At 34.2% G+C, this 144,179-nt stretch overlaps 1 protein-coding gene across 1 annotated transcript; it reads right to left on the bottom strand.

Annotated features, from left to right (window-relative positions):
• Nucleotides 1-44,341: 44,341 nt before the first annotated feature.
• LOC116421913 (1-phosphatidylinositol 4,5-bisphosphate phosphodiesterase epsilon-1-like) lies at nt 44,342-108,786 on the bottom strand. The gene is made up of 3 exons (XM_031956089.1): nt 107,993-108,786; nt 65,436-66,992; nt 44,342-45,005 (listed from the first exon to the last, which is right to left on the bottom strand). Exons 2-3 carry the CDS (start codon nt 66,612-66,614, stop codon nt 44,949-44,951), a joined length of 1,236 nt encoding a protein of 411 aa, XP_031811949.1. The 5' UTR covers nt 66,615-66,992; nt 107,993-108,786; the 3' UTR covers nt 44,342-44,948.
• Nucleotides 108,787-144,179: the final 35,393 nt, after the last annotated feature.

Below are 144,179 nucleotides of genomic sequence, written 5' to 3'. Positions count from 1 at the left end.
AGGTCCTCTAAGTATACCCCAAGAAAATCTTAAGAAAATCCTGGGGATTAACCCATGTGAAGTGCAGACACCTCAAAACTAGCTCTGCAGAAATACTAAGTAGGGAGTGCTGGGGCTAGCCTTAGCAGAAATCAGAGAGACTTTCACCTCCCAGGTAGTTCATGGGGTCTGATTCTGAATCCAGGAAGATTAGGCAAAGGGCTGATTGGAAACACCAGACCCAGCTGTGCTGCTGAGAGGGGGCTGGGACCTCTGGGTAAGAAGGAACCAGCACAATGGTGAATGCAAAGGCAGAGGGATAGGGACGCTGCTGATTGCAGGCACTTGCAGGAGGGTAGAGCTCTTGGTTTGAGGTTCCAGGTCAGAGGGAAGAGCTGAGTTGAAGCCAGAAGCCCCATCACCCCACTCCAGGATTAGAGATACTTACACTAATACTTCTTATTTTTAAAAAATGAACCAGAAAAGAAGAAAGAACCCCACCATAGAAGGGAACAGCAAAGACCAGGGATCATCTTCAGAGGAGGGCACTGAAATAAAAATAAAAAGCTTCAACTCCAAGGGGTAATGTAAAATGGTTCCCTGACCAAAAAGAATTTAGAGAACTCAAAAAAGAATTTAAAAATCAAATGAGAGACAATGGGGGGGAGGGGGAACCATCCAAGAAAAACAAAATTATAAAAACATAGTTAACCAACTAGAAAAGGAGATACAGAGTCTCAAAGATGAAAATAATTCTTTGAAAATTAGAATTAGGCAAGGGGAAGACAGTGAAGCTATGAGAGACCAAGAAATAACAAAACAGATTATAAAGAATGAAAAAATAGAACAGAATATGAAACATCTTATAAGAAAAATGACAGATCTGGAGAATGGATCAAGAAGAGAAAATATAAGAATAACTGGATTGCCTAAAAGCTGTGACCAAAAAAAAAAAAAAAAAAAAGGATCTTGACATAATAATGCAAGTAACAATTCAAGAAAATTGTCCTGGAGTGATAAAACACGAGGGGAAAGTAGAAATGGAAAAAAATTCATAAATCATCACCTCAATAAAAATCCTTTGTGGAAAACACATAGGAATATTATTGCCAAATTTCAAAACTCTCAGATCAAAGAGAAAATTTTGCAAAAAACAAGAATAAAAGCAATTTAAATATGCTGGAAGTTACAATTAGAATTGTACAGGACTTATCTATCAGCAGCACAATAAAAGACCCCAGGTCCTGGAATCATATCTACCGACACTCAAAAGAACTAAGCCTGTGGCCAAAAATATCACACTCAGTAAAGTTATCTATAATACTGAACAAGATAAAATGGACATTCAATGAACTTGCAGATTTTCAGGACTTTCTATCAACCAAATCTGAACTTAACAGAAAATTTAACACATAAGAGCCAATACCAAAGATCAATTTCAAAGAATTCAATATGGATAAATTGTTTATGTTTTTATATGGAAAATGAATAACATATGTTTAAGTTTGACATCAATAATAGGGCAGCTCAAAAGAAAAATTGGGACAGAGTTAAGGTAAAAACAGTAATTGTGTTACACAAATGAGGTAGAGGAAGAAGAAATACAGAAGCATTAGAGAGGGGAGGCATGGCAACAAACTGGAAAATGAGTGGTTGCCCATCAAGTGGAGAATGGCTGAATAAATTATGGAATATGAATCCTATGGAATACTATTGTTCTGTAAGAAATGACCAGCAGGATGAGTTCAGAAAGGCCTGGAGAGACCTACATGAACTGTTGCTGAGTGAAATGAACAGAATCAGGAGATCATTATATACACAGCAACAATAAGACTATACGAGGATCAATTCTGATGCAGATGGCTCTCTTCAACAACAAGATAATTCAAACCAGTTCCACTTGTTCAGTGAAGAAGAGAATCATCTACATCCAGAGAGAGAACCATGGAAATAAAATGTGGACCACAACATAGCATTTTCCAGAGAGAGAACCATGGGAATAGAATGTGGACCACAACATAGCATTTTCATTCTCTGTTGTCATTTGGTTACATTTTGTTTTCTTTCTCAGTTTTTCTTTTCTTCCTTCTTGATCTGATTTTTTTGTGGAGCAAGATAACTGTATAAATATGTATACATAGGTTGGATTTAACATGTATTTTAAAATATTTAACATGTACTGGACTACCTGCCAGCTAGGGGAGGTGGTAAGGGGAAGGAAGGGAAAATTTGGAACAAAAGATTTTGCAAGGATCAATGTTGAAAAAATTACCCATGCATGTTTTGTAAATTAAAAGCTTTAAGAAAAAAAAAAGAAAACCTACTCACATCAGGAATGGATTAACAGGCAATACTACATATATACCATGAAGAGTATAGCACCCTCCAAAATCTATAAAGAAATAAGAGGAGAAGGATGGGCAGGCTGGGAAGCAAAGGGTATGGGAAGAAGACAAGGCAAAAATCCATGGGTGGGGGGAGGTTAAGTAACAGCAAGGCAAATTAGGAGCAGAATTAAAGCAAAGAGTTAATAGGAAAGATATGTGTATATGTGTATGTATGAGGATGCATTGTGTATATCTATATATGTATATATAAATATATCTATATATGTATATATAAATATATCCTTTCTTAACTATAACTTGCTTGGGGGAAATGAGGGGAATGAAAAGAAAAAAAAAAGAATATAAAGTAAAAAAGGTCAGCAGAGAACCAAAGAACAATTTAAAAGGAAGTAAAGAAAAGATGGAAACTCATGAATATAACTTCTACTAATTGTATATATATTCACACACATGCATGTATTTATTATGTACACATATACATGTGTACACACACACACACACACACACACACACATACTTTGATCTGATAATTTGCTGTTATATATTTTGAATTCTCCCTGACGTTCTGCTGGGTATATGACAATATTCTATTTTGTTTTGTATTCCTTTTCTGTTTCTCTTTTTCTTATTCTGTTTTGTTAAAATAAATTTTAAAAAAGAAATAACAAGCAGGATAATTTCAGAAAAACCTGGAAAGACTTACATGAACTAGTACAGCAGAACAGAACACAATTACAGATTATTGTCAGATGAACCACCATGACTTAATTATTCTCAGAAATACAATGATTTAAGACAATTCCAAAGGCCTCATGATGAAAAATGCTATCTACCTCCATAGAAAGAACTAGTGAAGTCTGAATGCATGAAGTATACTAATATAACTCCAAATTTTTTAAAATAATGACTCAAATTTTAGCATGTCAAAATATATAACTGAGAAGATTCCCTTCAGCTTTTCTAGGAGGAATGGATCCCTGTTTTATAAATCTCAAATAGATTGGAATAGAATCAGCAACAGGAACTTTGTTACATGAGAGGAGCTGAAAGGCATTAAAAAAACTCTTATTTGAATTTTCAGCTAAACAGGGATGGATTTCAACCTGAAGTAAGCAGTCAATGGTTTTGATATTGGCTGATGAGAACATTTATGGAAGTATTCAGCTCATCGCTCAAAATAAGTAGTATTTATCTAAAACCATCAGCAAGTATTATTTATAATAAGGATAAGCTAGGAGCCTTCCCAATAAGATCAGGGTGAAGTAAGAATGTTCATTATCATTGTTATCATTCAATATTTTCTAGAAATGCTAGATGTTGTAATAAAAGAAAAAAAATTGAGGAAATTAAAATAGACAACAAGGATACAAAACTCACTCTCTGTAGATGATAATATGATAGTATACTAATTTTTTTCTTTTAAATATATTTCCACATTTATCATGAAAAATCAGATCAAAGAGGGAAAAAGAGAAATAAAAAAGAAGCAAGCAAACAACAAAGGTGAAAAATAATATGTTATGATCCACATTAAGTCTCCACAGTCCTCTCTCTGGATAAGGATGGCTCTCTCCATCATAAATCTTTTGGAAGTGCCCTAAGTCACTTTATTGTTGAAGAGCCAAGTCCATTACAGTTGATCATGTAATCTTGTTACTGTGCACAGTGTTCTCTTAGTTCTACTTACTTCACTTAGCATCATTTCATATAAATTCCTTCAGGCCTTTCTGAAATCATCCTGCTGATCATTTCTTACAGAACAATAATATTCTAGGGCAGTTAAATGGCTCAGGGAATAGAGCACTGGCCATGATGTCCAGAGAATCTGAATTCAAATCTGGCCTCAGAGACTTAATATTTCCTAGCTGTGTGTCCTTGGGCAAGTCATTTAACCCCAATTTCCACAACAAAAATGATAATAATAATATATTACATTCAAATACCATAACTTAGTCAGCCACTCCCAAACTGATGGGCATTCATTTAGTTTCCAGTTTCTCACCACTACAAAAAGGGCTGCTAAAAACATATTTGCACTTGTGGGTTCCTTTCCCTTTTTCATAATCTCTTTGGAATACAGATCCAGTAGTGGCAGTGCTGGATCAAAGGGTATGCACAGTTTTATAGCCCGTTAGGCATTGTTCAAATTCTCCAGAATGGTTTAATTATAAGTCCACCAACAATGTATTAATGTCCCAATTTCCCCAAATCCCCTCCAATATTTATATGATGGTATTCTTAGAGAATTAATTTTAAAAACTACCTGAAATTATTAAGAATTTCTGCAAAGTTGCAGGTTATAAAATGTACTCATATAAATCATCAGCATTTCTATATATTACCAACAGAAAATTTTAATTTAAATAACAATAGACAATATGAAATATTTGGGAGTCTGTCCACTTCAATAGATCCAGGAACCATATGAACACAATCACAAAACAGTTTCTGTACAAAATCAGATCTAAACAAGTGGGGAAATACCAATTGCTCATAGGTTTATCAAGCCAATATAATAAAAAATAACAATTCTACCTAAAAGAATTCATTTCTTCAGAGGCACAACAATCAGATTACAAATAATTTATTTTATAGATTTAGAAAAAGTAATAAAATTCATCTCAAAGAACAAAAGGCAAAGAACATTAAGGGAATTAGTGGAAGGAAAATTCTGAATAAAGGTGGCCTAGCAATACATCCCAAAAATCTTACAAAGTGGTAATCATCAAAATAATCCAGTACTGGCCAAAAATAAGAGTGATAGATCAGTGGAATAGATTAGATACACAATAATACATAGTACTAAGTAACAATAATATAGTGTTTGTGTGTGTGTGTGTGTATATATATACACACACAATATATGTACACACACCTGTGTATATATACATACATGTATGCATATATGTATATGTTATGTATTGTGTGTATGTATTCAATAGGCATATATACACAATATGTATATATAATATATGTATATATATACAATATATACATAATTCCATATATATGGAATATACTCAAGATATATATATGTATATACACAAAAATATTTGTGGCAGTTCTTTTTTTGTAGTGGCAAAGAATTGGAATGCCCATTATTGGGGAATGACTGAAAAAGTTGTGGTATGTGATTATGATGGAATAATATATTCTTTTTTTATTCTAGCTTTTTATTTACAAGATATATGCATGGGTAATTTTACAGCATTGACAATTGCAAAACCTTTTGTTCCAATTTTTCCCCTCCTTCCCCCCCTTCCCCCAGATGGGAGGTAGACCAATACATGTTAAATATGTTAAAGTATATGTTAAATACAATATATGTATACATGTCCATACAGTTATTTTGCTGTACAAGAAGAATCGGACTTTGAAATAGCGTACCAGTAACCTGTGAAGGAAATCAAAAATGCAGGTGGACAAAAATAGAGAGATTGGGAATTCTATGTAGTGGTTCACACTCATCTCCCAGAGTTCTTTCCCTGGGTGTAGCTGGTTCAGCTTATTACTGCTCTATTGGAACTGATTTGGTTCATCTCATTGTTGAACAGGGTCACGTCCATCAGAATTGATCATCATATAGTACTGTTGTTGAAGTATATAATGATCTCCTGGCCCTGCTCATTTCACTCAGCATCAGTTCATGTGAGTCTCTCCAGGCCTTTCTGAAATCATCCTGCTGGTCATTTCTTACAGAACAATAATATTCCATAATATTTGTATACCACAGTTTATTCAGCCATTCTCCAATTAATGGGCATCCACTCAGTTTCCAATTTCTGGCCACTACAAAGAGGGCTGCCACAAACATTCTTGCACAAACAGGTCCCTTTCCCTCTTTAAAATCTTTTTGGGATATAAGCCCAGTAGAAACACTGCTGGATCAAAGGGTATGCACAGTTTGATAACTTTTTGAGCATAGTTCCAAATCGCTCTCGAGAATGGCTGGATATGGAATACTACTGTATTATAAGAAGTGATAAAGAGGATGATTTCAGAAAAATCTGGAAAGATTTACATAAAGTGTGCACAATTAAGAGAATATTTTAGACAGTGTAATGATCAATTATGACTGACTTTGCTATTATCAGTAATGATGATCTAAGATAATTCTGAAGGATTCATTATGAAAATGCTATGCATATCCAGAGAAAGAACCAATGGAGTCTAAGTGCAGATCAAAGCATACTTTAAATTTTTTTCTTTATTTTTCATTTTTTTTTGTGTGGGGGGAAGGTCTGTGTGTTCTTTCACAGAACTGATATTAAAATATATTTTGTAGAACTACATAACCCATATCAAACAACTTGACTTCTCAGTGAGGGAGAAGAAAAGGGAAAGAGGGCAAGAATTTGGAACTCAAAAAAATTTTTAAATGCATGTTACAAATAATTTAATAAAATATTTCAAAAAAAAAAAAAAAGAAAAACTGGAGGTTTGGAGGGGAAATACTTCTTGCCACTTGACATTTTGGCTCTGCTTCCCCAATGATTTTTTAATTACTAAAAGTAAATCCTTATTCTCATGGATCTTTTCACAGCACTTAACACAATTGATCAGCCTTTTCTCTTAGATACTTTCTCTTCCTTGGTTTTCATGATATTGCTGTTTTCTGGTTCTTCTCCTAATTGTCTGACCAATCCTACTTAAGGTTCTTTTACTGGATAATTATATTGACCTGCTCCCTCTGGGGTATACCATAAAGTTCTGTCCTTACCACTTTTCTCTTCATATAAACAGTGAAATATAAACATTTGTTTCAATTACCATCTTAAATAGGTGACTCTTACATCTAAATATCTGTCTCCAGTCTCTTTCCATAGTCCCAGTCTCACATTACCAACTGCCTACTGAACATCTTCACCTGGATATTCTATAGGCCTCTCAAACTCAACATATCTAAAATGAATTTCTTCCTAACTTCTCTATTGTTGTCAAGGACACTGGTTGCAATAATGAATGCCCCAAACTGATACATAACCTCTTTGGTGTTCCCATAAATAAGGATAAAGGAGAGATATTTATACAATTTCTTTTAACATATATATGTATTTTACTACAATGTTTGAAATTTAAAATTCATGCTGTAAATTAGCTAAACAAGTTAATCTTTGGCTCGTTCTCATTTCAAAACGTTAAAAATTGTACCAAATGAACAGGTGTTAGATAATTTGTCGAAATTACTGCATTCTCAAACTTTCCAATCTAAATACCTGAGATAAGAGAAAACGTGACAAGCAAAAACAAAGCCTTTTTTAATAAATATGAAAACTTCATGTCATTTAGGAAAAAAAATTTTGTCACCAAAGTCAGAAAACTGAAGGCACATTAGTCATATCGTACAGTGCCAAGAACCACAAAACCAATTTTTTTTCTTTCAGTTTTTCTTCCAGCATATACTGTAACACTCAATTCAGAAAGTTCTGGGATGGATGTTTTTACTTTAGACTTTCTCATATTGAGGCTTCCAAGGTCACCACAGCTTTGAACTGTTAATAGATGAACAAAGCAACATCCAAAAATAACTTGAGGAAAAACTTTAGGCTGATTTTTTTCAGATGTTTTGTTATGCAAAAATGAGTATAAAGGGAGAGAAAATAATTTCTCCAAAAAGTTGTGAGTAGACAATATAATTACTTCTTTTATACTGTACTAAAACTTTTTATCCACAGTTGTTCACTGAGGTATTATGATCTATTACTAGTAAACTGATGGTGAATTAGTCAGCAAAAATGCACAATGACAGATAGATGGGTCCAGAATAAGTCATTTTTTGACCTTTTGCTCTCTCTCATCACTCTCCCCACCTCACCTCCCTAAAACTAACAACCATTAAATCCTGGACAAGTTACTTTAACACCATTTGCCTCAGTTTCCTCATCAATAAAATGAACTGGAAAAGAAATGGCAAAGCATTCCAGTGTCTCTGACAAGAAAACGCCAAACGGCATCATGAAGAGTCAGACAGGATGGAAGCAACAGAAAAATAATGACAACAACAAAGGCTTAAAACTACACTAAGACTTTTAGAACAAACTATTTGTGTAGAATTAACAATATTTGACAACTGGCTGTGTTTGGGAGGGGCTAGAGGGAACAAACCAAAACAAAAATGATTCCAAGGTGATAAAAGTGTGGAGTCAACTCTATTTAGAATAAGTTTCAATAATCAGGACAATGACCCCAGGCCAGTGATTGATCCAGAGGCATCTTCAAGAGGGCAAGGAACCCAGGATATGAACTGTGTACTCCTGACAAGAACCTATGGTGGTCTCTACTTCCTACAAGAAGGAGTCATATTTGGATTTTCTCTTTATCTCCCTCATATTTAATTAAGCATAATTGTTAGGCTTATTTGTCTGTGTCTCAAAAATCAATTCACAATGTAAATGATAATTTTTGAACCTTCAAGACCTTGCACAGAATCATATACACAATAGGCATTTTTAAATGTTTGCTGAATGTTATATGAGAGATGAAGTGAAAGAATACTAGAGTAGCAAAGGATTTGAATTCTAATCTGTTCTTGTCCACCTAAAATTCGCGCTAGAGTCAGGAACGATTTCAATAATTGGGAACTCAGATGAGAAATCCTTCTGAAACTTAGTCTTAGACTCTTAAGACAATTGTACAGAGCAACCAAGAAGCTATCTGATTTGCTCAGAATCAGAGAAACAGTATGTCAGAAGCTGGACTTAAATGCATGTCTTCCTGGCTTCAAGAAGAGCAATCTATCCATATCAACTATGTGACTGTAGGTAAATCATTTGATTATTATTTTTTAATTCTATAAAGTATCTTCAATGACTACATCTTTAAATACAGAAGACAAGGATATTCTTATAAAACTGGACTGATTAAAATAAAATCTAAACACTTTCTACTTTGCAAAGTAATACTTTTAAGGATTTTTTTTCCATTAAAAATATGGGGAAAAAACTTCACAAAAGCTCATTCTTTTAATATCAATGTAGATATTAAAACATCAATTTCTGGGTATGTTTAAAATTTTTTAAAATTTAGGGTAAGGGTTCTTAATTTTTGTCATGGACATCTTTGATAATGACACTTGTGGTGATATTTGTGGAGTATTTTTGAGAATAATGTTTCTGACTGTATAAAATATATATGACTCAAAAGAGCCCAATTGTTCTGAAATAGTTACCCAAATCATTATTTATTTATTTATTTGATCAAATTATTTTTTAAAAGAAATATACAGCTGCCAAGTTAAGAATCCCTGTTCTGGGAAATTGCATTTTCCCCTAAAATATTAGTAAATAAGAATTGTTTCTTGGAGATTTGATTTCCTTATTCTTCCAGTCTTATTTCCTTATTTGAATCTCTGTGTTAAAGCTAGGCTCTAGGCACTTCTGGAGGAAATATTGAAGCCTTTCTACGATCCCTAACTGAATTTGAGGGCTTTTTGCTGCATTCTCCTTATATTAAGTATTATGTTTTTCAATGATCTTAAGTATGGATTGGTCCAGGTTGCTGTAAACCTTTAGTGAACCTTAACTAGTTTCATCTAGGGTTCAGTCTGATTTATGCATTCTTGGTCTGCTTTATAGACCAAGGATTTTTTTCCATCAAAAATATGGGGAAAAAACTTCACAAAAGCTCATTCTTTTTAATATCAATGTAGGTATTAAAACATCTATGTAACAATTTCTGGGTATGTTTAAAATTTTTTTTTAATTTAGGGTAAGGATTCTTAATTTTTGTTAAGAAACTCCAGATCCTGCTTTGTGTTTGGGCAATGCAAATTAACTTTTTTGGTGGGGGGAAGGGGGAAGATAGAAAAGAGGGATAGAAAGGTTTCAATTCAAACATTTAGATTATTGCATTAAAAATGTGTGAAGGGACTCATAGAAATTTTTAGCACTTTGAGAGGGAAAAGGGTACAAAGTATGAAAAAAAGTTCACTATTTTTATTTTTTTCTTGATACTAAAATCATTAATCCAGAGTCTGAATCTCTGATCAATTAGTGAATAAGCACTCATTAAGTAATTACAAGTGGTAGTTATTACAATCATTGAATCTGATTATTTGACGGATAGAAAATTTAAGATAGAACCTACATAAATTAGCCCTGTAAAACAAATATTTATGAAGTACCCACTGGGTATGAAAGAATAAAAGTACTTAATATTACATTTATGTATCACTTTAATGATTGCAAGGCATTTTCATACATTATTTCATTTGATCTTCAGGAGAACCCTGAGGTAGCTCATATTTTACAGGTAATATTAGCTAACATTTGTATAAAGCTTTAAGATTTGCAAAATGTTTTACATAGTTTGCTTCATTTGATCCTCATAAACTCATGAGATAAGGATTATTATCATCTCCACTTTACAAATGAGGATACAAGAATGAGAGATATCTAGTCACATAAGCTATTAAGTGCCTAAGATTTAATTTCAGATCTTCATGATTATACTTCAGCATTCTAGCCATTACTGGGAAATAGGCGACATTTGAATTTTAAATAAGAGCTAGTTCTTAGCTTTATAAACCTCAAAGTGTCCTAGTTTAGGTGTTATTTTAACTCTTCACTCTCATCCCCCACTCTGAGCAATATATTGCTAAGGCCTATTGATTTTATCTTTTTAAAATATCTCTCAAATTTTGCCTCTTCTTTCCTCTGACACTGCTGCCATTCTGTGCAGTCATTCATCACTTCATTAATCTACTTTTGTGAAAGCCTGTTAATCAGTATGCTGTGACAAGTCTCTCCATACTCCAGTCCATCATCCACTCAGATATCAAAGGTATCTTCCTAAAATGTCAGTTCAATCATGTTCACTTGCTCCTTAATTAACGCCACTAGGACCAAATATAAAATCCTCTGGTGATATTCAAAAGTCATTTAAAACCTCAACTTCCCTAACCTTTCCAATTTTCTAATACTTTACACCAAGATTTTTGTTCTCAGTATCCCTTTTTGCTATTAAAAATTATTGAAGTTCTGTCCAGAGGTTTTAGTGGGGTTATATTTATAAAATCAGAAATAAAAACTAATTTTGAATTTGCAGATACTCTGAAAGATTTTCAGAAACCTCCAGGATTCTTTTAAAGACACTTTGAAAATTACTGCTTATACCATTTCATTCCACTCTGTGATCTAATGACACTGGTCTCTTTGTTCTTTCTCAAATAACACTCTACATCTTTTAATTCCAGATATTTTCATTGGCTGGAAATCATGCCTGATATATTCTCTTTTCTTGTCTCTATCTCCTGGTTTCCCTGCTTTCTTTTAAGTTCTACTTTCTACTAAAAATCTTTCCTAATCCTCTTTAAATCTAGTACTTTTCCTTAGCTGATCAATTCGAATTTATCCTGTCAAGAGCTTGTTTGTAGATGATTGTTTGCATGTTATGTTGTCTCCTATTAGATTGAGCTCCATGAAAGCAGTCTATCTCCCTCCACCATTTTTTTTATTCCCAACACTTAGCAGAGTATCTCGCTCATTTTAAGTACTTAATGAAAGGGTTTTTTTTGAGTACCTGAGTAAGAGAATATGGCACAGATATAAAATAATTAATAGATGAAATAATGCATGACAAGTGCATAAGGCAGATGAAAAGGAAGTGCTCTAAGAGGTCTGAGGAGGGAAGATCATTACTGATTGGAGCATTATGGAAAGTATTTATGGATAAAGTAGCAGTGATTTTTGTTTTAAAGGATAAATTAGAATTCAGGGCAAAGGGGGGAAAGGCGCCATTCTGGGTACAGGAAAAAAATGTACTGAATGGTATGAAGTATGGGAGAGTATAGAGAATGGGCACTACAAATATTCTAGTTTATGTGGAATTAATAGTATATTAAAAGAAATGTTATGAGAGGATTAGAAAGGTAGGGTGATAAGTTGTAGGAGGTCCTGAAGAAGGAATCTGAACTTTATGTGGTATGCTATAGAGAAGGTTCTAACAAAGGAATGACAATTATGGCCAGGTTGACTACCCGAATAGGAGACAGACTGTTCACCCCCCAACTACTCACTCCAGCAAAACCCTGAAGTTTGTATTATGTCAAATAGTGATCAAAAAATTCAATGAGAAACCACAGTGATTTCCAGCCTAAAGGCAACTGGAAAGGGGGCCATCAGCAAAGCCAGTACCAACAATGGACAGCAAAACAGCACTTCCCAGGAGGCTCTGATGCATCTAACAATCTGTTCTGGAACAGCAGAGAGTTCCCTGAAAACCTAACATTTTGAACCTTATTGATTTAGGGGAGCTGGACAATGGATAACTCAAGTTAAGACCATCAGGGTAAGCAACAACTCAAAAGCACAAGAGAAGGTAGAAGAAGCCTAGCCTTGCCACAAAATCCTAATTCAGGACCTAAAACTGGAGAGATGAATAAATCAAAGAAAGCATTAAGTGGTATCAAAAACTATTATAGATCTAGAAATCCTTCCAAAAAGTAATTAATGACAACTGAAAGAGGAGAATTAAAATTTTTAAATGAATTTTCCACAAGGACTATATGAATATCTCAAAGAAGTGAAGCAAGAATACAACTTCATATCTTGGCAAAATTTTAGATTATACCATTAAAGAGATAATAAATAGAGCATTCAATAGAAAAGGAAGCAAAGAGCCAGCATACTTTTGACAAGAACAGGTCATGACAGAATATTTTTATTTCTCCTTTCTGTAGATTTACTAAACTGGTAGATCACAGAAATACTATAGATAAAATCTACCTACATTTTAGCAAAGCATTTGAAATAAAGTATATATTATATTATTCTTGTTGAAAACATCGAGAAATAATGGGAGAGAGAGGTTATAGGAACAGTTATCAATGGTTTCTGTTAACTTGCTAGGAAGTATCATCTTAAATGGTTTAAGAACCTGTATTTAGCCTTGTTATTTACATTTTAAAAAAGGGGTGTGTGTGTGTGTATGTATGTATGTATGTATAAACACATATCCATGCCTTTGTACGGCATGACTTGCCAAGTTTGAAAATGAAAGAGGGTGAGAGGAATGGCTAATAATTGGATGACATAATCAGAATCCAAAATGATATCAATGGGCTAGAAACACATTGAGCTGAATTTAATAAGAAATTGAATATGAATATAGTTAAAGTGTTATTTTTGGGATTCAAGAAATCACCTTGACAAATATGAGAGACCCATGGATAAAGACTAGTTTATCTGAAAAAAAAGACTTAGGGATTTAGCATACTATAAGCATAATGAGTCAATAGTATAATATGGTACCCTCAGAAAGCTACTATGACCTAGAACTACATTAAGAGATACAGAACTTACAAAGTGAGGATAGTTCTGTGGTGTTCAATTCTAGCAAAGCACATATGAAATATTACAGTCACCTTTGGGTGCCACAGTTTAGGAAGAATAACAATAAAGAAGAAAACATCTAAAAGAAGACAACCAAATGGTGAAGGGCCTTGAATACATACATACATACATACATATGAGAGTATGTTTAAGAAATTGGACATGGCTATCCTGGGGAAGAAAAGATAACTATCTTAAAGTATTTGGTGTTTAAAATCTTTTATTTATTTATAATATTTTTTAAAATTGAGTTTCAAATTCTCTCCCTCTTTCCAGATTCCCTCCCACCTAGGAAGAAGGTAAGCATCATGATACCCATTATGCATGTGAAATCATGCAAAACATATTTCCAAATAAGCAATGTCACAAAAAAAATGCAAGAAAAATTAAGAAAGTGAGAAAATCATACTTCAATTTGCCTTCAAAGTCCATCAGTTCTTTCTCTGGAATTAGGTAACAGTTTTCATCATGAATCCTTCCAAACTGTCATAGATCATATATTAATCAGAGTACTCAGGATTTTCAGTTGATCAGTATTACAATATACTATTATAACTCCAACAACAGTTCATTATTGTACCTATTTTCCCTCATTCCTCCCAGCATTATCATTTCTGATAAGGAAGGAAGTACATCAGAGTTATTTTTATTTGCATTTCTCTGATGAATAATGATTTAAAGCATATTTTCATATGTCTACAGATAACTTTAGTTTCTTCTGAAAATTATCTATCCTCTTGACCATTTATCAATTGGGGAATGGCACCTATTTTGATAAATTTGACTCAGTTTTTTAATGTATTAGAAAAAATCAGGTCTTTATCCGAGAAACTTACTTAAAAATATTTTATGTATTACTTCATTGTCTACAGCCCAGCTTCTTAAACTATGGTTTGTGATTCCGTAAGAGGTCTCATAACTGAATGTGGTCATCAAATTATGAATATTAGTAAATGTTTTACATGTATGCCTATTTTATATACCTGTGTAACTAGGGTCATGTAAAAATTTCTTGGATAAAAAGGTGTCATAAATGGAAAAAAGTTTAAGACCTGGCCTACAGTTCCTTTTATTAAAATATAATTTCCCTGATTTTTTTCTTAATTACAACTATTTGTGCTTTTGCTTCGTCTGAGACACTATTACCCCTGCCTTTTTTATTTCAGCTGAAGCATATAGATAGATTCTGGTTCAGCCCCTTATTTTAACTGTGTGAATGTGTGTACTTGTATATTTTTGTTTCAAGTGTGTCTCATATTAATTTAAAAAACACATTTGTGGATTCTGATTTCTAATTTATTCTGCTACCTGTTTCCATTTTATAGCTGAGTCCATCCCATTCACATTCACAGTTCTGATTACTGTGTATGTCTATCCATACTATTTTTTTTTCAGTTTATCCTTCTCTCTTTTTACTACTATCCCTGCTCAAAAATCTGTTTTGCTTCTAATCATCAGCTCCCTTTTATCTGCCCCTCTTTTCTCTTATTCCCTTTCCCTCCTACTTTCCTGTTGGGTTAAAATTGGGCTCAATCTAAATGGAGTATGAAGAAAAGACCAGAGACCATGTTGAATACAATTTTCAGTTGAAGCCAGGAAAGTTTTAAATGTTTAAGGGGGAAAAAGCCTTAGCAAGCAGACGATTCTGGGAGAAGTAGTGAAAAGACAGACATATTAATTAATGTCCTGTTGATGAAGTATAAACTGCCCCAACCACTTAGAAAACATTTTAGAATTATGCTTATAAAATAATGAAAACAGCCATATTCTTTAATACATAGTAGATACCACTGCCAGGCATATAACTTAAGGAGGTCAAATATAAAAAGAAAGACCCTTCCAATATACACCAAAATATTTATAGCAATATTTTTGGTAATTAGTAAAGAAATGGAAATAAAAGATACTCATCAATTGGAAAATGAATAAATAATTTGTGGTACGTGCATATAAACAATATTTCTATTGTTGTAAGAATAATTAAGAGGATATTTATCAATTAATATAAATCTCATATTTCTCTGTTCAACAAATTCAGTAACATGGAAACACTTTGCAAATTTTAAAGTACTATATAAATACTAGCTATTATTATTAAGTAATTCTGCAGAATGAAGAAAACATATTTTTATGTGGGTGTACACACTATAACAATACAGGTAAAAAGAACAAGATAGATGAAACAGAATATTTTGGGTTTTTTTGTTATATAAAATTTTATTAATTTTAGTTACATTTTGGAAATACAAAGACAAGCAGAAAGATAGCTCCTGCCCTCCAGGATCTTACATTCTAACTGGGAAAGAAAACATATAGGAGTGAGTTGAAAAGCATCATGGAAAGAAGGTAGAGAATCAGAAATGAAACTGAGAAAAGAATAAAGAGCCTTGGTCCTAGGATCCAACCTGTAACTCTGCTCTCCAGTGAAAATAATGGAAACAGAATACTTTGAAATTATTATGACCAAGTTGGTCATAATGATTTGGTGTCTCCTAAAATGAGATATAAAAATGTACTTACCTCCCTTCCTTCTTTAGAAATGTAGTGAAATATGCATGAAGAAGTCTGCATATAACAGACTTGGGTAATTTGTTGGTAAGTTTTGGTTTTGCTTTTTTATTCTTCATTATAAGAGATGGCTTGGGGGAAGGGCTTTAGGAGAGGGATATATTGAGAAACATAGGTGATATACAACCAAAATAAAATAAAATAATAAAAAGAATTCAGTTTCTGGAAGGATACCAGGGGCAGAGGTATAAAAAATAGTTGAAATCTCTACTAAGAAAAAGCATATCATGATAAACTAATAATACTGAAAGAATCTGTCAATGTATGTCCACTCTGAGGGCCTTTGGCAGAGAAAACAAAAAGACTAACTGTTCAGTTAGTATGCTATCTAAGTATGGTCTTTGCTAATTAAACTGAATTAAGACCGGAAAAGTTTTTCTGTCAAGAATAGATAGAACTAGGAATGCTTACAAAGACAACTGTTAACTTAATCAAAAGTTAACTTTGGTAGAACATAAATGAAAAGTGATCAATTGATTATTTATATCACAGAAAGGACTAAGTCTCTTCATTCATAAAGCAATACCACTGTTCATAGGGTAGCAATCACTGTCAATGAAGGCATAATGTTACTTAGGAATACTGGATTCAATATGGCTTACCTTGGTCACAAAGCAAAACTAAATAAGAATACACTGTGATACAGGTTTAGGTATTAAATTAAAAGTATAATTTGTTGAATAGGATTCCTAAAAATGCCTAAGAAAAAAGAACTATGACTCCGGTCCACAAAAAGGCAAGGAGCCAGGACCATGGGAAAGGAAATTAGGCCCTATATCTGCCTGGGAATAAAGCCAGAGAGAACACAATGCAATAGTGGATGGAGCTGGACCTTTAAGATTATAGGCTAATAAGCAGATTAGTTTCCAGATCTTCCACATGTCACTGATTTAATAAATAGACAATAAGAATCAGTTTCTGTAGCTGAAAAAAAACTCGTTATAATCTCTCCAGTTTTGTGAAACAGTGGCCCATTGTAAATACTTTCTTAAACTATTAAGAGCTTATTCATGGGGATCATGAAATTGTTTTACATCGTAGTAATGATCTAGGATAACCTCAAACATTTCAAGAAATTAAAAAATGCCAAAGGGCTTTCAAATAAGACTACAAAACATAGTTTTGGGAGAGAACAGAAATTTTTTCCTGAAGTAAATATATTTATATGTAAAAAAAAAAATTAATCAGAAATAAACTACAGACCTGGCCATTTCACCAAGCAAAGGCTATTAACTCAATTCTTACACAGTTCAACATTTATTACTGGCTTTAAAGTATCTTATAAATTATTTCCCAAATTCTTTGTCTTTATTGTCTAGATTACAACTAATTTTGCCAAAACTGATGGCCACTTCTGTTGGTTCTCTACTAGGGCATTTCCTTTTCTTTCCTTCCTTTTTTTGTGGAGGACTCCCTCCCCAAAATTTCCAGTTTGATATGCTTTTTGACGGGTGGAGTACAGAGGAAAAGCTGTATGTTTTTGCTTTTTAAAGCATCTGGGTTTTTTTTTTATTTTTATTCTTTTACTCTCAGTGACTAAAGGCAAATAAATTTACTTTGTTGGGCTTTGACTTCCTTCAAAGATCCTGTCTGGTTCTAAATTTTGAGAATGGAAGTCAAGCACATGCCTCATGAATATTTAAAATAAAGTGTTTTTAATAGTTTCTAGGTTTCCTATATAAGATCAACAAGGGAGAGAAGAGAAATGAGAAGAAGGTACAAAAAAGTCTTGGAAGATACCTGTTCTTACTGTGTGATTACCATTCAAAAAATAACATCCTTACTCAGTTATTAGATAAAACAACAGAGAAGAAACCAAAAGAAGAAAGTGTTTCCAAAAGGCTTTTAAAATCATTTCTTTATCTTTTATGATTACCTATATTTTCATAATTCTCTTCTCTATAAATAACAGATTTCTTTGGTTTTTCTCTCTTCTTCCAGGATACAGACCTTAATTACAGTTTTATTATAAAGTGTATCAGTCACAAATATTTACCATTTTCTGTATATATTCAGAACGAAGACTTGAAATGTTTCTTTTTCTATTCAAACATCTTTAGAAATATGAAGTAGCTAGGTTGCATAGTGGCAACATCCCTGAGGCTGAAATTGGGAAAACCTAACAAACTTAGTAGCTCTGTGACACTGGGCAGGTCATTTAACCTGTACGCCTCAGTTTCCTAAATGTAAAATGGGGCTAATGGCAATACCTACTTCCCAAGTTGTTATGACAATCAAATGAAATGATATTTGTAAATCACCTAGTATAGTGCCTAGTCCTAAATAAATATAAGCTCTGCATAAATGTTTATTATCTCCCTCTACTCCATCAGATCTGGATAAGTTTGATTATGTCATATACAAATCTTACTACCACATTTAATCTCAAAGTATTTTGTTTTTGTGTTAAGTCACTGAAATCCCCTTATTATTTCTTAGCCTAATTTTGTAACTTTCTCAAATCTTGTTTAAGATTTTCAGCTTAGTTTTATTATCCTTTTCAGGTGGTCTACAAAATATCCTTAACACCACATTTTAATTATTTAAACTTGTAATGTACATTCATCGAGATATTATTTTACTTAAGAACAGTTTAACACTGTTGGTAGGATTTTTTCATTTATATGTCTACATATGTAAAAAATGTTGCACTCTTATGGAAACTTATACTCTCAAGAAAATATATCCTCTATTTTTTAAATAACTACTTTTCTCATTATCCTGATTTTTCACAGTGCTATTTCCAAACCTTCTTCCTATTAAAATAACAAAACCTGATTTGAAGTTAGCTCTACTCTCAAAGTCAAATTCTTATGCTTATTCTTCTTATGTTCCTTTTCCCTCCTTTCTGAAGAAGTTCAATATGACTCACATATTTTTTTCTTAACCCTGATAAACAGAAGTCTCCTTAGTTCTCACTAATATTTTCATTCACATTTTCACATTTTATCTCATCCACAATTGTGTTATCTCCATGGTATGTTCTCTTCTGAAATTCTCTTCTTTGATAATCTCCTTTCCTTCCCATCTTTTTTTTTTGCCTTACTATTAAAATTATTTTTCAGTTTCACTGTGAATTTTGCCTCTAAGCACACAAAGGGTCCCTTCTTGTTCTCCCAGTCCATTACTCCTTCTCCAGCTTTGCTTTTCTCCTTTTGTAGTTTTGATCCTACAGTAAAAGTCCATTTAGAGTTAAAAGTCAGAAGTTTTGGGGGAACTAAGTGAGGGAGAGTTGCACAAAGTCATTAATCTGACTCTCTTCTTGAGCTATCAAAGTCCAGTGGGAGAACAAAAATCAAGGCAACTGGCAATGGCCCAGGATGCAATGGATGACCTCATTGACTTCTACAATACTTTAAAGATGAAAATAATCCTAAACAATCAGTGCCTCTCCTTTTGTCACAACTGTTATTCTTATAATTCCAATTCTAACACTCAGAAAGAATAAGAAAAAAAGATGAGCAAGTAATTTTTATTTGAGTATACATTTTATCTACTCAGCAAGGGACTGTGTATGTAGTAAAGTGAAAAGAATCTGTGATTGAAAGTCAGGAGACTTCACTTGAGTTCTTCTACTATTTATCAGCTGTGTAATTATGCTGTCTACTAGAATTCAGGATTTTCCTCTACAAAACAAAAGGGTTGTATCAAATAATTATATGATCCCTTTCAGCCCTGCGGCCTATATGATTCTATATATGAGAACCTCTTGTTCTCAGCTTTGGTTTGGTATCTATCATTCAGGTTAACTCCAATGATCATTAGGAGGTTTCCAAAATTACTTTAAAATTTTCTCAAAATGTATTTAATTTTACCTCAATTTTTTTAAACAAATCATTCAATAAAGAAAATATGTCAAGGGTACAAAGAAAGAGTGATATTATGCATATATTTCAATTTATAATACTACCACTAGGTCTACATAAAACAAACAAACACACAAATTCTTTGGATAACTTTGGAAACCAAGACTATGCAACATGATCTTAATGAAGGAAGGGAGATAGCCTGCAGTAGAAGAGCCTATAAGGGAGAACTCTACTCAATAGAATCAAATATCCATTCCTAATCAACAAAAATAAGCATAATGAAATCCCATACCTTCCAAATCCCTCATTTAGCTTGGAAATAGCAAAGAGGCAACCCATTGCTAAACATTGCTTGCAAAAACTTGCCTGTTCCATACCAATACCCCTAATGCAAATGTCCACAATTTAGAAGATTTCATAAAGACTTCATATAAATGGGAGAGCAAACTTATAGGTCAACAAATGCCTTTTTTGATATTAATAAGGTCTAAGATTCCAAACTCTTGACATTCTACCCCATTCAGATCCTCTATAATATTAATCTCCCAATCTTTCCACATTTGAGTGGCTTCCAGCACAGATTCCCCTACCCCCAAATACAATAATATATGTATCTAGGTGTAACCAATATAAATTAATTGTCACAACATGGAGCCAAAAAGAGTCCAGAAAGTTGGTTTAGACAGCAAATATCTGACTTATTTAGAAGAGAAAGATGGTTGGGTTAAAATAAAAACTCATCTGTACATTCAATTGAAAAAGAATGATGGATAATAATGAAAACTACCATGCTGACAGCAAAGCAGTAGAAAGCCATTTTTAAAGAAGGTTGGCAAGATAACCATTTATGCAAAATTATTCTAACAGCATTCAAGAATAAAAATAGAAGAACTACATACAGGAAGAAAATGGAAGGGACTTGTAAATTCATACTATATTGTTTTCTCCATCAAAGACAATGAGTTAAACTACTATATATGTGTGGAAGGCCCACACATCATAGTTCTGAATATCTTTATAGTAGAAATATAAATGGCAATAAAGAGAAAAAAGATAAGAAATTAAATCTGAATTCAAATCAAGAGTTATGTCATGATATTCCAAGAAGATATAACTCTAGAGATAATCATTGATAGAAAGCTTCAATCCCTTCCCTTCGAAATCTCCCATAATTCTGTATTTATCCCTTACTCCTCCTCTCTTCCTTTTGTTTGCCCTCTCCACCATTAAAAACAGCCCAAATATATATGATACCTAATGGTCAGGATTGCCACTAATATTTTTTCCCTCCAGTATTGCCATCAATAATAGTTATAAAAAGCTATGAAAATGTACTATATTCATTGCTGAAGTTAACTGCAATCATTAATGGTTCCTGGACCATCATGATATATACATTCACAGCAAGTAGAAATCACTTTATACAGCACTTTTTTTCCTCCAAAAGACCTAGACATTAAACCTATAATTTTTCCTAATAAAATACATCTGAGTAGTAATAACTGCTATATTGACAATTAATAGAATGATAATTTATAGAAGATTTTAGTGGTTTAAAAAACACTTTCCTCACAAATCCATGAAGCAAATATAAATATTATCATTACCATTTGACAGGCAAGGAAAGTGGCTGAGGGAACAAATTTTTTTGAGGGTCACATAGTTAGGAGGTGTCAGAAACTCTGATCCAAACCTGGATGTTTTGACAAAGACTAGTTTTTTGTTTTGTTCAATTAATTAATGCCATTTTAAAAGTGAAAAATATAAAAGGTACTAGATTTAGGAATCAGAAAACTATTTGCATCCTAGCAACTTATTCACTTGGGTGACTTTGAGCATGCTCTCCCTGGGTCTCATTTTGGTCATTCTTAATATGAATATTGAATATCCTTCCAGCCCTAAAGACTATGATCTTATTAAAAAATAAACTTTTATGGAGCAGTGAAGAATTCTGTTTCTCATTCCAGTTGAACATTTAAAATATTAGCAGTAATAACCTCTACTATAATAATCCTCTGCTCTGTCCCTCCCCCAAAAGAACTTACACAATTCAATTAGCAATATTCCTTTCATCATTATTGAATATATACACTTCTTTCTCCAATATTACAACTATTCCCAGTCAATTTAAAATAGTCAAAGCAGCCTAAAAATCAAAATCAAACATCTCATAAGTGAACTATGTAAGAACTCAAATAGTACTTTAAATCTTTTAAATATAATTTTCACAGTAAATTAGACCAAAGCATGGGAAAGATGCACATATTGTAGATCTCTTTCTACAAATTATCCCAAATAAATGGGGAGAGAGAGAAAGCAAAAGCAAAAGAAATCAAAACATGACCTGAACCATTAAAATTCATAAAAACCAAAAATAACAAGAAATGGATTAATAGAGTCCCTCTCACTTGAAGGTTCAACAAAAAGCCATGGCTTAATCCAAATGTAGAAACTACTGGTGATCTGAAAAATTAGGGCAAGCTATTAACAGAGGTTATAACCTAGGAATCCCAAGAGGTATGCTGGCATAAGACTTATAGCTCAGTTTTCACAATCAATTGCACTTTTAATTTTTTTCCTAACATTTCTTTTGCCAACCTCATTTTATTCAAGGGAAAAGGGAGAGGAAAAATGAACTTTCTTCAACACTTTTCAGTTTTTCATATCATTCTCATTATATTTTCTAGATATCTCACATAGTTGGAAGGAAAACTGGTACTTTATATTTTTAAGTCAAATACCCATAAAATACTGTATGTCACTCTGAAAGACAAAAGGGGTACAGGAATTTATAAGAAGAAAGACAGAATTCTCTGAGCCATTTTAAGAGTAGTCTTCATAGCTTAAATTCCTTAAACATACTACTTAGTTATGAAGTTAGCCAAATACAGAGAAACAAAACAGTTTTCAAGTTTTATTCTGGGTTATTTTTAACTCTAGTTCTTTAAAAAAGGAAAAGAATTTATAAAAGTTGGTGGTAAGCAAAAGATCATTCTTATAATAATCCTTCCATTAATGTAGTCAAAGGTTTAAAATAATCTTAATATTTATAAGCAAAAAGTTTATCCACTTATATGTACTACATAGAATATGGGAGAATGATGCAGGCTATATTCCCAATAAAGACTGACAAACTGACAAATTCCATGTTAATTAAGAATACTACTCAATTAATTTGCATGTGACTACAAAATATAGCTTATTTCCAAAAGTATTTATATTAAATTATCTTTCAAGTGTTTTGCTCCAAAAGTAGTGACAAAATACAAAATAAAAGGGAAATAAGACTACATTCAAACTGCTACATTGTTGTACTAATATTTTGAGATTTTAAAAGTTTTTTCATGAAATTTATAATATTGTAGCACAAAGCAGATAATTTTAATGAATTAAAATAAAATGTATTATCATTGTCTTCTCCAACATTTATTCAAGCCACAATCTTTAAAGTTACTTTAAGAAAAAAAATCATTTTAAAATCAGTATAATTACATAGGTTAGGCTAAAAAAACAAACAAAATCTCAAGTCTCTTTTATAAAGGAAAAGCTCCTCTGATTCTCTTTTAAATTTCTCAAAGGTAATATATTTTCATTTATTACTGTACTGTAGTGCTTGGAAAAGAAAGCTTCTCCAATAACACACAATAAATCTTTTTGCTCTTTGATAATAGCACAAAGACTTACATACCTTATCTACTCCAAGTTCACAGCATCCATATCCATAGATTAACAATATAAGATTAGGTAATACATAAAGAGGGGAAAAAGCAAACACCTAAAGCAAGCTAAGATTATCCAGCTCTACAGCATGACAGTCTGCCTTCCTCAACAGCAGCTCTGCTTAAAAGGCTGCAGAGAGAAGATGATCAGTGCCAAATCTTAATCTCTTTGCAGAATTTCACATGGCGCTGCCTTACCTCCTCCATTTGTGTAAAGCCCCTTGCTTCTTTGCAAAACTATTCATTGGAAAAAATACAATACAAAAGAAGAAAGAAATCTAAAGTTTGTGTAAAAATTGCCATATTGTGCATGATGATTGCTTACAAGAGCATAAATAAAACAATGCAGTATTAAAAACATAGAGAAAAATATCTCAGATTTATGGGATTTCAATAATTGTTTATTACATAATAAAACTTTTCTGAATTGAAATTATCTTGAGACTTTATTTTTCTTCAAAATTTAAAGCCATTTTGTTAAATCTGATTAGTATAAATTTCTAACGTAACAATCCTGTCCTTTCCTATTCTAATGCAAGAAAAGACTAACCACTAGAGATGATAGGATAATATAAAGGAAGGGAAATAAGCCCTGGTCAGTAATTATAGTGATCATCAATCTCTCTCAATATAGAAAAAATGCAAAATGTAAATATTCTATTATTTTGATGCAAGCAGTACCTCTACATCAAATTGCCACAAGTAGTATTCTCTGCATGAAAGTCCCATAACAGAACTTCCTAAATATGAGAAGTCTTTAAAGGGTAAAAAGAGCAATCACACTAAATCTCTAAATTTTCAAAAACAATATAAGTTGGAAAATCTCTTTACACACAAAATATACCAGGTTTCCTTAACCTTTTCCCAGATGAGGTAAGTGATTTTTCCAAAGTCTCCTATGATCACCATGGTACAGAATAAGAATAAGAATTTAAGAATAAAAGTTTGTTAGAAAACTGTATGGTAGTAGGACAAATAGCTGAGAGAACTATCAGATAAGATTTCAACATCAATTTGTTGAAGATCCCTGGGATAGACATTTCCTTTTGATAGCTTTTAGGTATTTACTAACCAAAAAGCTAAAAATATGTAAATAACATTAAAATCGCAGTCCCTTCCTATTTCAGAATTCTTTTCATTTATGTCATTAATTTGATTTTCAGTTCTAAGTAATATTTTTCCTCAATATGTAGGCAGTATTTGCTAAATGTCCCAACAATACACAAATAAGCATGTACCAAAACCTTTGACATTATGGGATGGTATTTTATATATTTTTGTGAACAGAAATGCTCCACAGTGGAATCTCTCTCCCCTATAAGGATCCCACTTCTGTTATAAGTCTCATGTCTTGGACTCTAGTTAGACTTTAAGAGGGGAAATCAAATATAATATGAAGGCATGACATTTTTGAGGGAAAAAAACACATAACGCATTGAAATGTATACATCCAAAACAGTACTCTTTCCTTCACAATCACTTTGCAATGTCATATGTTTATTTTTCCAATGCTGACTTTGCTCCAAGGAGTTTCTGCACATCTCTTTTGGAATTGACTTAAAAGCGTTATACTCTTTTAAATATTCTCAATGAGAGCAAATGTTTAACCTTTGGGAATTTAATTTTGGCTAAAATTGAAAATAATTTAGATTTGTTCTTGGTTAAAAAAATAATAATAAGTTATCGGTTATCTGCTGCTCTTATGAATCCAGACACCACTACCTGGAATTGTCATCTTTTCTTGTGAGCGATGATGACACAAGAAGACTGAGAGGCAGTTGCTGTTCTCTGACCTCCCCACTGAGAGGTTGTGTTGTCTGACCTCTCTCCTCTTCCCTCTGCCTCCAATTTATTTTCCCAGTCCACAAGCAACATTGTGTCAGTAAAGGCTGCTTTGCAATACCTTCATTTGTTCACAGCTGTGGAGACTCTTGGAGAACTGAATTGCCCCTTACAATGCACGTAGGCATGGTCCTTTAACAATTTCCCATTTTTTTGTTTTAAACACGATTATTTCCCCCCCACACAGCATGGTCAATAAGTTTCTGCATACTAGGGAGTGCAAACACACTATAGCAGGTGTTGAATTTTGTGAAATGTCATGGAAGCAAACTTTCAAACAGAGAAGAGGACTATAGTCAGAACAGGCATTTAAGTCATCAGTCTCCTGGCTTGACCCTTTGAGGTGCTGGCCCATTTAATTACTTAATTAATTATTTAATTTAAATTTAATTACTCTTACTGGGTCTTTTCTCCCTTTCCTTCCCCATGGGTTACTAAAAGAACTCTGGGAGGATCCTACTCACGAAAATTTCGATGGTTCTTCTTAGCCTACATTGGGTGCCATAATGTAACGTTCAGGCTAGCTTTCTGGACGTCCTTCAGACGGGCCTTGGTCTCACCAGGATAGACACCATGAGAATGGTCAGGAATAGAGTCTAGAGTCTTTATTCTGGCCCAGTCCTGATTTTAGTGGAGGAGTGCAGGAGGCAGGAGAGCTGCCAGGAGAATAGTCAAAAATGGAATGTCAGCATTTGAGAGCTTTTTGTGAGTAGGATCCTCCTAGAGTTCCTTCGGTAACCCATCGGGAAGGAAAAACCCAGTAGTCAGGGTAATTAAATGGGAATACATCAAAGGGCCGAGCCAGGAGACTGATGACTTAAATGCCTGTTCTGACTACAGTCCTCTTCTCTATTTGAAAGTTTGCCTCCATGATATTTCACAAAATCCAACACCTGCTATAGTGCTGTTTGCACTCCCTAGCATGCAGAAACTTACTGACCATGCTGGGGGTGGGGGCGGGGGGGGGGTAGTGGAGGAAATAATCACATTTAAAACAAAAACAGGGAATTGTTAAAGGACCATGCCTAAATGCACTATAGGGGCAGGTCAGTTGTCCAAGAGCCTCCACAGCTGTGACCATCTGAAGGAGTTGCAAAGCAGCCTTTATTGACATAGGTTTGCTTGTGGACTGGGAAAATAAATTGGAGGCAGAGGGAAGAGGAGAGAGGTCAGACAATGCAACAGCCTCTTAGTGGGGAGGTCAGAGAACAGCAACTGCCTCTCAGACTCCTTGAATCACTATCATCCTCTCATAAGAAGAGAAGAAAAGGTCTACTAGAAGTAAAGCAAAGTTATGCATTGTGTTCCCAACAGTTATCAAGTTGGATGATCTCTATTTGATCAAAAAAAAAAAAAAAGATATAATAAAATAATGCTAGTGATGTTCTTATGAAGCTTATATATTAGACATTGATAGAAATTTAAATAAAGGTTCAGAAAAAATTGCTAATATCAAAAACAGCATAAAACTTCCTAATGTAACTACTTTAAAGGACAGCTTCTTGCTATATATGCTAATATTTCTCAAATATAAATCAATCTAGCTACTTTATAGTCACATTCAAGTGATGCTCATGGAGCTTAAGATTATGAATATGTTCATTATGTGATGATCAACTCTGCTAGAAATGGCTCTTTTCAACAGTAGGGTGATTCAGGTCAATTCTAATAGACTTGTGATGGAAAGAGCTATCTGCATCCAGAAAGAGAACTGGGAATTGAATGTGGGATCACAATATAATATTTTCACCTTTGTTGTTGTATGCTTACTTTTTTCTCTCATTTTTTTCCCTTTTTGATCTGATTTTTCTTGTGCAGCATGATAAATGCAGAAAGGTGTATAGAATAACTACACATGTTTAGCATATATTGGATTACGTGCTATCTAAGGGAGGGAATTGGGGAAAGGAGGAGAAAATTTTGGAACAAAGGTTTTGCAAGAGTGAATGTTGAAAACTATCTTTGCATGTATTTTGAAAATAAAAAGTTATTATTAAAAAATGACTATATTCTCAGGTGGGCCTCACAATAGAAAACGTACACAAATTAGATGAGAAACTTAAGAGGTCTAAATTCCAGTCCTTTTCTGAGATTCTACTTCTATGATCTATTTTGAAATATTTAAAATTCTGGTCTTCATGAAAAGAGTACTTTCAGGGTGTGAACTTCAGTAGCTATATATTCAATGGGCACCAGATAATGCTATTTGGTAACAATCTCTCTGAGTCTTAATTTCTCCATCTGTAAAATAAGAAAGGTTGTTATTAGATGATCAATCTGTGAGGTTATTTCTATCTATAATATACATGGAATATTATATAGAGTACTGACAGAACACAAAGCTTTATTCTCTGGACAAGGTAGCCGCTTTCCTACTGTTGTGATGGGAGCTGCCACTAGTAGCTACCTTCAGTCTTCTCTTCTGGAGTTCTAATGTTCAGAAACAGCCAACAGTAATTTAATAAACGGGTTTGGCTATCCTAGACAGACGAAATAACAACAGAAAGACAAGCAGAAAGCAGAACTGCCCATTCTGAACCCTCCCCATACTGATGCTAGTAGGAGGCACTTCCCTCCATAACTGAAAAAGTAGAAATCTGACTGTATCCTTTGTGTGGAGATTAAGAGAGTAGGTGAGGAGAAAAAAAATGAATGTTTCAAAAATCCAGAGATTATTTGACCTGAATAAATATAGGAATCATTACATTGTCATTCTCTCTGAAATTTTAAAGTGCTCGACTTCTGGAAAGAAAAAAGTGAGCACCATCTGCTGGAGAAAAGCTAAACTGAGGGGAATAGTGAAGGTAATAAACAAAAATCTAAGATTGGAAATTTTTCTGGAAACAGTGGAAGTTACAATAAGAGATGTCACCAGAGGTGAGTTGCTAATGAAGGGCCAAGGTGATACTCTGACCAAATGACTTTGGAGGGAAGCATCAGTCTAAAGGGTCCCTTATTAAGGCTCCAACCAAAGCAGAACTGTTGGTCACTGAGACTGAAAAGAGTAGGTCTTTTAAGTTTCTGTGGGTTCAGAGACAAATCTTTTTTGTGCTATTTACTAGGTAAATAAAAATGACATGTTCACTTTCATAAGCCTAAATTCTTCCATGGAAATCTGTTGCCTATTTTGATGAAGTACAAATACTCAAATTCCTCTCAGCTCCACCAGGGTGGAGATAACAAAACAGACAAGTGAGAGATACTAAAAGGTATACTTAAGGGCCCTTTCTTTAAGGAAGGATTCTCTAACACAAAAGTTACAATGATTTTTGATTTACAATTAAAATATTGTTGTTAAATCCACAACAAAATATCAATACATTCTGAATTGAAAAATAGCAGAACTTTGTTATGCTTAAATAACTATTTTAATGGCTTTTTTTTAAACAAAAAAAGTGAGAACAATTCCATCTACTTATAAATCCTTTCCCAAGTCATTACTCTTGCTCTGACCTTATTTTCCTCCCTTCCCAATCCTGAACACAAGTCAAACATTTCAATTCTACACTATCCACTACTTTTGAGTATACTTGCTCCCTAACTTCATCAATGACCATGCCTTGTCAAACCCCAACACTCTCTCTACCTTCTCTACACATACTCAATTGCTGTTGACCAAAGTTCAGGGTCAGTGCAACCAAGTCTTCTGGGTCAACTATATATCAAAAAGGCGATCAACAATTATTTATCATTTAGCTATGTTGCTAAGTTAAGTTGTTTGCTTAAGAAAAGCAAAAACAGTTCATACCCTTATGTAACTTAAATTGTAATAGGCAAAATAACATTTAAATAACAATACACAGAACAGAGAGATCATCTCAAAGAGAAAAATACTAGCAATTGGGGGAAAAGGGAATCAGAAAATCACTTCCTGGATCAAATATTGTCATTCAAAGCCTTTCATACTTAACTCTCCCAGTCTTAACTTAGCACTTTTCCAGTCAGTCTTATACTTGATTTCTGGTCACCTCCACTTGACAATGACCTTCTTACTGTTCATCTCACAGGACACACCATCTTCTTACTGTGGGTATTTTCACTGGCTATCCCATAAGTTGTTGTTCCTATTGTTATTCAGTTTTTTCCATCATGTCCGACTAACTGTGACCCAATTTGATATTTTCTTGACAAAGATACTGGAGTAGTTTGCCATTTCCTTTTCCAACTCATTTTACAGATGAGGAAAGTGAGGCAAACAGGATTAAGTGACTTGTCCAGGGTCACACAGTTAGTAAATGTCAGGCCAGATTTGAATTCAGGAAGAAGAGTCTTCCTGATTCTTGGCCCAGCACTCTGTCCATTGCATCCCCTAGTTGCCTCCATATACCTAGAATATTCTTCCTTCTTACCACTACTCCCTTGGCTTCCTTTAAGGGACAGTTAACTCCCATCTTCTACAGGAAGCCTTTCCCAATCCCTCTTAATTCTAATGCCTTCCTTCTCTAATACTTTCTATCTTATTGTCAACAGAGTGCCTGATGGACTGGAATGGGGAGACACTTCAGACAAGGAGACTAATTAGAACGCTATTTTAATAGTCTGGGAGTAGGAATGCAGATCCTGACTAATATGACAACTTTGTAAATAACAGCTATCTCTTCCAAATTGTGACTTCCCCATCTCAGTTCCGACACATCATGGATTAACATAAGAAATTAAATGGCAATTTTGAGGGATTTTTTCAGAAGCTGCAGATGACACATTGAAGGTCAGCAGATAACATAGACCCTATGACCAAATACTTAACCCAAATTTTACAATAAGATACTATGTAAACACCCCACAAAAAAAGAAAACACTTAAGACTTCTCTGGCACAAAGAGAGGGCCAAAATATTTTAGGGGACTTTCCAGATCACAGGGGCACAATCTCCTAGCCCCCAGATATAGAAGGGATAGTCATAAAGAAAAAGATACATATAAAGGAAATATACAGTTAGAAAGAACAAGACTTGGTAAAAAAAAAATTATAGATGTGAAATAAAAAAGAGAAGCTGAGATAGACATAAATATTGTGAAACTGGATGACTGGATGCATAGGAGTACCCTCAAAAGAAAACAGAAAAATTAAGAGGGATGGGTTTGTTAGAAAAAATGACCTCTCTGGGACAGGGTGAGTTTGATATGTTTAAAAGGCAACTGATGAGGATGGCATTCAAGAGAATGCCAATAGATCTGTGATAGAAAATGCCATCTGTATCCAGAGAGAGAACTATGGAGACTGAATGTGAATCAAAACAGAGTATTTTCTCAAATAGCTTTTATATCTCCTTTTCCATTTGGCCAATTCTGCTTTTTAAGCAGTAATTTTCTTTTTTTCATAATTCTTTTTGGATCACTCTCCTGTCTTTTCCCAATTTTTCTTCTACCTTTCTTAAGTAATTTTTAAGTTTCTTTTAGAGCTTGAGACCATTTCCCATTTTTCTTTGGGATTTTGTCCATAGGTGTTTTGACCTTAATATTCTCATCTGAGTTTGTTTCTTGATCTTCTGTCACCAAAATACCTTCTTTTTTGTTCATCTTTTTAAGCATTTTTTTCCTTTCTGTGAAATTTCAGCTGTGATCCCAGGAGAGAAAGATACTGTTTCAGGCTTCTTGGCTACCCAGCTGTGTTCATAAAGATATGAATTCATTCATGCCCAGTTACAATGATCTTTCCTTGAAGTTCTGGAAAAATATATACACTCTTTTATTTATCCAAAAATATATGGTCCCTTAGAAGGAAAATTTTATTTTTTGTTTCTTTGGTGTTTTTTTATTATTATAGCTTATTTACAAGTTATATGCATGAGTAATTTTACAGCATTGACAACTGCCAAACCCTTTGTTCCAATTTTCCCCTCCTTTCCCCCATCTCCTCCCCCCCCATGGCATTTAACAATACATGTTAAATATGTTAAAGTATAAATTAAATACAATATAAGTATACATGTCCTAACAGTTATTTTGCTGTACAAAAAGAATCGGACTTTGAAATAGTGTACTATTAGCTTGTGAAGGAAATCAAAAATGCAGGCAGATAAAAATATAGGGATTGGGAATTCTGTGTAATGGTTCATAGTCAACTCCCAGAGTTCTTTCCCTGGGTGTAGCTGGTTCAATTCATTATTGCTATATTGGAATTGATTTGGTTCTTTTCATTGCTGGAGAGGGCCACGTCCATCAGAATTGATCATCATATAATATTGTTGTTGAAGTATATAATGGTCCTGCTCATTTCACTCGGCATCAGTTCATGTAGTTTCTCCAGGCCTTTCTGAAATCATCCTGCTGGTCATTTCTTACCAAACAATAATATTCCATGATATTCATATGCCACAATTTATTCAGCCATTTTCCAATTGAGGGGCATCCACTCAGTTTCCAGTTTCTGGCCAGTATAAACAGGACTGCCACAAACATTCGTGCACATGTGGGTCCCTTTCCCTTCTTTAAGATTTCTTTGGAATGTAAGCCCAGTAGAAACACTGCTGGATCAGAGGGTACACACAGTTTGATAACTTTTTGAGCATAGTTCTAAATTGCTCTCCAGAATGGCTGGATGTATTCACAATTCCAACAATGTATCAGTGTCCCTATTTTCCCACATCCCCTCCAACATTCCGCATAATCTTTCCCTGTCATTCTAGCTAATCTGACAGGTGTGCAGTGGTATCTCAAAGTTGTCTTAATTTGCATTTCTCTTATTAATAATGACTTGGAGTATCTTTTCAGATGGCTAGAAGTAGTTTCAATTTCTTCGTCTGAGAATTGTCTGTTCATATCCTTTGACCATTTATCAATTGGAGAATGGCTTGATTTCTTATAAATTAGAGGCAATTCTCTATATATTTTGGAAATGAGGACTTTATCAGAACCTTTGACTGTAAAAATATTTTCTCAGTTTATTGCTTCCCTTCTAATCTTGTCTGCATTAGTTTTGTTTGTACAAAAACTTTTCAATTTGATATAATCAAAATTTTCTATTTTGTGATCAATAATGATCTCTAGTTCTTCTTTGGTCATAAATTCCTTCTTCGTCCACAGTTCTGAGAGGTAAAATAGTTTCTATGCTCTTCCAATTTATTTATAATCTCATTCTTTATGCCTATGTCACGAACCCATTTTGATTTTATCTTGGTGTACGGTGTTAAGTGTGGATCAATGCCTAATTTCTGCCATACTCATTTCCAATTTTCCCGGCAATTTTTGTCAAACAGTGAGTTCTTCTCCCAAAATCTGGGGTCTTTGGGTTTGTCAAATACTAAATTATTAAAGTTATTGACTGCTTTGTCCTTTGAACCTAACCTATTCCATTGATCAACTAGTCTATTTCTTAGCCAATACCAAATGGTTTTGGTAACCACTGCTTTATAATATAATTTTAGATCTGGTACAGCTAGGCCATCTTCATTTAATTTTTTTCCATTAATTCCCTTGAAATTCTTAACCTTTTGTTTTTCCATATGAACTTTGTTGTTATTTTTTCTAGGTCAGTAAAATAGTTTTCTGGGAGTCTGATTGGTATAGCACTAAATAAATAGATTAGTTTAGGTAGTATTGTCACCTTTATGATATTTGCTCGCCCTATCCAAGAGCATTTAATATTTTTCCAGTTGGTTAGATCAGATTTAATTTGTGTGGAAAGTGTTTTGTAGTTTTGCTCATAAAGTTTCTGATTCCTTGGCAGATAGATTCCTAAATATTTTATAATCAGTAGTTACTTTAAATGGAATTTCTCTTTGTAACTCTAACTGTTGGATTTTGTTAGTGATATATAAAGAATGCTGATGACTTATGTGAGTTTATTTTGTATCCTGCAACTGTGCTAAAAGTGTGAATTATTTCTAATAACTTTTTAGTAGAATCTCTAGGGTTCCCTAAGTATATCATCACATCATCAGCAAAGAGTGATAATTTGGTTTCCTCATTGCCTACTCTAATTCCTTTAATCTCTTTGTCAACTCTTATTGCCAAAGCTAGCATTTCTAATATAATATTGAATAGTAATGGAGACAGTGGGCAACTTTGTTTCACTGTATGATGTCTTATCATTGTCATTATCTTGAGTGAAATTATTAATTGTGTCTATAATTTGCTGCTTCACCCAATCATTCTTTAAGATGAGATTATTTAGTTTCCAATTACTTTTTGGTCTATTTACCCCTAACTTTTTGTTGAATGTAGTTTTTATTGCTTCGTGATCTGAAAAGAAAGCATTTACTATTTCTGCCTTCCTGCATTTAATTTTGAGGTCTTTATGTCCTAATATATGGTCAACTTTTGTGTAGGTTCCATCAACTGCTGAAAAGAAAGTATACTCCTTTCTCTCACCCTTCAGTTTTCTCCAAAGATCTATCATACCTAATTTTTCTAATATTCTATTCACCACTTTAATTTCTTTCTTATTTGTTTTGTGGTTTGATTTTTCTAATTCTGAGAGTGCAAGATTGAGATCTTCCACTATTATAGTTTTTCTGTCTATTTCTTCTTGCAACTCTCTTGACTTCTACTTTAGGAAGTTAGATGCTATACCACTTGGTGCATATATATTTAATATTGATATTGCTTCATTGTCTATAGTACCCTTTAGCAAGATATTCTTTTCTTCCTTATCTCCTTTAATTAGATCAATTTTTGCTTTTGCTTGATTCGAGATAAGGATGGCTACCCCTGCTTTTTTGACTTCACCTGAAGCATAATAGATTCTGCCCCAGCCTTTTACCTTTACTGTGTATGTATCTCCCTCTTTTAAATGTGTTTCCTGTAAACAACATATTGTAGGTTTCTGACTTTTGATCCAGTCTGCTATCCACCTCCGCAGATTTTATTTATCCAAAAATCTATGGTCCCTTACAAGGAAAATTTTATTTTTTGTTTCTTTGGTGCTTTTAAAAGAATATTTAAAAACTTTTGAATCTGTTCTATTAAAAATATAACTGTCATCATGTCATCACAGAAGGCATTTAAGAATTCATATGCACAGAGATAAAGAGTAACTAACATAACAAAGACTTTAAGAAATGAGATTATCAAGACAAGATATTTATTTTAAATGTTACTCTTCCCTTTTACCTGAAGGATAAAAGCAATAATAATAATATACATTTCGTGATTAAAAATGTATTATCTGAAATTGTGCTCATAACAAATCTGTTAAGGTATGCAATACAAATATTAGACCATTTTATTAATGAGGCAATAGTATTTGAAAAGAACTTTTTCCCCAAGTTTATAGAGCTGGCAAATGGCAGAGTTAAGACTCAAACGCAGTTCTTCTCATAAAAAAAATCAAGAGTCTTTCTACTAAACCACAACATCTTAAAGAATCAAAAAAAAGATAAAAATTAAGACTTTTTTACTTAAGTTATCCATTTTTTTCTGCCTTACAAAGCAATAGACTACCTTTAAATCTGGCTTTTTGTTCATAGGTTAATAAACTAAATTAAGCATCTACTATGGAATATAAAAAGATCTAAAAAGTCTCTGCCCTTGAAAAGCTCACACTCTAATATGATAAACTAGCAAAAAAAAAAAAAAAGTGCAAAAACAAGCTATTTAAAGGGTAAATAGCAAATAATTAACAGAGTGAAGGCACAAGAACTAAAAAGTGAAATCTTCCTATAATAGATATGATTTTAACTAGGACTTAAAAGGAAACTAGGAAAGTAGGAGGGAGAACATTCCAGGCATGGAACTGAGCCTGAGAAAATGTTTTACCTAAGTAGAGAGTGGGGAAGCTAAGCTGCACAATAGATAGACTACTGGACCTGGAGTCAGGAACATTCATCTTCCTAAGTTCAAATCCAGACTCAGATACTTGCCAACTGTGTGTCCCTGGGCATATCACTTAACACCTTTTGTTCTCAGTTTCCTTATCTATAAAATCAGATGGAGAAGAAAATGGCAAGCCACTCCACTATCTTTACCAAGAAAACCCCAAATGGGGTCACAAAGAGTCAGACATTACTACAACTGAAAAACAACAACTGCAACAAAAGATGGAATAAATTATTCATGGGAATAGGAGGGCAGCAACATTGGATTACTGTATTTTTATTTATTTTATTGAGTATTTCCCAATTACATTTTAATCTGATATGTGAAGAATTTAGCCAATAGGCTATGTGTTTGATAACTCTGCTTTAAGGCATTCCTGACTAGTTTTCAGAAGATGCCTCTGCTTGTATGATAGGGGATGTGTGGATTGATTAGTATCACTCACACACTGCCACTACCTCTCCATCTCTTCCTCGGGTCACTCTATAGGAGCAGCAGACCCAGATCTAGGGTCTTCTGCCAGCAAGGTGGGATCCCCATTGCAACAACACTTGATTCCTCACACAAATGTCCAAAAGGTAAGAATAATACATTACACTCCTAGTCTTTACCAAGTAACAGTATTCCCTTGAAGGCTATGAATGTTATTTTTCATCTTACCCCTAAATGTTTCTCTCCCAATCATATAAAAGAAAAATATCTCCACTTTCTTTTTCCTGGTCACTTTTCACTATCTTCATTGAAACCGATGTGTCATTCTTATCTTGCCCACCCCTTCCACTGTGCCCTATGGAATACAAGTTCAATAGCAAACAAGATTTCCCTGTGTCATAGAATTCTATCTCTAAAACTCCTTCCATCTATTAGCCATAACTAAGATGTGACACACCCTGATGACAATATAACCCAAACCTTCTAATCAACCACTGGCTATATTTTTACCCATACCATCCAACCCACTTCTCTGGATAGAGAGTAGGAATATTCTTTTTTCTCTGCTAAGAGATTTACCTCTCTTCCTTTAAATTCACAATCAAAATTTTTTGCCTAATACAAATTATGGTGACTTATATGCCAGCTCCAATAGAACAATGCTTCGATTTGGAATTATGCCCAAAGGGCTATCAAAATGTGCAAACTTTTTGATCCAGCAGTTTCTACTGGGTTTATATCCCAAAGAGATAATAAGAAGAGAAAGAATCCCACATATGCAAAAATGTTTGTGGCACCCTTTTTATAGTAGCCAAGAAATGGAAAGTGAGTGGATGCCCATCAGTTGGAGAATGGCTGAATAAGTTATGGTATATGAATGTTATGGAATATAATTATTTTATAAGAAATGATCATCAGGATGATTTCAGAGAGGCCTATAGAGACTTATGTGAATTGATGCTAAGTGAAATGAGCAGAATCAGAAGATCATTGTACATGGCAACAAGAAATTTATTACAAAGATTGGATGTAGCTCTTTTCAACTATGAGAGGATTGAGGCCAGTTCAAATGATCCTGTGATGAAGACAGCCATTTACACCAAGAGAGAAGGCTGTGGGAACTAAGTGTAGATTACAACATAGCATTTTCACTCTTTTTGTTATTTGTTCACATTTTGTTTTCTCATTTTTTTTTCTTTTTTGATCTGATTTTTCTTGTGCAGCAAGTTAATTGTATAAATCTGGATGCATATATTGGATTTAACATATATTTTTACCATGTTTAACATATATTGGATTACTTGTCATCTAGGGGAGAGAATAAGGGGAAGGGAGGGAAAAATCTGGAACACAAGGTTTTTGTAAGAGTCAATGTTGAAAAATTATCCATGCATATGTTTTGAAAATAAAAAAAGCTGTAATAAAAATAAAAAAAAAAAAAACAACAGTGCTTCCTTTCTCAAGAAAATTCAGTATCTGGTTCACTGTCTTCCTGTTTTCCCCAACTATTGCCCTTACACTAGGAAACACTTCAACATCTATGTTGATTCTCCTTCAAACCCTCAATTCCTCAGTTTCTTTAAATCTCTTGGCTTCAGTGTTCCTTCACTCTACTTCATCCACACATAGAGAGAACCACACATTAACAGCATCTCACCACTAACCACAAATATTCCACACTCTAATTAAAAATCCTGACATTTCTCCATCTGATTACAACCTCTCATCATTACATCACTTTCTATGTTTCACTCAAAAGCATTCTTCCCACATTCTTCCCCTTAACTAAGACCTCCAATCCCTCCATCCATTAGTATGTTCTCAGATCGTCATCATTTACTTTCCAATCATAACCCTGTAGTTAGCCAACTTATTATTGCACTGTCTTCTATTCTACAACCATTTGTCCTATCATCAAACATCCCTTACCAAACCTCAGTCCTGTATTACTCCCACCACTTGCCTCCTTCACTCCTCATCACAAGCAGTTGAACACAGCTGGAAGTAACAGAACTGTTAGGCAATAACTTCAGCAAATTTACAAGTTTCAAAATAAAACCTCTAAAACCAACTGCAAATCTATGTGATCATAATAAAATCCAAGAGACAGAAATAAAAAGAAATTCCATTCCAAATAGCTAAAAAAAAAATGCATTTAGTGTCTGGTGCTCCATTTAAATTATAAATAAATTATATGATTCAACTTCAACTAGCTCCTCACTACATCAAAGTAATCTCTTCTTCTCTGATTCCCTATTTCACTCTCCATAAAACTTCTCCAAACCTTCTCTTCTCTTCTCAAGCTTCCATGTTTCCTTTCCCCCATCTTTCTTGGACGAAGATTTTATCCCCTACTTTACTAAAATTGAGATTATTCAACATAAGCTCTCCTTTTTCTCCTCTTTATCTTAAAACCTATGGATAAAAATTACAAACCAATATTATTAATGAATATCAATTCAAAAGTTTTAAACAAAATTCTGTCAAATATACTATAGCAATTAATTCAAAAAATCATTAATTATAAGCAATTTGATTTTATGCCAGGGAGGTAAGGATGGTTCAATGTTAGAAAAGCAATATAATCACATAAAAACTGAAATCATAAAAAAGTGATTATCAATATGGCAAAAATCATCAACAAAGTACAGTATTCATTTATGCTAAAAACTCTACAAAATATAGCCATGGAGGAACCTTTGTTCCAAAAGACATCATTAAAAAGCATCTATCTAAAGACCAAAAGCAAGCATGATATGCAATGCATATTTTTCTCAGGCAGTAGACAGCTTGAACTACAAATGTAAATGGAAAAATCTCAAATGGGGTCTCAGAGTCAAAAACAATGGAAATGACTCAACCTTGCTTTTAGGTTTCTTTAGACTCTCTATCACAGCGAACATTGAGCAGCTTCTCCCTATTCTCCCTTTAAGCTTTCTTCTGTGCATTGTCTTCTCCCTCACACTTTGAGGGCAGGACTATCTTCATTTTTTTAATTTGTATTTTTATTCCTAATGATTAATATAGTACCTGGCACATAGTAGACACTTAATAATTTGTTGAGGACTGACTAGTCAGTGTTGGAGGGATTATTAGATAAACAGCATTCTAATATATATTTGGGGAGCTGTGAATTGGTACACCATTAAAAAAAAATTAATTTGGAATCATACAAATAAAATAACTAAAATGTCCATACCCTTTGAATCAAAGCCTATTACTGGGTTTATTATACTCCAAGAAAGACACTGATAACGAGAAAATGTCCAAAACATTTATGGCAGCATTTTTTGTAATAGTAAAAAATTGGAAAAAGGCAGATTTTTTTAATAAATTGGGGAATAGCTAAATAGTGATATGTGGACATAAAAGAATATTAGAGTACTATAATAAATGATGAATGTGATAAATACAAAGCATGGAAAGACCTACATAAACTAAACAGTAAAACAAGCAGAGCCAAAAAACAATATGTACAATGATTACAGCAATGTAAATGAAAAATCACACACACACAAAAATCAAAAGTGAATTATCAAAATTACAAAATTAAGAATAACTAAGTAAAGAAAAATGAGAGAATATCCTTAACTCATCTACAAGGAAGACCCACAAATGTTGCACATTGCACATTAAAATGATTCAATGTTAATGTATCTTTTTCAATGTATCTTTATTTTATATATGCATATATATTATTTTACAATGTATATTTTCAATGTATCTTTATTTTATCTGTATTTTTCAGTCTTTAAAAAAAAAAGTATTTGTTATATGGAGGCAGCTGAGTGGCACAGTAAATAAAGCCCTGGGCCTGAAGTCAGAAGGTTCTGAGTTCAAATGAAGCCTCAGATACATAGTATCTTGTGACCTTGTCATTTAACTCTGTTTTCCCTCACTTTCTCATCTGTAAAATGAGATAGAGAAGGAAATGGCAAACCTTTCTAGTAGTTTTGCCAAGGAAACCCCAAATGGGGTCACAAGTACATGAATGAAATGATCAAACAACAAAGTTTATTATATGAGATGGTTCTCTGGGAAGTGTATTTGGAGGGATATTATCTGGCAATGAGATGACTCTTCTTTGGGCTGAGGTTAACCACATGTAAACACTTGTTCCCATTCTTTCTCACTTTGACAGCTATATCAAGTGTGAACTGGAGAGGGGAGAAGAAGCAATGATAACATTGTGGATGGTATTGTAATCATCCAGGTGAGGGATGTTAAGAGTACTACTTGAGAAAATGGAGGCAAAGGGATGGATGTCAGATGCTGTGGAGGAAAAAACGAAATGTGGCAATAAAATTAATAATAGGTAGCATTATGTATATTGCTTTAAAGTTTATAAAATGCTTGATGTAGATTTTTGCATTTGACCCCCTGCCAATCATGTGAGGTAGATGCTATTATTATCCTCATTTTATAGATGAGGAAACTAGAGGTGACATGTTCTTCCTTCACAAGGTCACACAAGTGTCTAAGACATTTGAACCCAGATTTTTTCCTAACTCCAAGTCTAGCACTCTAAGCACTGTGCTACACAGCAGCTAACATATTAGATATATGAAATGAATGAAGACAGAAAGTCAAGGGCAACACTGGGTGACTGGAAGGACAGTGATGTCCTCAAGAGAAAGGGGCAAATTAAGAAGAGCTGCAGATATTTGGAGGAAAGATAATGTGTTCAATTTTAGACACTGGGTATTATGGTATTCTTAATGGTATTCTAGCTGAAAACAAGTAGAGGACAGTTAATGATTCAGGAAATCAGGAGAGAGACTAAGGCTATTAATATGGGTCTGAATATCATAAGAATTAAACAAATGTGAGCACATTACCAAGAGATAGTATACAGAAAGAAGAGTCTATATAATACAACCTTGGTATACATCCATAGTTGAGGTCATGTTATAGATATGGTGTAAAGCAGAGCCTCTTAAATTTTTTTTCATTCATGACCACTTTTTGCCTAAGGAATTTTTATGTGACCCAAATTATACAAGAATATAAAATAGTTATACAAATCAAATATTTACTGATAATAAATCATAACGAAATTTAATTTAAAATAATTCTTTGGTGTACATATAATTTTATCATTTATTAAAGATGAAAACAAATTTGCATACTAATGAGATAGGTGTGCTTGTTTATTTTTACATAAAAAATTAAATCTTGGTGAAATATTTGATACTTTTTATTGCTGCCAACTTTTATTGTGATCCCTAAGTTATTCAGTTATATAAATCTGAAAGGTTTTGCAAAAAGTGATGACTCTGAAAGCCAAATTGTGAAAAATTTATTAGTGAAAGAAGATCAGAAAGGAAAAAGCATGTAAAGCTTTTTCAAGTAACTTAAATGGTATCATAGGATATGAGAGTAGTGATTAGGGCTGAATTTGTGCTTTCATCAATGCAGGAGACTCACTGATAAGGAACCTTCCTTTAACCAATGCAAGACCTTTTTTTTTTTGTACCTTACAGTATTAAAGAGCTGCCCAAAGAACTGAAAAGTTAAGTGACTTGTTCAGAGTCACATAGCCACTATGTCAGAGGGAAGAATATTGTGATATAAAATATTGTATATAACTGTCAACATAGATTTGCTATGCTATTTTTTATAGACTGCTTCCCCCCCATTTTTTCATTTTTGTTTCAAAAAATGACATTTCCTAGGGAAGAAAATATTCTGGAATCATTGTGATGTAAAAACAAAAGCATTGATAAAAATGTAATTTTGAAAAAAAATCAAAACATTTAAGAACTAGAAAGGACCAAAGAGATCATTCAGTCCAATCCCTTTATTGTACAGAGAAAGCAAATGTGTCTTAAGAAGTGAAAGGACTTATTGGATTATGGGAACTGGAAGGAAACTAAGTTTTATAGATGCAGACAAAACTGAGATCACATAGCAGGAAGCTGATATGCACATTCAAACTCAAGCGCTCTAAATTCAAACCCATCATATTCTTCTGCATGAGGTTTTGCTTTGTATACTTATCTATGGTCACTTATCAAGAAAAAAAACAAGAAAGTATTTCAACTTAGATCTTCAGACAACAGATACAATGCTTTTCAAATGTTAACAATCTGTTCAGCTAAAGAAATAAAAAAATCATACTCTTCACCTAAATTTAATCTGTTATTATTAACGTATTGTAATAGCACAAATTTCTATCACAAAAGTATGGCTCATTATTACACATTCTATTTAAAGAAACCAATAATGCAAAAGAGTATACTCATATTATCTATAGTAATAAAATCATCACAAAAAATTTTGCAGAAAATAAGAACATTTGGGGAAGTCCCAAAGAATATCTGGCACCTCAGTAACATTGAAGTGATGAACTTTTAGATCTCTTGTACATGTAAATTCTATGATGCGATTTTTATCAATCATGATTTTAATTGTTTTCAAAATGATTAACTATAAATAATTACTTTTAAAATAATGCTCTTCGAGCAGTTTGGAACTATGCTCAAAAAGTTATCAAACTGTGCATACCCTTTGATCCAGCAGTGTTACTACTGGGCTTATATAAAAAGATCATAAAGAAGGGAAAGGGACCTGTATGTGCACGAATGTTTATGGCAGCCCTCTTTGTAGTGGCTAGAAACTGGAAACTGAGTGGATGCCTATCAGTTGGAGAATGGCTGAATAAATTGTGGTATATGAATATTATGGAATATTATTGTTCTGTAAGAAATGACCAACAGGATGATTTCAGAAAGGCCTGGAGAGACTTACAAGAACTGATGCTGAGTGAAATGAGCAGGACCAGGAGATCATTATATACTTCTTTTTTTTTTTTTTTTTTTTTTTTTTTTTGATCATTATATACTTCAACAACAATACTATATGATGACCAGTTCTGATGGCCCTGGCCATCCTCAGCAATGAGATCAACCAAATCATTTCCAATGGAGCAGTAATGAACTGAACCAGCTACACCCAGAGAAAGAACTCTGGGAGATGACTAAAAACCATTACATTGAATTCCCAATCCCTATATTTTTGCCCACCTGCATTTTTGATTTCCTTCACAAGCTAATTGTACAATATTTCAGAGTCTGATTCTTTTTGTTCAGCAAAATAACAGTTTGGTCATGTATAAAAAATAAAAAATAAAATAATGCTCTTCCATTAATAAGCATTTCTTTTCTCTCCCCATCATAAAACAAAACAGAACCATTATAATAAGTATTCATAGTAAAAAAAATCCAAAATTTTACAGAAATTTAAGGATAAATGGAAAACTACAGTAACCAATCCATTAACAGGTAAATGCTATTCCACAATACTCTCCCTTTATTCCAGTTAGCCCATTTTTACAGTCCCATTAACATATCATACTCATTCTTGTTGTTGGGCTATTAACTTATATTCTCCTCACCTAGAATGTTCTATATTCTAGAATCACTTAATTAATCCTATTCACCCATCAAAACTTATATCCTTCTCACTCCAAGTCTTATTTAACTCTATAATGCTTTATTTCCTGCCTACTCTGCCTTCAATGAGTTTCTTTCTCCTTTATTTCATAAGGGCCTACATTCTCCAATTGATAAATGGTCAAAGGATATGAACAGACAATTCTCAGATGATGAAATTGAAACTATTACCACTCATATGAAAGAGTGTTCCAAATCACTATTAATCAGAGAAATGCAAATTAAGACAACTCTGAGATACCACCACATACCTGTCAGATTGGCTAAGATGACAGGAAAAAATAATGGAGGGGATGTGGGGAAACTGGAACACTGATGCATTGTTGGTGGAGTTGTGAATGAATCCAACCATTCTGGAGAGCAATCTGGAATTATGCCCAAAAAGTTATCAAACTGTGCATATCCTTTGACCCAGCAGTGCTACTACTGGGCTTACACATAACCCAAGGAGATACTAAAGAAGGGAAAGGGACCTGTATGTGCCAAAATATTTGTGGCAGCCCTGTTTGTAGTGGCTAGAAACAGGAAAATGAATGGATGCCCATCAATTGGAGAATGGTTGGGTAAATTGTAGTATATGAATGTTATGGAATATTATTGTTCTGTAAGAAATGACCAGCAGGATGAATATAGAGAAGCTTGGAGAGACTTACATGACCTGATGCTGAGTGAAATGAACAGAACCAGGAGATCATTATATACTTGAACAACCGTACTGTATGAAGATGTATTCTGATGGAAGGGGATTTCTTTGACAAAGAAACCTATTTCAGTTTCAACTGATCAATGATGGACGGAAGCAGCTATACCCAAAGAAAGAACACTGGGAAATGAATGTAAACTGTTTGCATTTTTGTTTTTCTTCCCGGGTTATTTTTACCTTCTGAATCCAATTCTCCCTGTGCAACAAGAGAACTGTTTGGTTCTGCACACATATATTGTATCTAGGATATACTGCGACATATTCAACATATACAGAACTGCTTGCCATCTAGGGGAGAGGGTGGAGGGAGAGAGGGGAAAAATCGAAACAGAAGTGAGTGCAAGGGATAATTAATGTTGTAAAAAATTACCCTGGCATGGGTTCTGTCAATAAAAAGTTATAATAATAATTTTAAAAAGACAAAAAAAATTCATAAGGGCCTAGTAGTATGCAATATACATTTCATGCAATTAAATGTAAACTATCCTGCATTTTAATTGTCTTGTGGTCTGAAATTGTTTATGGTACCCCATCTTCCAACAATTAACACAAACATGCATACATACTTGCTTAATAAATACTTATTGATTGATAATAAAATAACTAATTGTATAGGACAAACTATTATAGAACAGGACACATAGGACTTATAAATAATGTGTATTCCAGAAGACTTTCAGCTATTTAGCATTTTTTCTTAGACAAACAAGTTACACATTCTGGGTAATTATGAGGCTAGTCTACTAAAGTCTACTTAACTCATAATACAACCACATTATTATATATTTACAATTTGAAATGATAGATAACATTTGTAATTCAAAAAAAAGCTTATTGAGAAAAAAGGAAGTCAATGAAGACAGTAATAGAGAATTTGAAGGGGATCTTTCTGAAATTTTCAAAGGCTTTAGAAACTGATGACATGAATTCTTTATACCTAATTTCACTTTACAATTTTCTTTTTTTTAAATACAATTCTATTACTAACAATATTGACATTTAATAACTACTTACCCTTAATAGAGACTTGCAAGTTTTGCTTCACAAATGGATTGAAGTGAAGCTGGAAAAAAAAAGGAGCAATGAAAGGGAAAGCAAGGAGAGAACCAAGACATGTAAGGAAGACTAAAGATTAAAAAACAAAAAACAAAAACTAAGTACGAGTCAGTTCCTTTCAAAACTCCTTCACCTGTCATGAAATATTAAATGTCTTCTCATCATGCCAAGAATAATAAGGAAAGAACAGAAATGCCAAGAAAGATAAAGTTGAAAGAACTATCTTGAGATCGGGTGAAGACTATCTTGATAGCCACAGTCAACTAATGATCTAGTCTTGGTGCACTCCCTACCTCCTTTGTATCTCTATCCATTTCTTCTTGGGTCTTCTTAACTGACTGGGATAGGAGAATAGGAGATGCCAGCAGGACCCTTTTCTACCCAGTCTCCTGCCTCAGCTGTCTCTTCATTCTAATCTATCCTCCATTTAGTTTCCAGGTAACTTTCCTAAAGCATGAATCTGATAATGTCATCCCATTATCCAAATCCCACTACTCAATAAGCTTCTGTGGTTCTCTATTACCTCTAGGATCACATATAAAATCTCTGTCTGGCATTTAAAGCTCTTCCTTGTAATGTTCTGGGTTCATTTTCTAGAGGTCTTGGAGCAGCCTTTGTTTCAATAAAGTAATCACCAAAGAATAGCCAGGTGTTAAAGTCCAAATTCTTTATTATCTCCTTCCTGGGGCTGGACAGCTTTTTGGAAAGCCTTTCAGACTGGCCTTGGTCTCAGTGGGGAAATGCAGGAGGACAGCCTGCCACCAAGAGCCTGACTGAAGATGGAATGAATCTCATTCAGTCCTTGCTAGCTGTTATATACTACATTATCATAGGTGTGAATCTTGAGGAACTATATTAAGTACTAAGTACATGTATGAACTAGAGAACTATTAAGCACCATGCTAAACTAGATAACCATTGTCTTTAACAATTCCACTGACTTAACACCTTGTAAGAATCCTTTTTTCAGAGTTCTGGCCCATAACACTTCCTAGTCTGTCCCTTCCTTTCCTTTCCTAATCTTCACTATCTCTATAATCTAGTTATACTGGCCTCACACATAACAATACTTGGCTATTGCTAGTAACTGGAATGTTCTCCCTCTAGTTCCAATCACATTGTCTATAGATGCATACACAGTTTTTCCATGTTGTCTCCCTTCATTAAAATTTGGTCCTCCTGAAAGCAAAGATTGTTTCACAAAAGCCTTTCTTATCCCCAACTCTTAGCACATAAAACCCCATCACCATTTAATATAAATGCATATTGAGTGACTCACTGACACAGGCTAGCAAAAGCTCATGGCGTCCAAAGACACAAAAACTCAGAGAATGTAGCTGGCCTGAATTTTAAAGGACCCCACTCCTTACCCTACACTGATCACATGCTCAGACTCCACAAATCCAAGGAACTTCCTATTGTCATCCCAGAGCAACCAGATCTAGCAGAATCAATAGCTCTTCCTCTCCCCTGCAGTCTACTGATTAAAATCTGAGAAATTATCAGACTACCTTTCACCACACTCTATCAAAGGGTGGTGCTGACTTTTACTTATCAGAGCAGTTTACTTGGATCTTACAAGTTACTGAAAAAAAAGAAAAAAAAAAAAGGAGGGAGGAGAGAAATAATAAAAAACAAATAGAAAGAAAGGAACCTAATAGAACTGATCTCAATCTATGCTATAAAGCAATAATCATCTAAAAATAATTTTATACTGATTTTAAAAATAGAAAAGTTAATTAATAAATATCAGATAAATTACACCCAGAAGCAATTAAACATAGTAGCATACTGCTTCATAAATCCAAAGACATCAACCTAATGTAGAAAGGACTCTCTATTTGACAAAGATTGCTGGGTAAACTAGAAATTTAGGCTTAGACTAACATTTCACCTCACATACCATAAATTACATTTAGATATATGACTGAAAATAAAGGGTAACGTTATAAATAATTGAGAAGGAAAGGAAACGATTCCTTCAACAATCATAACTAAGGATGTTGTTCTTGACCAAATAAGGGGAAAATTTACCATAAAATTTATGATAAAAGAGAAATGTTTACATCAAGATGAAATGGTTTTGTACAAAAATCAATGTCATTAGAATATGATAGGTAAGTTACCTTGGGAAAAATCTTCACAATGAATTTTTTTGATAAAAGCTTCTAGGATTAAATACAAAATCCTCTGTTTGGCATTCAAAACTTCTCATAACTTAGCCTTCTCTGTTCTTTCCAATATGCCTCAATATATACTCTTTAATCTGGTGCTACTGGCCTCCTGGCTGTTCCATAAACAAGATATTATAATTCTCAGTTCCAGGTATTTTCTCTGGCTAACCCTAAAGCCTACAATTCTCTCTCTCCATTCTACTTCAGTAACAATAAATATGAGATTCAAAAAATTGATTTTTTTTTACCTTGCATATTAATAAGGAATACAAATTGAGCTCACTGTAGACATAATTTTTGGACAGTTGTGAATGAACCATTATGTATTCACTGAATGTGTGAAACTCTAGAATACCCTTATTCTTAATTTATAAATGGAAAGCTAAGATGTCCTTATATGTGTTAATTGATAACTGTTAATTACAACATGAGAAAAATAATGACCACCTAGTCCTAAGCATCAGTGAGCGAAATTTTTGCTATTTCAAGTAAAATCTCTATAATTTGAGATTATTCTGAGTTTTTATTTCAGGCATAATCTTCTAAAATGTCATTAAGCCAATAGTCCACCATTTAAGGAGAATTGTTACAGGTAGATATCTGTGCCTGGGAAATGTCAGTATTCCCTTAATTTCTTTTTATGTCCAAACTAAAAATCCTTTCTTTCAATGGAAGCCTTCTCCAATCTCTCTTAATTCTAGTGTCTTCTAGAAATTAATTAATAGGTGATTAAATGCCTATTCCTCAACACTCTCCTGTTAATTATTTCCCAAGTATCTTGTATAGAACTTGCTTTATGCTTATTTTTTGTTTGCAGTGTTCTTTCTCCCATTACATTGTAAACTCCTTGATTGAAGGAACTGTCTTTTGCCTCTTTTTATATGAACATCACTTAGGTAAGAAGATACAAATTAAAACAATGAACTTCTACCTAACAACCACTATATTAACAAAGGTGATGAAAAAGGACATTTTTGGAAGGGTTTTAGGAAAGGTATACTTAATGCACTCACTGTTAATAGAAGTATGATTAGGTCCAATCATTCTAGAGAGCAATTTAAAATGATATCCTCAAAGTCATTAAATTGTTCATAAACTTTGTCAAATCTACACCACATTAAGCAGTCCTCAAAAAGTTTTTTTTTAAATAGCAAAAAATCCACATCAATAAAAATCTTTATGGCAATACCTTTTATTTTTAACAAAGAATTAGAAATATAGTGTCACTTAATAGGATATAGCAGAATAAATTATGATATATGAACATAATGAAATATTATAATAGCATAAGAAATAATGAAAAGAATGGAATCAGAAAAACCTAATACATGTATGTACTAATATAAAATGAAAACAATGTGTACAAAGAAATTAATTATGTAAAGGAACATAATGCATAATTGCTATCTCTTACTAAAGAGGCTATATACTAAAGCTACAGAGTGAGATACATTTTTAGTAATGGCCAGTGTGTAAATTTGTTTTATTCCATTAAGTTTGGTAGAAGAGAGGGTCTTTATTTGAAGAGGGGGGATACAAAGACCCCAGCTTCTGGAATGAGAACTATTTGACAAAAATTGTTGAGAAAACTGGAAACTGGATAAAGTAGAAATTTAGGCTTAGACTAACATTTCATATAGCATATAGCAGAATTAGGCATTGACTGATACCTAAACACTATATCAGGATAAGGTCTAAACGGGTTCTTGATTTAGACATAAAGAACGATACATAATAGACGAATTGCACATCTTTAACATATATTGTATTACTTGCTATCTAAAGGAGGGAGTGAAGAGAAGGAAGGGAAAAAATTTGGAACACAAGATTTTTGCAACGATGAATGTTAAAAATTATCCATGCATATGTTTTAAAAATAAAAAGCTTTAATAAAAAAGAGTGATACATAAGCAAATTAGAAGAACAAAGGATAGTCTATTTCTCAAATGTGTGAAGGAAGGAATTTATGGCCAAAGAAGAACTAGAGTACAGTATAAAATGCAAAATGGATAACTTGTGTATACTGATCCAGCAGTGTCTCTACTGGGCCTGTTTCCCAAATAGATCATAAAAAAGGGGGAAAATGTTGTGCAAAAATGTTTGTGGCAGCCCTTTTTGTAGTGGTAAGGAACTGGAAACTGAGTAGATGCCAATCGGTTGGGGAATGGCTAAATAAGTTATAGTATATGAATGTTATGGAATATTATTGTTCTATTAAGAAATGATTAGCAGTATGATGTCAAAGAGTTTGGAGAGATTTACATGAACTGATGCTAAGTGAAGTGAATAGAACTAATGTAATGATCAATTATGGCTCTTTTTAACAATAAGGTGATTCAAGCCAAGTCTAATAGACTAGTGATGGAGAGAACCATCTCCATCCAGAAAGAGGACTATGGGGAATGAATGTGGATTACAATATAGTTTTTTCATATTTTTGTTGCTTGCTTGTTTTTTTCTCATTTTCCCCTTTTTGATCTGATTTTTCTTGTGCAGCATGATAAATGTGGAAATATGCATAGAAGAACTGCACATGTTTAACATATTGGATTATTTGCTGTCTGGGGAAAGTGAAGGAAGGGAGGAAGAAAAATTTGGAACACAAGGCTTTATAAGAGTGAATATAGAAAACTATTTTTGCATATGTTTTGAAAATAAAAATCTATTATTTATATAAAAAAGAAGAGGGTGATACAGAAGAAAACAGGGAAAGGTAGGATTGGGTGTGATAGTTATACCAAAAAAGGTCAATGAAACATTTAAAATTATGAAGAGCAATTCTGTTACTATTATGTTAAATTTGGAATTTTTTTCTGTCTCTTGATTATTAAGAAGTTTATATTTGTAAATAGTTTAATTTCATAGAAAAAGATTTTTAAAAAGAAATAACGCAGTCCTAATATGACTAAGAGGCATATAGAATATAAAAATCTCATCATGCTTGTCTTTCAAAATAATTTTCAAATTGTCTTTGTATAGGTCTTTTTATATTTCACTATACATTAATTCCCCCCCCCCCCTTTTGCATTCTGGTTCTATTATATAGGATATGGATGATTTTTTAAAATCTGTTCCTTTACTGAAGTCACTTATGTATACCTTCATTAACTTCTCTGTAGATTGTCTTGAGTTTCTGGAATATAAATATAATTTGTTTCATTCCAGGAATACAAAGGCTAATATTAATTTTAATCCTGGTCATACACTGACCAGTTCTGCTCTTACAGCTTACCTGATACATCAGGTTACAGTGCTTCCTAAATGAAAGAGATAAGATTAAGTGACTTATAGACCCTCCTAAATGAAAACATTAGGGAAATTTACATATCCAATTTGTCATTTTCATATTTTATCCTTTATACCAACATCCAGCTGATGGCAGTATTTGGCCAGGATGATAGAGAAAAATACAAACTATAGGAGGACACTGAAGTACACACAACATAGAAAACCCAGAAGAGCAGTACAAGAATTAGTCAAAAGATAGCAAGGAAAAGAGGAGAAATTCTCTCAGGAAACACAATAGGTGAGAAAAAGGTAAATGAGGAATTTGTTGAGTAGTCTCAACAATTAAAGTCAGCAAATATGCAGTAAATAACCTGTTATGTTATAAAAATATATTATAAATAATACATAATATAAATATTTAAATATTATAAATAATATAAAGATAACAAATGATAAAATATCATTAAAAAAATATAGTAGTTTTAACTGCTATATCACACACAAGGAATATACAATAATGAATAAAATGTGCTTTATGCTCTCATGAGGCTTACAATATGGGTGGTGAGACACAGCACACAGAGATAAGTACGATGTAAAATACATGCCAGAAAAAATGCAGAATGCTATTGGAGGACTAAAAGGAAGTTCAATTTTAATCAAGGGCTTCTGGGAACACTTCATAACTTTCCTGTGGCTTAAAAAAAATACATTAACTGAAAACTGACTATTCTTGATTTTTTTATACACAGTTTAATATGAATCACTCTAAATTAGGAACTCAAGTGTCCAACTAAACAGTGTCTTTTATCCTCCACTAAAGTCCTATTCTGAATTCAATTCATGGCTCTGAAGTGGCTTTTGGTGTTTGAAAGCTAAAGTGAAAATTCTACCCCAAATTGGGAAACAGAAAGGCTTGCAAGCCCAGAAGCAGCCTGAATGTGTGCCCTTATATATGACTGATCAATCTAGATTAATAAAGATCATCATCAAGAAAAATTACCGTAAACTGAGGAGTTCTTACAAGTCAGAGAAACTCAAAAACTATTTACTGAGGATTTGTATTTTGTTTTGGTGGAGAGAATATACATATTGTTTTAAAAACCTGGCTTGAAGAATACTAAAATATTGCTTATCAACTAGAATTCCTAGGCCTCCTTAACCATATTTATGAGGTCCAGGAAGTGAACTCTAATTATATGTTCTCTCAGAGTCTGTAGGAAAGCACTTCTTAAATCTAATCACTTCACTATGGTTGACTAGTGGTGGGAAGTAAGAAAGGTTTTTATTGTTTTAGCCAAATATCATGAAGTGCTGGGAAGGAAAAATAAAGTAGGTACTAGTTTACCTTGAATGCTTGTTTAAAACTGTGTGATAACAACAGTAATTGGTAGAACAGATAATCATATTCAAATTAGAAAGACTGTTTCAACTCAAATTTGGATTAAACTTCTGTCAGAAAGTTCACTTTGGACACTGTACCACCAGAAAGTATGTTTGCATGAATACCTGTGCAGTTCCTAATATCTTCCAGTTACAATTTCATTTATGTTCCAGGAGGTTTAGGGTCAAGAAAATACTAAAATATAGAATGTTAGATCTGTAAAGGACCTGATAGATGAGGAAACTGATACCCTACTCTATATAAAGGAAGATGGGGACATTACAAGGGGTATAATTTGTAGGGAATGATGCTTAGAAAGACCTTGTGTTTCAGGAGAAAAATCAGAACTCCTAGGGGCAATCAACACAGAAAAAGTGGGAAGGTATGAACTCAAAGAGATCTTACAAGAAATGGGGAAGGCAAAAGTCAATAATAAACTTAACAATCAGGAACATAGGGAAATTCCTGCCATAGCATAATAAATAATCATTTGCAGGAATTGTTATTTCTAAAAGTGAGGAATAACATGGAATATAAATATGTTAATGTTAAAAGGCATGTAAATGGAATATTGGAGATAGGTTGTGAAGGGACTGACAAGACAATCAGGAGCCAATGGTGTTTATTGAGTTGTATAGTAACAAAGTCAGACCTGTAATTTAGGAATATTACTTTGGAAGCAGGAGGATGGACTCAAGAGCAGAGAGACTGGAGGCAGGAACACTATTGCAATAGTCTAGATGAAATGTGAGGAAGTCCTGTACTAGGGGGGGTAAATGTACAAGCAGAAAAAAAAGAAAGGGATGTATATAAGGGATATTATGGAGGTGTATTCAACCTGGGTAACTAGAATGGGAGATCAGAAGAGAGGTAAACTTAGGGAAAAAACAAGTTCTCTTTTGGATATGCTGAGGTTGAGATCTTTATGACATCCATTTGTAAATGTCCAAAAAGTAGTTGAAAATTAGAGAAAGAGAATGGTTATGATAATAATTTGATGAAAGATGTGAATGGGAATGAGATCAAAGGCTCATAAAGAAAGATTGGCTTTGGTTGGGAGAAAGGCCACTTCAGGATTAGAACTGAAATAAAGTAGAGGAGAATGAAAGGTAAGGTCACGGGGTCCTGAGATGTAAAGAAAGGGAAAAGAGGGAAGCTTTTGGTAATTGACTTCTATTTTTTCAGTATAGTGTGAGACAAAGTCTTCAGCAGAAAGAAAGAAAAACTTTGGAGAGTTGAAGAAATCCAGGATCCCAATTTTGTCAAGGTATGTGTGGAAAGGGCATGTGAAACAAAGAGCAAGGAATTTGAGATTAAAGAAAATAATGTAATATTGAACTGGTTAAATATAGGATTGAGATGGAGAAGGGAAGAAACTGAAGTCAAAGTAGGGGTAACAAGCCCATTTCCTCTCTGGTTCTAGATTTCCATCTCTATTATATGAGAGCATTGGCCTTTATTGCTCTCTAAAGACTCATCCAATTTTAAATTTCTTGGATTTTAGGAAGTTTTGGAATGGGAAGACTTGGCCTAGGATGACAACAAAAATTATATCTCAGTTAACCAACTTGGGTCTCATTGTAGAGGACACTTTTCATTTTTCTATATTTGAAGTTTATGCTTTACCAAAGCCTACCCAATCATGAAATTCTTTTACAAGCATATGATATGATCTGTATCTATGGATTAAAGAGAGTTTCATATACAATCTCAAAATGTTTATCTGGACAAATCTGGAGCTGTTCCTCTCCCCCCCCTCCCCCCCAAATTTGTGCTTAAAAGGACTTTTCTGTAAAGGGCTGAAGCTCTTGAGTCAATGCACTGAGGTCAGTTAGAGCACTTAAGGCTAATTACCGATTGGACAATATTCTATGGGCATGTGCTTGGAGAATGGCCCTTCCCACTATCCTGTGCTGGCTCGATAATTGGTGTATACAGAGAGTTGTAGGAGGGAGTAGAGGTGGAGTAAGATTAACCAGGGTCACTTTGGCTGTAGAGGAGGAAGAAGGAAGGTCATGGAGATTCTGCTTCCATCCAATTCACTCCTACCTCTAAAGATCAAGAATAAAAACCAAGGACTTTTGTTTATCCCAACTCTGGCTGATTCTAAGGTACCCAAGGTGCTAACGCGGTCATCCCACTTTTCCATTAGGATGGAAGAGACAGTGAGCAAAATCGATTCTTAATATGGAAATTGTTATTAGTTGAAATTGTTAAGATTTATCCTTCTGACTCAGTTTACTTATAAGTAAACTAAGGCTAAAGCCTTGGATTTTTATTGGACTATAATAATTTAGAGAAACAAGAATAAAATTCAAATCAATTTAATGGGAATTTATAGTTTATTCATGAACATGTATAAATAAGTTCCATTTAAGTTCTAATTTAGAATTTTTAAAGTACTATAAAAATTTATAATCAAATGATCTTGATGTCAAATGTTCCACAGTATAATTTATTTGTGTTTATATCTTTAAAATGAAGATTTCAGCAAGCTCATGGGGTTAGTTGTTATTGGGATAAAATGAGATGGTTAAATAGCATACAAAAAGTTTTTGAAAAATGTTGAAAGGGACATGTGAATGGAACATTATACCTATTGCAACTATGTGCACATATTCTTAGTATGATATATAATATATACATATATAACATACAATATTCTTTGTTAAAATAAAATACCTAAAGAAAGGAGAAATGAAACCTTAACAACTTCAGTGAAACCAAATTAAAGGTTACTTGTTGCCTTTGATAAAGGTTGAAAGAATTTAACGGTCCCTGCTCAACTGAAATGAGATACTTGGATATATTCTTCCCAGTGGATATTAATTTTAATGATATTTTAAACTTAAAAAATTTGCTTATTTACTCTTTAAAAATAGTTAATTTAACTTCTCAGTTTTGTACATCGAAGATCAAAGAATACATATGAGACTATATAACATAGATATGTGTATATGTCACATACATACACAAATATTTATGTATATACATTTCAAAGACAAGCAACACCAAATTTATAAACAGCAACACTTTGGGAGTACATATACTTATGCACTCAAAGCCAACAGAGTGGGTGGTTAGCAAAAGCAAAACCCTACATTTTCAGTTATTCCAGACTATATCTTCTTCCTTCTGATGGGAGTTCCTTAACTATAAAAAAATCTATTCCAGAATGACTTTTAAAAATAAAAAGTTAATTTTAATAAACACGGAAAACAAAGTTATGTGGGACCTGAAAGATTTTCTATCTTCCCCCAGTTTTTAACAATCTTTTCTCCCTTGATCCTCATACAGCATTTTGTTCTGAATCTAATACACTAGCCATTTAGTATTATGTACTATAATTATATTTATTACCCAAATTTACTATCTTACTAAATAAGATAGCAAAATTTATTATCTTACAAAATAGGAACTATCATATCCAAAATCTCTATTTCCCCCAATACCTAATGGTACATATATTAGTAACATAAATTTTTGCCCATAGGCAAAAATTGACTGTTTGATTTTTTAAATGTCTTTAAAGCCACACACATCTTGTGTCTGGCAGAGGAATCTAGGAGAATCAGGAAGGTTCCTATAGATGATAGCATCCTCTTCAAAGTTCAACCTCTATAGAAGAAAACATTTCTAAAGGGCTTGAACTTTGAAGGAAATTGAAGATTGTAAAAAGTGAGGAGGAATATATTCTACAAGGATACAGAGAGTTATAGGAGGGAGGAGGGGTGGAGGAGACTAACCAGGGTCACTTTGGCTGTAGAGGTAAATGTAAAGGTACAGAGAGAGGAGATGAAATGTCATGTGTGAATAACAGTTCTTGATTCTAAGTACCAAGGAAAACTATCAATTCACTGGGTAAAGATAAAAATAAGGCAAGTAAGAGAAGTTATTTCAGAGGCTTAAGGGAACTTTTCCTTTTAAATGAAGATACTTAAATGAAATATCATTAGTTTCATATGTATTTTGCTCTTTAAAAAGAAAACAATAATTTTCTTTATCTCTTCAAGAAATTTTTCTTGGGCTTGTGTCCAATCTGCATTTTTCTCTGAAGCTCAGTTTATATTTTCAAATCATTTTCTTTTTCTGAGTTTGTCTTGAGTTTCTCTATCATCACTGTATTGGGGGGGGGGGGTGTCTTTTTTATTCTTCCAGACTAATTCTTAACTTTGTTCCTTGTTAGTCCAGTATGACATCTAGTTTGAGCTTTTGCTCTTTTATGCACTTATGTTGTTTTCACAGCTCAGTCTGGGGACCTGCAAGCTCACTGCCCTTCTGGTCAGAGCATTATAAGTTCCTAACCCAAACTTACTTCTGCTGGCTTCCCTCTGTCTGGGAGTTTCAGTATACTGCTATTGGACGCAGTCATTGTTAGCTTACTGAGTTCTGCAAGTTCAGAGTGACTGAATTACTGGTTCCCCTTTATCCTGAGATCAATACATACCTTGAAACAGTTGTTTGTTTGTTTGTTTTTTGTTATGGTGATAGATTTTTCCTAAAGCTCTCACATTCTTGTCTCATTACTTGCTAACCAGCAAACAGGCAAAAGAATAGTGGAAGTCATTTCATGACCAAATAATGGGAAAAAACTGAGTAGGTGACTGAGCGGTATATTCACAACCTAAATGTACTAACATTTATATTTAACTAGTCAAGCTCTAGAAGATTTAATCTCTGATTAAACCTAACTCCTTTGAAGAAAATGGCAGAGTGAGATTAATACAGGAATAGACACCAGAAAAAATAGTAGTAGTGAACATGGGAAAGACAAACCAGATGAACATAATAAGGAATAATAGAATTTTAAAAATCAATATTGTTGATAGTGATAATGTATGATATTAAGGACTCTGACCTAATGACAATAATCAAAACTGTATCTAATAGTTATAATAAAATCACAAGATATCATGTAATAAAAATTTTTGGATAATTAAGTAGAAAGGTTTGAGTATAAACTGTATTTTAAGGTAAATGTTAAGAGTAGATAGAAAACAATGTACTTAATCTACTTTCCTCCATTTCTTTAAAAGTTGACTTCAAATTTTGTTTCCATATCTTAGAAGTTAGTTCCATATTAGCTTACCTTTAATTTTTTTCCAAGATAAGTGACTAGATTTGCAATAATATCTAAAATTTTTATTACATGTAGCTACAGAATTCAAATACCAGACTGCCAAACACAGTATCTAGCAAATAGTAGGTACTTAATAAATGTTTGATTAGTGAATTGATCAATAATAAAAGGGAGCTGGTCCAATAATATATTTATTTCTTACAACTAGATCATCTCATTAATTCTGATATGGCTTCATACACCCAAAATAATTTTGTGCCCAAAGGATGTGCCTAAGTAAAAGACTTATATTCAATAAGGACAGGCTGGGAGACAAAAATTACAATTACACAAGGCTCATGAGAGTCACAGTCTTGTCATTTAGGAGCTAGATAGAATGGTATGAAGAAGGAGTTACCAAATGAGCAGGCATATCACATTATCTATAAAAAAATCTACTGCAGGACACCCAGTTCCCAGCCCAAGTAGTCATTATGCTATAATATAAAGAACCATGGTCAAAGAACTATGAAGTCAAAGAACCTGATTTCAAATTCCAGGTCTCACTGAATCTGTGTGATTACGGGCAAGTTCCTTCCTGGGTCTTGGTTTCTTCATTTATAAATGGAGAAAGTTGGACTAGAAAGCTTCTAAAGACCTTTTCAGCTTTAGTTTATTGCTGTTCAGTCTTTTCAGTTATACTCAACTCTTTGTCAACTCATTTGGAGTTTTCTTGGTGAAGATACTCCAATTCTTTCTGCAGTTCATGAGGAACTGAGGCAAACAGGGTAAAGTGACTTGCCTAATATCACACAGCTAGTATCTGAGATCAGATTTGAACTCAGGAAGATGAAGCTTCCTGATGCCAAATCCAACACTATGTGCACTATGGCACCCCCAGGGTGCTCTACTAGTTCTGGGTAACTAACATTTATACAATGTTTTAAGGTTTATAATATGTATTTACAATGTAACCTATTTCTATCCTATGGAATAGCTGGTATTACAAATGAGGAAACTAAGGGGGAAGAGAGACTAAATGACTTGTATCTGAACTTGGGTCTTCTAAGCATCAAGTCCAACTGTCTCTACCCACTACATCCACATGGCCACATTGCTCGAATGGCAAATACATGTTTACCAAAAAGATTATTTTACAGACAGGGAAAGTGCTCACACGGTGGTCAGAAAAAGCGATAAAAGAATACTTTTAAATTCTCTCTTAAGAACTTTAGAATGACATGGGAGTACATTGAATTCCCAATCCCTATATTTATGCACACCTGCATTTTTGATTTCCTTCACAAGCTAATTGTACAATATTTCAGAGTCTGATTCTTTTTCTACAGCAAAATAACGTTTTGGTCAGGTATACTTATTGTGTATCTAATTTATATTTTAATATATTTAGCGTCTGCTGGTCATCCTGCCATCTGGGGGAGGGGGGGGGGTAGGAGGTGAAGAATTGGAACAAGAGGTTTGGCAATTGTTAATGCTGTAAAGTTACCCATGTATATATCCTGTAAATAAAAGGCTATTAAATTAAAAAAAAAAAAAAAAAAAGAATGACATGGGAGACACTAGCACAGGACTGCCCAACATGGCATGCTCCCATCAGAGAAGGTGCTGTCCACTATGAGCAAAGCAGAATCAGCTCAGAAAAAAACAGAAGATATTCAAAGTTAAAAAAAATAAAATAAACCCACGCCAAATGTTCATAGGGAGTATATGTGTATGATCTGTGGCAGAGCATTCTGAATTCACACTGGTCTGATCAGCCACAGTTGGACACTCTGTACTTTGACTCTGACATAATGATGTCATTTTGGTCCACTTTGAGAATGAAGGGCAACAATTAACTAACATCTATCACAAGAGGTCACTGATCTAGGATCTAAATCAGCATTCACTCAAAGACCACCAGGGAGGGAAAATCCACTAATTCCTAACAATTTTTCCATTTCCATGTAGTTCTGATAACAATTATCACATAAAAGATTTTTCCTTATAGTGAATCTAAATCTGACTGTAACTTCCAGGCACCCCTTACATGTATTATCCTTTGGAACAAGTAGTACATGTCAATAATTTAATCCAACAAGCTACAACTACCAGACACTGAAGAGACAAAACAATCCCTGTTCTCAGAGCTTGTATTCTACTGGATATGTAAGCCTCCTTCCATACTATAACTTGATGACAGCTCTCATTCCATCCCCTAGAGGTCAGTTTTCCTCCATGCTAAACTCCCTCAGGTTCCTCAACCATTCTTCATATGATATGGTCTCCAGGCTTTTCACCTTTATGGATAGTCTCTAGCTTGTCAATGTTCTTTTTGAAATATAGCACCCTGAACTAAATTAAATACTATGTACTTCTTAATTTAGTCTGCTACTGTATTATTTTTATGGTTGGCCTATTAAATTATCTATACTGAGGACAAGCTCATTAAGAGAAACATGATAATTCCCAGATATTTTCCAGATTATCAACTATTATCTAGCCACAACTTTCCAATCTTCTATTTGCAAAACTGTTTTCCTTAATGCACATATTAACTCACCTTTTAGGATTAAGTGGATCATTCTAACTTGGAATCCTGAATGTACCATCAACTATCAAACATCTAGTGACATCTGCAAGGAGACAAATTGTGCCCAAGACCCACAAATTCTAAAACACAGCCCACTCTAGGCTCAATTTTCTCTATTCTCATTATTAGGCAGAAGGAAAGTTCTAAGCATTCTGACTCTCTATTTCCCATTTCTTGATTCCAACCTCTGGAGAAAGATAGAGGCATATTTTTAAGCAATGAAGAATTGAAGAAATAAGTCTTTTCTTTCACAGATGGAAGTTAATGGCTGATATCAATAAGTAACTAGGAATAAAACACAACAACTATCAGAAAAGGTTATCCTGCTTTCATCCCATAATTTGATGTCTATGCCTCTATCTATCAACTGAATAACAATACTGATAGTATTTTTATGTGATTATTACATTTTGACTATTAGTATAAAGTAAAAGTTCTTAACCTGTAGTCTTTATTTATAAACTTTTTTTTAAATTTGATAACTGCATTTTAACAGGATTAAATATTTTTGTAATTCTCTGTATTTTAATTGATGCACTAAAAACTTCTAAGAAGGGTCCGTGGAGACTTCACCAGGCCACCAAAGAGATCCATGATACAAAAATGGTTTAAGAACTCTTAATATGGAAAGCAATTACAAAATAATGATAAATTCATATAATGTTTTATAACATTACAAAGCTTTTGGTATTTTTCTTGACAATTAAAATATTCCCAATCTAGACAGAGCAGCCATCATTATGCTTATTTGATAAATTAAGAAACTAAAGCATAAAAAGGAGATAAAATGACTTGCCCAAAGTTACATAACCAATTAGATATAGAGCTAGAATTAATATTCAACAGTGAAGTAAATAGATGTTATTTTTCCCAAGTATAGGAACAAATTATACCTAGATATTTTTTATTCCCTGATTCCCAACTTCTCCAATATTTAATCAGCTCAAAAGCTAAGATAAAAAAAATACCATTGGGACATACTAATGTGGCTATAAATATTTTGATATTTATGGGGACTTTATTATCATTGACCAATCTCCTTCAGATATAAAATTTACTTCACTAGAGGTCTTTGTGCAAAAACTAATAACCATTTGTTGGGTCACTTTTAGAAAATGAGTTGGACTAGATATGACAAATATGATGAATATAGAATGTGGAAAGATTTACATAATCTGAAGCAAAGTGAAGTAAGTAGTCAAGAAAACAACATACACAATGATTACAGCAATGCAAATGAAAAGAACAATGATAAAACAATCAAAAATGAATTCAAATATACCTCAGAAATACTGTTGATTCAGTCCCAAATCACCACAATAAAGTGAATATTGCAATAAAGTGAGCTATACAAATTGTTTTGTTTTCAAGTACATATAAAACTTATGTTTACACTGTACTGGAGGCTTAAGTATGCAACTGTATTAAGTACAAGAAAAACAAAAATAATGCACATGCCTTAATTTTAAAAATACATTACTACTAAAAAATGCTAATCTCTGATAGTTATAATCTTTTTGTTAGTAGAGAGTCTTGCCTTATTGGTGATAGTTGCTGACTGATCAGGGTGATAACATGGCTGAAGGTTGAAGAAGCTATGGTAATTTCTTTTTTAAAAAATTATTTATTGCATTTTTCCTGGTTATATGTAAAAATAATTTTTAACCTTTGTTTTTAAAACTTTGAGTTCTAAATTTTCTCAGTTACTCCCTTTCCAACTCTCCTCACTGAGAAGATAACCAAATTGACATAGGCTGTACAAATGATGTAAGTTATACAAATAAAAGTATTTCCATATTAATTATGCTGTGAAAGAAAACAGAATACAAAATAAAAAACCCTCAAGAAAAATAAAATAAGTAAACAGAGTATGTTTCAATCTGTATTCAAATACCATCAAGTTCTTTCTTGGAGATGGAGAACTTTTTCACCATAAGTCTTTCAGAGTTGTCTTGAATCACTGTATTGCTGAAGACAGGTAAGTCATTCACAGCTGATCATCTTAAAATGTTCCTGTTACTCTGTGCAGAGTACATTTCACTTTGAATCAGTTCATTTAAGTTTTGTAGTTTTTTCTGAGAGTACCTGGCTTATCATTTCTTATGGCACAAATATTCCATCAGAATCACATACTACAATTTATTCAGCCATTGTCCAGTAGATGGGCATCCTCTCAATTTCCAATTCTTTGCAACCAGAAAAGAGCTGTTATTAATGTTTTTATATGTTTTTCTTTTTGTTTTTTTTTCTCCTTTGAGATCAGGATCTAGTGTTAATATTGTTAGGTCAAAGGGGATACATGATTTTCTAGCCCTTTGAACATAATTTCAAATTGCTCTACAGAATGGTTGAATCAGTTCACGATTCTACCAATGATGCAGTAATTTCTCATTTTACCATATTCCCTTTAATACTTATCATTTTCCTTTTCTGTTCTAGTAGTTAATTTAACAGGTATGAGGCTGTACCTCAGAATTATTTTGATTTGCATTTTTCAAATCAACAGTGAATTAGAACATTTTTTTCATATGGCTACTGATCATTTATCAATTGAGGAGTTCTCTTTGCGAATGAGATCTTTATAAAAGAAATCTACTTCAATTTTTTTTCACAATTACTACTGCTAACTATTTCCCTCCATTCTATTTTCCCCATTTATTCTATTTTCCCTTTTCTTTAGCCTTGTTCCTCCTCAAAAATGTTTTGCTTCTGATTACTTTCTTGCCAATTTGCCCTCCCTTCTGTGAGCTCCAGTTCTTTTATGCCTTTCCCCTAACGTTTTCCTGTAGAGCAAGATAGATTTCTATACCCAACTGAGTGTATATTATTCTCTTTTTGAATTGAGATGAAAGGAAAGTTCATTCATTACGTCCCCCAACCTCCTCCATCTTCTCCTCCACTATAAGTCTTTTTCTTGGCTATTTTATGTGAGATAATTTATCCCACTCTCCCAATATATTACTCTCACTTCTTAATTTTTTTAGATATCATCCCACCATATTAGATTCAAACCTGTGTCCTCTATCTATATTTTATTCCTTCTAACTGGCCTAATGATGAGAAAATTCTTATTGAGTTACAAGTACCAACTTCCCCCCTGTATGAATGTAAACAATTTAATCTTATTAAGTTGCTTAATTCCTTTTCCTATTTACATTATATGCTTCTTTTGAATCTTTTATTTGAAATTCAGATTTTCTATTCAGCTCTGGTCTTTTAATCAAGAATGCTCAAAAGTTCTGTACTTCAGGGAATATCTATCTCAGTTTCACTGGAAGGTGATTCTTGGTTATAATCTCAACTTATTTATGCTGTAGAATATCATATTCCAAGACTTCTGAAATTTTAATATAAAAGCTGCTCAATCTTATACTATTCTGACTGTGGTTCCATAAGACTTGAATTGTTTCTTTCTGGTTGCTTGCAATTTTTTCTCCTTGATCTGAGAGCTCAGAATTTGGCTATAACATTCCTGGAAATTTACATTTTGGGATCTCTTTCAGGAGGTGATTGGGGGATTCTTTCCATTTCCATTTTACCCTTTGACACTAGACTATCAAGGCAGTTTTCCTTGATACTTTTTTGAAAGCTGAAGTCTAAGCTCCTTTTTTGATCCTGGCTTTCAGGATATCCAATAAATTTTAAGTGATCTCTCCAGGATCTATTTTCTAGGTCAGTTGTTTTTCAATGAGGTTATTTCACACTCTCTTCTTTCTTTCATTTTTGTTTTATTGTTTCTTGATTTCTCAAAAAGTCATTAACTTCCATTTGCTCAATTCTAATTTTTAAGGAATTATTTTCTTCAGTGAGCTTTCATACCTCCTTTTCCATCTGGCCAATTAAAGGAGTTTTTTCTTCAGTGAATTTTTGTCTCTTTTATCATTTGACCTAGTCTGTAAGGTATTCCTCCCCTCCTCCCCATATTTTTCATATGTGCGTGTCTCCTTTAACCAAGCAGTGTTTTTTTGAGGAGATATTCTAACTTACTCTCATTTCTCTTTACAATTTTTTTCTAACTCTCTTACTTGGCTTTCAAAATCTTTTTTGAGGTCTTCAATGGCCAGAGATCAATTCATATTTTTCTGGGAGGTTTTGGATGTAGGAGGTTTGATTTTGGTATCTTCTGGGTATGTGGTTTGATCTTCCTTGTCACCATAATAACTTTCTGTGGTCAGAATTTTTTTCTATTGTTTGCTCATCTTCCCACCCTATTTCTTGATTTTTAACTGTTAAAGTTAAAGGGGTCTGCTTCCAGGATGGAGGGCATACTGTTCCAAGCTCTAGGAATTTTCTGCAGCTGTTTTCAGAGATACTTCTGGAGAATTGTTAAGCTTTTAATTCTTCCAAGGTAGTATGCTCTAGGGAGAGATGTATTTACTACTTTCTTGGCCTGTGTTCTGATTATGAGTAACTGCTATCACAAGCACTCTTTTCTGCTCCAAAACCATGACAAAGATTCCTACTCCATAGGAGTCAAAACAGAAATAGTAATGCTATTGCCAAGAATCAAGTTGGCATCCTAAAAATAAACTTTAATCTATTATAGCCAAATTATCAACACAAAACTGAATTTTAAAAAACAAACCTCAAAGATGATAATGTCTTTATCAACCTCTCTTTTGGCATTTCTGACACAAAAATTCTGCATTGAGATGCAATATTTTTACTACTTCCCCTCTGAATTCCATAGGAAAATACTTAAATTAACTAAATTTTCTGTCTTTTAAAAAATGCTTTATCTCCATTTACTTACCAATATAAACACGGCTACCATAATCATTTTACATTTGTATTCCAATATATAGTTTTCAAAGAACTTTCATATATATATATATATATACACATTTGTAAGTATATGTGTGTATGTATGGATAGTTTCATTTGATCCTTAAAAATGCTATAAAGTAGAAAGGATAAGTTACATACTTAGAAGGAATCTTTCAAATCATCCAGTCCAATTCACTCATTTTACAATGATGCAATGGTATTATGTTATGTTAGGATGCTATAAAAGGTATACAAGTGGCAGAAGCAAAATTCAAAACTATAGTCACAGACTTAAAATCCATAGCTTTTCCCATTCAATGTATAATTTCTACAGCAGTAAAGGTTAAAAGTTCCTTTTCACATGTAGTGATCACACCACATCTGAAGTATTATATACAGTTCTGGGTGACACTATTAAAAAAGATACTGACTAATTAGAATAAAACCAGAGATGCACAACTAGTATAACGTGGCATGGTATGGATTGGCCACAAAGACCCTGGGAATGGTCTTCTCAGCCTGGGAAAAGAGGAAATTAATACAAGATCAGGAATTCAGAATATTCTTGGTTTGCTTGTTTTGCCCCTATGTATGGGGAGTTTTGAGGATCTTTTGAAAAGAGACAAGGTAGGCAAGCTTCCACTGGACATGAGAAACAGGAACATCTACAATTCCCTCCTTCAAACTCAAGCTTCCATTGGAGCCCATGAAAAGTGACTTCTAGTAGACAAAATGTTTATTTTTTTATTCACAGGGTGCCGTCCTCAATAGCTGGGAGACTGAGAAAAATAGACATGAGAAAGTAACAAACTTTAACCCTTACCAATGTCCTGCATCCCACCCCTGCACTTAGACAGCCAGTCTTTCTGACTCATCTTTCCTCCACAAAAATACTCCTCCAACCTCAATAATAAAATACATGTACACCCACAAATATATTTATAAATTATCTTGCAATGCTGATCTAACTTAAACTATCAACTGTCAAGTGTAATGGAACAACTCTTTCATCTTTCAGAAGCCCTCTAGATGTCACTTGAGTTATAATACTATTTTAAGATTTTAGGCTGTCAACACACTGTTAAATTAATTGAAGATTGCATTGTTAATCCACTAATAATAAGTTATTACATACAAAAGTTTGAAGATTTTCAGCAATTTAAGTAAAAGGAGATTAAGACTGAAAAAAGAATAAAATTAAACAAAATTTTCAAAAGAAATATTTGTCTTACCAGAAACCAATGGGATTTTCCAAGACAGAGATTCACATCTTGCTTAATCTGTACTGTTGCTGTTTTCTCTGAACTGCTAAAATTCTTAATGTCATAACTTCTTTTCTGCTCAATATAACTCCAAGCTCCAGGTCCTATATGCCCAGAAGGCAGGGTTCTCATAATTGCTCTGGTTCCTGTATAAACAGATTTTTTAACTTCCTTATCATTTTTGCAAAATCTTCTAATTAACAAAGTGGATCGCTCCTTTTTGTTTTTAAAAAAATCTTCTTCAAAATTATCAGTACAATCTTCCAAATGACTCAAAAAGGGCTTGGTAGGCATTCTTCCAGGAAAATCATCACCACAGAAACTTTTATTTGAACATGCCATTTTAACCTCCTGGCAAGATCTTTCTAAGCATAAATATTTATCTCTTAAGGTATCATAGTTATCACATCTCTTCAGTCCATTCTTATGGTCATAATCATTTGTCAATTCCATTAAGCTACAAGTATATGCTGAGTAATTGTCTTTTTGATCATCTCTAACATTTGGTAGTTGTACACAGTTGCCGCAATCATCTAAAATTAAGCCATCAGATATGGTACAAAAAGTCTTTGATGCATTTCTCTGAACTGCATAATGAAAATGAAATATAGCCATATTATCAATATGACCTTTGTTAGTCTGAATAATTGCTGATTGACTTCTTATAGGATTTGTTTCCCCTGAAGAGTCATCAACTTCTAGTTTAATTCCAGGAAACATGTTTCTTTCCAGTGAAGATGAAATTCCAGTATCCAAACACAGGTTTTCTTCTGATTTAGAGTCACATGACTTACAGAAATGGCTATATGAACTCTGGCAGTTATTAGGCATGTTGTTACAGTTAATGTTAATATATTCCATTGACTCTGCCATGCTTCTATCCCTAAAGTTTTCATGGATATTCTTATCACTGATTGCTTCTTTACTTGAGACTGAGAAAATATTGGGCAATGAATTTTCAATAGGTTCTTCTCTAAATCTGTTTAAACATGAGAGAGTATGAGGGATTTCTTTGTTTGGCTTATTAGTATGTCTTTTCATAACACTGATATCTGAGACATTTTCACTACTTTCATCTGTAGCTGAGCTAGCAACTATCACTTTTTTCTGTGTCATAGGAACAGAAGCTACCATTTCTTCAGAGGTCATCTTGACATACACTGACTTCAGTTATTGGGTTTTTTCCTCTTTGATGATCACATCATGATTTTTATGAAATAACAATTTGTTAGAAAAAACAATCTAACATATATAAGTCCTCTTCTAAAATAGCAATTATTCTCTTCACACAATTGCAATAGGTCAAAAAAGGGTTACTCCTCTGGTAACTTAGTAGCATGAAATGTTTTTCCAGAAGATTTTTGTAAGTATAGTAATTTTGTAGTTTACTTTTGCAAAAACAGTAATTTTCCACCCCCTGTCTGTTATGTGCAATGGAATTATTTTAATTTTTAGCAGAGGGGGCATTCTGAAATAGCTGTTCCATCAATTAGGTGCATTTGACACAGGTACCAATTCAGGAGTTTCCTGCAAAGAAAAAAGAAAAAGAGAAAAAACATTACACTGTGCTACAGACTGGATTTTTAAAAATAATTATAATTGTAAAATAACTGAAAACATTGCCAAGTTATTAAATCAGTTTTCACAATCAGAAATGTATTTACTTTTAAAAATAATACTAACCAACAAACATTTATAATATTAACTTTATTTTGGAATAATTACATCTGCAATTTCCAGTAAGATATTGTCAAAGGTGTAAGAGTTGCAAAATTCTAAATTTTTAGATTATAAATGTTCTGTATTAATTAGATCCAATCTTATTTAATTTAATTTCCTTTGTCTATGGAAGTAACATTAATGTCCGTGATTATTTAATTTATTCAAGCAAATATGTTTTAGTATTTAAATAATATAAATTTTATCTGTCCTAAATTTCTATAGATACAAATGTGAACTTTTATGTTTTCTTGCTATTATATTTTATCCCTACAAATATTCCTTCTTTCTTTCCCTCTTATTTAATTTGCATTAGTTACATATCTTCTTGCAATCACAAACACAATCTTTTACCCATTCTCAATCATAATTATGGAGATTTTCAAGCATATACTGAACAGTAATAGCTAATAAAAGCTAACAATTATATAACCCTTTCTATGTTATCAGGCAATGTACTAAGCATTTTTCAGTTATGATCTCATTTATTTTGACCTCATAACAAGATGCTATTATTGTTCATATTTTGCAAATGAGGAAACTGAGGCAAATAGGTTAAATGACTTGCCAAAGATCACATAATTAGTAAGTATCTGAAGCCAAATTTGAATTCAGTTCTTCTGATTCCAGTACCAGGCCTTTATCCACTGCGCTATCTATCTGCCAAGAGTCAAGAGAAAGGAAAAACATGTTCTGATGGAAATTTGTTGTAAATTCTACTGTCCTCTACTATGAATGAGACATAAAGGGGTCATGACAGCATTTTTTGTTTCATAGGCAACTCTGGCAGTTTGATGAACTTTTCTACTTAATAAAGTTTTTAAATGCAAAAAATACAAAGGATGACAAAGTAAACCAATTTTATTGAAATTGAAAAATTATCAATTTTTTTAAAGTTTCTTATTGACTTTAAGAAACTGTTAAGAATCTGAGTTTCTCACATGTTCCTTCCAGGATCATAGAAATGTAGAACTGGAAGGGACCTTAGAAATCATGCAATGCACTTAGTACATGCCCCTAATTTTTATAAAGACTAAACAGACTAATTTGCCTATGGTCCTACATGTACCAAGCAGCAGAAACAATGGAAATCCAAACCACTAATATCACTCTCTAAAATAGTAAGACACCTTCCCACTCTCCATTCCACCCCCCAAAAAGTAAAGTTTTATATTGTGCTACAAAATACGCTTTTAAATAAATGAAAACATCGCCAAATTATTAAACCTAATTTTTAATAATCAGAATTTTTTAAATTATACCAAGCAACCTAGTTATAGATTTCATTTAAAATATAAATTACATTTTGGAACAAATGTATTTACAATTTCAAAAAGATTCTGCAGTCCCTTATGGCTGGGCTCCTGTGTCCCTGGTTGCCAAAATCAATTACATTAGTGAGACTTTTGTGTCTCATTGATGCTATATCATGATTTGGAATACCTTACACTCCAGAGAAGGTTTTAATCATCCCCAAATGCTTTAAGAAACAGTTGTTTTTAAGTTTATTTAGTTTTGGTATACTCTTTGGGAAAGAGTGTTTTTTTGTTTATAGGAGAGAAGGCTACAGTATTCCATTTTGGTTCAAGTACGCTGGAACTTCCTAGTGTAGATGATATAAGGTTGTTTTGATCTGTTGCTGATTATTTTGCTGGTTAAGAAAGCGCGCTCTCTCTCTCTCTCTCTCTCTCTCTCTCTCATACACACACACCCACACACACCCACACACACTCACTTGGGATTAAGTTACTTGCCCAGGGTCACACAGCTAGGAAGTGGTGTCTGAGGCCACATTTGAACTCAGGTCCTCCTGACTTCAGGGCTGGTATACTATACACTGTGCCATCTAGCTGCCCCAGGTTTCTCTTTTTTATACTCTGCTCTGACCAGTGCTGTTCTTCCACATTCCATAATGAGCCCTGTGAGAATTTAGCATAGTTATATTGGCTACAGCCTAAAGGGGAAGGGATAAAAACCAAGAGTGTTCAGGAAGCCTTCTCTGGCCAAAGTTAAGGGTAAAGTTAGGAAGAAAAGCCAATCTGAAAAAGATAAGGGTAGTTTGGGTTAGGAACCAGAACTTGGAAAGGAAGAAGTGGAAGTGGAATGGGGCTTGGCCTATCAGTGAATACTCAGGTGGACAATTATGGTGAGGAGATGACCCTTCAGTTTCAGGTTCAAAATACTGATGAATTTGAAGTAATTTTGAGATGTAATCATTAACTGGAAAACCAACAACTCAATGAAATGTCAAATTGGAAATGTTTTTAAATACTGAAAAAGATTTCATATGGAGGACTGAGTAGTATTACTCTGTGTTACTATAGCGGATAGACCTAAAACCAAAGAAAGGAAGTTACAGAAAGATTTCAACTGATTGCTAAAGCAACACTTGCTAACAATTATGGCTGGCCAACAATGGAATGGCTTTGAAGCACAAGGACTACTTGACTGCCTTCCCAGCTGGATGGAGGAGGAGGCTGCGGTCCCCATTTCTTTACCCAGCCTCCCTACATATGGCCAAGAACACATAACTTCTGCTGCTTTTTTGATTCTTTCTTTATCTTAGCTGAGCAAGCATCTGATGAGGAATATGCCCAGGACTAGCAGCAACTATGTAAATTCTAAAAGTCCTAAGGGTCCCAAGAAGTTTACAGGAGTGGCAGCTGCAGTGTTCCTGAAGTAATGTCTGGCAGGAGAAATATCCACAAGGCACAGAATGGTCACCAAAAAGAAAAAGAATGACCCAATTTGGCCACTGTCCCAGTAGGCTTTTACCAACTGGTATCTGGACAGTACGAGGGAAAGGTGAAATGTAAAAATGACTATGTAGGAGGCATGACCAGGATAACACAAGATTTAGCAGCTTCTATATTAAAGGACTGGAGAGGCTGGAATATGATATTCTGGAGAGGACAAAGTTAGGATTACATATACCTATCCGGCAAAACTGAGTATAATTCTTCAGGAGAAAAGGTAGATATTCAATGAAATAGAGAACTTTTAAGCATTCCTATGAAAAAACCAGAGCTAATAGAAAATATGATTTCCAAATAAAGAACTCAGGAGAAGCACAAGAAAAGGGATCTCCTAAAGGACTTAAGATGGTTTATCTGTTTACATTCCTACATGGGAAGATGATACTTGTAATTAATTAGAATTTTCTCATTATTAGGGCAGTTAGAATATATATGTGTGTGTATGTATATATATGTGTGTGTGTTATTTATATATACACATTCATACACAGAGAATATACACACATACACATATACACACAAAGAGAACACATGTGAACTGAACATGAAGGGATACTATCTAAAAAATAAAATTAAAGATTGAGATAAGAATATATTTGGAAAATAGGAAAGAGAGAGATAGAAAGGTGCAAATTGTTTGCTATAAAAGAAGCAAGAAAAAGTTTTTATGGGGGGGGGAGGGGAGGAGAGAAGAAAAGGGGAAGGGGGAGGAGTGAGTGAATCTTACTCTCATCAGAATTAGCCCAAAGAGAAAATAACATACATATCCAAAGTAGGTATAGGAATCTATATTACCCAGCAGGAAAGTAGGAAGGAAAGGAAATATAAGAAAGGGGGAGGGTGATAGAAGAGCGAGGCAGGCGGGAGTCAACAACAAAACACTTTTGAGGAGGAACAGGGTGAAAGAAGAGAGAGACTAGAATAAACGGGGGAAATACAGTTAACAATAGTAATTGAGAAAAGAATTTTAAAACAAACTTCTCTGATGAAGGCTTAATTTGTCAAATGTATAGGGAACTGGGTCAAATCTATTTTTAAAAAGTAACAGCCATCCCCAATTGATAAATGATCAAAAGATATGAATTATGCCCAAAGGGCTATAAAATCATGCAAATCCTTTGATCTAGTAATACTACTACTAGGCATGAATCCCAAAAGAGAATTTTTTTAAGAGGAAAAGAACCTCTTTGTACGAAATATTTATAACAGCTCTCTTTTCATGGCAAATAATTGGAAACTGAAGGGATGCCCAATTGGGAAATGGCTGAATAAATTGTGGTATGTGATTATGATGGAATGCTATTTTTTTATGGGAAATGATGAGCAAGATGCTCTCAGAAAAACCTGAAAAGTTCTCCCTGAACTCAAGCAAAGTGAAATATATTGTGTACAAAGTAATAGTGTTGTGGGATGATAAGCTGTGCATGACTTTGCTAGTAATATAAAGCATTAGTCTTACTATAACAATTCCTTTCATTGGTTTAAATGGTTTCAGGTCAAACCTTTTCCATAGTATCTATTGTACTCTGAACAAAACGCAAACTCCTCAACAAGACATTCCACATATTGATTTCAACCTATCTTTTGAGAGCTTTATCTTATATCTTTCACAGATTCTACTTTCTTCTCCATTGTACAAACTTGCCCATGAGTTGCTCCCCAAACTCAATATTCAACCTCCTACCTCTTTACATCATTCAAGCACTCTTACATACCTTCCTCCATTCTCTAAGAATTTTAATCCTCCAAGGCTCAGCTCAGGCACTACTACCACCTCCTTTGCTAAAGTTTTTCTGATGCTCTTAAGGGTTCCTTTTCAAATTCTCTTCTTTTACTTATTTTTATTGCATCTATTGCCATCACCTAAATAGAAATATAAGCTCTTGGAAGGGATTGTTTTATTTTTGTCTTAGCATACTTAGCTCCTACCATAGTGCTTCACAGAGTAGATGCTTAAAGAAAAACTATAAATGTTTCCCTCACATAATTTTTTCTCCTTCCCTATTCCCCAAGCATTGTTTGACTTGTTAGGTTTAAGAGAATCAGCATATAATTCAGTACTCACTCTCTCTCCACCCAGTTCCCTTTCTTCTTATCTCACTTACTCTTTTTCACCTTCCCTTGATATGTTCACAGCAGGGAATTCAGAAAATACCAGAGACTTGGCTAAAGAACAAAGCACTTTGCAGTCTCCCAAGAATCCCATTCAATAGCTCCAATTAAAAAATTTAAACTCCAAACTTGAAACTTGAAAAGAAAGAAAATCTGAGTGAAAATTTCATTTTCCAGTCATTCTTTCCTTCATCTTCTTTTTTATCCTTCCTTCTCTTCTCTTCCTCACACAGACACATGCTGACATAAATAAAATTAAATAAAGCTTTTAGGTTCAAAGCCAAGCATAGTAATAAATTAAACCCCAATATATACATAATTCTTCCCTTTTAAAAATAAAAATAGTAAGAAAAGGGAAAAAGAAAGAAATATCATTACTCAGTGAAACATGGCTTCTTGAAACAAGTTTATTCCAGTTCACACATCCTATTATCTGAAGAATACTACTTTTAGAGATGTTTGCACTATACCATAATATTCTTTTCACTTACACTTCCTACTGATACTGAGTTCTAAGAAATTCCTCTTGAAGTAGCCTGGGACTTACCATCCCTGGTTTTAAAAGAATGTGTATTGTTTTGGTGGAATGAAAGGAAGAGGGGAACTGAGTGCTTCACTTGACATCCATGGTATTTTAAAAGACTCAGGAAGTATCCTCCAGCTTGCTGGATATGACGTCTAAAGATGATTTAGAAGAGTATCTGGATAAAAGTCACACAAGAATAATGGAGTAGATGAATTATAACCATATTGTTGAAGAGAGTACCAATATGGAAGACATTGTGTTATTTGATCACAACTGAATCCTCACTCCAGCTCTGAAATTCTTTTAACTGACTATTCTCCTCATAGCGGTTGTTCAAAACCTTTTTCACTCTCAAAACACGCATTTATCCCCTCCCTATTCCTCTTAGCATTCCCCTGCTGATAACAATAAAATTTAGACTATCTGTTCTAAGTACTGCCCCATGGTTCTACATATCATATCCCTTCATCAATATTACTCATTCTATTATCTCCTTTACTCCAATCTTGTAGAAATAGTGGGATATTCTATTTGCCAGAGTCAGACTTTCAACTTGTGTATTTGATTCCATTGTTTTTGTCCACTCCAGGAACTTGTCCATTTGATCACCCCCTTCCTGTCCTATTTTTTTTAAACACAATCTCTTTTTATTCTTGCTTTCTACAAACTTGCCCAGATCTCTATCATATTAAAGAATAAAAACAAAACACCTCCATTTGACTTTGTCATCCCCTCCAGCTATTATCTTAGCACTCTCTGATCATTTCAGTTTAATTCCAAGATAAATTAATATTCATTACCTTCACTTCTTTACCATTTAATCTTACCTTCTTACAATTGATTGTAAGAATCAATTCCAGCTTTAAATCAAATGCCAAATCAACAATCTGAACTTGATTTAACTGAACTTGAACTTTCCAAGATTATATATGATCTCAATTACTAAAAACCAATGACTTGACTGTCTTGGAACTCTTTGCAGATTCTGCCACACCCTTCTTCTACCATCATGGCAATGGTTTCTGGGTATCCTCCTATTTGTCTAACTGCACTTCTTCAATCTCCTCTTCTGGGTCATTATCCATATGCCTCTTTCTATGTATAGGTCTCTGTGCTTGGTCTTTTATGGTATCTCTTTCAGTGATCTCATTATCTTACATAGATTCAAATACAACTTTAAACAGATGATCCCCAAATCTACAGGAGTCCCTCTGTGCTCCTCTCCTTTTTCACTCTCCTCTAACTCTTTCACTCCTTCTTCCCTTCAGCTCCAATTCTGTGTCAACAATTTCCTTCTATGTCCAAGCACTTAGCTTGATACTTATAATTTGGTTCTTGAGTTTACTATATTTATGTTTGCTAATAGCCTCTACAAAGATAGGAATTGTATTCTATTTTTCTTATATCTTCCCATGGTACCAACTACAGTACTCTGCAAACAGCAGGTGCTCAATATATGTTTGCTGGCTATATATAATATACATATAGATACACACTAAAGGGGTCTCATTTCTTCTAAATTAATATCTGAGATATATTTTTAAAACTAAGTTATACAACTGATCTAGCAATTACTGAATGTGTTGATATATACTAATACAAAGAACTATTTATTGAGCACCTATGTACTATAATATATAAAGTCTAAGTATGGTGTAATGGATAGAGATCTAAACTGGAAGTAAAAGAAGTGGGGTTTGAACCCTAGCCCTGTTTGACATGGGACAAACCACTCACCTTGTCTAGTTTTTAGCTTCTTCATTTATAAAATAAGGTGAGAAGTTAGATCAGATGACATTTATGTCTCTTCCAACTATCTTTTTTTTTTAATTATTCAGAGAACATAAAGAAATTCTAAAACATTGAAGAGAAAATAAATTCATGTAAGAAAAAAGCAGTGAATGACATATTTTACATATCACCATGATATACATTTATAATAAAAGTCCATAAAGTCCTACTCTAATCCCTCACTGTGGCCTGGTGGCCCTCTCAGGGTCTTTAAAGGCTGATACAAGTGAAGCACAAGTTCTGACACAATCTAACGTGCTACAAAGACTTCTGGGTATGGTCCCAGCACCAGGGTGTGTCTGCTTTCCAAGACTGGCCAATCCAAATACAGAGAGAGGCTTATTCACCAAAAACCTGGCCATGCATAATATTAATGCTGCACCCCCACACTACTATATTAGGGGGAGCAAGGTATAATTGACTTATCTATGAATGTGTTGCCAGATCTGAAGGCCTTTTTTCCAATCCTCCTCTTTCTCTACCTCTTTGGAGCATTTGACACAACCGAACAATTCTTCTGAGTAATCTATCCCTTCCAATGTTTTCCTATCGTTGCTTTGTTCTGGTTCTCCTACTATTTACTGGACCATAATTCATTTTCTACTTCCTAACAATGAATATATTTCAAATGCTCTTTCTCCTCTTAACACATTCTATTAACGACCTCATGAGTTTCTATAGGTTTAATTATCATCTACATACACATTACCCCAGTTTCTTTCCTAGTTTCTTCCCTTAGCTCCAGACATCTCAAACATCAAGTATTCAAAACTGAATCCATTAACTTTCACCACAAACATATCCTTCCTTCAAACTTCCCTCTTTATATCAAGGGAACCATTATTCTTCCAGTTACCTGGAAGGTTTGCAACTTCACAGAGCACATTGCTATCTCTCAGACATCAGTTCCCTTCTCTCTTTCATCTTATATTTCCACCACTAGTTCAATCAAAAAATATTCATCAAGTGCTTACTATATACTAGACAGTGTAGTGTGCGAAGCACTGGAGATTTTTAAAAAAGAAGAAAAGTAAAAACACAGTCTCTGTTCTCAAGGAGCTCACATTCTAATAGAAGAGACAACATGAAAACAGCTATATACATACACTCCCAAAAGTCTTAATCTTTAAGATATTAAAGCTTAACTTTATATTAAGAGTTTTGGAAGACCCTAAATAGTGTAAATAGCAGATAATTGCAGAGTGAAGGCAGTAGCAAAGGGCAGGACTGGCAAACAGCCTCTTTTAAACCTAAATTTCAGGTGACTCTTAAAGGAGGCCAAGGGAGTCAGGAGAAAGTGGTAAGAAAGAAATAGCATTCCAAGCATGAGGGTACCCAGTGAAAAGATATGGAACTGGGAGGGAGAATAAGAAGGCTTGTGTGACAAATTAATGTGGAACATATACTAAAATTAAGAGACTCAAGAATATGAATACAATTAGAATAATATTTCACTAGTCCAAACAAAAAGTGATGAGAGCCTGTGCGGGGGTGGGGGGGGTGGGAAGGAGGGGTTAGGGCTCTCCCTCTTTGGGAGAGACTATGAATAGAAAAAAGGAAATATTTGCAAGAGATAAGGAGAGATAAACTAAAAGATTTGACAACTGGTTAGATATTTGAAATGAGTAAGATGGCATTGAGGTTGCAAATTTGGGTAATTAGAAAGAAGTGCAGTTCCCTGGACAGTAATGGAGAAGTTCAGAATAAGAGTGAATTTGCTAGGAAGGATAATGAGTTATATTTTGAACATGTTGAACTTAAAAATGCCTGTGGAACATCCAGTTTGAAAATTCTGATAGGCAACTGACTGTAAGTCAAGAGAAGAGTTAAGAATTGGATATAAGGATTTGAATATATGCATAAATATATGTGAGAATATGTGCTCAGAGATGATAATTGAACCTAAGCGAGCTGATAAATTCACCAAGTGAGAAAGTATAAAGAGAAAAAAACAAATTTCTAAGACAAAGCTTTGAGGAACACCATAGTTAATGGGCAATAATATATGGGTAAAAATCCAGCAAAAATTTAGTCAGAGAACCAAGAGAAAGGAGTTATCACAAAAACCCAGAGAGAAGAAAGTGTTCAGGAGGAAAAAGTAGTCAATTGTGTTAAATACCATAGACAGGTTAATAAGGATAAGAAGTAAAAAAGTACATTAGACTGGACAAGGAAGAGATGAGTGGTAACACTAGAGAGAGTGGTTTTCAGTTGAGTGAAGAAGCTGTAAGAGTGCAGAGGGTTTAGAGGTAAGTAAAAGGAAGAGAAGTAGAGGCACTGCATGGAGAAATGTGCCAAAATTCACCACATCTCCCACATCTGGTGCATTCTCTCTACTCACAGCTGCCAGCCAAATTCGAACCCCCACTGGTTTTCACCTTCATTACTGCAATTTTCTTTTAATTGGTCAGGTATCTCCTGTAATCCAACTTTCACAAAGTTGCCAAAGTTATATTCCTATAGCACAGATTTGACCAAATTATTTCTTTATTTGATAAACTCCAATGAATTTTTAACCAACAGGTTCAAATACAAACTCCTTTCCCGGGCATTTTAGCCACTGCATAGCCTAGCACCAACCTATAATTTCTAGCCTCATTATTTACTACACACTCTGCAACACTCTTTGATCTAGCCAATTTAATCTCTTTGTACTTCACAAACATTCCCATCTCCATGCCTTTTTATTCACCGTCTCCTAAAGCTAAAATATTTTCCCTTTTCATCTTTACTTCATAAAATTCTTCTCTTCCTCAAAGATAAAGAGTTTCTTCATGAATTTTACATTCCTTCCAAGTTTGCCTTCTTGCTACTCATCATACTTGACATTTCATCTTCACCTCCATGCCTTTGTACTGCCTATTCTCCATGCCTAAAATGTACTCCCTCTTCAAGAATCCTCACTCTTCCTCAAGGCGCAAGCACAGCTTTGCATTTTGTGAAACTTACTTTGCCAGCCCCCTATTATATTATATTTTTGAATTTATTTTGTATATATTTTATTGCATTTACAAAAGCACATGTTATCACTTCAGATTGAAGTTTAGCTCCTTGAGGTTAAGAAGTATTTAATTTTTGTTTTTGCATACCTACAGCCTACCATGCATGGTGCCTGGCAAATAGTAATTTATTAATAAATGCTTATTAATTTGTAGATGCATTCTCCCAAGTAATACTATTTGTCAGCAGGATTCTCTCACTCACACTTTTGTATTTGTATCTCCTATGCTTAGTAAAGTACAGGGAACATAGTAAGCATTTAATAATTACTTGATGATTACACTATTTGGCTAAACCAATCCATAAAACAAGCAAAACCAAAAAAGTGTCTTCAGTTCTGTGTGGCTCCTCTGCTGCCGCAATAACAATGGCAAACTGGTTTAAAGGAGAGCAGAAAGTCCTAGAAATTATAGTTTTTAGAAAACCTATAAATATTATCTTAACTGCTAACATTCTAATTATATACTCCTTGTCCAATGACCAACTGAAAAAATACTGTTGAAAATGAATATCAATTATAACATTATCACCAGAAATTAAATCAGAAGAAAAAAGGAAAATATAGCTAAACTGAAGAATAGCAAATTTTCATCATATAATCACTTTGTATTACTATGATAACAACAGCACAGTACAAATATTAAGTGCTTAATAAATGCTAGCTGAGTAACTAATAATCATTTGTAAAAAGACCACCATGAAAATATACAAGTTACATTGGTGAAGGGAATATCTACGTTGATGTGGTCACAAATATACTAAAGTACTAACATCAAAGTATAATACATTACGGATTTTAAAGTATTAAAAAAGTATGTGAACTGTTCTAGACAAATGAAGAAACATAATGATACAGTTTTAAAAATCCCCTGCATTTGGATTCAAATGGGTTAAAATCTTGGCTCTGCTATTCACTATTTCTATAACTAAGTCTAATTTTCCTTTATCTCCAAAATGAAACAAGTAGATTGGATGATAAGCCCCTTTCTTCCAATTCTAAATCCTACAACAATAAACACAAAAGGAAATAAAAAAGGGAAAGATGGACTTAGACCTAGAAGGCAAAGTCAAAGAAGGTATTTAAAGAGTTGATAGTATTATATGTCTTTAAGGTAAGAGACCATGTTATATTTGATTTTTTTTTTAAAAAAAAGGAAGTCATTGTGGCCTGGGAAAGACACTATCAAAAAAAATTAAAAATCCTAAACGAGAGAATTTTAGAGAGAATTGCATTTTTGAAAATTCATACAGCCAATATTGATAGCATATTTTAGAAGCTTAGGAGTGAGAGAAAAAAAAGATGTGTTTGATTCAAGTGTAATGTGTTACCTGAGTGAAAAAGTTAAATGTGTTTCCTCATGTATTCAATTTATTGTGCTGATAGTTCAAATGGCTGATATTTCTATCTGAAGTTTACAGAGCACTTTCATTACCTGACATTTACAAAAATATATCCATTACTATATTTAATCTTCAAAATAAACCTGAGGTGGATATCACAATCATAATTGTCCTTTTGTAGATGATGAAAATTTATGTGATGAAATGACCCATCATCACACAACTGGTGACACAAACAGAATTCACAGGCAGGTCTATCCTACTCCAAGTGCAACTTTCTTTCCACTCTACTACCAAGAAGTTAATTAACACTAAGATAAACACTACTTGTGCAATGTAATATTTGAAATTAATATTAATTAGTGTAACACTTTCAAAAAAGTACTGCTCAATTCCTCCTTCAATTAATGTAATTACATTTCCAATGCATTAAAAATATATGTGATTGGGGAGGGAGGGGGGTGTAGCTAGCTGGCACAGTGGATAGAGTACTAAGTCTTGAAGTCAGGAAGACCTGAATTCAAATATGGCCTCAGACACTTAACATTTCCTAACTGTGACTAGGCAAGTCACTTATCCCAATTGCCTCAGGAAAAAAATAAAAATAAAAATATGTGATGAAAATTGATTTACTCTCGAATTAGATAAAACACAATACTTCCCTAACACAATCTCACATACAATTTATTGGTAAAATGATACTGATTTAATAAAAACAAGAGATGATTCAGCCTTTACAAAATTCTTCTTTCTTTGCTTACCCCTACCTACACACATACACTCCTTATATTTATTCAATATTATTATCCCTGATAAAACATTTTGCAGGTCAAATAATTTTTTATCTAGAAGATCATCAATAATCTACTGATAAAATATATGGTATGACAGTTGCAAAGCTCCTTAAATGCACCCATTCTTTTCATAAAAGTACTCATCTATGTCTTCATATAAGAACATATTAATCAACAAGTTCAAATTATTATGCCCTTGTTCTTTTAATGGAAACCAAATCAAATTCTAAATAGAAGCCCAAATCAACATCAAATAGATTTTTTTAATACCTAACATTTGTTTTTTTGTCAAAATTAAAACTGAAAACAGTCTGGGTTAAAACAAAGTATTTCTGTGTTTCAAGTGCTCTTTAATTTAAGAACTCATTCTGCTCTCTCCATATACCCTCCCTATCCTAGCCCTAACAAGGATGATCATTTCTTCTTATCTCATAAAATGTAAAGTATAAGGCATATTTCATCCAAATACTCCCAAAGCAGAAGTCCTAACATCTACCCTGAGTATGCCAAAAAATTCTGCTTTGGGGAAATTCACACAGCCAATATAGATAATGCATCTTAAAAGCATAAGAGTGACGGGAAGAAAATGAGGTGTTACATGTTTAACTCATACTAGGGATTGCTTTTCTAGGAGAGGGGAAAGGTGGGAAGGGAGGGAGAAAATTTGGAGCACAAGATTTTGCAGGGGTGAATGTTAAAAACTATCTTTGCCATGTATTTTGAAAAATAAAAAGATATAAAAAAAGAAAATGATGCATTACATTCAAATGTAGTTTATTACATGAGTGAAAAAGTAGTAGTGTAATTCTTATTCTCAGTTACTACAAAGAAAGAGGAACCAAAAACATCAATGGGAAACAGCCTTATGAACCTCCCTGCACCCAAGATTATGGGATAAGAGCAAAAAAAAACTCCAATACAATTCAAAAGACAAATAATCCTTTGAAAAGAGGATATTAGGAATTAAATTAAATTGGAAATTAGCCCAGTGTGGAATTTAAAGATATAAATAACTCAGAACACTGAGAATCTCCCCAAAACAGTTAGATTCTAAAAAAGTGAGACATCAACCTTAAAAAGCAGAAAAGACAAGCAAAAAATAACTTTGTAGAAATACATAAATTCTAAATACAAGCCAGAGTGAATGACCTTCCAGAAAAGATACAGTTATTTTGAGAATCATAAGTCTTCTAGAAGAACATGATAAATTTAAAAATTGGAAGAACATATTTCAGGAAATTATAAGAAAATTTTCTAAACCTTTGAATATAGACAGATAAGTACTGATAGACTGAATACATACTTTGCCAACAGAAAAAAAAAGAAACACATTTGAAATTCCAAAGCATATCAGGATACATTTAGAATTTCAGTGTCAAAGAGACTGCAAGAGACAGGAAAAATTGGTCTACATCTAAGAATATCAATTTGGAAATCCAAAGATAATTATGGAGGCCTGGATCAGAGCAAAGAATAAAACAAGATATTCCAAAAAATTAAGTTTTCAAAATAAACATAGATAAATTACATATGCCACAAAGATGAACTTAAACATAAAAGAAAAAAAAAGGTAGAAAAACAAAAATAAAGACAAAGATGAACAGAGCATTTAACTTCCAAACACATCCAAACAAGAGAAAGAAGAAAAGACTAAGTAATGGAATTAAACTTTAACACAATTTATTGTTTTTTAAAAAATCAACAAAAGGGGCAAGGTGGCACACTGAATGGAGCATCAGCCCTGAAGTCAGGAGGATCTGGGTTCAAATCTGCTCTTAGACACTTAATACTTCCTGGCTGTGTGACCCTAGGCAAGTCACTTAAACCCAAATGCTTCAGCAAAAAAAAGGAAAACAATAAACAAAGAAAAAAATTAAAGGTGGAATCTTTATAAGGAATAAAAGTGGAATTCTTAGGAACAAAAAATCCCTAAGGGGATAAAATAAAAAAGGGAATGTTAAAGAATGAAGAAAAGGAAAGGAAAATATGAATTACTTAAAAATCTGAAAATTTTCACTTGAAATATTTAAATATGCATTTAAACTTAAGAATTTTATCAGATGTTTAAAAATCAATTTACACATATACTAAAGAAATTATTCTCAATAATTGGGAAAGAAAGAACTCTACTAGAGATCATTACTGATCACAAAATAGAAAATTTCGATTATACCAAACTGAAAAGTTTTTGTACAAACAAAACTAATGCAGACAAGATTAGAAGGGAAGAAATAAACTGGGAAAATATTTTTACAGTCAAAGGTTCCGATAGAGGCCTCATTTCCAAAATATATAGAGAATTAACTCTAATTTATAAAAAATCAAGCCATTCTCCAATTGAAAAATGGTCAAAGGATATGAACAGACAATTCTCAGATGAAGAAATTGAAACTATTTCTAGTCATATGAAAAGATGCTCCAAGTCATTATTAATCAGAGAAATGCAAATTAAGACAACTCTAAGATACCACTACACACCTGTCAGATTGGCTAAGTTGACAGGAAAAATTAATGATGATTGTTGGAGGGGATGCGGGAAAACTGGGACATTGAGGCATTGTTGGTGGAGTTGTGAACAAATCCAACCTTTTTGGAGAGTAGTTTGGAACTATGCTCAAAAAGTTATCATATCCTTTGATCCAGCAGTGTTACTACTGGGATTATATCCCAAAGAGATTATAAAGAAGGGAAAGGGACCTGTATGTGCACGAATGTTTGTGGCAGCCCTTTTTGTAGTGGCTAAAAACTGGAAACTGAATGGATGTCCATCAGTTGGAGAATGGCTGAATAAATTGTGGTATATGAATATTATGGAATATTATTGTTCTGTAAGAAATGACCAACAGGATGATTTCAGAAAGGCCTGGAGAGACTTACACGAACTGATGCTGAGTGAAATGAGCAGGACCAGGAGATCATTATATACTTCAACAACAATACTATATGATGACCAGTTCTGATGGACCAGGCCATCCTCAGCAACGAGATCAACCAAATCATTTCCAATGGAGCAGTAATGAACTGAACCAGGTATGTCCAGAAAAAGAACTCTGGGATATGACTAAAAACCATTACATTGAATTCCCAATCCCTATATTTATGCACACCCTGCATTTTTGATTTCCTTCACAAGCTAATTACAATATTTCAGAGTCTGATTCTTTTTATACAGCAAAATAACGTTTTGGTCATGTATACTTATTGTGTATCTAATTTATATTTTAATATATTTAACATCTACTGATCATCCTGCCATCTAGGGGAGGGGGTGGAGGGGTAAAGAGGTAAAAAATTGGAACAAGAGGTTTGGCAATTGTTAATGCTGTAAAGTTACCCATGCATATATCCTGTAAATAAAAGGCTATTAAATAAAAACCAAAAAGAAAGAAAGAAAGAAAGAAAGAACTCTACTAGACAAATGAAATGAATATTGTTCTAAAATGTAAAGTAGTAAAGGATAAGGCAAAATAGAACTATATACCATAATAATGAATACTCTCACAAAAATGTAAAAAGGAAAATAAAAACAAAAAACCCAATAGCAATATATCCCCAAAATTATTCACTATTAGTAAGGTTTCCTAGAGATTCAAAGATAATTTAACATTTAGTAAAAATGATACATTTAATCCTAGAAATGGCAGTGATAGCAGTAAAACAAAAGAAAAAAATTAAAGGTATTAACACTAACAAAGGAGAGATAAACTCAGCCTATTCACAGGCTGACACATGTTTTACTTAGAAAACCTCAGAGAATTAACAAAGAAATTGAAACAATTAATAGCTCCAGTAAAGTGCTCCAATAAAGATGTATTTGTAAAATAAATCCATAAAAATCAACAGCATTTCTAAACAGCAAAAATCCTGGGAAAAAATGACAAAAAGAAAAATCTGATTCAAACTAACTTGAAAATAGATAAAATATGTTGCAGTCAAGACATACTCAAGACATATTAATACAATTACAAAATACTATTCAAAAATAAAGATTTTAAAAAGACAATATTCAGTACTCATGGCTAGGTCAAACAAATAAAATAAAAATGTCATCTCCTAAATTAATCTACAAATGTAAAGCTATACTAATTGAAACATTAAGAAGCAACTCACAATGCTAGACAAGATAATAAATTCCAATAGCAGAAACAAACAATTTGGAATCTCAAGGAAAATAATGGGGGGAAAAAAAAAGGACGCTAGAGATAAGTGCCACATAATAATTTAGTTAGGTATATTCTGGTCCAGGCATAATTGTAAAATCATTAAGGGCAACATGAAAAGAGGTCTCTACTGGAATGATACCAGTATCTGTGCTTAGCCCAATGTTGTTTAACATTTTTATCTATGAATTAAATAAAAGCATGGATGTTGAAATGCTAAAACACACACACACACACACACACACACACACACACATATGACTGAGGAAGAAGACTAGGATTCAAAACATTTGTGTTCAAAATATCAACTTCCTAAGTACAATATGGGGGAAGAAATAGCGAGACAGCATTTTATATATAAATTATCTGGAAGTCTTAATGAATTTCAAACTCATCAAGAATTGTGTGATACAGCAGCCAAAAATATCCTATTGCAATCTTAGGTTACAGTGAGAAGCACTGCATCCAGGAACAAGGAGATCCTAGTCCTACTGAACTCTGCACTTAAGTCAGTTCCTATTTGAAATATTGTGTTAACTTCTGGGTATCACAATTGATATTGCAGAAAAGTTAGAAAACATCCAGAGAAGGAAAATAGAAAAAAGAAATAAATGTGTTTAATATTACATCAAAATATCAAAATAGTACTCTATAACATTAGATAAAATTACAAAATTCCTTTGGAGCAAAAAAGGGCCTAAAATCTTAAAATTAATCATAAAAAATACATAAGTAAAGTAAAATAAATTTGAGTTATAATTTAAAAAATATGTACTGTCACAGTAGATCCAAGGTTTCATATGTAATGCTTTTTTTTTTTTTTTACTGTCCTCTGTATATAAAAATGTTCATACTATTAAGTTTATAATACATTTCTTAAAGACAAAAGGGGAATGTAGGAGAACAGCACTTTCAGACCTCAAATTATATTATTAAGCTGTAATCATCAGGGCTATTTGATACTGAATAAAAGAAAATCAATAGAACAGACTAGATAAGCAACAATCAGAAACAATCTAGTTGAATAGTTCAGTATTTATTAAAACCAGGAGCATAAAGTATTTGGGATGAGGACTACATATTTAACAAAAACTAATGGGAAAAACAAAAAGCAAATTGGCAATGGAAAAAAAGTACACAAACAGTTTACAATATGAATTTATGGATGTTCAGCTTAAATACAAGAGGTCTTATTAAAATTTGGACGAAAATTAAAGGAGCTATATTTTATATCATGTCTTGGGGAGAATTAGCTAAATAAGGCATAGAAAAAAATCACAAAGGACAGAATAAATCATTTCAATTACAACAAAATAAATGAAACTAGAATAAGAAATTACCAATTAGGAAAAAGATCTTAGTATCATGTCTCTGATAGAAGTCTGACATTAAAATTATATAAGGGATTGATTAGCACAAACACATAAAACTAAGAAGGATTCCTTGATAATAAGTGGCCTAGACAGATATACACAAATCATTCCTAAAAGAATTATAAATTAACAACCATGTGAAAAAATATTTAAAATCACAAATAATCAGAGAAATGCAAAAACAATTCTTAACCTTTGAATTAAATTTAGTAAATTGAGAAAAATGACATGAAAAGGAAATAGTCAAGTTTAAAAGAAGTGAATTGGTACAACCAATTTTGAATTACACTAAGAAAATAATTAAATTAAAATGTACAAACCCTCCCCCTTTATCCCAGAGATTCCAATTATAAGCAAAGAAGGTACAAACAAGATCCTGGCTGATTGATTGTGTAATCCCTTTCTGCCATCATATGGCTTCCTGGCTGATTGGTCATATTGGGGTATTGGCCGTCTAGGCACTCTCTGGGTGCACCATTGGCTGCCATCATGCCCCCAAGTGTTTTTTGCCTGGGGCCCTGGGGCTGGGCCCCTCATCCCGTTTCCCTGAACCTGTCTACATTCTGAGGCCCAATGGAAGCCTCTGTTGCATTTTGGACATGGGATACTGGGTATTGTTCTCCCACCCTGCCTCTATACCAACATTGAGCTTTCAGATGCCCTACTTTACCACACTGAAAGCATTGACGTGTCTCTCTAGAAGTCCCTTGCTGGAAGGGACCCTGTCTACCCATGTTGGGATCTTGGGAAGTCTGCATCATAGTCTGGCTATAAAAGGCATTTTTGCCCACTGTGGCACAGCGTCTTATGAACTCCTCTAAAGGAGCATCCTTGGGCAGTCCTAGTATAATCCTTCTGCACACCTCATTAGCATTTTCATTAGCAAGCTGCCTTATTAAAACATCTGTTGTTGGATTTTCCCCATTAGTTCTTGTGATAGCAGTCTGCAAACGTCCCACAAAGTCAGCAAAGGGCTCATCTGGCCCTTGCATTATTTTTGTGAAGGCCTTACCTTTATCATTTTTATTGTGAATCGAATCCCACGCTTTGATAGCATTAGCAGCAATTTGCTCATATGCTGCTACTGAATAATTAACCTGTGCTGTGACGTCTGCATATGGACCTATACCTTGTAGTAGGTCATAGGTGATCGCAGCATGAACAGCATTTTGACTATTTTGTTGGGCTTGTATCCTACAGAGCTCACTATATTCAGAAAGCCACATGTAATTTTGTCCAGGTTCTAGGCATACCCTTAGTTGATGCTTATGACAATTTGTATCACTCTGAGTTTGCTTAATTTCTGATCAGTGTCTTTTCAATTCACTTTAGCAATTAATAAAGACCCTCTGTATTTAAAGGAGAGAAGCAGTGTCACATAGTGATTAGAGAGACCAGTATGTGATTAGAGAAATGGCTTCTGATTAGGGAAAGTCCATATATTAAATATCTATGTTATCGATACTAAATAATTATATTCTTTTTGTGATATCACAAAAAAAAGTGGCACAGTGGAAAGAGCTCTTGGAGTCAAGGAAACCCTGATTTCAAATTCAACCTGATTCACTCATTAGCTGTGTAATCTGGGTTAATAATTTAAGCTTTGGTTTATCTCAATACTTTCATCTGTAAAACTGCAATACCTCATAGGGTTATTATGAGGATCAAATAAGATAACAGTTGTAAACATACACAGAGACAGACAGACAGAGAGAGTGGGAAGAGGGAAAGAGAAAGGGAGGGGGGGGAGAGGGAGGGGAGAGAGAGAGAGAGAGAGAGAGAGAGAGAGAGAGAGAGAGGGAGGGGAGAGAGAGAGAGAGAGAGAGAGAGACTGAGACTAAAACCCAGTATAGCTGGTGAAGTGACTTATTTAACTATGCTGTCCTTGCTGGTAGGTCCCTCTGCTATTGATGGTGGACTTCTCACTAACTTCGCAATTCTGAGGCCAAAAAAGTCACTTAATATAATTTGTTTTCTTTTCTTTTTTCACTTAATGTGCTTTGTCATTGGATTTCTCAATCATTGTGTATTCTGGTGGAATTTTTGCATTTTTTTCTTTAGGACCTATGAGGGAACTGGGCTATATGTCTCTATTTAGGCAGCTGTCTAGGCTAAAAGTCTTCAGTCTGTGACCATGTTTGCGAAGTACCTTGCATACTGGAAAGGAAGCAGTATAATAAAATAAAGAAACCACTATATGCATATGTGTGTATATGTATATACATATATATGCATATAGCATATACATTTGATAGAAATGGGTGTGGGTATGTATAAGGAATAGAAAATTTTTGATCCATGGTGGCAAGTCTCATTGAAGAAGTAAAAAACAGAATAACTTATTGGGAATGCAAATACACAGAACTGAAAAAATCTGGAAGAGTAGAAAAATAACATTTTCTGTTCTTTTTTTTTTTTTTTTTGGGGGGCAAGGCAATTGAGGTTAAGTGACTTTCCCATGGTCACACAGCTAGTAAGTGTTAAGTGTTTGAGGCTGGATTTGAACTTAGATCTTCCTTACTTCAGGGCCAGTGCTCTATCCACTGTGCCTTGTACTAATTAATAACATTTAAAGAAAATATGATCACCATACAAGCAAAATGTATCTCAAAAATAAGATGTTAAGGCGATTTAAAGATTATAATTTTCTTGATGAATATGACAAATCAATATTGTGATGCAGGAAATAATATAAGAAATTTTTAGCAAACTTTTAAAGAACAATTAGTACCCGGACTACACAAATTACTATCAAAAAATAAAAAAGAAAATACCTTAATAGATTTCTTTCTTTTATAAAATAAAATTTTAAGTACTTAATACCAGTGAAAAATTAAGTATGGGAAAACCACAGACCATCATTACAAAATATCATTTCAAAAATCCTGTTAAAATTCTCATTCTTTTTGTTGTTATTCGCTTGCATTTTGTTTTCTTACTCATTTTCTTTTCTTTTTGATCTGATTTTTCTTGTGCAGCAAGATAATTGTATAAATATGTTTATACATATTGGATTTAACGTATATTTTAACATGTTTAACATATATTATATTGCTTGCCATCTAGGGAACGGGGGAAGTGGGGAAAATCTGAAACACAAAGCTATGCAAGGGTCAATGTCAAAAAATCATCTGTGCATATGTTTTGAAAATAAAAAGCTTTTAAAAAAAAATAAAATAAAATAAAAATTCTGTTAAAGAGATGAAGCAATTCATCCAAGAAATCATTCTCCATGACCAAAATGAATTTACTAGGGATGCAAAGACTATTCAACATTAGGAAAACAATCATTTGGTATTTGCCAAATAAAACAAAACATATTAAAAATAAAATAAAACAAACAAAATAAAATACAAAAATATTCACATAAGTCTTCTTCTCTCCTCTGATGCTCTTACCACTCTTGTGGAAGCCCTCTTCACCTCATGCCTAGACAATTCCAATAACAATAAAAACAAAAATATTCAGAATCATGTGATTATCTCAATAGCTGCAGAAAAAGCCTTTGACAAAGTATGTCATCCACAATGCCAAAAAACTTTACAAAGTATATAGGAGGAGTTTTTTTTAATATTATAAAACATACTCATCTGAAACCAGAAAGCATCATGTGTACAGGTAATAAACGAGAAACTTTCCCAAAAAATATAAAATAAAACAAAGATGTCCACTGTCTCACTATTATTTTATACAGTTCTAGAAATGCTAATGATAGTTAACAATAAGGAAAATAAATTAAAAGAGAAAAGGTAGATAAAGAAGAAATAAACTAACCTATTTGCTGATGACATTATGGTTTACTTAATCATAGATCCTAGGGAAGTTGCAAAGATACTGAATCAATTAATAGTTTCAGCAAAGTGCCAGGCTATAAAATGAATCCTTGAAAATCAAGAACATTTCTATATAATAAAAATCAAAATCCAAAATCAACAATAGAAAAAGAAATCCCATTTCAAATGGCTAATATGCAAATAGTCAAATGCATAAAATACCAAAACATTCATATAAATTCAATTGCAAAGTGTTCTTTAAAGAAATAAAGAGCTTAAATAACTAGAACAATATTGAATACATATGACTGGGCCTGCAAATATAATAAAGCTGTTAATATTTCAAAATGCTCTACCAATCAAATTATTAGAGGGATACTTTATATGAAAATTTATCCAGAAAAGTAAGTGATGTAGACTATCAAAGGAAATGAGAAGAGGCAGGGGCAAAAGAGAAATAGCACTTCCAAATATTGAATTATACTATGGAGCAATTATCAAAATCATCTAGTATTGGTTTTAAAAAGTAGAGGTAGAAAATAAGATCAAAATGGGTTCATCATCCAGTTCTGATGGACCTGGCCATCTTCAGCAGTGAGATCAACCAAATCATTTCCAATGGAGCAGTAATGAACTGAACCAGCGACGCCCAGAGAAAGAACTCTGGGTGATGACTAAAAACCATTACATTGAATTCCCAATCCCTATATTTATGCCCACCTGCATTTTTTATTTCCTTCACAAGCTAATTGTACAATATTTCAGAGTCTGATTCTTTTTGTACAGCAAAATAACGATTTGGTCATGTATACTTATTGTGTATCTAATTTATATTTTAATATATTTAACATCTACTGGTCATCCTGCCATCTGGGGGAGGGGGTGGGGGGGTAGGAGGTGAAAAATTGGAACAAGAGGTTTGGCAATTGTTAATGCTGTAAAGTTACCCATGCATATAACCTGTAAATAAAAGGCTATTAAATTTAAAAAAAAATGGGTTCATCATTTAGACAAAAAGTGTGACACTATAAGTAAATAAGGAGAACAAGGGAGAGTTTATCTCTGAGATCTATGGAGAAGAAAGGAATTTATAGCCAAAGAAGAACTGGATAATATTATGAAATGCAAAGTGGATAATTTTGATTATATTAAATTAAAAAGGGTTTGTACAAACAAAACCTGTGCAGCCAAGATGACAAAGTAAACAGAAAACTGAGGAAAAATTTCTCATCCAAGGGCTCTGATAAATGCCTCAGAAAAATATAGAGAAAATTGACTCAAATTTATAAGTATACAAGCCATTCTCCAATTGATAAACGGTCAAAGGATATGAAGTCAATTTTCAGATGAAGAAATTAAAGCCATTTTTAGTCTCATGAAAAAATGCTCTAAATCACTGTTAGAGAAATGCAAATTAAGATGACTCTGAAGTAGCACTATACACTTCTCATATTGGCTAAGATGAAAGGAAAAGAATGATAAATGGTGGAGGGGAGATGGGAAAACTGGGACACTAACTTAATATGTTGTTGGTGTATTTGTGAACTGATCCAACCATTCTGAAGAGCAATTTGGAACTGTGTCCAAAGGGCTATCAAACTGTGCATCCCACTTTGATTCAGCAATGTTTCTATTGGGTCTGTATCCCAAAGAGATCATAAAATGCAAAAGGATCCACATGTGCAAAAATGTTTATAGCAGCCCTTTTTGTAATGGCAAGGAACTAGAAATTGAGTGAATACCCATTAGTTGGGGAATGGCCGAATAAGTTATGGTATATAAATATAATGGAATGCTATTGATCTATAAGAAATGATCAGTAGGATGATTTCAGAAAGATTTGAAGAGACTTACATGAACTCATGCTAAATAAAATGAGTAGAACCAAGAGAACGCTGTACACAGCAACAAGAAGATTATGTAATGAGTGACTTTTGATGGACTTGGCTCTTTTCAACAATAAGGTGATTCAGACCAATTCCAATAGAGTTGTGATAGAAAGAGTCATCTGCATCCAGAAAGAGGTCTATGGGGACTGAATGGGCATCACAACATATTGTTTTCACCTTTTTTGTTGTTTGCTTACTTTTTTTCTTTCTCATTTTTTTCCCTTTTTGATCCGATTTTTCTTGTGCAGCATGATAAATGTAGAAATATGTTCAGAAGAATTTTACACATTTAACCTGAACTAGATTACTTGCTCTCTAGGGGAGAAGACTGAGGAGAAGCATAACAGCATTTTCACTCTTTCTGTTGATGTTTGCTTGCATTTTGTTTTCTCTCAGGTTTTTTTTTTTTTCCTTCTTGATCCGATTTTTCCTGTGCAGTAAGACAATTGTACTATTTGCCATCTAGGGGAGGGGCTTGGGGGAAGGAGGGAAAAATTTGGAACAAAGTTTTGCAAGGGTCAATGTTGAAAAATTACCAATGCATATGTTTTATAAATAAAAAGCTTTAATTTTAAAAAAAGATCATACTTTAAAAAATGAAAAGAGAAACAGATTATATACCTTTGATTGCTTTTCTTTCTTCTGCTCATTAAACATAAACATTTCTCAAGAGTTTTGTCTTTGGCCCTCATCTTCATCTCTCTACAACTCTCTCTCCCCCTTGGTATTTCCATGCGATAGTACAGTTTCAAGCTATCACAACTTGGACAATTACTTCTAAAATCAGCCTAAGGTCATACATTCTTTCCTGCCCTGTAGTCCAAATAACTTCTAGCCATCTCCTTCTATATATGTATTTAGTTTATAAGCTAAATGTATTCAAGACCAGATTTCTTATTTTTCCCTCAAAATCTGCCCCACTTTAAGCTATCCATATTTCAGTAATAACATCACCATTTATCCTTCTCCTCTTCCCTCTATATTTAATTATTTGACAAATTCTATCAGCTTTACAATAATTCTATCTCTCTTCTTCTTCCTTCTCTTTCTACTACCATCCTATTTCATCTTGCTGATCTATTGCTACAGCCATCTATTTTCCCCTACCTCCAGGCTCCTTATACTAGTATTTAAGACCTTTCCATATTTGGTTTTAACCCATCCTTTCAGTCTCACACTACTCCCTGTAATACTTTAACCAAATTGGAGTATATATACACACTGAATTACTCCTACTCTTTCTTGCTTGAAGTCACTAAAGAATTGCAGATTTTCTAAGGGGCACTGGAGTGTCACAAGCAAGTGTGAATGGGTAGCAACATACTGCAAACGTATCAGCAAGGAGATGTAATCCAGGAAAAGAAGGTAGGTCCACTGTATAAGGAGACCAAGAGAAAACTAATTATCCAAGCAAAGTTGAGAAGTTTCAAACAAGTTCAATATATTGGATGGTTTCTGTTAATGATTTAAAGGAACATAGACAAAAGTTTCACAGACTGATAAGGCATGGATGAGTGATTACTGCCAATCTAGAAAGGAATAGCCACATTAATGAGACTACAGATCCATTAAAATATCTAAGTAACCTTGATTTTAAAGAGTAGAAGTCCATTTCTCCTTTCCTTCCTCCCTTACCACTTCATTCCTTACACAGTAGAAAAAACATTGGATTTGGTATATCTGTTGCCAGTATTATTTACTTGACATAATCATGAAAGGGCACTGTAACGTTACTTTGTCACTACAAGTTATTTGTAATTGTAGTAGTAATAGCAGCAAAAGTAGAAATAATATATTGACAACTAACATTTATAGCATTTTTAAGGTTTGCAAAGTACTTTATGTGCAATCTCATTGCTGTGAAGTAGCTACTATTTACCAACCTCATTTTACAAACAAAAACATTGATACTGAGAGATTAAATAATTTACCCAAAGTCACACAGCATATAGATGTCTGAGACAGAATTCAAACTCAGATCTTCCCAATTCCAAATTCAACACTATCTACAATACCATCTGGCTTCCTTTTGTTCTTTTTATTTTTTGCCTCAACTAGATTGTAACGCTCTTGAATTTAAAGACCATCCATGTATACTTATTGTGTATCTAATTTATATTTTAATATATTTAACATCTATTGGTCATCCTGCCATCTAGGGGAGGGGGTGGGGGGGTAAGAGGTGAAAAATTGGAACAAGAGGTTTGGCAATTGTTAATGCTGTAAAGTTACCCATGCATATATCCTGTAAATAAAAGGCTATTAAATTTAAAAAAAAAAAAAGAATTTAAAGACCATCCCCTATATCTCTCTTCAATTACTAATATTCTGCTTAAACACATTCCTCAATGGTTAACATAGTCCCCCCTCCCCTTAGATTCTCTTCTCCATCTCAATGATGATTCTGTTTGTCCTTCATTCTTGAAGAGGACCATGACATCAGGGAGGTGATGCTATGACATGCAAATGATTTATATTTTAAGTGAGGGAGGGCTGGGCAGAGTCAGTTCTTCTGGAGCCATCTGGATTCAGTGGCAAGACATAGATAAAGACAAATGGAATGGCTCTCCAAATGGAGCTATTCAATAGAAGGCAGGCACTGGAATTAAGGAAGATAGGGAAACTTCCTGCAGACAATATAGGATTTTAGCTGTGTGACATGAAGCCAGGAGGTAGAAGTGCTAAGAAGCAAATTACAGGTGGGTAGGGAGAACCAGTGAAAATACCCTGAATCAGGAAGGATCACTGAAGTGTAGAGTACATGGAGGGAAAGAGGTCTTCAATGTAGGTCAATTAAATCTGAGAAAATTATCTATACACAGTGCCACCATTTCCTCTCCTTTTGCTCTCTTCTAATCCTTCCAATATGGCTTCCAATCTCATCTTCAATTGAAAATGCTCTTTCCAAAATTACCAATGGTCTTAATTGCCAAATCTAATGGGCCTTTCCATTCCTCAATGCTTCTGACACCATCAATGACTCCCTCATCTCTAGGATTTTGGAACCTCAGGCTGCCCAATGAACAAAACTTTTTTCTTTATCCCCAACTATTTGCTCTCTTATTCCCCATTTATCTCAATCTTATTTTAAGTGTCCCATTTAGAAACTGCCTTTCCTTTCTACCATGTCTTCTGGATCATCTGCTCTGACAGAGACTTGACAGCAGTGCTTCCTATGTTTTCCTTGACAGCACAGCTATATTTTCTTTCATGTGCCTGACATACCAGTTCTGATGGGAGAGTTGGACTATTTCTTGCTCTCTATTGTTACTTCTGGACTGTCTCTCTGTCTCTCTGTCTCTCTCTCTCTCTCTCATATTACCCAATTCAGTCAGACCCCACTGGCTATTGCGTATTTACCTCTAGAATATTCTCCTTCTGTCCTCAATGAGTTCAGTGCTTGCTTCAGTCTCTCTCCTCCCCAACTTCTATCCTCATACTAGTAGACTTGAATTTACATATTGATATTCCCTCAAATATCCTAACTTCCCAACTCCTCCAAGTTTTCAAATTTGCTTCACCCCCTCCAACAAGAGATGTACATTCCTCACAAAATTCATGTTCTCAAATTCCATACTTATTTTCACTGATCATAATCTTTTATCATTCCATCTTTCTCTATTCTTTATTACCCTGAACCTACTTTTCATATTCACTGTGACCTCTGTTCTGTATATTCAGTAGTTATGTGCTGTTTTTTTAATAGCTTTAGCCTATGAAAAAGAAAGGTAAGATATCCAAGGGGCAAAGTAGGAAGAAGCAGAACATTCTATTTTTTCCCCCACCCTCACCTCAGAACTACACTACATAGATCTAAAAAATACCAAACCAAGTCCTGATTGAGAAATCCAAGGGGAAAAACCCCAGTAAATCATTTTTTCCAGCCCAGGTTGTCATAAGGATTCTAAGGTTTGTAAAGGTGTCCAGAAAGATACACAGAGACTTAACCAGTGCTTGGACCTGTGCCCTAGGACAAGAAGAGATCCAAGATCCAACATATAGGGACCTGATGCTATGTGGGAAGCAGAAACAGGTGCCAACTTGCAGTACTATTCATCATACTTTCCAAGAAAAGTGGCAAATCTACTGAGGAGTGAGGAAGCAACTAGGAGTTAGAAGGAACTAGGAGTAGCAGACCACCACAAGGAACAGCCATCATCCTGAGGCTGTGTGAATTGCACAAGGAATAGGCACAGTGGCAAGTAACAGCTATGTGTCTCTAACCTGAGGAACAGATGAGGAATTCAGATCCAACCTTCAGCCCACAATAAAGCCTATAACTGGATAACAAGGGGAGGCAGCTTAAACTAAGGGAGAAAAAGAAGTTCTATTACACTGATCCTTCAGAGATTTCTAACTAGCTGACAATTGTTCCAGCAATAATCTCCTGGAACTCTAGTGAGGGGCAAGCCCACAGTTATGTTGTTCAAATACAAGACCAGACTAGTAGCTTATAAAGTTCAGATAAAAGGGCAGAAATCAGACTTTACTATACATTAGACTTCTTTAAGCAGTCGGATCCCAGCCTATGCCACTCCTGAGATCCTTGAAGAACACAGGAATCAATACTCAAAGGAAATAATAGCCAAAACAATGCCTAGATATGTTCAGAGAAAGGCCATAATACAAAATACAAAATCAGAAATTAAGGTTGCATGAGTAAACAAAAAGAAAATCTTTCTTTGCAATTGGGGTTAAGTGACTTGCCCAGGGTCACACAGCTAGGAAGTAGTAAGTGTTTGAGATCATATTTGAACTCAGATCCTCCTGACTTCAGGGCTGGTGTTCCATCCACTGCACCACCTAGCTGTCCCAGCTGAAAGAAAATCTCAACAGACACTGATGTTTATGGTGAAAGGGATACCAAAAATACAATCCTAGAAGAAGATGACTCCAAAATATTACTGTTCTGTAAGAAATGACCAACAGGATGATTTCAGAAAGGCCTGGAGAGACTTACACGAACTGATGCTGAGTGAAATGAGCAGGACCAGGAGATCATTATATACTTCAACAACAATACTAGATGATGACCAGTTCTGATGGATCAAGCCATCCTCAGCAACGAGATCAACCAAATCATTTCTAATGGAGCAGTAATGAACTGAACTAGCTATGCCCAGAAAAAGAACTCTGGGAGATGACTAAAAACCATTACATTAAATTCCCAATCCCTATATTTATGCACACATGCATTTTGATTTCCTTCACAAGCTAATTGTACAATAATTCAGAGCCTGATTCTTTTGTACAGCAAAATAATGTTTGTCATGTATACTTATTGTGTATCTAAATTCTATTTTAATATATTTAACATCTACTGGTCATCCTGCCATCTAGGGAGGGTGGGGGTGGGGTAAGAGGTGAAAGAATTGGAACAAGAGGTTTGGCAATTGTTAATGCTGTAAAGTTACCCATGTATATATCCTGTAAATAAAAGGCTATTAAATTAAAAAAAAAAAAAAAAAAAAAAAAAAGAAGATGACTCCAAAACATATAAGAGCAAAAGCCTTAAAATAAATAAATACAAATACAAACACACACACACACACACACACACACACACACACACACAACTTGAACTAAAATTTCTGGACAAATGAGGCATTTTTAAAAGAGTTTTAAAAGGATTTTGTAAAAGAAATGAGAGGAAAAGAGAGCTATGGAGGAAAGACTTGAAAAGAAAGTTAATAACTTAGTACAAGGATTCTCTTACCCAAATAATAACATTTTGAAAATTAGTATGGATCAAAAAGAAGTCAAAGACTTCATGAGACATCAAGAAATATTAATATAAAATTTTGAAAAATGAAAAACCAGTAGAAAACCAGAGTTCTCATATATCGAAAGCCAATGACCTAGAACACAGATCAAAGAAAGATTTAAGAACATACTGAAAGCCATATCTCCAAAAAAGTCTCAATATCATAGTTCATGAAATCATAAAACTGCCCAGATCTCTTAGAGTCAGAGGGCAAAGTAGAAATTGAAAGACTGAACCAATCACCTCCTAAAAGAAGCACAAAATGAAATGTCCTCATAACATCATAGCCAAAGTCTAGAGCTTCTAAATTAAAGAAAAAGACAAAAAAAATAGAAGTAGACAGAAAGAGGAATTCAAGTACTAAAGAGTTAATTAGAATCACACAAGATTTGGCACTGAACATAAGGGAATGGAAAATTTAGAATATATTATTACTAAAGAAATTAAATAAGTTATTTACATGCTAACATGAAGAAAAAACACAAATATCTCCTTAAAAACTCAATAACATTAGGCTTTACTGAGAAAACTAAATAATGCTATATTTTGATGACCTCAAAAGAAAAAAGGAAAGGGAGGGAAAGTGAATATGCTAATGAGGGGAAAAGAGAAAAAAGGAAAAGAGAACTATCTTGAATAATTAGGTTATGTAAAATGAAAACTAAAGAAACAAAGGAGATGAGGTGGGAAAAATAGGCAATACTTTCAACAATTTCATTTAACCGAGTTGATTGGTTGTTGTCCATTCTGGAAGAGAAAAGAAGGCACAGAAATAGTTTGATGTACTTCACTTAACAGGGAAACAGGAGGGGAAAGAGAGTTAAAATAAATAAATAAAATAAAACAAAATGAAAAGGTAAAATAGAGAAAAGGTGGAGTAAAAAGGGTGAATTTCAAAGAAGGGTTTAAACTAAAAGAAAGCATAAAAACCTGCCACTGGGTCCTGAGATAGAAAAAGAAAAAAAGGAAAAGAGAGCTGAAATAGTTTGATTTTTGAACACTAATGCTGAGAATATGTCTCTCACTACCTTCTTTATAAACAGGGGATAGGAAACAGGTCAAAGAAAACTATGAGAGAGGATTGGCCTTGTAGCCAGAATGACATACATAGGTTCACCTTTTTAATAAACTATTTTATGGAGAAGTCTAGCAAGGTAAACTCTCACACATAGGTCACAATTGGTTCATAATCTTAGGGTGAAGAATTTTAGTATCACTTGTGAGATACAGAAGATGCTGACTCAAGACCATCCAGCAAAGAAAATGCTATATTCTATGAGCAATGCAGAATCACGATAGCACAAATGCACAAATCTAGAGACATCTACATCCCAAATATTCAAACAACTATTTGTTTCTGATCCATGGTAGAGCCTTCCAAGTTTGGATTGATTGATTAGCCACAGTCAAACACATTGTACCTTGACTTCAACATTATGATGTCACTGGTACTCTTCAAATACGATGGACAAACACCACAGGCCCTTATTGCCTCACATCTGAACTACTGTAATAGATTGCCAAGTTTCCTTGCCATGTATAATTTCAATCCATCACCTCAGCTGTCAAAGTGATCTTCCTAAAGTGCAGGTCTGATGAACTCACGCTGGTTCCATAAAATTTCATTGGCTCCCTATCTTCTGAGGTTTGTTACATGTTACCTACTGTGCTCCTATGCAATGACCATGGCTTTCTTACTATTCCCCCCAAAAGATAGTATTATTGGGTCTGTAGCTCAAAAAGATCAGAAAAGAGGGAAAAGGGCCCACATGTGAAAAAATGTTTTTAACAGCTCTTACTTTTTGTTAGAGGCAAGGAACTGGAAATTGGGTGGATATCCATCAGTTGGGGAACAGCTGAATAAGTTATGGTATATGAATGTCATGGAATATTATTGTTCTATAAGAAATGAAGAACAGGCCGATTTCAGAAAAGCCTAGAAAGACTTACATGAACTGATGTTGAATGAAGGGAACAGAACCCAAGAGAACATCATACATAGTAACTACACAATTATGTAATCATCAATTATGATAGACTTAGATCTTCTTAGTAACACAAGACAATTCCAATAGACTTGCAATAGAAAATGCCATCCTCATCCAGAGAGAGATTATTACGGAGACTGAATGCAGATCGAAGCATACTATTTTCAGCTTTTTCTTTCTTGTGGTTTTCCCCTTTGTTCTGATTTTTCTTTCACAACATGATTAATATGGAAATATGTTCAAAATGATTGTACATGTATAACCTGTCATATTGCTTGTTGTCTTGGGGAGGTAGGGTAAAAGAAGTAAAGAGAAAAAATTAGAACTCAAAATCTTATAAAAATGAATCCAATTGGAAAATTTTACATGTTACTGGAAAAATAAAATAGTATTGTTAAAGATTACATGTCACCTTAACAAAAATTCATAAACAAATGTAGAAATGTATAAATATTAAATATATCTTTTGTAGATCAGAATGTGAAATATAATTATAAGTAAGAAAATTGAAGAAACAATTAAAATTATTTGGACACTAGCTTAATCCTAAAGAATGGGTAGACTGAAGAATAAATCACAGAAACAATAAACAATTTTATCAAAGATAATAACAGCAATGAAACAAATTAAACAATGCAATAGCTATCTACCATTCCCGAAGATCTATGATGAACCATGCTACCCATTTCCTGAAAGGTCATAACAAAAAGTAAAAATAATATATATTCCAAAAGTAAATGCAAATTATTTTGTGACTATCCCATTATTCTTAATGCTTTGCATTACTTCTTCCTTCCTTTATACTCACAATTTATAATTATTTGAACAAAAAATGTAGGAGAAAGGGCAATGTTGCATAATTAGGACATATAGATTCTAATTCTAGCCCTTCACCATTGTATGAGCTGGTGCAAATCCATTATCTTCTATAGGTCTCATTTTCCTTTTCTGAAAATTAGAGGATTTGACTAAATGATTTCTGACATCTTTCTTGCTCTGAAATTCTATGATTCTATTAAAGAGCATACATTCATTAATAAATAGACTAAATATAAAAACAATCATCGGAGAAATATATTTTGGATTACATATATATTTTTAAAAGTCTGCAATCTCTCTTAAAAACTGAGTATGGTACACTTCTTACTTCTTAACTTGGTCTAGTCCATCCTATAAAAACATACTGGATTGCTAATAATTCCATAGCTAGAAATGTGAGTCATCTCTTTTTATCCTTTTGAAACTTATCTGATCTGAGCCAGTCAGCTTCTGAATAACATATATGTCACCTGTTGACAGCTAGTCCATAATTTTATTATGCCAAGCACTATCTACTTTCAAAAAATTATTTTCAGTGTGCTATAGATGTAATTTACTTAATATGTTAAAATATTTATAACATAATAAGCTACTTTAATTAATATGCTAATATAAAATTAAGCAAGGTAAGTATAATTTATAACATTATATTAAATGTCATTGTTGCTTACTAATATATGTTCTATTCCATTGTATTATTACAATAGTGTTATATTGGTTAAATATTTTTACTGTTTTAAAGTTATTTTCCGAGGGATTTGCATGAAGCTTTTTAATTTTTTTCTGTGTACAATCTTTTATAATTCTTTCCTTCACTTCCTGCCATTACCTACCACTATGAATTTTCAATCTATCATATCCTTGACAAAAAGAATGGAAGCATAATAAACTGGAATCACTCAGGAACAAATTAGCTTCTCATTATATCTTACACAATCTTTAAGAGCAAGTCAAAATCAAAATTCATACAACATTTGGAAAAAAAACCCTTATTTCATACATGAATGTTAAATCTTATAAATGTCAAAAGTTTACTAAGCACCTGTTATTTTAATTTAGTTGCAGCTATCATGGGGAGAGGGGAAACACTTAAGTTCATGTATAAAGATATTAAAATACCTCCTACTAATTCCTCGAAACATTTAATAATGTTTAAGTATTTTATATTTCCTTTATATATATTTTGCATTTACTTATTTGTGTATATTTGTTTTCCCCCAAAAGAATGTAAGTTCCTTTCAGTCAAGTACTTTTTTTCTTCATAGTATGACTTCATAGTCAAGTACTCCCTAACAAATATTAAGTGTAACAAATGCTTGTTAAATTGAATTTAATTATATGACAGGCTCAGATAGTGACATAAAAATTTTAAATTAGATCCAATCCCTGCTACTAACAGATGTCTGAAGTTCTCTTGAGGTTAGAAGAAATTATGATCATTAATTGAACTGCCACATTATATTTAAAAGAACAATATGGTTTCAATACTTGTTTTGGAAACTATTACAGTAGAAATAGTAGCTTGGAATAGCTCCAACAACATAATTTTATTGTTGAAAGCCATGATATGTTGCCATACTGAAGAATGTTTTGCTTTATTAAATCTCTAACATTCACAATATATGTTGTAGGATTGAATTTTCACATTGATTTCTGCCATTCCCTGGAATTTTCCAAAATCTTTGATATTAATACTTTGAATTTAAAGTGAAAAAATCAAAAAAGGAAGTGCCCTCTACCTCTGCCATGTCTTTAATTATGAACACACTGTGGTTTCTCTATATTAGCTGCACATAATACAAAGCTTCACAAACTTATAGCATAAAATTAACCTCAGTTTCATTTTAAAACTAGATGATCCCAAATGCTACTGGGCATAATCGAACTAATCACCTTTTAATTTACATCATATGAAGAAATTATTCTTTTTCAATGGCTATTAAGTAAGCATGGAATCAAATTACTATGAAATAATTTAGTGTGACTGTTATTTCCACTAACTTATTGAGCATTTGCTTTATGCCAAGTATCGTGCTAATGAAAATTTTACACAAGTTACAGGAACAAATCTTATTCTAATAGAATTTATGACATTTGAGAAATATCACTTATTTTGTTCACAGAGCATTTAAATCTTATGTTACAAATGTTTTATCAAATACTTATGTTATCAAGAGATCATTAGATATGTCAACAACGATACTGTATGAAGATGTAATCTGATGGAAGTGGATTTCTTTGAAAAAGAGACCTAATTCAGTTTCAACTGATCAATGATGGACAGAAGCAACTACACCCAAAGAAAAAAACACTGGGAAATGAATGTAAACTGTTTGCATTTTTGTTTTTCTTCCCGGGTTATTTTTACCTTCTGAATCCAATTCTCCCTGTGCAACAAGAAAACTGTTTGGATCTGCACACATACATTGTATCTAGGATATACTATGACATATTCAACATATATAGGACTGCTTGCCATCTAGGGGAGGGGGTGGATGGTGGGAGGGAAAAAACGGAACAGAAGTGCATGCAAGGGATAGTGTTATAAAAAAAAATTACCCTGGCATGGGTTCTGTCAATAAAAAGTTACTATAATAAAAAAAAAAAAAATACTTGTTATTATAGTTGTAGCTTTCATCTAGGAAATAATTCAAAAGAGTACATGTATAAAACTAATAAAGACCTTCCCTTTCCATATTCCTGCAGGATTTTATTGTGTGAAATTGTTTTTATTTATTTGCACATACTTGGTGTAGTCAATTGTCCATTATTGGTACAGGTCAAGTTTAAGTTGTAATAATTAATGAAAAGACATCAAGACATTTAAATCTCAGAACTTTAAAGCAAAATTATTCTAAAATTATGTTCTTGAGAAAGACAACAAGAACAAAAGTACAAAATCAATAACCAGAAGCAAAACTAAAGTAGAATTTCACATTTTGGATCTCCAATTTATTCTAGCTTTGGAATCAGAAAGACATGGCCAACAGGGTAAGAGCAACAACACTGAGTAGATAGCAAAGAGTAGATTAAAGCCAGTAAAGCAACAGAGGTGAAAAAGTGGAGCCAACATGGAATTAGGTCCAGGAGCATGTGGTAAGAGAATGAGGCTAATGCAGGAACAAGGGTGGAAACTGCAAGTGAGGCCAGGGCAGACATTCCTTCTACACCCAGTTCAGTCTCAGTCTAAGGAATCAGATGTGTTCCACTATATGGAGTTAACAAAAGATTACCAGGCTTCTCACACATTGTTTTTGAAAATTATTTTGAACATAATACATAATTCAATGATCTTTTTGGTGCTTGTAAATTCTCCTCCAGATATAACAGAAACAAGCTTTTTATACTTCTACTTTATTTTCCTAAAACCTAAAATGGTATAGGAGGAGCATAATCAGAATTGGTGAAGGGAAAGCATTTCCATTCCCTCTTTCTCAAGTCCTGATACTTCAATATTTCAATGATCTGTTACCCTATTGATGTGGGTATTCAACAAAGGGGATTATAAATTCATTTACATTTTGTTGTTGTATGCAACTTGTTCATATATTCTATTAAGTCCTCTACAGGTAGCCCATGCAAATTGCTGGCACCTTTCCTCTAAATTTCTGGACTTGATGGTATGTATACATAAGCTATCTTATCAGTTATCCCTTGCTCTCAGTAAGTGATCAGCCCACCTCTTTTTCTCATCACAAATCTCTCCTTTATGACATTCTCATGCACAATTCTTCAATGATAACATGTTGTTTTTTAACTTACACCCAACACAAACCTTCTGTTCTTTGAGTATCATTAACTTTACTCTTCAGGGACAAGCCTTAGAATAATCATTTTAAGCTAGAAATAATTCTACATTTAAACATTTATGATACACACACACATAAATTGATTTAGGTTCCAATGACAAAAAAAAAAAAAAAAAAACCCAGTGGAAATAAAATTTCTCTAGTCTTTGTTTTCCTTTCCCAAGAAGACCCTTGTAATTCCCTCAGGGGACAGGTTTTGGATTATAGTATAAAAGAAAGTAATTAAGCCCACTACAGTATTTCCCCTGTGATGGTGAGGTTCTCTAGGAGGGTAACCCTCTGATATCCTGGAGTCCCAATAATATTCTGTAATTTTTCTAATTATTAACCAGAACTGAGCTAATCCCTTTTCCCATCTCTGAAGATATACAGAAAGAATCACAGAATCCCTAACCCTCTCAGAGAAATGGGATAAAAAAATAAATATAACTGGCAAAGTAAAAAGTGAAATGATAAACTAATCACTAAGCATGGACTCCTATAATATTCTTCATTTTGTAATTATTTTTAAGGAATCTAGTCACACTTTTATTTTAAACATCTAGTGCTGAAATTGTAAAAAGACATAAATTCCATAAGTCAAAATAACTAATTTATTTTTAAGATATACTTAAAAACCACTATCTTTGCAATAATTGTTTATATGGAGGCGATGTAGCACAGTGGAGAAAGTGCTAAACTCTATTATGAGTCTGGTAAAGTTACTTAACCTCCCAGTGTCCCAGAATAATATTATGCAAAAAAGAAAATATTTGAATCTGCCTTGGTAGCAACCATTCAGCTCTTCACCCAGATGAACTCACAAATCTCATTTTTAAAAAAGAAACTGTCTACAGGATATATCTGAGTTCCCCAAAAGTTCGAAAAGTCTGTAAGCCAATTGTTTAAAACTAGAACATTTATTTTATTTATTTATTTTTTTTTTGCTATAGAATGTTATAAATGATAGAGGGTTCCTAGGATAGCTCACATTGTAACTGAATTATACTAGTAATAGTACTAGGCTGAATTCTGGGTCCTATGAAAAGGTACTGATTCTTACATATATGATTGTTATCGTTTGTCCTTCATTCTTGAAGAGAACCATAACATAAGGTGATGCCATAACTTGCAAATGAATTGGATTTAAGTGAGGGAGGACTGTGCAAAGTCACTAGGCTCCCTTTTTCCTATGGAGCCATCTGGATCCAATGGCAAGATATAGATCAGCATGACTAGAGATGGTCTTGGATACAATGGGAGACCTTGGCCATGTAAAGGAATGTAAATTTTGATACCCTCCACACAATTCTTTTAATCCACTTTTATTTTATAACATGTCTCCTTATTATACATTTTATCTGATAGTCAAGGTTTTACTATATAAGTTAAACTAAAACATAATTTTCAATAGAATTCATAGTTTTTTTTTTTTAAAGACCCAAAGAATATAGTAAGAATTTTAGAGGTTGATTTTTTTTTTTTTTTAGGTAGACTGAATGTTTGAGGGACTATATGAATTTTTATTGTTGTTGTTCAATTTCGTATGACTCCATTTGGGATTTTCTCTGCAAAGATACTGAAGTAATTTGCTATTTCCTTCTCCAATTATATGAATATATATTTCATTTAAGCTGCTTGACAACTGAGATGATTTCTTTTTTGTCTTTGTATTCCTAGTACTTAACAAAGCCCCCTAATATAAAGGGGGCAATAAATAATTTCTTAGTGAATGGAATTATTTAAATAGGATGGTTAAAATGTCAAAATTGTTGTTATTCATGGATGATAATATTTCAGATGCCTTAAGAAAAAAGTAAATATAACATCATTTATATTATTAATTTATTTTGGTCCTTAATTTAGTGCAAAAATGCAACTAGACATTGTTAATCAACAATCCCATCCCATTCCTTAAAATATAATGGATTGTGGATATCATGTTTGGATAAAGAAAATTTTCAGGAAATGTTTCCCTGAGATTTAAAAAGTTGGTCTCTTTTTTTTTTCCTTCAAGTAATTAGTTCAAGTAAGCCTCCACTAAAGTTCTACTCTGATAACTCATCTTGGCATGGAAGCATGCCTGGGTTTTTAGACATTATGTTAGAGAGATTCAATGTCTAGTAAGTCCTAGCCTGCAGAAAGAAAGATTGTATTGGATCAAGTACAATTAATGTCTTTAGATATGTAAATATGTGAAACATACCATTTTGTTTTCTTGATCATCACAAAGTCTCACTGATGACTTTATTGTTTTAAAATTCAACATGCCCTCTTCCCATTTCCAAAAAGCAAACCCCTCTAAAGGGCAGTGATTTTATGATGTAAGCTATTTGCTCTGCCTTTTACCTAATCCCTGAACTTTTCATCCCTTAATAGTGATATTCCTTGGTTTGCAAACTTGGCGATGGTAAACCAAAATATGGAAAGCTATTATTGGTGTGAAGAATGATATACCAATGGTATCATTTAATTAAAAGTCTGAATCTAAAGTTGATCCCATATAACCTTGCAAGATATCTTGGGATTTATGTCTAAGAACATGCCTTAAACCCAAAACATTCTGGCTCTCTTTATCCAACAAGTCCCAGGCCAAGTCCGACTCAGTCATACTTTCACACTTTCTCCTTTTATTGAGGAGGAAATAGACTAAAAGAGGCTATAATTACTTTCCTAAGGACATATCTCTAATTAAAAACAGAGCCAATACCAGAGCATAAAGTCTCCTACTAATAGGATGAGGAACCCTTTTCTTTCCCCCTTCCCTGAGTTTGTTAGACCCTATGAAAAAATGAAATATGAAATAGTCTGTCTTTGGCAACTCCTCTTCCATATTTTTATACTCCTTCAATGAGTTATTCATGTTGCCTTAAATTCCCCAATGCAGTATTTCAACTAAGTTTATCCAATCTCCCAAAGTTCTCCATACTCTAAAATTATCTACCTCAGTTTCTATGACTGTAGGTTTTAGGAAACATCATGCAATTATTTCATACCAATATGTGAATGACTGAAAGCCCTGCCTAAGATTACTTGCATAAAAAAATGAATGATCAAAGTCAACTTTGCCTGGGATCATTGGATCCTGGGAGTCAGTTCTTCTAAGTCATTATTTCTGCTTTCACTTCACAATTGCTCCTAAAGCAACAGCAATGAGAATTCTAGCAGGCAGAGAAGAGCCAGAGATGTGGCAGAAACTATGACAGGTTTGTAGCATGGTTTTAAGTTGAACATTTGTAAGTGAAAGGCTGCCAAATCAATACATACAAACTGGATGCAGTGGGTTCTATATCTTGCCACTGGACCCACATGGCACCAGGAAAGAAAATGAGACTGGCTTTGCATAGCCCCCTTCATTTAAATCCAAATCATTTATATGCCATGGCCTCACCTCCCAAATGTGATAGTCCTCTGGAAGAAGGAAGGACAAACAGCAACAACAAAAGAGAATTAACCCTGAATATGCGTCCTCTTCCCCATACATGGGAAACCATTCCCTTTATTCCATATATTACTCCAAACAAATACAGTGAGGGGAGAGAGAGAGAGAGAGAGAGAGAGAGAGAGAGAGAGAGAGAGAGAGATGTATATATATGTGTGTGTATATAATTCTACAATAACACTCTACATTTGTTTTTTTTTCTTTTTAATTGCTTTTTAGAATACAAATTTCATATTCACTATGGATTTTGAAAGAAAATTATTCAAGTAAATGGAAGATCTTCACACATATACCTCTAAACACAAGGAAATGTGCAATCCACTCTACTCCAGAATTTGGAACAACATCTCAGATTCCATCCAAGGAGTTACCAGAAGTACTAGAAGGGATTCATTCTACTACAGTCTTACCTATTTTATGGCCCATGGCATGGATGCCAAGACTTTAGCAAGTCTCCAGATTATAAAGGAGAATTCAATTCCTCTTTGGGGCAGTAAATGAACTTGGCACTTCTACTAGGAAATATGCATTTCTCTGAATAATCCTGATCATATTCTTTATTTCTCTAAAATACAGTACACTATAAAAGACTCTTTAAAAAAAAATGGAAATGAGAGCAGAATCGGATACCCAGGATGATAGCGGGCAATCTTTTGGTATGACCTATACATCACACGCCTTTCAGGACAAGAGTTCTGCACTGGGCCAGGGTACTTAGGCATTCTGTACAAACGTCTTGACTTTAAGGGAAGTTGCCAGATTTCTTTGGTGCAGGCGGTTCAATCCTTCCAAGGACATATGGAATACAGCTATCAGATTTTCAGGAAACTGACACTGGCCCATCCAAATAAAACAGAGTGCATTCTCACGGGCCACTGAAAAACCACGTTTAAATCACTGTTTCTCTTCACATAATCCTATTCCCTATGGATCTGGTACTTCTTCCGCCTACCTAGCATTTCTATCTGTTATCCCAAATATTTGGCAATCATTCTTTTACCGGGAAGGGAAGGAGCTTATTTTCTATCCTTTTTTTATACTACCTACAGATTTCACATCGAGGGCAAATTCTACCTCAGAAATAGAGAGAGAGAGAGAGAGAGAGAGAGAGAGAGAGAGAGAGAGAGAGAGTGTGAGTGAGTGAGTGAGTGTATAGCACTAAAGAACTTCAAAAGTGGGAAAAACCCTTTAGCCAGCCTTCCAGCCACCCAACATTATATTTCCCGGGACCCGACGTAAGTAAAGGTCTCCAAGAATTCGCCCTCTCCTCCCCAGACGTTTTCCTTGAAAGACTCCAAAGGGGCCACAGTCCTCATCAATCTCGCCATTTTCTTTCCTCCAAGGGACCAATCTCACATAGAAAAAAAAATCAAAGAGTGAGGGTAGGGAGTCATGTCGTTTAAAAAAAAAAAAAAAAAAAAAAAAAGGCGCCCTCACGACTCGCGGTCACCTCCCTGCCTTCAAGCCCGGTCCCTGGAGGGTCGTGAATTACCTGGACCATCTCTCGCTGGGCCCGAACGTCTCCCCTTCACACGTGCTGGCCCATTCGCCTCCGCACGCACGTAGGTAACGGTTGACACCTACGGGTCGGGTGGAAACCACGATCGGTCTCAACTTCTCCTCCTCCCCCGGGATGGAGCCAGGTCAGCCTCACCGATCTCAGGGCAGGGCCCCGCGCAACGGACTCCGGGAGCGCGCCCCGCGTCGCGGCTCGGTTCGATCGATCGTTGTCCCGCTGCCCGGAGCCAGCCGTGTGGGGGTGGGGGAGGGGAGGGAGCGTGCGCGTGTGCGGGGGGCGGGGGGTCCCGTATCTGGCCTAAGTTCCGACGCCCGACTGTGGCCCCCCGTGTCCCGGGCGCTGGGTGTGTGCGGCGCTCGGTTTCTCCGGCTCGCTCGCGCTCACCAGTGAGTGTGAGGGTGGGTGAGTGCCGAGCGCGGAGGGTGTGCGGCGCCCCAGTTTCGCCGCGCGCGCGGGGGCCGAGTGCGGGCCGAGCTACAGGGCGCGTGGGGCGCCTCAGTTTCGCTGCCCGCTCCAGGTCGCCCAGGGAGTGTGCGTGAGGCAGTGAATGGCACCGGGCTGGGGGCGAGAGAGCGCGCGCGGGGTGTGCCGGTGAGGAGCGAGCCCTTCTCCTCCTCCGGGCCGGGGGCTCGGGCAGCGCCCCCAGGACCAGGAGCGGAGCAGCCCCGGACCAGGCTTCACCGGGCGCCCTCCTCTGCGGCCGCCTCGGGACGGACCGGTCCGGTTCCGTCTACTCCGGTCCGCGCTTTCCCTGCCCTCTGGAGCTACCTGCCCGCCCCAGCCTCCCCCGGGCCCCTAGCCTTCCCGCCCACGCTCCCCTCCACTTGCCTGGGGGCGGGGGAGGGGGCGCCGCGAGGGTCTCCTCTGGCCCCTCCTCCTCCTCCTCCGCTGCAGTCTTCTCCCCGTCCTAGTCCTCCTCCGCCTCCTTCCCCCCGCCCAAGCCGCGGCTGCCCCTCCGCTCGGTCCGGGAGAGCCGCCGAGGCGCTGGCGGCAGCTCGAGGCGGCCCCCGCCCTGGGGCTGGGATTTCCCAGAACTCAGCAGCGGCCGCCCCGGGGCGAGCGGGCGGGCGGGCGGACGGAGGGCCCGCCCCGGGCGGAGCGAGCCGAGGGGCCCTGGGGGCCGCGGGGGCGCCGTGACCCCGGCCCGCGGCGGCTCTGCCTGCGAGCCCCGGCCCCGCCCCCGCCGCCCGCCGCAGAGACCCCCAGCAGGGAAACCCTTTCCTCCCCGGCTCCCCCCGCCCCACCCAGCCGGCGCGGGAGCTGGCGGCGCTCGGGCCGTCGCCCCCTCCTCGCAGCTCGGCGGGCTCGCTGAGTTTCCCATCTTCCGCCCTGCTTAGTCGGTGCCCCCGGAGCCACCTGCCCCCCGACCCCTCCCACTTCCAGGCTTTTCTGCCCGAGAGACCTTGCAGGGATGGGACCGAGGATGGGGACCGAGGACGCTTGCTTTGAGAACTTTGAGAAGATCTGCCTTGTTTTCTAGAAGAGAAAATGACCGGGTCAAATGGAAGCAGCCGCCCCCAGCTTCGACCCTCAGCCTGGTACGCCAAACGCGGCGCTGAGCACGACTGACTAGTAACCCCACATCCAACGGCCGGTGCCCCTCCAACTAAAAGACCCCTGAAGTTCCCTAGCTCTTGATCCACATCTTTGATCGTACCGTCACTCATTCCTCCCTGTCATTGGGTGTGAAATGTTTCCCTGAGCATAGATTTTGTGAAACGGAGTTTGAGAAAAACGGAGCCAAAGGTCCTAGGACACCCAAGACTTTCCTAGAATGGCTTCGGATTCTAGGATCACGAATAAGAACTAGGAGGAACCTTAGACGTCCCAGAGTATACCCGCCTCATCTTACAGATGGAGAAACAGAGGCTAACAAAAGTGACGTCCGTGGTTACCTCTCTAGTCAGTCCTGGCTCCAAGCCCAGCTCTGCTGTGACCGGGAGGATAAGGGAACAATCGTTTAAGATTAACTGCCTCCTCTCAAACTTTGCTTAGCACCATCCTGTGCTACAGCTTACTCATTCCTCTACTTTACCTGATTTTTACTTCAAGTACCAGTGTATACTCTACTCTTATGGTCCTCTGTGTGTATCCAAGGCAAGGCAGATTATGAACCATCCATGCCTGATGTCCAACCTCTGCAACTTTCCATCCAAGTGTTTTTAGAAGTTTTCCAAAAAAGAGTTCACTCAATGTGTTGGCGGCCTTTTCCCTCTTTTTGTTGTTGTTGTTGTTGTTGTTGCTTTTGACATTACAAGGATACTAGTGGAGACTGGGAACTTTCCATTTCCTTATAAATTTACTTGATACCATTCCCTATACCTCATTACTTGTTAGGAAATTAGCATTTCAATTTCTTCTTCTAGAAGCTTTTAGCAAGTTCTGTCCCTAAATGATTGATGCTTTAAAAAAAAAAATTGGTTGATTTTCTGAGGAAGCTGTTTAATAGAATCCTAAAACTGAAGAAATGAGGGATTCTGTTCCAGCCTCCCGGCACCTAAACCATATGGAAAGTTAAGTAACCAAAATAAATATTAGTTTGGGATCTGAGGCTTCTCTGACGCTAAATGATTCAATTTAAGAAACAGTTATTAAGCATCTACTATGTGCAAAGCACAGTTAAGAAAAGGAATAAACATCATTCCTGGTCTATGACCATGGACTCATGACCAATGAGTTAATGGTAAAAGAAAGAACAAAAAAGAAGAAAGGGAAATGTCTGTGTTTTAAATTTGTGTTCTCCCAAAAATTATTTAGTAATACTGTTTTTACTGCAAGAAGTTCAATATTCAGTTTTCCAAAGAGTAATTTTCACTATTAATAATTCAGAGAAAAACTTCCATCTTATCTCTTCTGACAACATATGTATAAGTATATAATATATAATGTAATGTATCTATGTTACACACATACATGTATAAATATCCTTGTATATGTTGATATGCACACATGTATATAAAATGCAATATATGAATATAACTGGACCACTAGAAAAGGGAAACTACCAGATCTTCATAAAATTATTGGTCCAGATCCATGTTCGTTCTTGCTCTCTCTAAATTAGACTGTAGAGTCGAACTGTGTCCCTAGTGCTGCCTCACAGCATTGGAATGTCTGAGCTAACTGTGCTTCCAAAGAGCTCAATGCTACTCAGAACAGCACTGCCCAGACTTTCTGGAGATTTTAATTCACTTCCAAACCTTGCCAACAATTGTACACAAGGTGCCTTTTTACACCCTGCTCTCTGTTCAGTGAAAAATTTAGGCTATCTCAGGGGGAAACAATGGCTCAATTCAAGGCCTTTTCAGAAATACAGCACACAAACTTGACAGAATGTACTTCTGCCAATAATTATCTGTAGGAAGAAAGGCTGTTAGATAAAGAGCCTGTGAACTGGAAATATTGTACAATTTCCATGGAAAAATTCTGTTTCAATAAACTTGGTTGAGCATCTTTGTTTATAAGACTATTCTGGACAGTTAAAAACAAAAACAGTCTCACTAAATCCTATGGAAAATTCACTTTAAATATGAAGCACATATATGTTCTAAATACAAAATTTTGAAACAAATTTTATTCTTCTCAACTTTAGGAATTCATGAATTAAGTTGCAAAATAATATCACTTCTCTCCCACCCCTCCCCAAAGCCAATTTATAAAATGTAGGAGTTCTCCCATTTGGGTATTCTATTACAGCCAGCTGGAATGCTGAACTCCTCCTATACTCTGTGCTATAGCTAAACAGATTGGCACATTGCCAGACTCAACAAACCAGCCATCAGTTAACCCATTTATAAACAAACCATTAGTTTGGAAACAAAATGGCCAACACAGGCATAATTTACTCATTTATTAATCCTTGTTGAATGTTAACTCGTTACCAGACTACCAAATATACTGGCAAAAACTGAAGTTGCCTAAATTACTGAGAAAGGACTGAAAAGTTCAGTGCTTGGCCTTTATATACTACTATTTCTCCTGTCCAAGGACGCTGTGAAAAACAACAACAACCCAACAATACAAGAATCACTAGGAGAAATTGTTTGGAAGGTGGCCAACAAGGTTAAGTGATGGGGAAAATATGAAATGTGGGCAAACAGGAACCCTCCTCTATCTGCAGTACCTTGGGCTATCTTCAGTGGGCCACATGTATTCTGGCTCAGCAATGAAGGATTTGGGATGACTGCAAACTCAGAGTGGTCCTTATGTTTGTTTCTTACTGCTCCCTATTTAGGATAAAAGGGATGGTATGTCATTTTTTTACATAGCATGTGTTGATTTACATTCAGTCTTTATAGTGCTCTTTCTGGAACCAGAAAGCATTTTTTATCCAAAGTTTATTTGGGATTGCCTTGGATCACTGAACCACTGAGAAGAACCAAGTCTTTTATAGTTATTCATTGCACTTCATTATTTTAAAAGGAGGCATGTCTTTCCTCCTCACTCCTTTCTCTCTTTTTTTACTCTTTTGAAATGTGGCTTATAACTACCTCTCTCAGGATCTTCCTGGGAAGAGTGAAAGAGATGCACACAATTTCCCTAGTCATAGAATGATGACTACTCACACATAGCCACTAGAACAAGTACTTAGCCTACTAAGCCAGAATCAGAACCTCAAGGCCCTGGCTGCCTCTTCTTCTTTGGATTTCTTTTGAATTTCTTTGCCTAAGCATAAATGGCCTGAGATGGATGTTTCCAGACTGGAAGGTAACTTGTGAGTCTGAAAGATCCAAAGAACTACTGGGTTTCTCAGTCCCTGGCAAAATAGTGATATTCTTAATAGCATCAGGAAGTTGAAAAAGGTATGAGTTGAGGGAAATGTGTTTTCTTTAACATATGGTAAGTTTTGCCATCTAGGGGAAGGGGTGGAGGGAAAGGAGGAAAAAATAAAAAACACAGGACTATGCAAGTAGTCAGTGTTGTCAAATTATCAGTGCATATGTTTTGAAAATAAAAAAGCTTTATAAAAAATAAAATATGGATGGAATATTATTGTTTGGTAAGAAATGACCAGCAGCATGATTTCAGAAAGGCCTGGAGAGACTTACATGAACTGATGCCCAGTGAAATGAGCAGGACCAGGAGATCATTATATACTTCAACAACAATACTATATGATGATCAATTCTGATGGACATGGCCATCTTCAACAATGAGATGAACCAAATCAGTTCCAATAGAGCAGTAATGAATTGAACCAGCTACACCCAGCGAAAGAACTCTGGGAGATGACTAAGAACCATTACATAGAATTCCCAATCCCTATATTTTTGTCTGCCTGCATTTTTTATTTCCTTCACAGACTAATAGTACACTATTTAAAAATCCTATTCTTTTTGTACAGCAAAATAACTGTTTGGACATGTATACTTATAATATATTTAATTTATACTTTAACACATTTAACATGTATTTGTCAACTTGCCATCTAGGGGAGGGGATGGGAGGAAGGAAGGGAAAAGTTGGAACAAAAGGTTTGGCAATTGTCAATGCTGTAAAATTACCCATGCATATAACTTGTAAATAAAAAGCTATAAAAATAAAATAAAATAAAATATGGTAAGTTTGAGATATTTATAGAAGTTGTAGTTGTCTGGAAAGCAATTGCTAATGAGGAACTAGCATTCATAAAAGAATTTAGAGCTGTATATATAGATTTGGAAGTCACCTGTATGGAGATAAGCGAATCCAAGGGAGAGAATATAAAGAGAAAAAAGTTTTTAGGGAAAAACCATTTAGAAGGCTAATGAACCAAATATATATACACACACACACACATATATATATATATTTATATGTATGTGTGTGTGTGTGTGTGTGTGTGTACAGAGAGAGAGAGAAAAGAAAGAAAGGGAGGGAGTGGGAGAATGAGAGGGAGGGAGAGAGGGAGGAGAAGAGGGAGAAGGGGGGGAGGGAGGGATGGAAGAAACTGTCAATTAATTAAGAAAAGCACTGGAAAAGAATCATATTATAGGAAAGCATCAAAACAGAATCATATTATAGGAGCCATCAGAGGAGATCATATGCATGATACAAAGTGTTTGCCAATGACATAAGCTGTTATGCAGTAAAGTAGAATGAAACCTGAGAAATGAAATCAATGGAAATTTGGGAAAGAGGAAGGTGAAGAAATGAGGCAATAAATGTGATGACCCTTTCTAGGAGTTTGACTCCAACATGGAAAAGAAACACAGAAGAACCTTAAGAAATGACAGGGTCAAATATAGCATTATTAAGGATAGGGAAGAACTGTGTATCTATAGGTGGTAAAGAAGCCAGTGCCAGTAAACAGGAAGAAATTGAAGATAAATGAAATAAACAGATTTTCTAGAGATCTAGTTCCTGAATAAAAAGAGAGGAAGGAAGATAATGCAAGATTAAGAGCCAAAATAGAGATGTTGACCTTGGTAAGAAAGATTGTCTTTTCATCAAAAACTAGAAAAAAAAAAAAGAAAGAAACAAGAATGAATGGTGATAAAGAGGGACTGAAGTATATATAGAATAGGGAAAAAAAGGGAGCTTTCAGTGGATGCTTCTATTTTCTCAGTAGAATAGGAAGCAAGGACTTCTGTCAAGAGGAAGAAAGGAAATATAGTTTTGAGGAGAGAAAGAGATTTTAAATAGATATTGGGGAATGTAATAGAGAGGAAAAAAGGATTGCTATGAGGGTCCAGCTGAAAATAGATTAATTTTTTAAAATACCCAGAAATCCCTGCTTTATAATTCCATACTCCCAAATCAATCTTCTAATTCATCATTAGTTAGGATTCTCTAGCACTTTGAAAATAGGAAAGGAATGCTCTGGCTATTTGACATAAGTACTCTATTTTTCATAGTAGATGCCTTCCTCCACCCAATTATAAATTAATAAATTAAAATTCTTGTTGATAAGTCAATATTTCATTGATCCTTAAGTTTGATCATCTTTTTTTTCCCCTGAGGCAATTGAGGTTAAATGACTTGCCCAGGGTCACACAGCTAGGAAATGTTAAATGTCTGAAATCAGATTTGAACTAAGGTCCTCCTGACTTCAGGGCTGGTGTTCTATCCACTGAGCAACCTAACTGCCCCAAGTTTGATCATTTTGTAAAAACCTCCAGATTGCTTTAATCTTTCTTTTCTACATTATGACAAAATATCACTCTACAAATAAAATGCATCAATTTTTTTTAAATTATAGAAATAATCAACTAAATTCAGTGCAAACAATTTTCTACTACTGTCAAATAAGGTATTTGAAATTTTTATTGGACTTTAGAAAGGTTCTGCTGTTATTAATTTTGAACTTTGCTTTTTTTTCCCCTCTCAATTGTTTCAAGCTAGATTAAGTCCAGTAAAATTAAGGCTGCTAACAGTGTGCTACTGTGTTATGGGCTTCTGAATTCAGAAGGAAACTTTGTTAAATTACTATTAATCAATATTCTTATTTAACCTCATAACTGACATAACTGGTTTACGTACATTAGTTTACTGACTAAAAATTTCAGAAAATAAAATGAGACCCAGACAAAGATATATATTGAAGTCAAGTGGTGTTTTTCTTCTTTAAAATATAATATAATCGTTCTCTCTGGGAGCGGGTTTCTTGGGGAGGTTTTCTGGAGGCAGTCTTAGTTTCAGTTAAAAGTAATAATCACCTCAAACGCAGCCAGATGATAAAAGTTCAGATCTTTATTTCTTATCTCTTTCCTTGGGCCCGATTAGCTCAGAGGCCTATCTCTCTGCTTGGTTCCAAGAGTTCTTGCAGATTGTCCCTTGCTTCTGCCTCTGCTTTCTTCAGCCTCCAGCTAGCACCTCCTTGCCTGGGGCTGGGCAGCTTTCTGGAACTTCTGTATCTCCCAGAGTGCTCCTGGCTCTCAGTCTCCCCAGTGTTCCTCTTCGACCCCTGACAATGTTCTGAAGTAACTCACCCGAAGCTAAGAGCCTCTTTATATATGATCTCCCAAAGGTTAACTCCTCCTTCTGGAGGCAGGGATTAAGGAAAGTGTGAATTCGGATATCTCATACTAAACCCTGAAATCTCCCAAATGTGTGAATTCCAATGGGTACTTAAATACTTCTTGCTTATATGAGCTCTCTAAAGGTGTGAACACAAGCATTGTTTCTATCAGTTGTACTTAGTACCTTGTTTCTTCTGGCCCATAACATCTTCTTGTAGGATCAGATTAATCATACTGAACCATGATAAATTAGATAATTATTGTCTCTATCAACTCTAATAACTTAACAGTTTGTAAAGATTCCAACAAAGTCAAGACTTTTTTTGACTTTTTTGAAGAAGCAACTTCTATTTCCTTCTGTTCTTTTTTTAATAAAGTTTCCCAGGAGCCAGTTTGCTTTGGCACCAACAATCTTCAAGTAGTCAAGAGTCTCTAAGTAAACTCATTCATTGTAAAATTTTAGTACAATTTCCCCCAGACTCAGAATCCTAATGCTGATGCACAAAACCTAATAGCCTCAAGCTTCTGAGCCAAACAAGGTTTTGAAGAATGTCTCAATACCTTTTAAGGAAAAACTAGCCTAACCTGTATAGGGAGAAGAGTTAGGATATTGTTGCTAACATAAAAATGTTGAATGAAAGAACAGGTAATAGGATTACAATCTCTTTCAGGTAAATGAACTGGTACTGTTGAGAATTCAATCAATCAACAAATATTTATTAAACTTTTACTATTTTTCAAGTACTTTGCCCTTGGATACTAAGAGTACAAGTTGTTATTGGTCCTTCATTTTTTAAAAGACAAAGACATCACAGGATGATTTATTGACTTGTGTGTGAATTGGATTTAATGAGGCACAGTTGCACAAAATCATCAGCCCTCATTCTCTTTCAAGATCATCAAAGTCCAGTGGCAAGACAAGTTAAGATGACTGATGATGGCCCAGGATGTAGTGGATGGCCTTGATGTCTTTAATATTTGACCAGTCTCTAAATGCTTACAGTATCTGTTTTAGTTACCTCCATGGCTGTTGGAATAAACTGTTCTTGTTTGACCATTCTGCCAGAGAAATCTTCATATGCTTTGAGTAGACACTCCCCAATTCTCTGATGGTTTGAGGCCTGTTAGCCTCAACAGTTAGCTTGATTGCTGAGTTAATTTACTGGGCTATGGCCACTGCACATTTTACATCTTTTTGGAACCACAGGCAAGAGGTCGGTGAATCAGATGGATACCAAAGGTAGATGGGCAGCTCTGAAAAGAACTCACAGTATATAGCTCATATACCAGAGGTGTTAGTGGTTTTTGAGCACCCCATACACATACACAAATACTATGAATTAAATTATGCCAATTTTCAGTGAGATTATATTCTAATTAGGGAGATAACAAGTCCAAATAAAAAATATAAAGGTAATAATTACACATACACATATACATACATATGTAAATGAATATATATATCCACACACAAAAATGCAATATAGTTAAATGCAAGGTACTTCAAGAGAGGAGATACTAGTGGTAGGTACTGAGATCAAGAAAAGTTTCATGAAAGATATAATGTCTGAGCTTCTTAAAGAAAGAGAATGTCTCTGAGAGTTGGGAGTAAGGAGGGAGTGATTTCCAGGCATAGGAGATATCCAATTCAAGGGTACAGAAATGGGAGATGGATAAATAGAATGAATAAAGAATAGAGAGAAAGCCAGTTTAGGAAATTACATGGTCAAATCCATGCTTAATAAAAATTATTTTGGCCGCAGTATATATGATAGATTAGAGTATTAGAAGATGAAGCAAGGACACCAGTTAGGAGTCTATTTATTTAGTGATCTAGGGAAAAATGATGAGAGCTTGAACTAAAGTAGCTATGTGAATCGAGAAATGGGTGAGAAGGAAGATATGTGAAGGTAGAAATAACAAGATTCCGCAAGTTCCTGGATATGTAGAGAGAGTGAAAAGTGAGAATAACACAAAGATGATGTATCTGAAATGTTGGAAGGATAATGGTGTCTTTGATTCTCAAATAAAGATAATCTGGAAGAAGGAAGTGGTTAGGAGAATGATAATGAATTCAATTAAATATGCTGAGTTTAAGATGTTTTTGGAATATCGTTTGAAAAGTCTAACTGGTAATTTCTGATATAGAACCAAAACATAGGGAAGAGATTAGGACTGGTAAGGGGACATATGCATAGAGGTGATAATGAAACTGACGGGGAGATGATGATGTTAACCAAGAGAGAAAATATTGAGATAGAAGAAGGTTTAGAACAAAAACTTTTGAAATACTCACATTTAGGGGGTGAAAAGGGGATGATGAACCAGCAAAGTATATTGAAGACAGACATAAAATGGAGACAGAATGTTCTAAAAATCTACAGAGTAGGTATCTTGGAAGAGAAGGAAATCAATAATGTCAAATGCAGCAGAGAGACCAAGAAGGATTAGGACAAAAAAGAGAAAAATTTAGCAAGATCAATGATAATTTTGGAAGCAAGTTTTCTTGACTGATTAGATGAAAGACATATTTCCAAGGATTGAGGAGTGGGATGTGAAGATGCAAATACTTGGACTTTAATGGAATACATAAATGAATTCATTTTTAAGATAAATAACAGAGTGATATCAGAACCAGCCTATCAGTGCTGACTTAACTGTTTCTCTCTCTGTGGCAGATGACTCAAAGAAGAAGAGGAAAGGAAAGATCAGCAAACTTCTAATTAATCCTAGCACAATAGCATCTTTGAGTTTAAATTTAGGGATAGAGAATAAGATTCCAGCTTCAGTTCATGAATTTTTAAAATCCTTAACATTAATTGATTCATCCATAACAATCATACATGACTGTGTCAGCAAGAAAATAGATTAAGACATTTTAAGGCACAGCACATTTTGTGGGATACTTTGAATATAGAAAATATCTTTATCATATAATAATATGATGAATTTATTATACACTTAAAGAAAAGAAAAATATCTAGAGTTTCATTTTAATCCTCTCCCTTTCCATATCATATGTGGAAACACTAATTTTATTTGGTGCTTGATAAGTTTAGAATAAAAACAAAATAAATGGATAAAAATAAATATAATGGTGAATTAAAGAACAATATAGTAGAAAGAATGAATAAATATAGCATGTAGTATTAAGACTTGCTATGTATAAAACACAGTCTAAGCAATAAGGATACAAAAAAGAAAAATAAGACAAATTCCTTCTCTCAAAGAACTCATACTCTGACAGAAGAGACAACAATGGAGGTTTTAGCTATAACTTATATGGAAAAATTCTGTGGTCCTCAGGATGAAGTGGCAAAACAGTTCTTAATGTTTCTTCCTCAATGTCATCTCCACTGACAGAATCATATAAGTTTCTGATGTTGAACTCTTTGACAAGGTCAAGGATATTGTTGGCAACAACTTTCTAGGTCTTCAGTAACTGTGACTGTAGAACCTGCAGGAGTCATTGCTGAACTAACTATATTTTCCCTGGATGATATCTGAGACCACTGAACTGGAAGCACTGTTTTTCCCACAATTCTTGTTTTCAGGATTCTAGCCAGTCTCCATCAAGTTCTAAGGGGCAATTGTGGTCAATGGCTGGAAATAATTGGGTTTGCCTGGCCCATCTTGCCTTCTTTCTCTCCTTTATGGTCTCTAAATGCTTCAGCAAGGTTCCTTGCCCCGTGTATGGGATGGGGATAATTTGTCCCTTCTCCACAGGAAATGGAAATGGAATACCAGCTATTCTAGGCCCAGAGGGTCTTTCTATAAGCAACTGTTAGAGAAGGAAGGAAGAGGCAAGATGAAGCTAGCTACTGTCTATCAGGGGGAAAAAAACACAACAAAGGAAACTCAAATGTCTAGATTAATGCTCCTCTCAAATCAATCAAAGAGGAGAGAAGGAAAAGGAGAAAGGGAGAGATTTTGAGAAAGACAGATCTCCAATTCTGATGGACCTGGCTATCTTCAGCAATGAGATGAACCAAATCAGTTCCAATGGAGTAGTAATGAACTGAACCAGCTATGCCCAGCGAAAGAACTCTGGGAGATGACTAAGAACCATTACATTGAATTCCCAATCCCTATATTTTTGTCCATCTTCATTTTTTATTTCCTTCACAAGCTAATTGTACAATATTTCAGAGTCCAATTCTTTTTGTACAGCAAAATAACAGTTTGGTCATGTATACTTATTGTGTATCTAATTTATACTTTAATATATTTAACATCTACTGGTCATCCTGCCATCTAGGGGAGGGCGTGGGGGGAAGGAGGGGAAAAATTGGAACAAAAGGTTTGGCAGTTGTCAATGCTGTAAAATTACCCATACTTATAACCTGTAAATAAAAAGCTATTTAAAAAAGAAGAAGAAGAAGAAAAAGACAGATCTCAACAAGAGATAATAACAGAAATTTGGAGTCTTCAACTCTACTTACTACTTCTGTTCCATTAAGATTTTATATTAGAAGCCCCTACTTCCAGTTAACTCCTCTCCATTGAGGATTTAAGGAAATACTGTATTTTCTGCATTCCATACCCTAAGTGCTTAGAGGGTGTTTTGCCTTATTAATAACAAAATGCCATCTCCTCAATTCAGTCACATAACTTGCTTTAAAACCTATTTTCCTGAGCTCTTCTGCCTAGAGCAGAATGAGAAAACAAATTATGCTCCTTCCTCCAGCCAGAAGGTAATTGGATATAAGTTGATAATTTATGATATTGTTAATGATAGGTAACAGGCAAGTTCCTAGAATTATGTCTTAATTACCTCTGTATCTCCCCATTGTATTTTATTTACTAGATGATTAATAAATGTTTGATGTATTATTTTTACTTAACAAAAATTAGTAATTTATGTCTGAAACATTACAAATTTTGAATTGAGGATAGAATGTTTTGAAACTTTTCCCTTAATATAGTAAAGCCTAATTTGTCTATTGTCTATCTGAAATTCTAGCTTATCCAAACCAATGTATAATACTGAATTACAAAGCTCTTTGCTTCCAGTATAAAACTGCATCCATCTCCATCCCTTAACCCATTCTGGAAAATCTATTTTACATAGCACTGCCAGAATATTTTGAACTGTAGGTAGGTTGGGACATAGCCTTGTGGGAGTAGTTAGAAAGTAATTAGAGAAAAAGACGTGAGCTGAATTTCCTGAACTATTTGTGCCAGAAAAGAGAATTGAGAACATAAATCACTAGAATAGCATCACATGGTAGAAAGTGCATAACATGATTGTAATAAATAGTAATAATCCTCATTAGGAGAAAAAAGGAGGTAGACATGAAATCGTGCTTTACTCACCATTTGGCATTCACTACTCTGTACCACTTTTAAACTTCTGTCACTCTGCAGGTCTCTCAGCCCTGGCAATGTCTCATTTTTTATCCTGTTAATGTTAACAAAAATTGCTCATGTTCTTGAGTCATTAAGTAATCTGAATTAGTTAAAATAATTCAATTCATATCTTGATTATTCAAGGTGATAACTGAAGTCACTGATCAGAGAATCCAGGTAGTTGAAATGAACTCAATGCAGTATTTATTGCATTTTATTATTTTAATAGGTTATTTAATAGTAAAAGCAATATTTATTAAATATTTATCTTGTACAAGAGACAGTCTATTTCTTCCTTCTAGCTTTTAAAGTATTGTACAGAAATGCTGTTAGTTTTATAGCCTGAATATCTATTAAATGTATTGTCTCATTTAGAATCTTTGATTATTTCCCAGAATTTTTCAAGTAAATCATCATAACATGAACAAACAAGTATAGCTTTTCCTGCACCTTGTGCTTGTATTTTTGTCTTTAATTTATTTGCTTATCTAGCTATTAGCAATAATAGCTAATAATAATAATATAATTTCTTGAATTATATTAGTGTCAGGGAAAAGGATAAACTTGCTTTATTTCTGTATTTCTTAGGAAAGTTTCTAGTGAATTCCCATTGCATCTACTGCTAACTTTTGGATTTAAATAGATACTTTTATCATATTAAAAAGACTGTTCTCCATATATATTTATTTCGTGTTTTGACACAAATGAATTGTACTTTGTCAAAGTATTTTCTGGATCTAATACTATCATCATGTTTTTCATTGTTTTGTTATTAATATTATTAAAGTGCATGAATTTTTTCTAATATTAAACCATCTTGACATTCTTGGTATATGTATCCGTTATTCTTAATTAAATAATTTTAGATTTATTGTTGTAGATTCTTTGTTAATGTTTTATTTAATATTATTGCATCTGACATATTAGCTTTATAACTCTGGAAAATCACATAGATACTAGGCAACACTATGGAGTTTCCATTATGCATTGGGAGAGGGAGTTTCCTATGCAGATAAAATCATAGATTCAAAAACAAATCAAATTTTTTGGTCAAACTTAATTAACAATTGTGTGCTGGTAAATATTTAACTACTGGTTCTAGAAGAGGAGGGGCAGGGAATATACTCACAACATAATTTTAAGTTTAATTTACACTATTAACATTTTCTCTACCATTTTTTAAGACTAGGCAATCAACAAAAATAGTTGAGTGATGGTTTGTAGCATTTGCTTATTTTGAAGTGTAAACAACACAGTGACAATCTAGCAACTCCTTAGCTATTCAAGCTGACTTCGATCCATCTTTGGATATTAGCCCATAGATCTCTTTCTTAGCTTTATCCTTCTCTAATTTGAGTATGAAGACTACATTTCCCTCATTGAAAGAGTTTGGTAGAGTGATTTCTCTATTTCTGAGAACACTTTATAAAACATAAAGATCATGTTCTTTAAATGATTGTTGGAATTCCCTTATCATTGTTTGTCCTTAGTTTTTAAAAATGATTTCACAGGGTGATTCATGTGAGAATTGAGGTAGAGCTGCACAAAGTCATCAGGCTCACTATTTCTTCCAGAATCATCAAACTCCAATGGCAAGACAAAATTCAAGACAAGTAGTGATGGCTCAATGCAGTAGATGACCTTGGTGTTGTCAATGTCTGACCAATTTCTAAGTGATCCACAGCACCTGCTTCAGCTGTCTTCATGACTGTTGGAACAATTTGTTCTTATCTGATTCTTCTGCTGGGGGAAGTCTTCACATATCTAGTGTAGACGCCTCCCAACTCTTTGTTGGTTTGTGGCCTATCATTTTTGACAGTAAGTCTGTCTGGAAAAACAATTTATCGAGGAGTAGTCACTGCATATACTACAGCATCTTGGAGCCACACGTGATAATTGAATGAACCAGGTTGACACTAGTGATGGATAAGCAGTCCTAAAAAGGGTTTGGCAAGCCCTCACACAAGGGGGCTAGTCACCTCTGAACACCACAAAAGGAAGCTATTATTGTCATGATGGAACTTGTTCTATACATTGTTTTCCAAATAAAAGCTGAATTCACAATCCAGGAGAAAATTGTCCATATGTTCCATTTTATACAAAACATTGCGTTGATCTTCAGGTCCTCATTGAGAATGCCCTTGTAAATATGTCTGGATCAGATTTTTTTTTTTTGGTCCATTGGAATCTTGTTTCCAACTTGCACAATATCTTTTTTTTTTAATTCAGGCTGTTTAGATTCTGTTTCCTATTTTATCCCTTTGAGTTTTTGATGTTTTTTATAGATATTTACTAATTGTATTTATTTGCAGTTTTATGGACATATAATTGGGAATGGCCAGTTCTTATTTTTTTCCATTCCTCTACTTGTGGGTTTCTACCTCTTATTTTTTTCTTTTTAGTAATTTGGTTTCCCTCTCTCATACTTTTTTATTAGATTAGTTAATAATATTGATTCTGGTACTTTAAAAATATTCTTTGTTTTAACAGTTGGATACATTTTTTCAATGCTTTTTATCTTTCTTTTGATCAAAATTTCTGCATTTGTTTTGGAATTATTTTTTGGTTTTTGAAGGTGTTTTAAATTGTATTCTAAATCTATTAGCAATCTATTTTTCTCTTGTTAATGGGTTCAAAATTGTAAATTTTAAAATCATTTGTCTGGACGTCATAAATTTTGCTTTTATCTCACTATTACCAGTCTCCTTAATACAATTATTGATTGATTCTATGGTCTGTTTTTTGAAGCACTCATTATTTAGGCAATTATTACTTAGTTTCTATTTAGATTTTTGTCTTCTGTTCATATTTAAATTATTGATTACTTTTAAAAATTGTAGTCTGACTTAGACTGTGGCTGAGTGAAGTAAGCAAAACTGGGAGAACATTGTGCACAATAATAGCAATATTGTGCAATGATCAACTATGATAGCTTTAGCTCTTCCCAGTAATACAATATGCAAGACAATTTCAAAACTCATGTTGGAAAATGCTATCCAGCTCTAGAGAAAGAACTATGGAATCTGAATGGAGATAGAAGCATTCTAGGTTCACTTTATTTTTTTTTTTTTTGTTTTTTCTTTCTCATTTTTTTCCCTTTTGTTCTGATTCTTCTCTTACAACATGAGTAATATGGAAATATGTTTAATATGTTTGCACATGTATAACCTAAATCAGATTGCTTGCTGACTTGGGGAAGGAAAAAACAAAAGAAGAAAGGGAGAAAAATTTGAAACTTAAAATCTTATAAAAATGATGTTGATAACTATCTTTATGTGTAATTGGAAAAAATAAAATACTACTTTAAAAACATTAGTAAACACTACCAAAAAAAGAATTATAGTCTGAAATGAGATATAACACAGTTTAGTGTCAAGGGAGCAAGTCTTACTTCCTACTAACATACACCAACTATAAGTCTCTAGACAGGCCATTTACACTCAATGCCCCAGGCAACTGTTTTAAGATTAGAAGTTAAAGAACAGTTATTAATCTGTATTGAAAGAATTTCCCTATAACAATTAAATCATAAGTCTGAATTTTTAAATGACCTATAAATGATTTGTATCATATATCTTTCTTTCTGCATTTAAGTACTGAGTTGATTGCATCCTACCACGTTATCAGATTTTGTAAAAATCATATATGATGCTCAAAAATAAATATATTTTTAAGATTCCTGTTTGAAAACTTAAATAGATCTATCAGATCTAGAGTTTATAACATGTGTTGAGATCCATAATTCTTGTTTATCTATTCAATTTTTCAAAATCTAAAGAAGTATAGTAAATAATCTATAATTATTATCTTACAATTATCTCATTATAATTTGTTAAGCTTTCTTTTAAATGTTTAATTTCAGTGTTACTCAGTGCACATATAATATTGAATTTTTATTCTCATCTGGAGGAGTTTAATTGTTGTTTTTTCCAACCTTGTTTCTTCTGGAGATTTCATCTCATTCTTTCACTCCATAATAGTTCTTCAGTATGTTAAAGCTTCTTTTTTATTCACACATTTCTTATTTCTACTGATTTTCTCATAAAAAGTTATTTTCTTATGAGAATTTCTTTTCTTTATTTTTTGTTTCAGTTCTCACTTTTTTACTTTATCTGGAACATTCCATAGCATTTTGAGGACATGAATTCATGCCATTCTGCCATCTTGCCAAAAGTATTCCAAGTATTCTTTGCATTGCATCATATTGCTTCCAAATATGAAAAATAAGGCCAGGATTAGGAGACATTTTTCAAAATGAACCTGCAATTAGCAATTTGCAAGAAATAGAATGTGGGAAGAGGTATTTTAGTAGTATCCAACTGTTTTTAAAAGTGTTTTTTCTCCACTTCTTCTTTGCATGTAGATACATATAGAATAGTATAAAGAGTTTTTCAGTGTAGAATATGGCTAAGTGGCAACAGCGTTATCCTGGTGATCCATTTTGGGGCAATTTTCTTCTATTCTTTTATTCCTTATTTCCCTTCTATGCCAGGTTCAGTCTTTTGCAAATAGTGGGTGTTCCCAAATGTTTTAGAAGGATTGGCAGGGCAAGGAACTTAGCAGCTTCCATGAATGACATAGGAAGCCAAAATTGTAAACAGGCTCAGTGATTGTTCTTTGGACTTGTTGCTCTTCCTGCTATATGCCCTAAAGGGCTGTAAAGGCTGGCTTATGCTGAGGAAGAAAAGAAGGGCAAAAAAGCAGATAGGGTTGTTTTCTACATTTAATACCTTTTAGACAGACTTTTTCCATGAAAGTGGAGACAAGGATTGAATAATCTGCTAATTTTCCCCAGTGTTACATTTGGGTAAAATTCACTGTTAGAAAGAACAGTTTTTCAAAATCAAATGCCTTTTCATTTCATTCACTATATTAAAGTTTTTTTGGCCACTAGAGTTAAATAAAGGCACTTAATAGGCAGACTTTTTTATTTTAAAATGTCTGCAGAAAATAGTTTCTAAGTGAGATTGAATCCAAGGAGTTCATTGGTGTAAAATCCAAGTCTTTCCTATGATTTACTTGATTTAAACATGTTGAACTCTATCCTAATTTTACATGGTCTGTTTCTCAGAAAAAAAAAATGAGACAAATAAGATATAGCAAATGAATTAAACCTAAAATGTAGTGTTAAAATAACAAGGATGTGAGCTGGGAAAGTTGAAATATGTTTCTTCTTTAAATTTTAGCGAGAAGTTAATTCCAGTACATTTAACTTCTATATACCTTTTTTACTGGTGAATCAAGTATGCTTCCATTCCAAAGACTTTATCTTCACATAGCATTTTGTAAATAATTAGCATACCTAAAAATAAGCATACATTTAAAAAAATTGGAGACATATCCTGCTCAATTGTCTTTTTTTTTATTACAAATTAAAACTATCCCTAAAGGACTCCATGATTATTTATGAATTATATCAGTCTCAAGTGGTGGTTTTGTATTTGTCTGTCCCAGAAAATATATTAATGTTACTTGCTCAAATCCTTTATCAGAAATGTCTTTCTCACCTCTCCTCATTGAAATCCTGCCCATCCCTTAATGATAACCTGAATAGTTTCTTTTTCCATAAAGTCTTCTTTCTTTGAACTTCCTATTCAAATCTTTTTCTTGAAACTCTTTTAGAACTTTATTTCTACATCTCTTAAACACCTCTTTCATTTTATATTGTTTAGTTTATTATATAGTTTATTTGTCCTCTTTTCCTTACTAGATTATGTTACTTTAAAAACTGGATCATGTTCAATTTATTTGGGTATAAATCATTATACTAAGTCTTGTTTAGATAGCATTTCAAGATTTAAGATTTATGGTATACCTTCCTCGTAAATCATGTGAGATAGGTAGTGTATTACCCAGTTTATAGATAAAGAAACTAAGGTTTAGGGAAGTAGTGATGTAACAAGTCACTTTGAAGAGTGAGACCTAAGACATAGCTTCATTGACTCCAAATCCAGTATCCTTTCAACTAATTCTAGAATAAAAAAGAGATATGAAGAAGGAAAGAAGGAAGACATCCTTCTAATCTTCAAAAGTGAGATACTTCAATATTTCAATGGACTCGTGATTTCATCAATGTTGTTATTCATTCCATCCATGAAACTCATAGTCCACCCATATTTTCTCATTGCAAGTTACTCTTTTCTTTATCTTCCCATAGATCTTCTGCAGGAAGTTCATCTAACACGCTCACTTTCCTCTAGAGCTCTTGACTTTGGATGCATGTGAAGGGAATACACAGGCTGTCCATTGACTGCCTTTAGTTCTTACTCCACAACCAGCCCACTTTCTTTTCCACTTACACATTTCTTTGATAATATCTTTTATGATACTTCTGCTCAGTTTTTTTTCTGATATGTTACAGCCTACTCATTCACATCATCACTTCTCTCTTACCCTTTGAATGACCCTCAGCATTAATTCTTCATAGACTATAATGTTCATGATTTGCAGTAATACATCATCAACAAAAGACTATTAATTTTTTTAAGTAGCCATTTTTTACCAAGGAAAAACATGGGGTAAGTAAACTTACAAGTCAGTCTAACTTCACATCATTACCTGGACAATCCATAAAACAAACAAAAAAATTAAAATAGAAACACAGAGGAAATAAGTGTGCATATCTCTCTTCACATTTTCACCTCCAACATCTCTCAAAGGAACCTTCAGAAGGAAAGTGAAACTACTTTTAAGGAGAAATTGAGGTTGAATTTAAAAGAATGAGAATAGGAAGAAGAGAATAACCAATGGAATGGTGTCAGCTACCATTTAAAATACATTCATTTCCATGGAATAATACAGGTATGACAATAGGAGTTATCCTGCTATCATACCTGTATTATTCCATGGAAACTTACTGCCACACCTGTGTCATTCCATGGAAACCTACTGTCATGCTTATATTTGTTAATTTAGAAAGAGTTGCAAGGTGGGACCAGCCTCTAATAGCTAGGCATTCATGCATCCCCAGAAAATCGAATGCAGCAAATAGAGAAATCAAATAGAACCCACACTAGCGTTTAATTCAGCAGTCTAACCTTAGATCATATTGACCTTTACTTACCTCCCACCCTGCCATTCCTATATAAACACTTCTTTTTAATGCTGGTACTGGCCCTGTTTGTGATCTTGATTTTCTGTTCTTTTTCTAGACCTTCAGTTTGGATCTCATATGCTTAACTGGCAACTCCTATTTATATCATTACTCTTAGAGACTTCTGCCTTTGCCTTAGTAAGGCGTTTCTGGCAGCAACAGCACAACAAAGAAAGTTATCTCCATGCTTGGAGAACTTCTAGACCTTAGCATGTGAGAGGTCCCTTTCCACACAGGGCAGGTAATACGAAGTATTTCTACTAAGAAATAGATTTTCTATTTGCGAAATCAGAGTTTGTCATTTCAGGAATTCATAGTATACATGCCAGTCCAAATTTTCTTCTTTTAAAGAACCATGAGATTATGTTTAATAACTATAGTAGTAATTTTACATTCAATCCTTTGTAATATTTCCATATTAACTCAAAATCTTTCTGATCAGAGATCAGAAATATATAAATATGTATGTTTTATATATATAATGTGTGCATATATACAAGCATATACATACATATACTCCATATATGTGTATATGTATACATACATAAACCCGTCCAAATGTCCATGTGTATATGTACAGCTCCCTATTTGTCTAAAGAGAATGTTAGCCATCTTTTCAGTTAGCTCAACTTCCTTCTGACTTGATTTTGTTTCTTGTAAGAATATAAATAATAACATAGATAATAAATGAGGCACTTTGGTGACATGGTAGACAGAATCACGGACTTGAAGTCAGGAAGATCTGACTCAAATCTTGCCCAGATATTTACTAACTCCTGACCTAAATTGGTGAAATAAATTGGTGGAATCTAAACTATGCCACTTAGCTGCAGTCCTGTAGGAGAGGAGAGGAGAAATCAAATATTTATTAAGTGTCTCTTCTGTGCCAGGCATTGTGCTAAGTGTTTTACAAATATTATCTCATTTGATCCTCATAACAGCCCTAGGAAATAGGTGCCCATTTTAGAGCTAAGAAAACTGAGGCAGATAAAGTCTGCTCTGGGTCACATAGCTAGTGAGTCTCTGAGGTTGGATTTGAACTCAGACAGACATTCCTGACTCAGGATCCTGTGGCACTTAGCTACTTTTGGACATCTTTATTCTGTTCCATAACTGCATTATACATGAATTTTTTTTTTCTATTTGCGAAGTCAGAGTTTGTCATTTCAAGAGTTCATAGTATACATGCCAGTCCAAATTTTTTTCTTTCAAAGAACCACGAGATTATGTTTAATAACTATAGTAGTAATTTTACATTCAATCCTTTGCAATATTTCCATATTAACTCAAAACCTTAATAACTAGAAAAGAAAATCCGATGATGGATCAAATTAGTCATGGGCAAAAGGGGAAAACAATGACATATTTAATATGGTGGTTGATGAAAAGTACTTCATATGAGTAGAGGTAGTACAATTTTGACAAATTTTACTATGACATTTTCTATAAATAGTAAAGGTCTCATATAATTATACAATTACAAATTAATAGCACTATTTTGTGTCTTTCTGCTCTTCATTCCAAAATAAAAACAAAAAAACCTATGGGTCTTATTACTTATATGCCATTAGAGGTTCCTTATATTTTTTTCCTTCCACATCTGCTAAGCAGCTTTGAGTTCCCCTAATCAAAATATTTATATGCAAGACTTGCTTTTGTGGAAACCAATATAGCAAATATTTTAAATCTTACCAGGTGTGAGTATAAAGTAAAAGAATGATTTTTAAATAAATGTTCTAATACTTAAATATCCATGAGTGTTATCCATTAAAATAGTTACCTGTAGAAGGCCAAACTTTTATTTCAGTGATATTGACATGGTTCAAAATATCTTTGGATTTTTTCTTTTAGAAACAACTTCAGAATCAATTCATAAGCCATGCAAAACAAAACATTTTCCTTGCATTATAGTCACACCTCATTTATGACTTAATCCAGAATTATCCATCTTACTCACAAGATTTTTCTCCAATTGACTTGAGTTGTTTCCTAAATTCATATTTACCCTAAAATGATAAATAAATAATCCACTAGTAACTTCTAATATTCAATCCAAGAAATTGAATTCAATAATTATTTATTAAGTACTCACTATGTGAGAGATAGAAAATTCAAAGAAAACTTCTTGGAGTAGGTAGCATTTGATTTGGATTTTAAAGGATGAATAGTTTAACAGGATAAGGAAGGATATTCCAAGCATAGGTAATAAAACGAGCAAAAATACAAAGCAAAGATAATGTGGTAGCAGAGAATGGTACAATTTGGCTATAGCATAGAATATTTTATGGGAAGAACATGAGGTAAGGTTGAAACAGTTAAAGAAATCCATTTGTGGAGGGCCTTGAAAAACAAAAGAATTTGACCTTTACTTTTGGGTAGTAGTGAACCATTAACAATTTTAAAGGAAATGAGAGACATGACCAAGTCTGTATATAAAGATTAGTCTAGTATGGAGAATGGAAGAAGGATTAGAACACATTATTCCATCCCTCCACTCATCCCATTTCTTAAGCATCTGGAATAATCTTGTGTTATTCAAGTTTCCTTTTCTTTGTATTTGAAGACTTTTCTTCAGATTTATTATATTATTTGTTTTTTTAATGAAATTATTAAATTTAATCACTATGTGCTTTAGAGTTTATATACAGCTTTAGTTTTTGTTGTTTTTATTTTTTTTTCTATAGGAGTGCTACCGATTCTTTTAATTAGTATACTGTTTTCTGTGTTCAGAAGTTGTAGGCAGTGTTCTTGTATTATGGCGTTCAGGTTCAAAGTTTGTCCTGTTCTTCTGAGAGACCTATATTTTCAAATAGTTTCTATAAATTTTCTCTAAGAATGAAATGCTTTGTCTGTATGGAAAACATGCTTTCCTTTAAAGTTATTCCTTTTTCTTCTTATCTTCCAGATTGTCTTTCATTTCTGTGCATTTGTCTTCTCAATCAATTGCCCTCTCTTTTGTTTCTTTACTGATATTTGACACTTTGGATTCACTTTTGGAGTGCATCTTGCCATTTCTAATGTTCAGAACATAAATTGTCTAGATCTTCCTTTAATCTTACTTCCTTATTCCATTCTATTACTGTGCCTTTATATCTATTGTTATTATGTAAAGAACAGTCATTTTAGACTTTTACTTCTTGTGAAATTAATTTTTTTCATTAATAAAAGGAAAAGTATTCAGGATTTTAAGGAAAAATGTTGAATTTCTGAAAAGCTGACCTTTTAAAACAGGAGCTTTTAATCTTTCTTTTGTGTGTGTGTGTGTGTGTGTGTGTATGTGTTTTTTGTGTTGTGGAGGGGGGGGCATATGAGAGAGAGTGATGAACTCTTGGCTATCTGTTGAAGCCAATGAACTCCATCTCAGAATAATCTTTAAATACATAAAATAAAATACATTACATTATAAAGAAAGATGACTATATTTACAAAGATGTTTTGAAACATGAAAAAACAAATTCATTGGATTCCCTGAAATCTATCCACAAGCCTCAAAGGAGTCCTCAAATAAAGAGCTCCCATTTTAAAACCTAACTTAGATGCTACTTCCCCCATGGAATCTTCCTTGATCCTCACTATTTTTAACTGTGATGAAAAACAAAGTGCTATGAGCTATTCATGAAATAAATATCTCATTTACGCGCTAATACTTTTGTGTAAGAAAAATGATACTTTGCTCTGTATTTTAGACATAGTCCTGCCAAAGACAAATTTATTGATTAAATTATTCTAATTCTAAGCATTTCTGCTTAAGGAGAGAGAACACGCAAAGAGACAGAAATCTGTATTACCTTTGAAAAATCTTCCCTTCACTAAGCCATTTTTGAGCTAAAGTTATATTATTCCTAAACAAACAGAAATCTACAATAGGATAAAACATAGTAACAGAATTCAAGTAACAATTTAATTTAGCAAACAATGCAGATACTAAAAGTGTCAATTATTACTATTAATGTTGTGTATTAGGTAGCATAATGGGTAGGACACTGGATCTGGAGTTATGAAAGTCTGAGTTCAAAACTGACCTGATAACTTACTAGATATGTGATCCTGGCTATGACACTTAACCTCTATCTGCCTCACTTTTTTAATATGTAAAATGAAGATAATAATAGCACCTGCTTCCCAAGGTAGCTGCTATAAAGATCTAATGAAATAATATTTGTAAAGTGCTTGGCAAACATTCAAGTGCTATACAAATGCTGTCTGCTAGGTATTATTATTATTATTATTATTATTATTATCTGTATCTTATCTCTCTTTTAAAATATAAACTCCATTAGGGTATTTCTATGTCTTACCTAAGTAATACATAATAACAATAGAAAGCATTTACATACAATACCAAAGTACTTTGAGGTTTTATTGAATGGATGAATAAATGAATGAATGAATTGAGAAGCAAACATGTATTTTGTGACCACAGTTTGTCCTGAATAGATGTATAATACTTGTCTACACCACCCTGCCCTAGATGACCTTGCTAGATGTGACTCCCTGCCCGCTTAGACCTGTGATTTCTGTTAAACCTTTCTTGCTTTGTTTTGATTTCCAATCTTGTCCAGATTGGCCAGCCTTGTTCCATTGCTGCCCCTGTGTGGCATAAGGGAGGAGAGTGAAGGGAGAAAAAGCTGTTAGGAAAGATTTTTTAATACCAAACAATGTAAAGTCTTTATTTTCAATAGATCTCCCTTTCCTTTGCTTTCCCTTCCCCTCCCATCTCTCTCTCTCTCCTCTCTCTCTCTCTCTCTCTCTGTCTCTCTCTCTTTCTCTCTGTCTCTCTCTCTTTCTCTCTGTCTCTCTCTGTCTGTCTCTCTCTCTGTCTCTCTGTCTCTGTCTCTGTCTCTCTCTCTCTCCCTGTCTCTCTCTCTCTCTGTCTCTGTCTCTCTCTCTCTGTCTCTTTCTGTCTCTGTCTCTCTCTCTCCCTTCTTCCCTCCCTCCCTGCCTCCTTTTCTCTGTCTCTTTCTCTCCTTTTCCATTTCCCTTTCTCTCTCACCTTCTTCCTCCCTCCCTCTTCCCTTCCTTCTGCTCCTTCTCCCTTCCTCCCTCCCTGTCTGTCTGTCTTTCTCTGTGTATGTATGTCTCTGTGACTCTTCGTTTCTCTGTGTGTGTATGTGTGTTTCTCTACCTCTGTCTCCCTCCTTCCCTCCCTCCCCAACTCCTCTCTTTCTCCCTCCTCTCTCCTCTCTCTCCCTTTTTGTCTCTCTTTGTATCTTTGTCTCTGTCTCTCTTCTCCTTTCCTTTTCTCTCCTCTTCCTTTCCCTTCTCTTTTCTCTCTCTCTGGCTCTGCATGGCTGGTGGCTATTGTCCACCACACATTCCATTCAACTGAACATGTGATACATTCTCAAAATGGGCAGCTGGATGAAGTATGTAACAGAAAATACAGTACAGCTGCCAGAACCCCAGACCTTCAGATCTTCTTGTCAATCCCTTGCCAGGTCTCAGCCCTATTCCTGCCATGAATCTCAGTCTGGACTAAATTTATTTTCATATCTATACATGGTTCTGTGTCCTTTCTTAGATTTATGCAATACCATTAATCCTTTGGTAGGTATCAAGAAGTGGAGTTTCTAATCTGGTATTTTGTCATTTGACTTTATGGTTGGGATTCATTTTAGACACTTGTTCTTTTTTTAAGTCTATGAAAAATGATTTTCCAAAGCTAATATAAGTAAAGATTGATATATATACTACCCATCTTTTTGTGAACTTAAACTTTTTATGAATTTATACGTTTTTGTGGATTTATATATGCTTTATATTGATGTATATATACCTGTAAATTTTGAGTTCCATTCCTAATAATACTTAAGCAAACCTTTGGCAATCCTATTTCCTCAAATATAGAATGAATAGTTATGATTAGATGATCTCTAAAGTCCTTTTCACTTCTAAATCTATGCTCCTGTGATCCTAAATATAAATGAAAGGAAAAAGTGAGAAGAGCTACAGATGAAAGTACTCAGAAATGTGTAAAAAGAGAGTGCCTACTAACATTTGGGAGGTGAGTGAATCATATCACTAACTGCTAACATCTTAGAGCACTCTGAAATTTGAAAAATGCTTCACAAACATTACCTTATTTGAATCTTCCAATAGCCCTAGGGATAGCTACTTCAGATATTATTCCCATTAGGGAAAGGAGGAAAAGAATAATCATTTTTAAGTGCTTCTTATGTCCCAGACACTATAATAAGTGCTTTACAAAATATTTTCTCATTTGGTCCTCACAACAACACTGTGAATTAGATGTTTCTTAGGGTCATATAACTATGTTCTAGTTCTATCTACTGAGTTACCTGCCAAAGATTCATAAATAAAATGGCACCTGAACTGAGTGGTGAAAGTGGAAAAAGATTTAAAAAGATAGAGATAAGAAAGGGATACACTCTGGTTAGGAATATTGCTAATGTGGATTCATAAAAACAGGAAACAGCTAGAAGGTAAAGTTCATGAAGAGAAATGTTGCAAAATAAGGCACAAAAGAGAATAAAACCAAATAGTATGCAAGTCCTACATTCCAGACTGACATTTCATCTTAGATAAAATAGGAAACCTTTGAGGACATTTGAGAAAGGGAATAACATAGTTAAACTAATGATTTAAGAAGATCTTTTTGGCAAATGTTTAGAGAATGGATTGAGAGAGAAGAGACTACAGCAGGGAGACCAATTAAGAGATTTATTATAATAATCCGGTAACTGTATAAATATGTATACATATATTGGATTTAACATATTTAACATGTATTAGATTATCTGCCATCTAGGGAAGGGAGGGGAAGGAGGGAAAAATTTGGAACAGAAGGTGTTGCAAGGGCCAATGTTGAAAAATTACCCATGCATATGTTTTGTAAATAAAAAGCTTTAATAAAAATTTTATAAATTTAATAAAAAATAATTTTAAAAACTATAATAATCTGAGCAAATAGTGATGTTATTCCTTCTCCATGATCCATGCAAATAGCAATGAGCTAGTTCAGTAGCAAGGTCAATGAAGAAGACAGACAGTATTATTCAACTTGCAAACTGTGTAAAGAATGAGGAAGAAGAGAGTCAAAGGCAACTCCCAGGCTATAAACCTGTTATTTATGTCAATACATGTAACAGTCGTCTTATTATTTTAAATGAACTAATACATAAATATTTTAAATGTATCTATTTTAATTTCTAATATTATAAATATCTGCAGATATAGCCAATGAAGGCAAAAACTTTTTGTGTTCTTTGACAATTTTTAAGAGGATAAAGGGATCCTAAAGTTTGAGAACTGCTGGTCCATTCAACTTCATATTTCCAAATTCTAAACAATTCAAATAAAATTCAAAACAAAAGGCACTTAAACAGAATAGCAAAGTACAAAACAAGAAAAAAACCCTCATAGTAAAAGGAAGTATGATTTCCCTCAAATTGTATCTGTCCATATTTATTGCCAGTGGGAAAGTAATTCTCCTTAGACAACTCATATATTTGGGTTGCATTCTGCTTAGAATACCTCTCATGGTTTGTTTGGTTCAGTGTCCCAGAACCCCCTGGGCTTCCTTGCTTTTCCACTCTACCTCTAAAGTTGCTGCTTTCTGTTTTTTCTCAAATCTGTTAATATTATCTGCTTCTCTAATCTCTTGCTTCTTTCTGCTGCTAAGCTTCTCTGTCCCTGCTGAACTACTGTCTTATTTTAGAATGCTGCTTCTTTGACTGGAAGGGCTTCTTCTTTAAAACAACAACAACAGAGTTTTACCTCTATTTTTAAAGATTTTCTGAGCCTAAGGTAATTTAAGCTTTTTTTAGATTAGATCTATAGCCTCACTAAAACTTTATGTAAAAGAGCTCTTAGGTCCAATTTTGGATAACTTCTTATGCTCTGAATTCCTATCCTGCACCCAGGTCACTACCTCTCTTAATAGAGGATTGCCATATAGCTGAAGGTCTGAATTAAATTTGCTAGGTAAATATTTATAGTATCTATGTCCTATTAGCACATTTCTTGATATCCATAGTATGGATAAAGAGGGCAAATTTTAGTGGCTTACAAGGATTGTCAAAGAATGTAGGACATAAAGATAGGACCACAAATTTAAAGGGGGAGATCAGTACTGTAGAAAGAGGAAAATCAATCCAGAATAGGGCAGAGAGACAGAGAAAAGAGGGAAGAATGGAGTAAATGGAGTTTATAGCAAGAAAAGATTTAAGAGTGAGACAGAAGACAGAGAGAAGAGCTTAATATTATGTGCAGAAAGTTTAATTTTAGGTTCAGGATCATGGAGAAGGAACAATTTGTTGTAGATGACAAGGCCTAAGTTATGATCACCCCTGTTACTGAGGTAAATCAGATAAGTAAAGTGCAGAAGTTGAAGAATTCAAGGTATTCCATCAACCTCTTATCAGTTCTAGTTCTAATCTATCTCAATCACTTATAGCAATGGCTATAGCTTAGAATCCTATCTTTTATCCCCTCTTCCCAACCCTAACTAATAGAGAAGAGAACAAAAAACTTTTTCTAACCTCAAGGAACTTTGATTGTATTGGAAGAAATATAACATATACACAGACAGGTAAGTGTGATACAGGATAGAAAGTCATGGGAGTAAAGGAGAAATTCAAATGAATCATTTAGCAATATATAATGAAAGAGAGAATACTTTTAGCTAGAGGTAGGGAGATAGGGAATCAAAAAAAGTAAAAAGAGGGTATTGAACTTGAATTGAGCCTTGAAAGAAGGAAGGTAAAGATTCCAAAAAGGAGTGATTAAGGAGAAAATGCATTCCAGGCATAGTTGCTGTGGTTTTGAAGACCAATGATATCATATACGAAGGTTATCTTGACTTACATGTGGATTGGATTTAAATGAGTTGCTCAAAGTCATCATCCTTACTCACTTTTTGAGAGTTGTTGAAGTCAATGGTAAGACAAAATCAGGATGACTGGTGATGATCTGGAATGTATAGTTAAAGGCATAATAAAAGTCTCAATCAATGAATGGAAATGGGAGATGGCTCGTGAATCCAACATGATAGAATGGATTTGAAGTAAGAAAATATGGGTCTGAGCTGGATCCCAGCTTTTTGAATTACTGTAGTAACATGTATGACCCTTTTGGGGAGGAAGGGAAGAAAATAAGCATCTATTATGTACCTACTATGTGCTGGGCACTATGCCAAGTACTATGCAGATATTATCTGTTATTGACAAGTCATTGAACTTTTCTGGGACATTGACTTTCCTGTGAAATGAGGGAGCTGGATTACTTCTCAGTTGCTTTCTATCTCAAAACCTTTCTATCTTGTAATTATATATATATATTATACTATATGTGTGTGTATCAACTAGGAAGAAGACAGGAATTGGAATATAAAAGAATTTTCTTAGCAAGGTACAGAATGAGATCTGCATCTCCAGACATGATCAATCTGTAAGTTTTTGGACTATGTTTATTGGGTATATCTTGTTTATTTGTTTGTTTTGGGAGGTAAGAGGAAAATCAAGGGAAGGGAGGAGCTATTGATAGTGATGACAAAAAAAAAATAGTATTAAGAAAGCATTGAAAAAATTCACAGAGGAAAAACAAAAGGTCAAGAATTTCAAGGGAATTAATGAAAAAAAAAATCAAATGATGGTGGCTTAGCTGTACCAGATCTAAAATTATATTATAGAGCAGCAGTTACCAAAACTATTTGGTATTGGCTAAGGAATAGATTAGTTGATCAGTGGAATAGATTAGGTTCAAGGGATAAAACAGTCAACAAATATAGCAACCTAGTCTTTGACAAACCCAAAGATCCCAGCTTTTGGGATAAGAACTTACTGTTTGATAAAAATTGCTGGGAAAATTGGAAACTAATATGGCAGAAACTAGGCATTGATCCATACTTAACGCCGTACACCAAGATAAGGTCAAAATGGATTCATGACCTAGGCATAAAGAATGAAATTATTAATAAATTAGAGGAACATAGGATAGTTTACCTCTCAGACCTGTGGAAGGGGAAGGTCTTTATGACCAAAGCAGAACTAGAGATCATTACTGATTACAAAATAGAAAATTTCGATTATACCAAACTGAAAAGTTTTTGTACAAACAAAACTAATGCAGACAAGATTAGAAGGGAAGCAATAAACTGGGAAAATATTTTTACAGTCAAAGGTTCTGATAAAGGCCTCATTTCCAAAATATATAGAGAATTAACTCTAATTTATAAAAAATCAAGCCATTCTCCAATTGAAAAATGGTCAAAGGATATGAACAGACAATTCTCAGATGAAGAAATTGAAACTATTTCTAGTCATATGAAAAGATGCTCCAAGTCATTATTAATCAGAGAAATGCAAATTAAGACAACTCTAAGATACTCACTACACACCTGTCAGATTGGCTAAGATGACAGGAAAAATAATGATGATTGTTGGAGGGGATGCGGGAAAACTGGGACATTGATGCATTGTTGGTGGAGTTGTGAACGAATCCAACCATTTTGGAGAGTAGTTTGGAACTATGCTCAAAAGTTATCAAACTGTGCATACCCTTTGATCCAGCAGTGTTACTACTGGGATTATATCCCAAAGAGATTATAAAGAAGGGAAAGGGACCTGTATGTGCACGAATGTTTGTGGCAGCCCTTTTGTAGTGGCTAGAAACTGAAACTGAATGGATGTCCATCAGTTGAGAATGGCTGAATAAATTGTGGTATATGAAAATTATGGAATATTACTGTTCTGTAAGAAATGACCAACAGGATGATTTCAGAAAGGCCTGGAGAGACTTACACGAACTGATGCTGAGTGAAATGAGCAGGACCAGGAGATCATTATATTCTTCAACAACAATACTAGATGATGACCAGTTCTGATGGATCAGGCCATCCTCAGCAACGAGATCAACCAAATCATTTCTAATGGAGCAGTAATGAACTGAACTAGCTATGCCCAGAAAAAGAACTCTGGGAGATGACTAAAAACCATTACATTGAATTCCCAATCCCTATATTTATGCACACCTGCATTTTTGATTTCCTTCACAAGCTAATTGTACAATATTTCAGAGTCTGATTCTTTTTGTACAGCAAAATAACGTTTTGGTCATGTATACTTATTGTGTATCTAATTTATATTTTAATATATTTAACATCTACTGGTCATCCTGCCATCTAGGGGAGGGGGTGGGGGGGTAAGAGGTGAAAAATTGGAACAAGAGGTTTGGCAATTGTTAATCCTGTAAAGTTACCCATGTATATATCCTGTAAATAAAAGGCTATTAAATTAAAAAAAAAAATTCACAGAACAGAACATAAGAAAGTTCAAAGGGATATACAGATAACAAGACAGCTATGAAAGTAATGTGCTGCATACATTGTATCTAGGATATACTAGGACATATTCAACATATATAAGACTGCTTGCCATCTAGGGGAGGGGGTGGAGGGTGGGAGGGAAAAATCGGAACAGAAGTGAGTGCAAGGGATAATGTTGTAAAAAAAATTACCCAGGCATGGATTCTGTCAATAAAAAGTTACTATAATAAAAAAAAAGAAAGTAATGTGCTGAATTTATTATGTACTTTTAAAAATCTCTGGGAGGTAAATGCTATTATTATTCCCATTTTATAGTTAAGGAAACAGACTCAGAGAGGTAGAGTGACTTTCCCAGAGTACACAGCTTGTAAGTATCTGAAGCTATACATAATATAGATTCATACATAGTCTTCTTTTTCTATTATTCTTTGTATATGCATATGTTAATGTGTGTCATTAGTCAAATACAGAATAGCCAAAAATATTTTTTCCAAAGAAAATGGAGGGAGAATGACCTGGAAGTCTATAAATAATAGCAACAAAGATCTGAATAGTGTGATGTAGACAGGTGAAGTTAACCTCAAAGAGCAAAAGTTGCAAATGGATGACATCTAAGGGAATTTGGAAGAGGCAAGACTAACTCTTTTCCCTGGGCACATAAATCAGGGACCACAAAGAAAAAAAAAAAAAACAATCAACACTAAAGAGAGTGACAAGGAATAAGTTAGGTTTCTGTTAGCAACAGAAAATGGAAAGAGATTGAGAGAAAAAAAGAGATATAGAGTGAAGGAGAATTTGTTTATAATAAAACAAATCCCAGAAAGTACATTGAAAAGTTAAGAATAAAAACAATAGAGAATTAGAAGAAAAGATGAAAATAAGAGAACAATATTTTTTTGCATTGAAAGAATCGATTTGAATCATTAGGATAGGAGTCATAAGGTAAGAACTTCTTAATGATAGAATGGGGGAAAATACTAGTTGATCTCAGAAAATACTTGGGAGCAATGTTTGGGAGGATAAAATATGGTGATGACATTTCCATCCTTTTCACTATATTTTTATGAAGGTTCAGAGTAGCAATGATGATAGTAATGTGCAATTTTCACTTTAGTTCAAAGTGCTTTTACCTTCCTAGATCATGAAGTAAAGAAGTAGGAAATAAGTGTTGTCTGTCTAATCTTAAATCCTTTGTCCCTTATTATCTTAAGCAATGGAGCTAGAATTGCAACCAAGAATCACCTACCCAGCAAAACTGAATATAATCCTTCAGAGGAAAAAATGGATATTCAGTGAAACAGAGGACTTTCAAGCATTTGCTATTAAAAGACCAGAGCTGAATAGAAAATTAGATTTTCAAATACAGGACTCAAGAGAAGCATAAGGAGGTAATCAGGAAAGAAATATCATAAGAGACTTAATAAGGTTTATTTGTTTACATTCCTACATAGGAGGATAATACTTGTAACTCATTAGAACTTTCTCATTATAATGGCAGTTAGAAGGGGGGTAGATGGAGGCACAGGTGTGAGTTGAATATGAAGGGATAATATCTAAAAGAACAAGATTAAGAGATGAGAGAGGACAGACCTGTGGAAGGGGAAGGACTTTATGACCAAAGAAGACCTAGAGATCATTACTGATCACAAAATAGAAAATTTTGACTATACCAAACTGAAAAGTTTTTGTACAAACAAAATTAATGCAGAAAAGATTAGAAGGGAAGCAATAAACTGGGAAAATATTTTTACAGTCAAAGGTTCTGATAAAGGCCTCATTTCCAAAATATATAGAGAATTAACTCTAATTTATAAAACATCAAGCCATTCTCCAATTGAAAAATGGTCAAAGGATATGAACAGACAATTCTCAGATGAAGAAATTGAAACTATTTCTAGTCATATGAAAAGATGCTCCAAGTCATTATTAACCAGAGAAATGCAAATTAAGACAACTCTAAGATACCACTACATACCTGTCAGATTGGCTAAGATGACAGGAAAAAATAATGATGAGTGTTGGAGGGGATGCGGGAAAACTGGGCATTGATGCATTGTTGGTGGAGTTGTGAACGAATCCAACCATTCTGGAGAGCACTTTGGAACTATGCTCAAAAAGTTATCAAACTGTGCATACCCTTTGATCCAGCAGTGTTACTACTGGGATTATATCCCAAAGAGATCATAAAGAAGGGAAAGGGACCTGTATGTGCACGAATGTTTGTGGCAGCCCTCTTTGTAGTGGCTAGAAACTGGAAACTGAGTGGATGCCCATCAGCTGGAGAATGCTGAATAAATTGCGGAATATGAATATTCTGGAATATTATTGTTCTGTAAGAAATGACCAACAGGATGATTTCAGAAAAGCCTGGAGAGACTTACATGAACTGATGCTGAGTGAAATGAGCAGGACCAGGAGATCATTATATACTTCAACAACAATACTATATGATGACCAGTTCTGATGGACCTGGCCATCCTCAGCAATGAGATCAACCAAATCATTTCCAATGGAGCAGTAAGGAACTGAACCAGCTACGCCCAGAGAAAGAACTCTGGGGCATTTTTTATTTCCTTCCCAAGCTAATTGTACAATATTTCAGAGTCTGATTCTTTTTGTACAGCAAAATAACAGTTTGGTCATGTATACTTATTGTATATCTAATTTATATTTTAATATATTTAACATCTACTGGTCATCCTGCCATCTGGGGGAGAGGGTGGGGAGTAAGAGGTGAAAAATTGGAACAAGAGGTTTGGCAATTGTTAATGCTGTAAAGTTACTCATACATATAACCTGTAAATAAAAGGCTATTAAATAAAAAAATAAAAAAAAATAAAAAAAAAAAAAAAGAGAGAGAGAGAGAGAGAGATGAGAGAGGAGGAAGGTTCTTGCTGATTCTATAACCAGCCTAGCAGGGTAAAGGAAGGAAGGATCCAGGACTGTTATGCCTAGATGATCCCTACTTTACTTTCCTATCTCCAAAAGGGATATTGAGCTAGTAGTACATCTACCATATATCACATCGACCATAAGATGTGGTATACACCTTTCTGGACCCTTTGGTCTAACCAAACTGGCCTTCCTGCTGTTCCTTATTCCCTAACATTCCACCTCTTGTTTTTCTTTTGGATTATTTTCCTCCATATGTAAAATACTCTCTATCCTCACCCTTATCTCTTAGAAACCCTTGTTTCTGTCAAAACTCAATTCAAATTCTATCTTCTACATAAAGCCTAATCTTCCAGCTTCCCCATTCTCTCCCCAGTACCTTGTGTTTATACAACTCTTTTAGATAGAATTATAGAGATATATGTTATTCTCCCAGTTCAGATATAAGGTTCTTGAGAGGAGGGATTGTTTGTTTTGTTTTTGTATACCTAGCACCTAGCACAATGCCTAGCACTTAGTAGGTACCTAGTAAAGTATTAACTATTTTATTTCTGAGATGGAAATCCTTGGTTTTCTCAGAGTGTAGAAGGTAGATAGAAGTGATATCAGAGAAGTTCTCAGGGCACAGGAGGACTCTAGCCCTGGGGTGCAGAGACAACCAAGTCCTTTTCCACCACAATCCCTAGGAGGGGAAGGGACAGCTATGCTCTGACCTTCCAAACAAGCAGCAGAGGATCTATTTTCCATAGGCTATTTCTCCTTTTCCTGGCTTCTGTGATATCCTCCCTCATTCTGCCCAAGAAAAAAGCAGCCTTCTGCTTCTGAGGGTACATTGGCTTTTTGCCCATCCTTATCCAAGGTTGCCTACCTGATAAACCAGAGTGACTAGGACTTGAACATGGTTTTCCTGATTCCAAATTCATTCCTCCTCCATCTTGAAGTATTATTATAACTGAACATTGAAGAATTTAGCCAGAATGACAATTTTTAACACAAAAAAATCCTTTTAACATTTAAGTTGATTAGAATTTAATACTAAGCAAACCTGGGGTTAGCTATTCTAAACTGGGAGTGGGGTGGAGAGCAAAACTTTCAATGTATTTCATTTAATGCTTAGTCATTAAAACAAATTTCACAGACTCATACACATATACACAGTGTAGTTTGATTTGGGTTTGGACCCATAATTTCATTAGCATAGAGAATTTCCTTCAAAGAATATGACTGGGACCTTCTCTATAATTTATAGTCTTGGTCTCTTGTGGATAATAAGAGAAGTTAAGTGATTTGTCTGTGGTTGCAAAGTACTTCTAGTCATCCAGGTCTTCCTGATTCCTAGGCCAGCCTTCTCTCTCCTTTACCATGTTGCCTTTCAATGACTGGGAAATAATAATATTAAAACAATAGCAGATATTTCTAAGTTGTTTCCTTTACAAAGAGGTGGTTTACAAAGTACTTTCTTCATGAAAGTCATTTCCCATTTGATAAATGGTCAAAGGATATGAACAGAAAATTTTCAGATGAAGAAATTAAAGCCATCTATAGTCATATGAAAAAATGCTCCAAATCATTATTTGTAGAGGGCCTGAACTCTGGAAAAGT

The sequence above is a fragment of the Sarcophilus harrisii genome, chromosome 2 (genome assembly GCF_902635505.1).
Source record: "Sarcophilus harrisii chromosome 2, mSarHar1.11, whole genome shotgun sequence".
In the NCBI taxonomy this organism is placed as follows: domain Eukaryota; kingdom Metazoa; phylum Chordata; class Mammalia; order Dasyuromorphia; family Dasyuridae; genus Sarcophilus; species Sarcophilus harrisii.
This window is presented reverse-complemented; position numbering and strand designations above follow the sequence as displayed.

What these genes read in the sequence shown, in the direction of transcription:
- LOC116421913 (XM_031956089.1), bottom strand. Translation starts at nt 66,614, where the DNA reads ATGACCTCTGAAGAAATGGTAGCTTCTGTTCCTATGACACAGAAAAAA. An exon ending in GAAAATCCCATTGGTTTCTG is followed by an intron (nt 45,006 to 65,435) that starts GTAAGACAAATA and finishes TTTTTTTTCCAG; the next exon opens with CTTCACTTCAATCCATTTGT.